General features: G+C 45.1%; 1 protein-coding gene across 2 annotated transcripts; it reads left to right on the forward strand.

The window, feature by feature from the left end:
- Positions 1–10,651: 10,651 nt before the first annotated feature.
- Positions 10,652–93,213, forward strand: SH2D4B (SH2 domain containing 4B). 2 transcript variants are annotated; one of them, XM_070364786.1, is made up of 8 exons: positions 10,652–10,849; positions 31,523–31,686; positions 33,256–33,403; positions 48,757–48,904; positions 65,697–65,913; positions 69,831–69,958; positions 89,638–89,858; positions 93,121–93,213. In XM_070364786.1, exons 1-8 carry the CDS (start codon positions 10,652–10,654, stop codon positions 93,211–93,213), a joined length of 1,317 nt encoding a protein of 438 aa, XP_070220887.1. The 2 variants fall into 2 exon arrangements, with proteins under 2 accessions (XP_070220887.1, XP_005902792.1); XM_005902730.2 differs by lacking the exon at positions 89,638–89,858 and having other exon boundaries at positions 69,834–69,958; positions 93,121–93,209.
- Positions 93,214–144,179: the final 50,966 nt, after the last annotated feature.

Raw genomic sequence — 144,179 nt, forward strand, 5'->3', positions numbered from 1 at the left:
GTAGGATTTGTCTTCGTTCCTCCAATTGTAAATCTCAATCATATCCCATTACCCTTCCAGTTTCGCCCATCTAAGCTGAGGGGACTATTGCCCGTTAGCTAAATCCAGGCCACAGCCTGGATTTGAGGGCTCCTGGAGGGATGATCCAGGAGTGTGGGATCACCAGGGCCCTGAGGATGAAATTGGCTCCTCCAGTCAACAGAACATCCGGTCACCTCTTCTAAAAGTTAGACATCTCACGTGTATCTGAATCTCTTTCCAAGCATAACTGCATTTTGAAGTGAGCTTTCCTCCCCTCTCTGCGGATCTTAAAACAATTCTTGGAAGCTGCAGGGGGTGGGGGGGTCTTTGCAGGATTCTCATATAAAAGAGAATCTGTAAGGATGTTCTAAGAAACTGGGGTGTGGGGGCCCAGTCCCTGGCTGGTGAACTCCCCTCCTTCCTCCGGGCAACACAATTCTTACGCCTGGCCAAGGTGTGCATTAAAAGTTTTCGACTGTGTTTTTGTTTTCTCTTTCTATATTCCACCCTGCACCTTCCTCGATCCCCAAACTGTACGGGGACAAGTGTCAGTCACTGGCCTTGGAGGCAGCAATACTGGTGAACGTCCACGTGGTTCTCAGGAGTGAGGCTGGAATGGGCTCATCTAGGACCAATATTCGTTCCTTCTGTTCCAAGTATCTGCTGCTCAAGGGCAACAGTCAGATAGCCTCATTAAAAAACCTACTTTGGGCAACACTGCTGGGCAGGTGAGGTATGTTTGACATTAGAGGAAGCTTAACACACGGGTGCCACGCATGTTGAGTAGCAGAACTGGGTTTATAGCCCAGGATGTCCACTACAAGGACTGTTCTCACCCTGTCTGAAGACACCAACTCACAGGACACAATCAGTGTACATAGAAGGGGCCGATGTGGGGGCCACACACTGATGTGGTCTAGTGTGGAGGCAGCACAGTGCCAGTGAAACAGACAGAACTGGGGACCATTTCCTCTGTAAAGTGGGGATACTGATTATAACACTGCAGCTTCAGCAACAGTGCGATGATTCTCTATGTGTGACCTCCTAGACCAGCAGCTGTGGTATCACTTGGGAACTCGTTAAACATGCAAATTCTGTGGTCCCACTCTGGGCCTGTGGTAACAGAAACTCAGGAATAGAGCTCAGCCGTCACTGTTGTAACCAGCCCTTTGGTGATTCTGGGGCTTCCCTGATGACTCAGACGGTAAAGAATCTGCCTGCAATGCAGGAGACCCAGGGTTGATCCCTGAGTCAGGAAGATCCCCTGGAAAAGGGAATGGCTACCCACTCCAGTATTTTTGCCTGGAGAAATCCATGGACGGGGGGTTGCAAAGAGTTGGACATGACTGAGCAACTAACACTTTCACTTTCACTTGGTGATTCTAACACAGGTTCAAGTTAGAAGACCACTGCATTAGAGTCAGCATTGGAGAAGGCAATGGCACCCCCTTCCAGTACTCCTGCCTGGAAAATTCCATGGACGGAGGAGCCTGGAAGGCTGCAGTCCATGGGGTCAGTCGCTGAGGGTCGGACACGACTGAGCGACTTCACTTTCAATTTTCACTTTCATGCATTGGAGAAGGAAATGGAAACCCACTGCAGTGTTCTAGCCTGGAGAATCCCAGGGACAGGGGGAGCCTGGTGGGCTGCTGTCTATGGGGTCACACAGAGTCAGACACGACTGAAGTGACTTAGCAGTAGCAGCAGCAGTCTAGTCAGCTGGTGGCTGGAGCAGGGAAGAGGGTGAGGACCCAGTGAGGGAGAATCTTAGGAAAGAGGCCTGGATGCTTGCACATCACTCGTGCCCATGTTCCATCATCTGAAGCCACGTCAGGCTGCCAGCTCAAGGTCTCTCTGTACGCCCAGGAAGAAGAGGCGAGGCTAGATATTGAAGGACACCAGCCGACTTTACCCTAAGTCCCACAGCTTGGGGAAGTGAGGATTGGGGCTGGAATCCCCCTTTGTAGGGAACTGAGAACCCAGCCTGTGGGGGGTTGTTTGCCTAGCTCACAGCCTCTGCTCAGCCTTCTCACTGCTCTGAAAAGCAGCCTGGAGGTAGCAGGCGCCTCTTCAAGCTGAATAGTATGTGGGATCCCACAGGGACAGATGTGGTTTGTGGGCAGATGGTGGCGGGGAGCAGGAGGCACACGTACTCTTGTCCATACCCACCAGGGGTGACCACTGGGGAGGTGAGACACCACTGCATGGCCCCAGAAGGACTGTTTGGCTCAGAACAAGACCCCAGAGGGTGGAGGTGGAGGATGGAAGGGCAGGAACCTGTTAGGGCTCACTAAGACTTAGGTTTAGGTCCTGGATCATTAGCAGCTGTCGACTTTGACAACAAAATTGGCCTTGGAATAATAAAACTGTCTGCCTCATAATCTTATTCTGAAAATTAAAGAAGTTAGGAGAAGAAAGGCCTTAGCACAGTGCCTGTGGCTTCATGGTGGGCATGCAGGAAGTATTGGCAGTGATCTCGGCTCACTCTTCCAGGCCCGGATGGGAGCCCAGGGCTCCCTGGAGTTCTCAGGTGCTTATAGGGTGAGGGCACTGCTGCTCCTCTCCACTGGGCGGGATGGCCTAGGGGCCTGGTGGGGCCAGGCCTGTGGTTTGGAGGTGACTCTGCAGCTGAGAGAGGCAGCAGGCAGGCCTGGCTGATGCATGGTCTTTAGTAGGTGCCAGGGGACCTGGGGAGGTCTGTGTGGGCGGCTGCCCATAGCACAAGCCTGTTTGCCATCTGCGGTCTCAGAGTCGCCTCCTGCCCTTTGAGTTAATAAGAATCAGTCCTGGGCTGACACAGTCAATCTGTTATACTTGTGCTGAGTGGCCTGGTTCCAGGGGGATTCGGATGGAGTCAAGCGTTTTCCAATTAGCAGGACCAGGGCTCCTGGAGAGGTTTAGGGAGGGGGAATGCAGATGAGCATAGGCTGTCTGTCTGTGATGGAGAGGGGGCAGCCCGCTCAATACTCCCTCCACCTGAGGACCCAGAGCTCCCTGCTGTACGAGCGGTGTGCAGCCCAAAGGACTCGGCATCCGGTGAGCCGAGGACCATCTCTGGAAACCACCTGTTTTTTTTGCTGTGTCACTGGTTTCCTGGGGGAGGTGATGAAAGGGGGGCTGGGCAGCAGGAAGGGGGGATGGCTGCCGTCAAAGAGAGAGCGGAGCCGAGGAGGGACCTCCAGTGGGAAATGGGCCATCAGAAACGGCCCTTAGAGAGGGTCTGGCCGAGGTCCTTAGTGTCATGTCCAGTTCACCCCTGCGGCATCCTTGGCAAGACAAATGCAGGACTAGCCAAGTAACACACGGGTCGTGATGACCTTAACGGAGAGGAGGTGAAGCAGAAGGGGACTGTGATAACAGGGAGGAGGGTGGGGTACTCTCAGAGAGGCATGGGGCATGGGGACAGGACCAGACTTCACACTGCCCCGTGTTTTCTCTCCATCAGTGTCTCCGCCTCTTGGAACGCTGGCCCGTTCCCAGACTCCCCAAGTGCTGCAGCCACAAGTTCAAACTGTAGTAGAAAATCAGCTGATTTCTCCTTGTTTTGCGTATCGGTCCCAGGTTCAGGAAACACACCTGTGGAGAACTCAGGACTTTTCCTGTAAACCAGAAGGAGTCTGGGGACATAGAATTAGCTCCCAACACCCACCAGCCCCACCTAGTATGTTGATTCACCAAGTTAGTGAGGAACTCAGTCCCATATTAAGGAGCAGGAAACAACTCCCACTGCCACCTACTGTGAGCCTGGCCATGTGGCTCTGACATAACTTACCGCACCCACTGAATGCTGATCAAAGCCTTGTGCAGAGACCTGATTACTTAAGCTCTGAGCCACTGGAAGGTCAGGTCTGGCTGGCTGCAACCCTGGGCTCTGAAGCTAGAATCACAAATGTGTGTGTCTGTGCTTTTTATTTAACATCAGCATTGGTGTCCTCAACCTGTACTCCACCCTGTACTCTGACCCCAGCAATTCCATGGTGGGGAAAGCCCCAAGCCCTCCTCATGAACTCTGCTAATACCTGGCACTCGGGCCCACAGGCCTCCCACTACTATGTCCCTTAATGGTTCCTTTTTGTCCCTCCTCTGTCCTGGCAGAATTAAAGTTCACTTTTTTTTCCTCTTTTAAATAAATCTCACAGCAAGCGTTTTGTGAGTTAAATCATTCTGATGAAGATCTGGGACAGAGTGGTCCACCTTCTCAGGTGTGCAGCCGTCCCTTTGCTTCTTCCCCTGCCTCCTCTGGGCTCAGAGATCCTGGTTTTCAGTCCTGGAGCAACTCAGCTCGCCACAGCTTGGCCTCCCAAATGTGCATATATAAACCTAGCATGGTTTCCAGAAGTTCATGGGTTGTTCCTTTTTTTTTTTTGGATTTACTTATTTATTTTTGTGCGTGCTGGATTTGAGTTGCGTGCAGGCGCTTCCTCTAGTTGTGGAGAGCAGAAGCTGCTCTCTAGCTGTGGTGCTCGGCTTTCTCACTGCGGTGCCTTCTCTTGTTGCAGAGCACAGGCTCTAGGCACGTCCGCTTCAGTAGTTATGGCTCACGTGCTTAGCTGCCCTGCGGCATGTGGGATCCTAGTTTCTGGACCAGGGATCAAACCTATGTCCCCTGCATGGGCAGATGAAGTTTTAACAGCTGGAGCACTAGGGAAGACCCTGGGCCTTTCCTTTTATTAGGACCTGTTTATTCTCTTTAGAAGGCACTAGGGTTTAAAATACTCTTTTTCCTGATACATTAGACTGGGAGCATCCTACACATGCTTTTCCCCACTAGTAATATATCACGATTACATTTATGCCAACAGATATGCTCAATGTCAGTTCTAATATCTGTATAGTATTTCATTCTATAGACTCACCATGATTTATTAATCTAAGCCCCTTTTATTGAATCCATCTGTTATTTTGAAATTTCCCACGATTATGACTAATGATGCAGTAGTTATTCTTTTGTATGTCACAGAACCCCTAAGGTCATGACCACTGAGGGCGATCCTGGTACAATCACAGGTAACAGGCAAGGATCTAGCTAATTATCCCAGCTCTGATTATTGAATAAATATCCATCCTCTCCCTCACCCCGTTATTAAGTGTCAATTGGATCACATTCTAAATAATTACATACGTATTTGGATCTGAGTATGGGCTTTCTCCGGTTTCCCTGGTGGCTCAGTGGTAAAGAATCCACCTGCAATGCAGGAGACAGTGGTTTGATCCCTGGGTTGGGAGGATCCCCTGGAGAAGGAAATGGCAACCCAGTCTGGTATTCCTGCCTGGAAAACCCCATGGACAGAAGAACCTGGCGGGCTGCAGTTCATGGGGTTGCAAAAGAGTCAGACACAGCTTAGTGATTAAACAACGGCAACTGGGCTTTCTTATTTCAATCTATCTGGTTTTTTGTGAGTGTGTCAGAACTGAAATGTTTGTTTTAGAAGTCTGAATACTGGCAGTATAGAGTTCAACATTCCACTGTATTTTCTAGACTGTTCTCATCTGTTCATTCATTTGGCTAACTTGGGAAACACTGTATCAAAGTGTCTTGCCCACATACCAGTTAAATTTCAGGTTTGGCTTGAAATTCTAGAAATGGATGAATTATTTGAGATTGTATTAGTTATGCTTCGCTGCATGACACATTACCCCAAAGTTCAGCAGCTTGAAATAGCACTTATACATCTTACATCCTGTCTGAGGGTCAGGAAACTAGGACCAGCTTGGCTGGAGGATGCTAGCTCAGGATCTCTCGTCAGGTGGCAGTGAAACTGTTGGCTGGGGCTGCAGTCTTATCTGACCAGATCCTCTGCCACTCACGTAACTGTTGGCAGGAGACTTCAGTTCCTTGACATGTAGGTTTTGTAACATGGTGTCCCCAGAGTGAATGCTGAGAGAGAGAGAAGAAAAGAGAGAGAGGAAGGGAGAGAACCCGAGGAGGAAGCAGAAAAATCTTTTATAACCTAATCTCAGAAGTGACAGATGATCACTTCTGGTGCATGCTATTATTGATCACACAGATGACCCTAGTATGTGTGAGAGAGACCACCCAAAGTCACAGATACCAGGTGTCCGGGATCATCGAGAACCATCTTGAAGGCTAATTAATACAGAGGTGGACTGAACATGTTACGGTACTGCAGCTTTTCAATTGTGAATGCAGTGTGTCCCTGCTGCTGCTGCTGCTGCTAAGTCACTTCAGTTGTGTCCGACTCTGTGCGACCCCATAGACAGCAGCTCACCAGGCTCCTCTGCCCATGGGATTTTCCAGGCAAGAGTACTGGAGTGGGGTGCCATTATACCAACTTAAATCCTCAGTGTGCTCTCAGCGAGGATATTCACTTTTTTTCACATAGGTCCACACAATGTTTGTTAAATTTATTCGCAGTGTTTCATATCTGGTTCCTATTGTGAACTGGATGTCTTTTAAGTGGCTGTTGCACTCATACAGGGACACTATTGATTTTTATGGCCATGATTTTTCAGGGGAGCTTAACAGGTAACAAAGCAGAAATTCCTCTAGACTGTCACTGAGCCTTTGGATCACAAAACAGAGACCAGATAAGATCCTAAATGTGCTCTTGGGACCAGTTTCCCCAAGTGACTGCGTGCCAGGGAGGTGGGAGGAGAATGTAAGGAAGGCCTTCCCGCAGTCCGTCTTTACGTGGGGCTCAGGGCAGCAGCAGCAGCAGGGCTGCCTGAAGTGAAGATGATGAGGTTCTCTGACCATGACTTGACCCTGCCTTTAAGGGAGCCCTGTGGTCAGGGCCTGGGGGGATAGCCAGGGCAAGTGGCCAGTCCACCTAATGCCCCAGAGACTTAGCCCATCTGCCCGCGACTTCCAGGTATGAATCTCCAATAGCATCTCCTCAGAGCCCTGTTCTGCAGCGTTTACACAGCCTCTGGTCGATTCCCACATGAATGTTCCATCATCCATTCTCATTTCTAGCAGCTACAGTGTTTATCCAGCACCTGCTGCACACCCAGCAGAGCTCTCAGCACCAGGGATCAGCAAAGCACCTGCCCTTGTGATGCTTGTTACAAGTAGGGAGAGAGAGACAACACCAAACCAACTGTAAAATAGTCTTTTACAGAGTAAGTGACACAGGAATAAATAGAGCAGAATAAGGGAGGCTTCCCCGGTGGCTGAGCAGTAAAGTTTCCATCTGCAATGCAGGAGATGCAGTAGACACTGGTTCAATCTCTGGGTTGGGAAGATCTCCTGGAGGAGGAAGTGGCAACCCACTCCAGTATTGTTAACTGGAAAATCTCATGGACAGAGGAGCCTGGTAGGCCACAGTCCATGGGGTCACAAAGAGTCGGACACGACTGAGCATACACGCAACCAAGGAAGGATCGGGAATATAGAGGGGCTAAAAATTTGAGCAAAGACTTGAAGGGGCTGAAGCAGCTAGCTGAGACCTGGGCAGAGGGAACAGCCAGTATAAGGGAGGGAGTGTGTATTTGTGGAAAGGTGAGAATGGGAGTGGTGGTTAACAGGGACTTTGCGGAGGTGGGAGGGGTGGCTGGGAGGAGGCAGATTCTGTAAGCCTTGGACTCTGAAACAGGAGCCACTGCAGGGTTTCAAGTAGAGGAATGACGTGATCTACACTTTAAAATGACTTTAGATGTAAGCAGATACCTGATAGGAAACTCTGGGATAAGGAAATGCCCTCTCTTGTGCCCTTGGTCCCCACGGGCCATGCTGCTACAGTCCTCATCACCTCCCCCAGAGACTTTGGCCAGAGTCCGCTGACTTCTCCCAACCTCCTGCTCTTCTGTCTCAGAGAAATGTCTCCAAGCCCTTATGCAGCTTAGGAACCTCTGGTGACAGGAAGGATTATCCCTGCCAAGGTTCTAGCCTTCCTGCTAGGAAGGTCTGGCTTTGTCTGCATGTCCCTCTTTGGGGGTGGGTGCCAGTGTGGGCAAGACTGTGCATGTCCTGTCCCGTGTCCAGAGGCCAGTTTTCTTGGGGGCACATTTCAGCACTTCTCAAATATATTTATTTCACTCATAGGAATTATATATCTTACTCACTATATAAAACAATACAGAACGGACTAAAGTGGGCTTCCTCCCCCTTCCAACAAGAAAGCAAGGAACCATGTGTGTCTTCTTTCATATTCTTCCTTCGTTTATACGAAAACAATCAAACATAGAATTTTACAAATGGATTGCACCATGCACAATACTCTGTCACCTTTCCATTTTTCTGCGCTGGACATTTTCCTCGGCCAAAGCAGACATATAGACTCCATTCTTTGTGACAAGTGTCAGTGTTCCTCATTAGGCCACTCCCCACCCCACTGAGGGACATTCGGGTGGTTTCCAGTTACTTTCGTAAGAACATTGCCTGCGTGCACCCTGCCCCCAGAGGGAACTGCGTTAGCATGCAAAGTTAAACACATCACATCAGCCGATGAAAAATGAAAACAAAATAAAACCAGTTGGAAGGCGGTAAAAGGCCATGTATAAATACCCCTGGGACTCCTCACCTGGTTCGTTTCCAGTCGCTGGGCGCTATCTCGGCAGGAACTGCCACGGGCTCCTTTGCTCTGCGCTGCCGCCGCCTTGGCGTCCGGGCTCTGGGCCGCCGTCGTGTACTGGCGCAGCGCGCCAGCGGCGGGAAGGGGTCCACCTGCGCGCAGATTCCGGGGCGTCCGGCGCGCTTGGCCGGTGCTAGCTGCTTGCTCTCCCTCTGGCTCTCCCACGGGCAGGCGCGCCCACTCCGATTAGCCGTCAGGGGGCGCTCCAGGCCGAGTCTAGCGGCCTCCCTCGCCCGGGGACCGCGACCGGCGGGCGGAAGCCAGGCCGGAGGTGGAGCGGGGAGCGGGGCCAGGCAACACCCACCCGCGCCGGCCCTAGCAAGTCCTTCCGGAAACCCGATCCAGCCCGCGCCCCGGCCGCGCTCCACGCTCGGCCTCCTGCCCCACTGACCTGGGATAGCCAGGGAGCTCTTTGCCCGCTGGAACACAAAACGGGGCGCTAGCGTCGTCCTTCCCATTTGGCTACCACCCACCCTCTCTCAAACATATCACTCCCACAAGGATGACACTATCACCGCCCTGGCCAGAGGACCAGACCTCTTGCCGATGGCAACCGGCCCGTCCCAGCAGCCCTGTATTGTGCACGCTCTCTGCCCTCCCTGAGTGGGGAGGAGAGAGAAGAGGGTGGCTGGCATCCAGAACTACAGCGCTGCATGGCAGGAGCCTCTGTGTGGGGCCTCCATAGTCTGGGTCCTACTGGGACAGGCCAGCCAGACCTGGGGGTGGGGCAGCCTGGCCCTCCATACTTCCTGTGACACCCTGGGCATAAAGAGCACCCACTCACACCTGGGTTCCATCACTCTGGGGTGCCTGATCCATCTTTAGTCCTCTTGGGGAGGGAAGAGGATGTGAAGGTTACCGTCCGTCCCAGGCCATAGTGCCAAACTCTGTTTTCTCCTGCTCAGGCTACAAACCATCAAAATATTCATAGTATCTAGTGGATGTCAAATTTGAAAATTAGATGAAGTCCCCAGGTGGCAGCCTATGGAGTGGGTAGCCAGAGACAAGTCTCTTACCTTCTCTGAACCTGTTTCCTTGTCTGAACACAGGAGCAGCTGGGAGTAGCTCTGAGTGCTTGTTAGGGTGAACTTCGGATCTGTTGCATGAGCAACACTATCCATCCTCATGGCCAAAGACAGATGAGCTCCCTCCAAGCAGAAAGCAACATCCCCCTCTGTCCAGGGCGCTTCACATTCAGGGCATGGAGAGCACAGAGAAAACACACTTGTATTGTTTGTGATCATGTCCAGATACTTGCAACAACAACAACAAAAGGACCAGCAGTGACCACAATTGACCCCAGACTGAGCCAGCCCATTCCAGGGGAAAGGGAGAGGATATCTGCCTCCTTCATGTCCTTGAATCCTGTGATCAAGCCCCTCAGGTGTCCCTACTGATTCCATTTGGCTTTCTTCCTTAACTGCAAGCCAGAAAGAAGGGCAGATCTCTTTTCCTCCAAGGCAGAGTGTTAGAAGCATTATCTTAGTAGGCCAACGTCCTGGAAAAGAGAAAGACTGGCAATGATGGAGCAACTAAAGCAAAGGACAGCAGCCGAGAAGCTCCTGGCTGGCTCCTCTGGCCTGTTTGATGTTGACTCAAAAGACATGGAATTCATTGGCAAACCTGCCTCCTCCTCCTCCTCTTACCTTTGGAGGAAAGATCGGTTCCTGGTTGGCTGGGGCAGTGTCATTGATACAGCTGCTGTCATCGTTACCTTCCACTAACAGATCACTCGACACCTGCTGGGCCAGGCAGGGCCAGGCCTGGGCATTGCCCGCAGAGCTGGAGGCTTTGACTCTTCCATCATCTGAGAGCCCAGGGGAGGCCACGACCCAGCCTCTTGGGGACCCAACAGAAGGACTAGACTGTTCCAGGCGCCGGATTGCCATTGCATGTCTTGGCTGCCTCTTTCCTTCCAGCTGCCTGATCCCTGTTGTTGTCCCTAGCAGAGGAGATGAGTTCGTCGTCGGCTGGGAGCTGTGGCAGAGTGACAATGCTGCACGGAGAAGGGGCTCTGGGAGTGGCTGTGGCGTGAGGAGCCCGGGGTGAGGAGTGGCCTGGGGTGTCCTGCTGGCGTGCGCATCCCAGGCGCCGCCATGCTTCAGCAGATCCTGCATGACATGTACATCGACCCCGAGCTCCTCGCTGAGCTCAGCGATGTGCAGAAGCACATCCTCTTCTACAAAATGCGCGAGGAGCAGCTGAGACGCTGGAGGGAGCGTGAGGCTTGGGAGGCCCTGGCCCAGGTCGAGGGCCTCAGGCCCCCCAAGGTCAAGCGAGGTAGGTGGCTGGGAGTAACCAAAGGCCTGAGCCCTGGCCTCCTGGGAGATGGAAAAGTTGATAATATCAGGCTGCATTCTTTAAAATGTGTACTGATGTGATGAGGGTCAGGGGCTTGAAACCCTTGTTCTGTGAGCATCCTATCCCATTAGCCTGGGCGTCTGTCTTTTATGCAGGGCTCCAAGGCTGCACAGAGGACTGCCTGGGGACCCTGATGGCACGGACAGAGGGCAGGGTGCAACGAACACACTCCGTTCCTCCCTCCCTCGCGAGTGCAGCTCAGTGGCTCCAGCACGGTGCCCCGTGCCCCTCCTCCCTGTCCTGTGAGAGGATGCTTTGGGTTGTGCTGGAGCCTCACTGGGCCTCTGGACCTGCATTAAGCGTGAGCAGCCCCAAAGGTGGTAGCAACTGCAGATGAGAAGCAAGGGTTCCACCCACATTTCAGGTAGTTACCATGCAGTGATGTGCCAGCCACGGCTATGGACTGGGGCGCCTGTGAGCGAGGGCACATCTGAAGCAGGCAGGCTGCTGAGTTGTGCGGTACTCGAGACCCTGCTGGGGAGGGCACTTTGGGTGCTGCACTTTACCATTCACAAAACCCGTTTGTCTTCTCTCTCATTGGCTGCCCACAACAGCCCTCCTCTTAGCCTCTATACTGTTGGCCAGAGTGAGGTGTAGACTTGATCAGTTTGCAAGTTTTCAGTCTAGGATAAGGTTCTGCCTCTCGATAGACATACAGGCCCCTGGGTGACCTGGCTCCCTCTCTTCACTCCAGGCTCACCATTAGCCCCTGCCATGTTCTGCAGGCCGCACCTGCACCCATCTGGCCATCTTGCTCTAGCCTCTCTCTTTACACACATGATTCTTCTCTTGAGGAATGTTCTCCTGCCTTTGTCCTCCTGACAGACTCCTGCCTCTTGCAGTCTCTTGGGGATGCTCTTGGCACAGGAAGTACTTGCTCCTTGGTGACTGCTTGGACCCATCCCTGCCCTAGCACTTGGCACACTGTCAGTGTCTTTGATCCTCTGCTTGCCTGGCTCTCCCAGGGGACTCAAAGCTCCGGGAGTGAGATCATTCTCCATCCTGTCTTCCACCCTTGGGTCTAACACAGAGTTGTCATAGAGTATGAAATCCCCATTTTGAGCAAGACGTGGTAGGACCCCAGGGAGGCAAAGCTGTGACTTGGCTGCCTGTGGCTCATGCCAAGGCTGGGACTGCACTGGCAGCTTCATCACTGCTGGTGAAAAAGACAGGCCACCTTCCTGCCCCACCCGCCCAGAGCCCTGGGGCCGCATGTCATCGATACCGTGACTCTTCTGGGAGGAAGACAGATGCCTAAAACTTTAACTACAAAAATATTTTTACTACGATTTGTCACACATTGACATCTACATTTTCATGCATAAATTATACATTAAGCTCATTTGGGTTTCTGGTGCAGAAGACTCTTTTCCAGATAGTTAATTTTCTGATTTATAAAGAATGGAGACGAGGAAGAGTGTGTGTATTCCAGGTCAGAATCCCGCTCAGATCTCAGCTCTTTTCTGCAGTCCCAGAGCTGTCTGGGAAGACCTTGGGGAAGCCCTGGGGGCAGGCTCAGCCCCAGAGGCTGAAGATCTTCTTAGTATGGGTCTGGGTGCACATTGTCTGCTTCTCATCCTGGAATCTTGATAAAGGGTTGCAACAAACACCCCACCTGTCTGAGACCTTTAATATTCACCATGTGCTTGCCCTCACTGACTGCCCCCATAGTCCTGTGACCCAGTCTCAGATGAGGAAGCCACAGCCCAATCCTCCAAAGTCACCTAGCTGCTAAGAATGGAGTTCTGTGACTTTGATCTTGGTCCAGTGACTGATGTTTTTCTATTCATTCACTTCTGAACTCAGTGCTTCTATTCAATGGATGATCTGTGCGTGTATTCATTTGTTCATTTATTCATACCTTTAGCCAGCATCACTAAGCTCTGATCTTGGTGAACTGGACAGAGCTTCAGCTCTTGAATCCATGGGTAAACAGATCAGATCCAAGAGAGCATGCCAACTGGAGTGTCAGGAGTGAGGCTTGGGAAAGAAGCAGCCATGGGGTGGCTCAGGGCAGGGTGTGTGGGCACAGGCTCTATCAGCTGGATCTTTTCCTTCCTTTCACAGACACTTCCTTCCCAGCTGGTGCCTCCCTCCCTCCAGTCTGTCCTGAAGGAAGTGCCTGCTGCGCCCTGTTGTACGTGCCAGACTCTTGGGATCCCTGAGCACAGCTTAGTTCCCGTCAGCCTGGAATGACCTCGAACCTCCTCCTGCCTATTGATCCCCCAATCCCATTGGTCCCTGGAGAACTCCATCCCACCCTCTCTCTTCTGAGGACACTTCTCAGCTCCTAGCAGGCCTGACCTTGCTGTCCCTAGGACTCAGGCAGGGCAAGGTGCATCCTGACCCCGAGAACGTCTCAGCTTTCCAGTTACACCTGCAGAGGGTAGGGATGAACACTGGTGATATGGATTATTCGGTTTACAGAAACTCGGTGGTTGTTCTGGTCCTGGGAGGGTCCCCAGAAGTGAGCTGGGCTGAAAGAGGATGGTCATGGCTGGGCGCATCTCACTCCCCTGATCATGCAGGTGTGTCTTTTTGGTTTAGCTTTGTGCTTTGCTGAGACGCTTCTGGTGTTCTGCCCTGTTGTAGAAGGTACAGACCCTTAGCCTATGTTGTTTTCCCATTTCCCATCATATTTGCTAGTTTTTCATGTTTCTGGCAAAATTGATGTCTGATGGAAAATTGTGTTGTTTGTTGAGACTCTGGGAAGGCGTGTTACATTACATTCTGCTAGATTTAAGCCACAGCCATCAAGCATGATGGTGACTGCAGCTCCTCACATGTGATGTGGGTTCTTGCAGCCTTCACAACCTCCTGGCCCTTTCTGGGTTTTCTTGGGGCTGGAGCTGTGTGTCACCTGGAACACTGGATTCAGGACACATGTGTTCCTACTGCTGCGGTGACCCAGGAAGCCTCTCCACCTGGTCTTGCTGGTTCTGGCCATGATTGGCAGTCCCTGTCAGTGTTAATTTGGTTTCTCCGTGACCATCTCCTTATCTGTCTGGACATCCTCTTCCTGGGGTCCAGACCTCTTCCCCCACTCTCCTTCCTGCTCTCTCCTTTCATGTGGCTGACATTGGCCACACTGCAAGCCAGACCTGCAGCCTCACGGAAGTGCCTTATTCTCACCCACCCAGCCAGCCTTGTGCCTGCCCCTCAGTCTGGCCTATGGGAGACTGTAGGTCTGGCTGTCCAGCCCCTACTGCTTCCGTTCCCCAAGGGTCAAGAGGCAGCTCCCACCTGTTAGGCCCACCTCTCTCTGTCCTCCCATCCTATGCCACTCCTACAAGCAGCCCTGACCTGGGGCTAGAGGGAGACACCCGATCCAGCATCCCGTCTGAGCTCTCAGCCATTCCCACTGCACATCTGCCCTGGACTTGGTGCCCAGGTGGGCCTGGTCCATGCTCTAATGAAACTTGTGGGACACAGTCTTTCTCCCTGGACATCCACCTTGTCTCTGTTTCCTGGGAACCTTCCAGTAACCATGGCAACCTCACCTGCTGGGCCTAGACCCTCCTAGCCTCAGTGTGTTCCCTTTCCGGGCGTGGGAACCTGTACTAGCCTGCAGACATTCCCAATGCATCCATCTTCTCAGTGGTCCCCCTGTCTCAGGCTCATGCCCTGTGACCTTTCTCTGCAGAGTAGCCAAAGTGCCCTTTCAACACACTAAGCTCAGGGACCTCCCTGCCCCAGTGGCTTCCATCCACTCAAAGGAACACAGATGCTTCTTGAGGGCCTCTACCCATTCTCCAACCCAGTTTCTCCCTCTTTGGAGTCCCTCTGCGTGGAATGCTCTTTTCCCAAATCCTCATGAGCCTGGGTTCTCCCCTCTGTTCATTTCTCAGTTAAATGTTGAGCTCTTCACTGACTCTTTGCCCTTAAGGAGCCCCACCCTTGTCTTTATTATAACATCCAGCCTGACTTCCCTCAAAGCACTTTACCTCATCTGAAAGTATCATTTTTCTTTTTTTGTGTGGTAAAATATACACAACATAACAGAGAAGGCAATGGCACCCCACTCCAGTACTCTTGCCTGGAAAATCCCATGGATAGAGGAGCCTGGTGGGCTGCAGTCCATGGGGTCGCTAAGAGTGGGACTCGACTGAGCGACTTTCCTTTCACTTTTCACTTTCATGCATTGGAGAAGGCAGTGGCAACCCACTCCAGTGTTCTTGCCTGGAGAATCCCAGGGATGGGGAAGCTTGGTGGGCTTCCGTCTATGGGGTCACACAGAGTTGGACACGACTGACGCAACTTACCAGCAGCAGCAGCATACACAACATAAAGGTTACTATTTTAACCATTTTAAAGTGTGCAGTTCAGTGACGTTTAGAATATTGTGCAACCACCACCCGCGTCATGTACATCACCCCAGAAGGAAAGCCCATATCCATTACTCGGTCATTCCCCATCCTTCCCTCCCACAGCCCCTGGCAAGCACTGATCTGCTTTCTGTCCCTGTGAATCTGCCTTGGAGGTTATCGTCTTCTTTTTCCCTCACGTCTGTTTGCTTGTGTACAGTCTGTCTCCTCCATTAGCCTGCATGTGCCGTGTCAGCATGGCTGGGGCTGCGCCGTGTCCATCCTAGCAAGTGAAGAAAACCTGAGGATTGTGGTTGGGGCCAGCTGTGGGCGGGGAGCAGCTGAGACCCTGGTGTGCTTGGTGTGTCAGAGGGGCTTGACTGAGGAGACAGGTATTAAAGGATTTCTCTTTTGAGTAGAAGGCTGTGAGTTGTGGGATTCCCAGGTGACTCAGTGATAAATCTGCCTGCCACGCAGGAGACATGGGCTTGATCCCTGGGTTGGGAAGATCCCCTGGAGAAGGAAATGGCAAACCATTCCAGGATTCTTGCCTAGGAAATCCCATGGACAGAGGAGCCTGGTGGGCTATAGTCTGTGGGGGTCACACACAGTAGGACATGACTGAGCGACGGAGCACGCATGCGCACATGACTGAGCGACTGAGCGACTGAGCACGCACGCGCACGGTGTGAGCTGTGCAGTGTGACCTCTCCCCTAGACGTTGAAAATCTTCAGTAGAAGTCTAACAGTCTCAGTATACTTGTGTTTCGTGATATATATTGTAGAAGCTGAACTATAGTCTGTAATATATGAAAAGTGTTAGTCACTCGGTCGTATCTGACTCTTTGTGACCCCGTGGACGGTAGCCCATCAGGCTCCTCTGTTCCTGTAATTCTCCAGGCAAGAATACTGGAGAGGGTAGCCATTCACTTCCCCAGGGACCTTCCCCACCGAGGGACTGAACCCCAGTCTCCTCCATTGCCCGTGGATCGTTTACCACCCGAGCCGCCAAGTGGTGGGAATTCTGTCACCTTTTCACTAGTACTTACAACTCATTTCCTTCTCATTTTTTTTTTTTTTTTTAACATACAATTCACCATTTTATTTTCAAAATTCCTTTTAGGCTTTACATTTTGGGTCTATGATCCATTTGAGTTAATCTTTGTATGTGGTGCAAGATGTGACCAGTTGTTGCTGTAATTTTGCATAGAGGTGTTCTTTTCTAGCCACGTTGGTTGCTCTGTACTGCATACCTTGTGGGACCTTAGCTCACCAGATCAGAGATCAGTCGCTCAGTCGTGTCCGACTCTTTGCGACCCCATGAATCGCAGCACGCCAGGCCTCCCTGTCTATCACCAACTCCCGGAGTTCACTGAGACTCACGTCCATCGAGTCAGTGATGCCATCCAGCCATCTCATCCTCTGTCGTCCCCTTCTCCTCCTGCCCCCAATCCCTCCCAGCATCAGAGTCTTTTCCAATGAGTCAACTGGTGGCCAAAGTACTGGAGTTTTAGCTTTAGTATCATTCCTTCCAAAGAAATCCCAGGGCTGATCTTCAGAATGGACTGGTTGGATCTCCTTGCAGTCCAAGGGACTCTCAAGAGTCTTCTCCAACACCACAGTTCAAAAGCATCAAATCTTCGGCGCTCAGCCTTCTTCACAGTCCAACTCTCACATTCATACATGACCACGTCAAACCCACACCCCTTGCATTGGAAGGCGGAGTCTTAACCACTGGACGCTGGGTAAGCCCTTCCTTCTCATTTCTTGTTTTAGGGTTTTGACTTCGATTTTTAGGTTGACTGACTCTGCTTTTTTCCTTCGCATCTGCCTAGTGTTCATTTCCTTGTATCTTTTCTTTCCCCCTCCTTTGATACTACCGTGTTTTTTTTTAAGGGAGTCGACTGAAAAGTGTATATTAAATAGCGTATATTCGTTTAAAGCTTTAAAAATATATACTTGAACCCATTTTATCTTTATCAGGAATGATAAAGATAAAATATCCTTGTTTTTTATTTTAATATCCCTCTCCATGGTTTTGTTGGTATAATCAAGAATTTTGGGTTGATTTTGTTTAGTTATCTCTCAAGACTTATTTTTTATGCCAATAGTGGTTCTATAATCAAGTCATAACAACAATAATTACTTGGACACTAACTCCACTTTGTACTGCTAGTTCTCCACATTTTTTCCTCTGAGGGGAAAGTGATAAATATTTTATCCCCTCTCTGTGCCCCCTTGTACAAATGATTTGGCCAACCCAGCAGCATACCATTCATTGTTTGGATTCTCAGCACATCACGCAGAAGTTATTAAACATCAAGGCAAATCCGTGTTTGAAGCTGTCTCCTGTCCCATCCCTGTTCTTGCTGTCATATGCAGTTGGCATGCTGATTTTCTTCAACTCCCTTTTTAAATTTCTCTCTTAGTTCCAACAGTTTACCAGTAGCTCCACTTAGAGGACAGTGAGTATGTAGGAACGCTGGGAAATCAAGGGCATGGAAGCCCTGGATTTGGGGACTGTAACTCTTTGGGGTGTCACTCTGCTTCCCCTCATCTGGGATGAGGCAGGGGCTTTCTGGGTGGCAGTGAGGCTGAAGTGCACAAAGTTCTCACGCTGGCTCTGGCCGGGGGCCTCTGCAGCCCCCTGGCTCTCTCCCTGTCCTCCTGGCCTTCCCTGAGCCCAGTGCCAGGGTTCTGACAGAGGCAGCTCTGTCAGAGCCCTCGGCTCCCTGTCTCCAGCATTTGCAGAAGCTGCAAAACTACAGACTCACCAGGTAGGCAGTGGGAGGAGCCAGGCAGAAGCTGCTGTGAGAGGATGTGGGGGCATGGCCTTAATCGCTTCTGGTGCCCAGCAGGTGTGGGTGTCCCCAGGGGTGAGGGTGCAGTCTTGTTGAATGCAGACAGAGGTCAGCCTTAAACAGAGCCCTTAACTGTCAGCTCTGAGCATCCTGGATATGGCAGACAACTGAAGGTATGGCCTTGTCCCACTGAAGGTTTTAGGGAAGGGGGCCTGAAGGAGCCCTCCATTCCTCCTGGAATGGAGGCTCAGGTTCTGGAGGCTAAGGAGGAAGGCCCAGGATTGCAGGAAGAATGAGGCCTCAGAGTAGCTGCTTTCTCTGGAATGAAGGTGAACTCACCTAGATGGAATGTCTCACCCATCCTGGGCCCATGAAGTGCCTGTTTATCTCACCCCCTTAGGGACCTGAGGTTGGATCCTTTGTGTTTCAAGAAATCTAAGATGGGCAATTGAAGAGTTACAGTCCCCCAATCCAGGGCTTCCAAACCCCTGATTCCCCAATGTTCCTACAAACTCATTACCCTTTAAGTGGATCTACTGAAAAACTGTTGAACCTAACAGAGAAATCTAAAAAGGGAGTTGAAGAAAATCAGCATGCCCACCTTAGATTCATGAAATCTAAGATGCCGGAGCTTGAAAGACACACTATTTTTATATACTGCTAAGAAAGCTGTAAGTGAAACCATGATACACCATTGTTTATAAGACACATCCTGATTTCAGAAATTTTTAAGATGTGTGTCGTCAAATTAACAAAATAGGTTATTATCTCTGTTTGAATTGAGGTAGAGTTAGAATCCGGGTCCAGGTTTGTTGGGGCTCCAGGTCCCCACACTTGAGTGCACAGCATCTTCCTCCTTCTCACAGCTACTCTTATGGTGAAACAACATATACCAGATGACTAAAGACCAATGCAGAAAAAACAAAAACAAAATTCTAGAAGTAATCGAGGAAAAAATGAGAGCATATTGGGGAGAGTGAAGGCTTTCTTAAAATAAGACACAACAAGAAAAATAAGGAAAATAAAGATAAATATGACTAAATTTTTAAAATCTTTATAAAAGGTACCAAACTGAGTTTAAAAAGAAAAACAGGAGAGATAAATGAGAGGAAAATATTTGCAACATTTGTAACAGGCAAAGGACTTGTATCCAGAGATGAAAGAAACTTCCCCAGTCAGCAAAAGAAAAATAGTAGAAAAATGGAGGAAAGATATGAACAAGCCATTCACAAGAGTGAAATTTCAAATCCACAATGACCATGAGGAAAGGTCTTCAGCATCACTAGTAAAGTATGTCATTGCCAATTAAAACAATAATACTGGCAAAAGTTAAAGAAGTTTGATAGTAGTAATGTTGACGGGGATCCTTCTACAAGGCTGCTGCTGCTGCTGCTAAGTCGCTTTAGTAGTGTCTGACTCTGTGCAACCGCATGCACGGCTGCCCACCAGGCTTCCTCGCCCCTGGGATTCTCCAGGCAAGAATACTGGAGTGGGTTGCCATTTCCTTCTCCAATGCATGAAAGTGAAAAGGGAAAGTGAAGTTACTCAGTCGTGTCCGACTCTTAGCGACCCCATGGACTGCAGCCTACCAGGCTCCTCTGCCGTGGAATTTTCCAGGCAGGAGTCCTGGAGTGGGGTGCCATTGCCTTCTCCGCCTACAAGGCTAAGGAGGGACATATAAAGAGGGAGAGAGTTTCTGCAAGTACCCGAAGAGCTTGGCCCACAAGGATGGGATTCTCCTGCCCGCCTACCCCTCACCATTTTCCTGGATGCTGCCAAAAGCCCATGGGCTGTATATTTTTCTCTAGTTAAAAAAAAAGTTTTTTGGAGTGTAGATGATTTACAGTGCTGTGTTAATTTCAGGTGTACAGCAAAGTGAATCAGTTATGCACACACATATATCCACTTTTTTTTAAAGGTTCTTCTCCCACACAGGGCATTACAGAGTGTTGAGCAGAGTTCCCTGTGCTCTACAATAGACCCTTATTAGTTATCCATTTTATATATAGGAATGTGTATGTCAGTTCCAGTCTCCCAGTTTACCCCACCCCCTCTTTCTTCCCTGGTAACTGTAAGTTTATTTCCTGCAGCCCAGGGACTGATTAAACAGATGGAGTTTTGCTCAACTCTGGCTTCTCCTGCCTGCTGCAGGACCCCAGCTGGGCATGCCAGGCTGAGCTGCTCGGGTTGTATTTTCTCCTCTTGCTTGAGAGGTGTTCATGCCTGCCACCTCCCTTCTTCCCTGTCCACCTCACTGCCTCCTCTTCCACCCGGAGGTCAGCAGGGGCAGTTTCTGAGAAAGGCCACCACCTGGTTATCGCGTGACTCCCTGTAACCTGACGCCAGGTCTCAACTCTCCTTAGTGGAGTCATGCTGAAGTAGCAGGTTGCAGGCAGCTGCCGGCCCCTCTGTTATCTCTCGGAGTGGCTAGTAGCATCACTGCTTTCCAGGTTTTCTCACATTAAAAACTAGCAAAGCTTCCTAGGATTCTCTCATTTGAAACCAGATTCTGCATTTAGCTTTGGGGTTTAAATTCTTCAGGTGCATTTCCACACCTGTTTCCCGCCTGTCCTTTCAAAATGACATGATTCGGGGCCTCAGGGAGCATTTATTTTCATCTTACTATCGCATGGATATGCTTATTATCTGGCCACCATGGTTGGGTTCCCTATACATTCCATAAATGATTTCAAACGTTTAAAACTTGTTGTTTCTTTTATAATGGCTGAGAATGTAGTCTATCCAGGTGAGTGCTCTGTGTGCACTCGAAAGAAAGTGTTCCATTATAGTGTGGACTGTTCTATAGTTGTCGGTTAGGTTAAGTTTGTCCATTTCTTGTTTAGACTTCTGTACCTTAACTAATTTTTAAAATTACCTTGTCAAATAATTACCAGGAGAGTTTTTCTTGTTGTTGTTGTCCAGAACAACTTTATTGAGACATAATTCGTAAACCATACAAGTCACTAGTACCCTCCAGGCCCCTTTATCCCTGCTCCAGCCTTTAGTAACCACTAATCTTCTTTAGGGGCTTCCCAGGTGGTGCTAGTGGTAAAGAACTTGGCTGCCAATGCAGGAGACATAAGAGACACAGGTCCGATCCCTGGGTTGGGAAGATCCCCTGGAGGAGGGCATGGCAACCCACTCCAATATTCTTGCCTGGAGAATCCCATGGATAGAGGAGCCTTGCGGGCTACAGTCTATAGGGCTGCAAAGAGTCAGACATGACTGAAGTGACTTAGCATGCAGTCTTCTTTAGGTCTCTGGATTTCCCTATTCTGGACTTTCATATGGATGGAATAATATAATATGTGGACTTTCGTGACTGGCTTCCTGCACTTAGCGTAATGTTTTCAAGGTCCATCCACAATGTAGCATATATGCGTATGTCATTCTTTTTATGGCTGAATAAGGTTCCATTATATGAATGTATCACATTTTGTTTATCCATTCATCTCTTAAAGGATATTTGGGTTTTCACTTTTGACTATTGTGAATAATGCTTCTGTAAACACTCATGTGCAAGTTTCTGAGTGGATGTATGTTTTCATTTCTCTTGGGTGTGTAGCTATGAGTGGGATTGCCAGATCTTCTGATAACTTTATGTTTAATAACTTGGGGAATTGTAGATTGTTTTCCAAAACAGTTGCACCATTTTAATGTTCCACAAGCAGTGGCTAAGAGCTCCAATTTCTCCACACCCTCACCAATACTCGTTATTATTTATCTTTTTGGTTAAATCCATCCTGGGAGGTGTGAAGTGTTATGTCATTGTGGTTTTGGTTTGTGTTTTCCTGATGAGTAAAGATGTTGAGCATCTTTTCTTGTGCCTATTGGACATCTGTATATCTTCTTTAGAGAAATGTCTAGATCCTTTGCCCATTTTTTGACTGAATTGTCCTTTTATTATTGAGTTGTAAGAATTTTTATGTACTCCAGACACAAGTTCTTTATCAGATATATGATCTGCAAATATTTACTCCCACTCCTTGAGCTGCCCTTTTACTGTCTTGATGGTGTCCTTTGAAAAACAAAAGTTTTTGTTTTTGATGACATCCAAAATTTTGATGACATCCAAATCGTATATATGTTTTTTGCTGTTTATGCGTTTGGTGTCATATCTAAGAAACCACTGTCTAATTTAAGATTATGAAGATTTATGCCTATATCTATATTTTCAAATTTGTTAATACAGAATAGTATATGATATTCTCTTTTATTTATTTATTTGGTTTTGTCTGTGCTGGGTCTTTGTTCCTGCTGCCAGCTTTCTCTAGTTGCAGAGAGTGAGGGCTCCTCTTTGTTGTGGTTGGCAGGCTCTCGATGTGGTGGTTTCTTTTTTTGCAGAGCACAGGCTCCAGGGTGTGCAGGTTTCAGTCACTGTGGTACAGGGGCTTAATTGCTCCATGGCATGCAGAATCTTCTGGGTCAGGGATCAAACCCATGTCCCCCACGTTGGCAGGCGAATTCTCGTTTACTGTACCACGAGGGAAGTCCCTGATACTCTCTTTTAATCAGTTCATGTTTTACACTCTCTTTTTTATTCCTAATTCTATATATATATTATATATATACACATAATATATATATATAAACATGTATATGTTTATATATATGTTTTAACTTAATTTAAGCATGCTGGGTGATTTCCTATCATATTAAATTTTTTCAAAGAACAAATGTTTGGTGGTATTTATAATATATATGTCATATATTCACTAATATTAGTTTTTTTCTTTGGTAATTATTTTTCTTTTTATTTTCTTTTATTAATGTCTTAGATTGAGAACTTGGTTTATTCATGTCTCATCTTTTTTTTTTTTTTAAAAAGAAAGCCTTAAAAATTTCTCACTGTAAAATATTTAAACATATAGACAAAAATAATAAGTAGTGTAATATGTACTTACGGACCCATATTACTAACGGTTAACATGGTGCCTTCTTTGTTTAAAAACAAATTCTTTATTTGGCTGTGCCGGGTCTTAGTTGCAGCCTGTGACATAAATTTAGTTCCCTGAACAGGAGTCAGACCCGACCTTCTACCCTGGGAGTGCAGAGTCTTAGCTACAGGACCACCAGGGAAGTCCTCCCTTCTGCGTTTTTATCACAGTGTGAAGTGCACTTTAATATCTTTCTAAAATTTCACTCCTCATCACTCTCCCGATATGCAAGCCTATTATAAATACAAAATGTACCATCCTTATATCTTTTCTGTACTTTAATATATATTTTGTAAGCAGTATGTTGCTTAATCATTATATGAATGACATTATACTATATGCAGTCTGAATTTAATTTATTGGTTCTGCATTTTTTAAAGAGATATGTCTGTGTTGTTCAAACCTATTTATTTTTCTTGCTATGGAGTACTGCATTATAAAAACATACCAAAATGTATTTATCTGTTTCCCTTTACTGGTCATTTATGTTGTTTCTGATTTTTAATATTTTGGACAGTGTTTCCATGAACCTTCTATTTCAGGTTTTTCTGGGCGCATGTGTACTTGGAAGTGCTTTGTAATAATGTGTAGCATTTTTAACGTTACTAAATATTTGCCGAATATCATCAAAATGATTGTATCAGTACCTTCTACCATCAGCAATTTATAAGAATTATTGTTGTTCCATATCCTTTCCAACAAGCAGACTTTTCCATCAGACATTTTTATTCTTTCCAGTCTTGTAGGAGTGAAATGGTTGTATTTTTTCATCATCATACACTCACAGTAAAATTGATGGTGGTTTCACTCCTTGGTGAAACAGTAAACCTTATTGTTTTATTGTGTGACAAACTGGAAGGCTACATAAACCATTTCTGCTGCATACTGAAGTATGATGGCTGTCCTGAGGAAAAGCAGGATGTGATTTTTTGAGTTATATGCTGAACTAGCCTCCTTTGTCATGGAATGCCATTTTTATTTGAAAGAAGACTGACAAACGATGTCTTTTTTCAAACTTGGATATTTGAAAATTAATAAGATGACTCTGTCACGTCAAAGAAAACAACTGATAAAATTTAAGGCAGTGATAAAATTCCAGCTTTCAAGCAAAAATTAGAATTTTTGGAAAACTTATATCAGCCACAATGAGCTTATTGGATTTCCAATACGTAGAGGCTTTTCTTTGAGGTTTGAAGTGATGTTAACAGACATGATTTTATGATATTGTAAAATAAAATGGGTCCACATTTGGAAGATCTGCTCGACTCCATGGACCAGTATTTTCCAAAGGAACATTGAGAAAAGTTGCTAAATCACGCATGAGTGAAAGATCCTTTCAAAGTTCAACATAAACCAATGGATTTTAATTTTATTTTACTTAGAAATTTTAATTTTTAATTTTGAGGTAACCTTAGACTTACAGAAGAGTTGCAAAGTTGTTCAGAGAATTTCCCTTATACGCTGCATCTAGCTTCCACTAATGTTTACATCTTATGTCACCGTGATACATTGACCAAAACTAGGAGATTAACATGACCTATGAATTTTAATAGGACAAAGTACAATAAATTCACTGATATTGTTTCAGGTTTCACATCACAACAAACATTTAAGAAACTACCACTTTAGTTTTGGTGTGGTATAATAAAAGATTATCTATAATATCTGAAAAGGCATGGATTTTTCTCTTTTCTTCTCTTTCCTATTATGTATCTGTGTGAAGTCAATTTTTTTTCATATGCTTCAACTAAAATTATGTATTACAGCAGAGTCCAGCTGCTTTCTATTAAGCTGGACATTCAAAGGATTTGCAAAAATGGAAAATGAAGCCACTCTCCCAATTAAATATTTGTTATTTTAGAATATATAGCTATTTTTTATAAAAGTGCTGTATATGTTATTATGTAATGGATTTGCTATTATTTTATCTTTTTTTGATCATGCCCTGCAGCATGTGGGATCTTAGTTCCTGACCAGGGATTGAATCCCTGCTCCCGGCAGTGGAAGCACAGAGTTTTAACCACTGGACACTAAGGGAGTCCTGATATGTTATTATTTTCAATAAATATATATTACAATTTTCTGTTTTAATTTTGAATATGGTAAATATTGATAGGTATAATCCACATAAACAAAAATTCTTTGAGATGCTCAATATTTTTAAAGAATATAAAGGGGTCTTGAGAGCAAGTTATTTGACAATAGTTGCTTGAAATGATACATAGTATGTAATGAGTTGACTTTTCTACAATGCATCTAGACTAGTTCTATCTATACACCATTCTTAGAGAACTGAGAAAAAAGTCACCATTCAAATTATGTTTTCTAGGGCTTATTTCTCACAGGACTCTAGTAAAGAAAGATTGTTCTAGACATTAATAAGTCAATACATGTAAAATATGTTGAACCATGAATAGCAGATAAGCCTTCAGTATATGTTAACTGTTACTATTGCTTTTATTAATTGGTGCAGTTATTTGACAGTTGTGCATACTCAAGTATCTTCTCTCAGTTGGTTGCTGATTTTTAATTGTCTTTGTGGTATTTTTTTGTGTGAGAAAATTTTTAAGCTTTAATCTGTATTCAAATACATCAACGTTGTCTCTTATATTCTTTTTATGTCTCATAGAAGAAATTCTTTCCTTCCCCAAAGTAATAATGATATGCTTTTATATTTTCCTCTAAAGGTTTCTAAGTGTTCCCTTTCACAGACTCATGAAATCACCTTTGTCAAGGTCGTTGGTGACCTCCATGTTGTTGAATCCAGCGGTCAATTCGGCCTTCATCCTGTTGACCCATCAGTAGCCTTTGACACAGTTGACCTGTCTTTAATCCCCGAAATGCTTTCTCCCCTTGGTTTCTGTGATACTGGGCTCTTTTTGTTGTCCTCCTGCCTCACAGGCTTTTTTGTCCTCATCTCCTTGGGGGTCCTTCTCCTGTCTATATGTTGGAATGTGCTGGACTTCTGTCCTTCCACCTCTTCTAGTTCCTTCCTATACCCACCCTTTATCTGCTCTCATCCAGTCTTACGGCTTTAAATATCTATCCAGTGATGCCTATAAAAAAATATATTTTAGTTCTAGTCTCTCCTCTGAACTCTTTTATTCAATTGCCTGTAGGATGTCTAACAGACATCTCAAACCAAGCTATTTCTTTCATGTTATTCCTTTCAGTAACACCACCTTTCATTCCGTTACTTAAGTGGAAACATTGGAGGTTTCTCGTTCTCTCTCTTTCACAACTCATATCCCAAATTTAAGCAAATATTGCTCTTTCCTCCAGAATATATCTTAAATCTTAACCACTTTATACTGCTTCCACCAGGATCATCTTAGTCCAAGAAACGATTATCTAGCCCCTGGACTGTTTCAGACGCTCACTGTCCTACCGGGTGTGCTTGTTCCCTGCTTCCCACATAACGGGGAGAGCGAGCATTTTGAACTATCCATGAGATTATGTCGCCTTCCCCACTTTCCACTTGTCATGACTTCCCATCCCACTTAGAACAAAATCCACAGTCCTTACCCGCGAGGGTCGCTGAATGAACTGAAGCTGATGCTTCTCCAACTGCATTTGCGATTTCCCTTCTTGCTCCCTCTGCTTGCAGCCATTGTAACCTCCTCGCTGCCCCTTGAGCTTGCCGAGCGCATCACCAGCACGTGACTTGAATCCTCCTCTGGCCCCTGTCTCACCTGGAGAACTTTGACTCCCCTCTACCTTGTAGGAGTCACAGTCCTGGTGACCACCATTTCCTTCAGGACCCACGTGGGAGCTGAGGCTTCCACCCTGCAGACTGCTTCACATCTGTTTAGTATTGAGTCCATGGAGGTATCTCTTGTATTCCTATACATTTGTTCTTGTTATTTTGGTTCTATATTGTTATGTGTTTGGACAAGAGAGATGTTTTCTTAAACTTTTTTTTTTTAATTTTAACTTTTATTATTTTGGCTGCACCACGTGGTTTGAAGGATCTGAGTTCCCAGACCAGGGATTAAATCTGGGCCCTCGGCAGTGAAAGGGCAGAGTCCTCACTATTGGACAGTGAGGGAATGTGTGGAGAAGGAAGTTTTATCTTCACTGGGACAGCAAAAAGAAAAGGCTTTAAACCTATAATTTTTCTTTCGAGCTTACTGTTACTTGTACTCATATATATATTTTTTTGCTACAACTTTTCCCCTTGATAATGTATAATTTCAGTTTTAATTTGCCCTAAGATCCATGAATTCTCTAGGAGTATTTTCTTGATGCCTATTTCCCCTCATTGATTTCTAAATTTTGTGTCATTATTAGAGAATATGGCCTATAACATTTTTCTCACAAATTGCAAGATCAGAAGAATAAAAGTATATTCTTAAACTTTAAGGGGTAAAGTTCTATAGTTGTTAAGTAAAATTTATTGACTATATTATTCAAAAACTTTATATTATCAATTTTTAAAATCTATTTGGCTTGCCAGCTTCTGAAATAAATATTGTAGAACTCTCCACTATGGATATATATACATTTTCAAATTCTCTTTGAGTTGTTAGGAGTTTTTGTTTTATGTAGTTGTCTGCTATGTTGTCTGTTGTATAAAGTTTTATGACTGTTACAGCTTCTTTGTGGGTTGCATCTTTTATTATCACATAATATTCTTTGCCTTGTCTGACATGTTTGTCCTTGAATTTGCTTTGTCTGACATTGGTACTTCTGCTTTCTTTTTGCTTGCCTTTGCACGGCCTATTGCTGACTATTTTTAACCTTTTTCTTTTTTACGTGTGTGTTATATTTAAACAGTACAGAATTGGATTTTTTTTTTTTTTTTTTGCTTCAGAGAAGCACGGATTCATTATTACTTGCAGCCAGTAAGGAGAATACTTGGCCTTTCCGAAAGCAGTGTCTGGATTTTACTTTTTATTTACATCTGACAGTCTCAGATTTTTAATGGAGAAATTAATTCTGTTCCCCTTTTTGTGTTAAAGAGTATACTTAGGGTTTAGGGCTTCTGTGTTATTTTTCATTGTTCTCTGTATCAGTTAGGAATGTGCTCGGCTGTAAGTGACAGAATGCACCATTAATAGTTGTCTGATTAAAGAAATCTTTCATATTTGTATTGCCACATTTCATTTAATAATTAAAGAACTTTATTTCTTGGAGTTCCTCATTTTCCCTAAATGATAAGAAGTCTGGAGGTGTACTGCAGTGGCTCGATTAGTTTAGCTTCTCAGTCAGATCGGCAAGGCCTCATCTCCTCTCACATTTCTGCTTACTCATCTCTGGCATGTGGCTTTCTTCCTCATGGCTGAAAAAGTCCTCCAGCAGCTCCTGACATCACTTCTTCATTCCAGACAGGAAGAAGGAGGGGAGGTAAATGAGCAAAGAGTGAACACATTTCTCCTAAGAAGTCTTCACCTTTTGTTTAGAACAAGAAAGCCTTTCGCTGGGACATCTGCCCACATCTTCTTGGTCAAAAGTGGGGATGACTGGTCACTTCTAGGTCGACTACTTGCCAATGAGAACAATATTACATGATGGGTTTAGACCAGTTTCATTTGTCCTTTGAGACTGGAGTAGAAACTTGCCTTTCCTGAAATGCAGGGATCTCTGTTACTTCCCAAATTGGGGTTTTTAGCAAGGGAGGAAGGTGGCTGGGATGGATGGTGAGGAGGTAACTGATAGCATTTGCTATGATAGCTACTCATTTTCTGTTGTTTTGTCTTTTCCTTTTAAGTATTTTTCCAGGATTGACAAACCTGTTATCATGCACCTTTGCCCACAGCTAATTTGGAAGGTCTGCAATTCTGTAGTAGTTGCTTCCTTGCTTCTATCAGTCATAATTAAACTTACATTCCTCTAGTACTGCATTGCTTTTAACATAGTAAAAAGATAGCGATGCCTTTATATATCAGCCAGGGGAGTTAATGCTGCCGTCTGCAATAGATACATGCTGAAATTTCAGTAAGTTATAATGGAGGTCTAGTTCTGATTACGTCACAGCTTGACGTGGATTGGGTAGCTGTGGCATGGCTCGCCTTCGAACACTGACTCATGGATCAGGCCTGTTTTCTCTCCACCATCTTGGAGTCGTCAATTTCCTGCTGGGTGGGTGGGAAAGAGAATGTGGAAAAAGGCACGCTGACTGCAAACAGCCTTAGCCCGAAAGTGGCACAGGTTACTTCCCCTGATGTTTCATAGACTAGAATTCAGTCACGTGGCCCCACGGAATTGAAGGGGACCTGAGAAAAGTCACCTGCTGGGCTCAGGGAGAGGAGGTGGCGTGCTGGGCATAGTGCAGTCACTGTCACAAACTGTCATTCCAGTCATCCATGCATTTGTTTTTCTCTGCATAGATACACTCACTGCCTCCTTAACGGGGGTGCCTGCAAGTCTCACCTGGTCACTGCATCAGCCCAAAGTCCACAGTCTACATGTGTACGGCATTAGGCCCTCTAAGGTCCTGATGTGGCTCAAAAGACATGTCATCCTCACACCCTTGAGACATGATACACAGTGGGGGGAGCAGGGTCAGAATGTCCACTGTGGAAAAGGCGGGAGTATTAGCCCTACTTAGTCACTAGTCTATAGCATCATGAGGTCCTCCAGGTCAGACTCTGTGAGGACCCCCTGCGCTGGCAGTGAAGGGATGACCTTGAATGGACACTGACTGTACTCTGGAGGCTCCTCCTTGTTCATTATTCCCCTAGGCTGCATCCGAAGTGAATACAGAGGATCTCATCCTCCTTGGACCATATAGATATAGACTTTGAAACCTGCCTCCTGGTCATCGAGGTTGGGTGCCCAAGGGTTGTTTAAGTCATTAAGTCCAGACTCAGAGACTTAGTAGGCTTCTTATCTCTTTGCTTCCATGTGCCAGGAGCAACAGCTAAGATTCTTCTCTGGACGTATTTCAAAAATTGCGTTTTCCTTTGCGTCTTTATCCCACACCTCTACTTTTCAACTGAAGGTCATCTGCATTTAGGCTCTTTGAAAAATAAGTGTGAAAGACTGCACCCTTCGTGTCTTGTTTTAGCCTGGTTCCTCTCAGGAGCACAGACAAGGTTGGGAGACAATCACACAAGAGTTTATTCAGGAAACACCTGTGAGAGAAAAAGGGCCGGGAGCTGGAGGAGGCTGGGAGAGCCATCGCGCTGTAGTCAGTGCAGGCATGACCTTGAGTGAAAGAGAGGGGAGGGAAGGTTGGGTGGAGGCGTTCCAGGCTGTCCAGGGAAGGTTTGTTACAGCCTCTGAGGAGTTGCCCTTCACAGGAGTCTCATGTCTCCCAGGAACCAGCCTGCCATGCTCAGCTGAAGGCTGGGAGCATGACCTTGGGCTCAATTCTTTCTGTTTCTTAAACACTTAAAAAAAAATTAAAAAAAATTTTGGCTGCACCACCCAGCATGTGGGATCTTAGTTCCCTGACCAGGGACTGAACCCGTACTCCCTGCAGTGGAGTCCCAACCACTGGATTGCCAGGGACGTCTCCTCAATTCTTTCTTGAACTCATTTCTTTCCCCTAACATCTTGCCAAACACAGCACCTAGAAACTAATGCATACTCCTAGTGCTGTGTTTTCCAACCTCCTTTCTTAAGAGAGACAAGTTCAGAAGGCATGAGGGTCTTTGTTTTAAGTTACAGTGTCTGACAGCTTTACCAGATGCTTCGTTCCTGCATCACATGAATCTTCAGCCAACCAGCCTGCTAAACACCACTACTAAAGCACTGACAGTCAGTTGATATTCTTGTTGCAGCCTGTACCCCACTTTGGGGTCAGATCTCCATTTTAGTCATGGTTATCAGTGGAATCTATTAGAACAGGCAGACTGAAAAATCTCAGTGACTTAATCCAACACAAATTTATTTCTTGCTCAGGTTATGGGCTGATGTGGGTCAGGGAGATACAGGGGCCGGCTGCTTCCTCTTGCAACACCACCATCTCCAATTCTTTGCTTCCAGTCAACAGACAGGGGACATGATAGACAGAGATGAGAAATGAGAGAGAGAGAAGACTCAGAAGATGCTTGACTCCAAAGTGCCTTGGCTTGTATGAAAGTGTTAGTTGCTCAGTATTGTCCAACTCTTTGCAACTCCATGAACTGTAGCCTACCAGGCTCCTTTGTCCATGGAATTCTCCAGGTAAGAATACTGGAGTGGGTAGCCATTCCCTTCTCCAGGGGATCTTTCCCATCCAGGGATCAAAGTCAGGTCTCCTGCATTGCAAGCAGCTTCCTTACCGTCTGAGCCACCAGGGAAGCTTTGGCTTGGAAGTGACACAAGTCTTCCTTCAGTGAGTCACCTGATGTCCGCTCTGCTGAAGATCTCAGGTCTCTGGGCTTGGACACCAGTTCCAGCCCTGAACACCTGCTCCAGCAGGCTGACGTGGCTGCCATATTGCTCCCTAGAGGGAATGGGAGGGGGAGATGGCTGTGGAACAGGTCAATCTCTGTCTGGCATCCTCTTTGCAGATGACAAGGTTTTGTATGGTGATGTGATGGTTGTGCACCCCTGGTCAACCCAGGTCATTCCTCACTCATTACAACTCTGACCTTTTTTTTTCCCTTCCTTCTCCTTCTTCCTCCTGTTGTGAGGCAGCGAGTGACAAGCACATCCAGTGGCTGCTGGGGGCAGATGGCGAGGTCTGGGTCTGGATCATGGGAGAAGGTCCTGGTGACAAGCCCTATGAAGAGATCTCTGAGGAGCTGATTGCAGAGAGAGCGAGGCTGCAGGCGCAGCGGGAAGCCGAGGAACTCTGGTGAGAGGTGCCAGCGGGTGTTGTGGTGGGGAGAGGGTGCTGGTGCCTGAACACGGAGGCTTGGGGTGGGCTCAAATTAAGGATAATAGATTATGGGTGGGAAGGAGAAGCCAGTGCCAGGCAGCTGGCAGGCTGTTTGGAGCTGTGCTAAGATTAGGTGGCCGAAGAACTAGTCTTACATCAGGTAGAGCTTGTGGTCCAAGTCCCAGTTCCACTCATTAGTGGGGAGGTGATTCGAGGCCTCAGTTTTCTACACCTATGGTTTGGGGACCACAACACCTTTTTAATATAGTTGGATTTATTGAGATAATACATTTGATATTCTTTCGCCTCTTCCCTCACTGAGTTGTCCCTAGGACAGCAGGGCAATTTGAATATCACTCTTAAAGTCTGCTTGTTCCTCTTTGTGTTACCTCTGTTTTTCACACAAGATGGACACTGAAGCCTCTGCTGATACTGGGAGGGTCAGACTTCTTTCATAAACAACTTACAACGTATTTGTTGCTAAACTTGGAAGTTTGTATGAGGTCGGTGCCAACACTTTTCCCACAAGTTTTAATCACGGTGTTTTTGTTGTTGCTGTTTTTGACTACACTGGGTCTTCCGTCCTGTATGCAAGCTTTCTCTACTTGCAGCGAGAGGACTTCTCATTGTGGTGGCTTCTTTTGTTGCAGAATGCAGGCTCTAGAGCCCAGGCTCCAGAGAAGGCAAGGGTCTTTGGGGTCGCACAGAGTTGGACACGACTGAAGTGACTTAGCAGCAGCAGCAGCAGAGCCCAGGCTCAGTAGTTGTGGCGCACGGGCTTAGCTGCCCCTCGCATGTGGGATCTGTCTGGACCAGGGATTGAACCCCGGTACCCTGCATTGACAGGCAGATTCCCAACCACTGGACCACCAGGGAAGTCCAATGACAATGTTCTAAATAATAAAATTGTGACATAGATTCATGTTGAGATTTGACAGAAAACAGCAAAATTCTGTAAAGCAATTATCCTTCAATAAAAAATTAATTAATTAAAAAAATTGTGACATATGACCAATATTGAAAACTATAAAGAATTAATTAAAGAACAACTCAATACCCATCACCTAGGATAAGCATGATGAGGATTAGGGCAATACCTGCTCTGTAAAGTGCTGTATTCACACCTTGATAAATTGATTACTGTAGATCCACAGCATTATTCAAGGTACCTGTATAGTATCCCATTACATGAGGAACTCAACTTATTGATCCTGTTGAGGGACATTTGTGCTGTTTGCCCTTTTTTTTAATGTTATAAAAATCCTCTGATGTGCATCTCCCTACACCTTTGTAAACTCAAGCAAGAAATGGGATTCCTGAGTTTTGTTTTTTTTTTTTTCCTGGCTTCCAAAGCAGTTCTGCTGATTTACATTCCTGTACAGGAGAGGAACGGTTTTTTCCCCACCTTTGCCAACATTTGTGAACCTCAGACACTTGCCATTCTGATAGACCAAGAATGACTGGGCATGGCTTTTATTTGAAATTCTGTCGGCATGTGGTCCCTTCTTTTCCCATGCCTCCTGATATCTGCTGTTCTCTTGAAAGGAAACAGAAGGAGGCAGAGATCACCAAAAAGTTCCGGGATGCTCTGGCCAATGAGAAAGCCCGGATCCTGGCAGAGAAGTGGAAGGTGGAGATGGAGGACCGAAAGGCTGCCAAAGTCCTGGAGGAGCGCATCCATGAGGAATTCAAGGTGGGCCAGTGCCTGGGTGTCGGTGTGAGGCCACCTGTTGCAACCCCCAGGCTGATCTCTGGTTGGACCAGTCCTTGGCCAACCACTCTATGCTTTAGAGCACTCTCATAGTGCTTTATGAGAATAGAAATCAGACGTGTCTGAGTAGGAAGGAACTTGATATACCATCTTGGCTAATTCACTTCTCCTTGTACAGATGAGGAAATTGAGGGCCAGATAGGGAAGAGACTGTGTGTAGTGGTGATTGGTTTGGGGACAGAGCCAGGATCAGAACTCAGCCCTCTGCATCCCAAACCAAGGGTCCTGAAGTGGGGCCTGAAAAGAGCTGAGTCTGTGGTCAGACCAGCCTGGGATCCAGTTCCAACTCTATTGCTCACTGTTGTGTGACCTTGGGAAGCTTGCTGAACTTCTCTGAGCTTCTTGTTTGTAATATTCGTAATAACAACAATCTCCTTGAGATTTTTGGAGGATTCAAGGAGATGAAAAATGTAAATTTTTCTGCCCAGCACAGGACATTGTTTGTAAGTTTGCATATCTGTTCATTCTGAGACTCAGAGTTTGGAGCTGGTAAAGGAGCTTTACAGTCCTGTAGCAAGAAGCTTAAGTTTCCTGAAAAAAAGCTTAGGTTAATATTTTTTCTTCTGGTTCCTATTTTGAGATTTTTTTTTTTTTGGCTATGTAGGAATAATATATTTCTCAGGGGGTAGAAAACTCAGAAAATACTCTAAATAAAAAGGGAAAAAAAAAACAAGAATCATGCTGAATCTCAGCAGTTGTATATTTTTGTGAATTGTATATTAATGGCATTTGCCCATTTTTGAATTTTTAAAAACGTTCCCCCTATAATGATTAGCTAAAGGGGACATTGGCCATTTAATATCATTTCTGTTGTAGATATTTTTTTCTCAGTGTTGTTGTTGCGGTTTTCTTAATTTTGGTTATAGTGGTTCATGATGTACAGAAGGTTAAAATTTTTATTAGCCAATTATATGAATCTTGTTCTCTATTAGTTGTTTTATGCGTAGAAAGACCATCATCACAAGCTTATAAAAATACTAATCTACATTGCTTTGTATGTCTTTCCAGATCTCATTTCTTTGTACTCAATTTTCCTTCACTTTGCTGTGTGGTATGATATATGGCTCTCACTTTATTTTATTCCAAATGGCTAGCCCATTATGCTAACATCATTCACTATGTAAATCATCCTCTCTCCTCTCATTGGATTTCCTGCCTTGATTCTTACTTCTTACTTACTTTTGGATCCTTTTGTGGATTTTTCTTCTTTGACTGATTATTCCTGAGCCAGATGTAATTGTTTAATTGTATGTAACCTTAACATAAATTTTACCATCTATTAAAGTTAGAGTGTATCATTATTCTTCATTTCTAAAATGTCCTTGGCTAATCTCATCCATTTTTTCCCCATTAGAGCTACTTTTGAATTATATTCTCAGTATCCTCTTCTCCCCTAATATCCAAAAAAATCTGTGTGGTGGTTTTCATTGAATTGCATCAATACCATTGCTGTATTTGTGGAAGATGAACATTTTTTATAATATTAAATCATTAAATCTTACTCAGGAATGTGATAAGTTCTTCCTTTTATCCAAAGTTTCTTTTTTTATCTTTGATATAGTTTTTTTTTTTCCTAAATACCTATAAATGCACTGGCCACCCAATCCCAAACATTCTCAGTGACATATGTTCTTGTGGGCTTCTTTTTTTTTGGGACTTGGGTAAAATTTATTGTTTTCTTTAAGTGCTCTATGTTTCTTCTCTTTTAAATTTTATGTTTAATATTTTTATTGTTATTGTGATTGTGCTCATTACTTTTAAACCTACTGCAACTTCTATATATTTGCATTGTTATTGGTCTCCTTATTTAACTTTCCCATGAGTTGCCCTTTTTCTCTAGGAGATTCTTTTGCATTTTTAAGTGAAGGAATATGTACTCTCAAGACACTTCGTTAAAAAAAAATTCAAACTTGGAGAAAAGTGGAAAGAAAAACGACATGAGTACTCAGATATTAATATTATCCACCTACATTTACCGATTATTAATATTTTGCCTCGATTTCATGCTCTTTGCTCTTCTCTTTCTCCGTCCACACATGCATACCCACAGGCGCACACACGGTCACATAGACATACTTGTACTTTTTTGTCGCTGTCAAACACTTTGAGAGAAAACTGCAGACATAGTGCTTTCTAACCCAGGAGTTGGCAAACTATTTTCTGTACAGGAGCAGATAGTCAGTATTTTAGACTCTGTGGGTCATGCTGTCTCTGACACAACTGCTCACTAGGACATCATGGCACAAAAGCAGCCACAGACAACATGTAGACAAAAGAGTGAGACTGTGGTCCAACAAGATTTTCAAATAATGCCTGTCATTGGCCTGGGAGCTTCCCGATCAAACCTAATCCTTCAGTGTGCGTCTCCCACAAAGAAGGACATTTCCTGTCATAGCCACAAGAATCATTGTCACACTGATTGAAATTAACCATGTAATTCCATAGTAGTGACTCAAATCCCATCCACACTGGAGAGATGCTTAGTTTGTATTGCTGGATTTTGCATAGGAGCCTGGTGGGCCACCGTCCATAGGGTCGCAAAAGAGTCCAACGTGACTTTGCAACTAAACAATAACAATTTAAGTCTGCTGGGGAAGAAAACCAGTACTTTTCACATGTCTCCAGCAGTGAGCATCGCCTGTTCCAATCCCTAGCCTCCCTCCTCCCCAGAGGTGGGCTGAGTCCCAGATGCCGGGAGGGTAGCTTGGCGGACCTGGAGTCTTGGGGCTCGGTTCCCAGCAGAGATTCTCTGATGTCTCCTTGAGGACCTCAGTGATTGAGGGGTAGAAATTGTATGCTGGCTCTGTGTTGGGGTTTATGGAGGAATCAGTAAAGCCATATGTTCACTGAGGAACCCAAATGCAGGCTTTTGTGTTATTTCCAAAGGTTATCGTTATTGTGTGGTTTTTTTTTGTATGTGTTTTTTCTGTGTGAACACATATAAATGTGTTATATGTGTTTAATATACATAGTAAGTATGTCTGCTCTGAGGAGCCTCAGAAGTGCAAGTAGCATCTTTGAGGCCTTGGAAGGCTCATTAAGGAACATCAGATCAGACGTTGGGGCTGGATGGTCCTTGTTAATGAGCTGAGATATTTTCTGTCAGTGCGTCCGTACTTAGTTGCTAAATCATATCCGACTCTGCTACACGCCTGTAGCCCGCCAGGCTCCTCTGTCCGTGGAATTCTCCAGGCAAGAATACTGGAGTGGGTTGCCATTTCCTTCTCCAGGGAATCTTCCCCACCCAGGGATAGAACCCGTGTCGCCAGCATCTCCTGCCTTGGCAGGCAGATTTGTTACCACTGAGCCACCTGGGAGCCCCATTTTCTGGCAGAGCTGTCTGTAAATGAACTACCCTTTTATTGTGACAGGCTCTCCATCACAGGAAGTGGTTATGTGTAGGCTGAAACAGTATCTGAGAAGGTTTCAGTGGTGGATTAAATATGCCTGGCAGCAAATACTTGGCCTCTCCTTCCTTTGAGAGGAGGAGTCTGGTTCCCCACCACTGAGCCTCTGTGACCTTGTGGCTAGCCTTGGTCTGTAGGGTGCAGTAGAAATGACTGTGTGTAAATTCCGAGGATGGACAAGAGCAGATTGCACCCTCTGGCAAGGCTCACTTTTGGAAGCTGCCTCACAAGAAGCCTTCCTGCCCTAGGTTCCCAGGCTATCTGCAAGGACACCCAGGCTAGCTAAAGAGAGGCTGTGTGAAGGAGCACCTAGGCACCACACACGCGAGTGAAGCCTTTGTGGTTCTTCCAGTCAGTGACCTCAGCCAAGTACTCGACCATGACTGACATAATGTGCAGCCGAAAGGCCACCCAGCCAAGCCTGGCCCGAACTAGTATCTTCAGAATCTCAAGCACATAAAACGTTTGTGTTTTAAGCCACTAGATTTTGCTGATAGCTTGTTGTTATAATACTTAGCAATAGATAACTGCAACAGCTTTGCCAAAGGGATTTACGCAACGGGTTAGAGATTGGTTAGATAATTTTTATTGTGTCTTCCTACATCAAGATGCTAACATAATACGAATCTTGCATGCAGCAATGCACCGATAACATTCATCTAATTTAATACTTTTTCCCCTGAGACCAGAAGTGGAGGTTGTTTGGAGGAGGGTGGTGGTGGTAGTAATAAACTCCCTGTTCTCAAAGAGCTTACCAGGTGCCAGGGAAGAGAGAATTCTGAGCAGCCACTCAGCCCCAACCACGACCGGAGGCACCTTAGAGGGCAGAGGTCCTTCCAGAAACCCTGCACAAAGACAGAAAATGGAAAGGAGATAAATGGGGTGAGAAATGATCTGCTGGGGGAGAGAAAAAAGCACATGATGGGTGGAGGCAGACAAAAATCTGGAAAGACTGGCTGTGAGGCCCTTGAATGCTATGCCAAGGAGGTGGACTATTTTCTGTGGGCAAAGCAGACCTGCGTGTATTCAGAGGGCCATGTTTGATCACGTCTTACGAGGAAAACTGGTGATGTGATTCAAGTGATGAGCATTTAGGGTGCTGCTGCTGCTGCTGCTAAGTCGCTTCAGTCGTGTCCGACTCTGTGTGACCCCAGAGACGGCAGCCCACCAGGCTCCCCCGTCCCTGGGATTCTCCAGGCAAGAACACTGGAGTGGCTTGCCATTTCCTCCTCCAATGCATGAAAGTGAAAAGTGAAAGTGACGTCGCTCAGTCGTGTCTGACTCTTCGAGACCCCATGGACTGCAGCCTACAAGGCTCCTCCATCCATGGGATTTTCCAGGCAAGAGTACTGGAGTGGGGTGCCATTGCCTTCTGAGGGGGAGCCAATTAGGAGATCTTTGCAATGGTCAAAGTGGGAAATGATGAGGGTCTGGACAGAGTCTGGGACTATGAAGAGATAAAGGGGATGGACAAAGAAACGCTGGTGGTGAAATCAACAATCAGTTAGATGTTGGTATGTGGCGCTAGTGGTAAAGAACCCATCTGCCAATGCAGGAGGCCTAAGAGGCATTACTGACTCAATGGACGTGTGTTTGAGTTGACTCCCAGAGTAGGTGATGGACAGGGAGGCCTGACGTGCTGCAGTCCATGGGGTTGCAGAGTCAGACATGACTGAGAGACTGAACTGAAGAGACTTAGGTTTGATCCCAGGGTCAGGAAGATCCTCTGGAGGAGGGCATGGCAACTCACTCCAGTTTTCTTGCCTGGGAAGTCCCATGGACAGAGGAGCCTGGAGGGAGGGCAGAGGAGCCTACACTCTGTGGAATCGCTAAGAGTTGGACATGACTGAAGCGACTTAGCACATGAAGGAAAGCAGAGAGCAAGGCGTCTGAGCCCCAGTTGGAGGGATGGCTAGATGGCACCAGCCTTTTGCATGGGGATCTGGGAAGGAGGTTCAGGCTTGGAGGAGAGAGAATGTGCTTGGAATGGTCATGCTGAGGTTGGTGTTTGTTGCTTTTGTTTTTCCACCCAGGACAGAGAAGAGTGGGGAATGGAGGAGAGGAGAGAACCTGTATGAGAAACCTGGTGGTTGAGGGAGTTTGCCTGGGGAGCCTGGTCATAGGAAATTCATAAAATAGGAGGCATACTCCCAGAACCTTCTGTAGGGTTAAAGACAGAATTTAAAAATAAGAGCTACAGATAGCTAGAAAACTGTTTTTGTTTTTGTTTTTTTTTTTAAAAAAAAACAACATTCTGTTGTGGCTGACACTGTGCTTTGTCACTCAGTCATGTCTGACTCTTTGCGACCCCATGGACTGTAGCCCACCGGGCTCCTCTATCCATGGAGATTCTCCAGGCAAGAACACTGGAGTGGGTAGCCTATCCCTTCTCCAGGGGAACTTCCTGACCCAGGAATCAAACCGGGGTCTCCTGCATTGCAGGCAGATTCTTTACCAGCTGAGTTGCTGGCACTATTTGAATGCAGTTTACGTGCATACAGAAGTTTTTTTTTTTTTTTTTTTAGTAAAAAGGTCGTGGAGCCAGATAAAATTTGCATTTTCCCCCGTTTTTTTTTTTTTAAACTCCTCAGACTGCTTTTGGGTGCTTCTCTCTCTGCTTCCACCCCCAGCACATGGGCAGCAGAGCTCCTGCTCTGCCCCTCACCCTCGAGGCCTGTGCCCTCCCTTCCCAGCCTGTAAGCCTCCTGCCCCATCCTGCCTCCTCCGGGTTTCCGTGATGGGGAACAGACTCGGCGCAGCCAAGTTCTCCTTTCATTTCCCTCTGTTTTCTACTCCAAGCCATTCTCTTTCTGTTCTTTTTCCTTTAAGGCTGGAGTTCATTTTGGCCACCTCACGACACGCTCTGCAACCATGCTATCGCTGCTTTAATTTCTCTCGAACATTTGTAGACTTTCTCTGAATTTCTCTTGGACAAGGCTGGCATCAGCGAGACACAGCATGGGGCGGTTTACCCTTTCCTCATCACAGATCATCACAAACGCTCTCTTCATCAATTCATTAAGTCACCCGCTCTTCTGGTCAATGTTTATGGAACAGCTACTATCTGCCTGGCCCTGTGCGGGGTACTGGTGATAGAAAAATGAACGACACGGGCCTGGCCCTGTCCTTTGGGAGCATGTTGTCCTACAAGACACGATGGTATCACTGGGCCAGGCCAAAACCAAAAAGGACTGTGCCTTCCAGAAAAAGCATATGTCTTCGTGACATTTTCCACTGGGGTGAGATGGACTGCGCGTCTGTGGGCTCCTGTGGTGTGCTGTTACTCATGTGTTATCAGGAGAAGGGGGACTGGATCAGCTGGACAGCTCAGAGGGCTTTGGGCTTGCCAGAAAAAGGCAATCGACTCCTAAGGTGGAAGGCAAGTGTTTGCCTACCTGCCTTTTGGCTGTATTGGCCTTTCGCTGCGAACCCAAAGAAAGATGGCCTTCAGTGATCACAGATGGGCCAAAGGATTCTGAAAGTAGCAACAGTGAGAGTTTCCAGGCAATTTCAGCTGTAAAGGTTGAGCATTTTTGCAAAACCAGGGTGAGGATGATGCCATACTCTTTATTTGTGGTGGAAAATGTCTTCTTTTATCAATTCATTTCTGTGAAGAGCTTACCTTTGCCACAGTAAGTGACCGGTCATGTTCCTTTGAGGTGGAGCTTGATGCAGGTTTCTGGCTCTCTTTTAAAAGTATTTCTTTGTTTCTTTCTTTACTTATTTGATCTTTAGTTATGGCATGGGGACTGTTAGTTGTGGCACGTGAAATCTAATTCTGTGACCAAGGACGGAACCCAGTCCCCCTGCTTGGGAGCACAGAGTCCCAGCCACTGGACCGCCAGGGAAGTCCTTGGTTTCTGGTGGTGTCCCATTCTCAGGAGAAAAGAACTGAGTGCACTGTGGAACTGCCATCCATCCATCTATCTGTCTATTTATTGGTAGTAAATTTTCCTCCATCTTTATTGAGGTGTGATTGACAAATCAAAATTGTATGAGAGGAGAAGGCAATGACACCCCACTCCAGTACTCTTGCCTGGAAAATCCCATGGACGGAGGGGCCTGGTGGGCTGCAGTCCATGGGGTCGCTAGGAGTCAGACACGACTGAGCGACTTCACTTTATTTTTTCACTTTCATGCATTGGAGAAGGAAATGGCAACCCACTCCAGTGTTCTTGCCTGGAGAATCCCAGGGACGGGGGAGCCTGGTTCGCTGCTGTCTATGGGGTCGCACAGAGTCGGACACGACTGAAGCGACTTAACAGCAGCAGCAGCAGTAAGGTGTACAACGTGACATTATGATATACATGTACATTATGAAATGGTGACACAATCAAGCTGACTAACATATCCATTACCTCACCTACTCTTTTTGTGTGATGAGAGCACTAGTTTGATGAAACCCATGTCCATTAAATACAGTGTTCATTTATAGTCCTCTTGCTGTATGATAGATCTCCAGAATTTTTGCTTTCTATATAACTGAAGCTTTGTGCCTTTTCGCCACACAGCTAAAGTATCTATAGATAGATTTTTAAAAGTAGTATATGTGTATATACAGCGAAATATTATTCAGTCTTAGAAGGAAGTCCTGACATTTGTGACAACGCAGATGAACTTGGAGAACATTATGCTAAGTGAAATAAGCTTGACACAGAAGGCCAAATGCTGCATGATCTTACTTAAATGTGGAGTCTAACAAAGTTGAACTTGTAGAAGCAGGGAGTAGAATGGAAGTCGTGGAGTTGGGATAGGAGTGGGTGGGGAGGGAAGTGGGCACTGCCATTTACCATGCTGCTTCCTGTTGCCACAGCTGGTTGGAGTCGGAACACTGTATTTAATTTGAGGTGGTTGGTCAAATGCCATTTATCTATGGTACACCAGTCATAACCCTTTTCTGGGGGTACTAAGTCTCCTTGTTATGGTAAATTGTGTCCAGTTAAAATACATATGTTGAACTCCCAACCCTAGGGTCTCAGGATGTAACTGTATTTGGACCTAAAGGTCTTTATAGAGGAAATTAAGTTCAAATGAGGTTTTTAGGGCAGGCCCTAAATCAATGGCTTCCCAGGTGGCTCAGATGGTAAAGAATCTACCTGCAGTGCAGGAGATCTGGGTTCGATCCCTAGGTTGGGAAGATCTGGAGAAGGGAATGGCAACCCTCTCTAATATTCTTGCTTTGAGAATTCCATGGACCGAGGAGCCTGGCAGGCTACAGTCCAAGCTAAATCAATATGTTTGTTACCCTTAAAAGAAGAGGAAATTTGGACAGAGACATGGGTGAACACAGAGGAAAGACCATGTGCTGCTTATAAGCCAAGAAGAGAGGGCTCAGAAAGAAATCAACCCTGCTGACACTTTGGTCTTGAACTTCTGGCCTCCAGAACTGTGAGACAATAAATATCTGTTGTTTAAGCCTACCTTCCCCAGTCTATGGTGCTTTGTTATGGCAGCCGGGAAAACTAGTATCCTCACAAGGAAGTAAGACTGGGGGGTTGAAAGCCCTCTGGCTCTGACATGCCTCAACTGTCTGTAATTTCCCTGCGATCACTCCTGTTTGGAAGACTTCTGTGAGTGGACGATAGATCTATAGTCCCTGGTGGAAGCTCTCTTGGTTAGTGCGCAGTGTATTGAGCAATGTGGTGACCACAATCCGATTAAGGATTCCTGGGAGAAGAATGGGAAACCCACTTTGTAAACTGTGATGTGCCATGCCAGTGTGACGCTTCGTTTTTATGCTGCTGAGATGCTAGTGACTGATGAAAGTGAAATACAACTTTGGGGTAAAATTCGATTTTTTCTGTTTTGGAGGCAGACAGACTTTGGTTCCAGTTTTGCATCCGTCATTAACTCTCTGCTCTAGTATTTTGCATCTTAAAGAACAACCAACTCACCCTCCCTTTTCTAGCTTAACCCCACAGCCCCCTCTGGCTGCTGCTTCCTGTCTCTGCTCATTTTTAGAAGGAAATGTCTTGAAAGGAGTTGTTTGTGATCACTTCCTCTCTCTCCCCCATGCTGCCTGGATGGCTGCCCATTCGCTCCACCAGGGCTGCTGTTGACAAGATCTCACATCTCGTGGTCCTGAGACCACGTTCTGCGGTCCCTTGGTGCTTCTCTGTCATCTCTTGTGGTGTCTCAGTAGCCTGCAGCTCGGCTCACCACCCCCCTTTTCTTCTCAGCTTCTCCTGCAGACGTAGCCCCTTCTGGGTTTTTATCTTACCCCTTGGTCTGCCTTCTCAGTCTCACTTTCTGGCTCCAACTCTTTCTCTCAACTTATAAATGGCTCAGTGCCCCCAAGGCATTCTGGGTGTTTTCTCTGATCTACGTTCTTTCTCTAATTGACAACATCAAGTCCGTGGCTGAGAAACATCACCCCCGTGCAGAAGGCCTCTCACTCAGCCTCTGCAGCCTGAGCTTAAGTCCCTGGGCCCCTTAAGCCCCAGGTTTGTGCATCCCCCTACCCACAGCGGGTCTCTTGGATGTCAGATGGCATCTCAGACTCATTAAAGATAGAATTTTGACTTGTTTTCCTTCCAGCTGTAGTGGATAATTCCCTACTCAGACATGCCAAACCCATTTCCAATGCTGGGGCCATTGAGCCTGTGGTTCCCTCTCTCTAGAAGTTTCTTCTCCCTGAGATTCACTCATCAGCCTTCGTATTATTTAGGTCTCAGAGCAGCCCCTTCTCAGAGGATTTCTGGTCACACTGTCTAAAGTAGCTGTCTAGACTCTATCACTTACCCTGTTTTAATTCTCTGTATACTTTATTATATAATATGATATATTGTATAGTGTATTATATAAATATTATATGTAATATGATATATTACATAGTATGATATATAGTACTTCTGATATTCTGATATATTTTTTATTTTACCAGATGAGTGTTTTTCTGTCATTGGAAGGCAAGCTCTGAGAGAGTGAGGCTAAGTGCCTTTTTCACAGCTATGTCCCCAGTGCCTGGAGCAGGCAGAGTCTCGTAGGTGCTCAGTAAGGATTTGGTGAATGACTGGAGAAGCCCCTTAACATCTTTATCCCTTAATTACTAACTCCTAGAGAGTGGGTCATTAGGAATTTGTCTTTTTTTAGAATTTAAAAACATGATTGTTGAATTGGAGAAAAATTCTCAATCTGTGTCATTTCAGAAGCGACAAAATCCTTGTTTGTTTGTTTGTTTGTTTTTTAAACGAGGGGCTCAAAACTCAGTTCCCATCTTCTTTGTTTTTTCTTCTTGATCCATTAAACTATCAGCGGACTGAAAAAATTATAAGCCACAGAAACAGAAAATGAGAGGAGGGGAAGAACAGATGAAAATAATGCCCAAAGAAATTTGGTTTCTGGAAGACAGAGGGAGAGTGATGGGAGGTTAGCGGGCACCTGCAGGAAGGGGCTGGTGGTCCTGAATGAGTTCAGCCCAGAGGCCCCACAGGCTCGAGACTTGGGGACAGCGGGTTCAGTGAAGGATGGCGCTGCGAATGAGGGACTGGGGGCACGTTTCTGCACGGAGCGGCTGGACCCTCAGTTCCCTGCACGCACCTGTCTCTTTAGGCTGCTTCATCCCTCCCTCTGACCGGGAGTGGAAGGGACAACACTGGGGCTCAGTGTATCAGGACAAGTGGGGAGAACAGATGGGGGCGGGTAGGAATCCGGGGGAACAAGCACAGGTTTGAACTCTGAACCGTGGGACCTACAGTCAGGGTTGCCTGTAGGGTATCCAGAACTGGTCACATTGTTTTTTTGGTGGTGTTTTTGTCTATAGCAAGTTAATAATTTGAGCTACATAAACTCAGCCTATTAACTCTATTCTGGTGGCCCAATCTCAGGTGATCCTATTATAAAAATATTCTGTTGGCCAGGAACATTCATCTGCTCACTGGGCTACCCTTCTGGAACCAGGGCTTGGCCACTGGACCTGGGAGTGACTCCATAGTTATGAATCCTGGAGCTCCGTAGAGCACTTGGTTAACCCTTTGCATGGAGGAGAGGGTCAGAGAGTACCCTGAAGGGCTGAATGGGACCTGGTCTGGGTTTGGGGCATCTTACCTGAACCTACATCTGCCCCTGCCTGTCCTGGGGTACCATTTCTGGGAAACTTGCAGGGACAATTTGCAAAAAGGTACCTCAAAGCTTTGGTTTCTCATGAATCATGGGGCTCAGGCTAGGGGTCCTGCTTGCTTGAGTCTAAAGGCTGTCCTACCTGTAGCGTGCCTCCTGTGCAGATTCCTGGGATGTTGGTGGTCAGGCACCACCCAGGTGGACACAGAAGATGTCAAATAATTGCAGAGAAAGAACCTCCAGGTGTTTCCACCTGAGGGTTCTCAGTGGAGTGGCTGATCCCTCATCCAGTCTTCTTAGAGTGAAACCCAAGGAAACCCCGAATACACACTCCGAGTCTCTGTTTCAGATATACTTTTTTTTTTTTTTTTTTTAAGTTTGGCTGCCTTGGGTCTTTAGTTACGACACGTGGTGCTGTGTGGGCTCAGTAGCTGTGGTGTGTGGGCTTAGTTGCTGCAAGGCAAGTGGGATCTTAGTTCCCCAACCAGGAATCAAACATGTGTCCCCTGGATTGCAAGGAGGATTCTTAACCGCTGGACCACCAGGGAAGTCCCTCAGAAACACACCTGCTTTCCTCTTTGAATTGTGAGCAGTCAGGGAACATCAGACATCAGAAGAAAACCTCTGACACAAATGATAGGTACCAAATAAAACAAACTTTAAAGAAAAGAACAAAACAAAACAAAAAAACCCAGAAGAAATAGACCTACATCAGAATATGAGGGAGAAAAATCTCTAAAATCCTCAGAGATGAGTTCTGGCGTTTATGAAACAAGTACAGAATGCCACAAAGCAAAAAGGAACAAGCAAAGAATAAAAGAGGGCTTGGGAATTATAAATGTGCTAGCTGAAATAAAAAATTCAGTGGAAGGTTTGGGGGATAAAGTCAGTGAAATCAACCAGGAAGTAGAACAAAAAGGCAAGAGGCAGGAAGTAGGAGAGAAAGGATAAGGCACTTAGAGGGTCAAATCAAGAAGTCCAGCAGTTGACACATAGGAATTCTAGGAAGGAAAAAGCAAAATGAGAGGAGAGAAATTATCAGAAAAATCCGAAGCAGAGATGTAGTAGACTAGGACCTGAAACTCCAATCAAAAGCACCCTGAGTGCCTAGTAATCAATGAAAGAAACTCCACACCAAGACACATCTATTAAAAAGCTTCAGAATTCAGAGATAAAGAGGAAAATAGTGCCTTATGCAGAAGAATGAGAATCCGAGTGGCAGTACTGGATGCTAGAAGATAAGGAAGTGAAGTCCTCTAAGTTCTGCAGGAAAATGATTTTAATCAAATTCTATGCTTAGCTAGCCTAGCAGTTATATGCAAAGGTAACATAGATATTTTGACATGACTCTATATGGATATATAAATAATATACATATGATACAAAATATGTATATAGATCTAGCTATACATATGTTGCTGTTGTTTAGTTGCTAAATTGTGTCTAACTCTTTGTGACCCTCTGGACTGTAGCCCACCAGGCTGCTCTCATCCATAGAATTTTCCCAAGCAAGAATACCGGAGGGGGTTGCCATTTCCTCCTCCAGGGGATCTTCCCAACTCAGGGATCCAATGTGCATCTCCTGCATTGGCAGGCAGATTCTTTACCACTGAGCCACCAGGGGAGCCCCTGATGGCTTTACAGTGAACTACATTTATTTAAAAAAATTTTATTTATTTATGGTTGCACTGGGCCTTCATAACTGTGCATGGGTTTTCTCTAGTTGCAGTGAGTAGGGGCTACTTTTTGTCCTGGTGTGCAGGCTTCTCATTGCGGTGGCTTCTCTTGTTGCAGAGCCCAGGCTTTAAAGCGTGGGCTCAGTAGTTGTGGCATGTGAGCACAGTCATTATGGGTCATGTGGGATCCTCCTGGACCAGAGATCAAACCTGTGTCCCCGGTATTGGCAGGCAGATTCTTCACCACTGGACCACCAGGGAAGTCCTGTGAACTATATTTAATTATGTACCAATCTTTGATATAATTATGAATTGTGATGTAAATCTATTGTGAGGGTGATGAGAAGAAAAATATGGGTTTACACCAGTGTGGGAAATATAAGTGCTAAATATTCATGTACCAAAAAAAAGGTAGTAATGTCTAGAATCAATAAATCAATAATGGCATTGAAACATGTATAATATCATATATGAAACGAATCGCCAGTCCAGGTTCAATGCATGATACGGGATGCTTGGGGCTGGTGCACTGGGATGACCCAGAGGGATGGTACAGGGAGGGAGGTGGGAGGGGGGTTCAGGATGGGGATCATGTGTATACCCGTGGCTGATTCATGTTGATGTATGGCAAAACCAATACAATATTGTAAAGTAATTAACCTCTAATTAAAATAAATAAATTTATATTAAAAATAAATCAATAATTAGCAGCATTATTCAGACATGGATATAACCACATAAAAGAAAGCTAAAATAATTGAGAATGGTGACCTCTAGGCACTAGATAAGAGTGGGGTAGGTTGGGTAACGGAGAAGGCAATGGCATCCCACTCCAGTACTCTTGCCTGGAAAATCCCATGGACAGAGGAGCCTGGTAGACTGCAGTCCATGGGGTCACTAGGAGTCGGACACGACTGTATAACTTTCAAGTAGACAACCTGATCGACTTCACTTTCACTTTTCACTTTCATGCTTTGGAGAAGGAAATGGCAACCCACTCCAGTGTTCTTGCCTGGAGAATCCTAGGGACGGGGGAGCCTGGTGGGCTGCCGTCTCTGGAGTCGCACAGAGTCGGACACGACTGAAGCGACTTAGCAGCAGCAGCAGCAGCAGGTTGGGTAAAGTGGTTTAGAGAATTAATTTTTTTTTGTAACAAGCCTTCTGGCATGACTGACATGTGCGTTCATGTTGCTTTGATTAAACAAAAGTAAAGGAAAATACACACAGCCTTTTTGGAGCTTGAAAGCAGGACAAAATTTGGAGATTTGGGGCCCCTGAAACTGTTTTCTCTTTGAAATATCTTCTTTGGAAATGAGGTTAAGATATAATCATATCCTCCACTCTTCCCCAGTAGCATAGTGGACACCTTCAGACCTGAAGGACTCATCTATTGGTGTCATATCTTTTTGGCCTTTTATACAATTCATGAGGTTCTCACAGCAAGTATACTGGGCTGGTTTGCCATTCCCTCTTCTAGTGGGTTAAGTTTTGTCAGAACTCTCTGCTATGACCTGTCCATCTTAGGTGGCCCTGCATGGCATGACTTCACTGAGTTATGCAAGCCCCTTTGCCATGACCAGGTGGTTGATGCAAACAGACGACTCATTGGAAAAGTCCCTGATGCTGGGAAAGATTGAGGGCAGAAGGAGAGGAGGGTGTCAGAGGATGAGATGGCTGGCTGGCATGACTGATGCAAAGAACATGGACTTAGGCAAACTCTGGGAGACGTGAGGGACAGGGAGGCAGGTGTGCTGCAGTCCACGGGTTTGCAAAGGATTAGACATGACTGGGTGACTGAATAGCAACAACAATAATCATATCCTGCTTGACTTGCCTCCAAGAAAACCAGGCTCCCCTCCTCATGCCCACTTCCCTCTTCCCCAGAATGGAAGTGTGACCAGGCGTGGCCCAGAGTTCTCTTATTATTGCAGAAAGCTTCACATATTTTGTTCACATATTTCAAGTCATTTGATCTTTACCATGGCCTGATCAGATGTAACTGTTACCACTTCATGTGTGTAGAGACAGAGTCTGGAGTGGCCTCCTCTGGCCACCTTTCCATGTGACATCTCAGCCCTGACTGCCTGTGACCTGTTACTATCACCTAATGTCATTCTGTCTCCATGTTTTTTAGAGGAAAGAGGAAGAGGAGAGGAAGCGAGGAGAAGAGCAGATTCGCCTCCAGGAAGAGCAGAGGGCGAAGGAACTCTACTGGACCCTGAAGCAGGCCCAGCTGCAAAGCCACCCCAGCGAGAAGGAGGAACGTGAGTGGGAAGAACAGTGTGAGTAGCACTTGCTTTTTTAAAAAAAATTAGTTCAGTTCAGGTCAGTTCAGTCACTCAGTCAGGTCCAACTCTGCGACTCATGGATTGCAGCATGCCTGGCCTCCCTTGTCCATCACCAACTCCCGGAGTTTACCCAAACTCATGTTCATTGAGTCAGTGATGCCATCCAACCATCTCATCCTCTGTCGTCCCCTTCTCCTCCTGCCCTCAATCTTGCCCAGCATCAGGGTCTTTTCAAATGAGTCAGCTCTTCACATCAGGTGGCCAAAGTATTGGAGTTTCAGCTTCAGCATCAGTCCTTCCAATGAACACTCAGGCCTGATCTCCTTTAGGATGGACTGGTTGGATCTCCTTGCAGTCCAAGGGACTCTCAAGAGTCTTCTCCAACACCACAGTTCAAAAGCATCAATTCTTCGGCACTCAGCTTTCTTTATAGTCCAACTCTCACATCCATACATGACCACAGGAAAAACCATAGCCTTGACTAGGTGGACCTTTGTTGGCAAAGTCATGTCTCTGCTTTTTAATATGCTTTCTAGGTTGGTTATAACTTTTCTTCCAAGGAGTAAGCGTCTTTTAATTTCATGGCTGCAGTCACCATCTGCAGTGATTAGTTAGGTCTGCTGGATCTTCCTTTCCGTCTGCAGTGATTAATTAGGTCACTAGATCTTCCTTTCAGCATGCAGACTCTTAGTTGCGGCATATGGGATCTAGTTCCCTGACTCAGGCCTCCTGCATTGGGAGCTCAAAGTCTTAGCCCCTGGAACACCACGAAGGTCCTAAGCTTTCTTAATGAGGACTGGGAAACTGGCCTGTTTTCTCAGCCACTTTCCTCCCACATGTCTATTTGCTCAGTCATCATTCCAGTTCATCTGCTTAGCCCAGATGCCTTTAACCTGTGTCAACCATGTATATGGTTCTGCTAAGGATCCAGAGGGTAAGAGCTCCATCCTCAAGGAACTTACTTGCCTGTTGGGGAGATTTCTTATACTAAAGAGTAAAACTCTACATTTACTGAGTTACCAATAATTTTCTGGCTGTGTGCTAAGCCCTGGAGATCCAGAGATGAGGGATCATGGTCTGTATCTTGGGGGAACTCGCTGCCCAGGCAGGAGCTAGACACACAGGCTAAGGGCTTTGAGGGAAAAGGTACACGTTCTGTTGGAGCACATGGTGGCTATTCTGGTGGCATTCCAGATGAGAAGGTATAAAGTGAGGCTGCTGGGAGCATGGGGATATCAGACAAAGAGGCTGGAGAAGGTAGTCAGGATGGAGGACCCAGAATATGATGAAGGGATGTGGTCTGCTTAGGAAGTTAGAGATGTATGTGAAAAAGTGAAAATCACTTGGTCATATCTGACTCTTTGCGATGCTATAGACTGTAGCCTGCCAGGCTCTTCTGTCCATGGAATTCTCCAGGCAAGAATACTGGAGTGGGTTGCCATTCCCTTCTCCAGGGGATCTTCCTGACCCAGGGATCAAGCCAAGGTCTCCTGCACTGCAAGCAGATTCTTTACCGTCTGAGCCATTAGAGATGTATAGGTGGCTCTTAATCTTGGAGAGTGTCGGGGGTGGCAAGAAGTTAGGTGGGAAAGAGGAAGTGGAACTAAGCTTGAAGGTGGTGTTTTAATATGTACGCGAGACTTGCTTTAACCAGGTATGGATAGGCATGCAGATGTGGAAACGACTGTTGCAAGAAGTTTTTGCCCACAGATTCCTAGAAATGGAGAGCATGGCATGCCATGCAGGGCCACACAAGAAGCACCAGGGTGAGTCAAAAGGCAGAGGAAACAAGTAGAAAAAGTGGGCAAGAGCCTTTACTATGGAGTCATTGGGAAAGGTAAGGCATGCGTGTGTGCGAGCTCAGTTGCTTCAGTCGTGTTCGACTCTGTGACCCTATGGACTATAGCCTACCGGGCTCCTCTGTCCATGGGATTCTCCAGGCAAGAATACTTGAATGGTTGCTGTGCCCTCCTCCAGGGGATCTTCCTGACCCAGGGATTGAACCGGTGTCTCTTAAGTCTCCTGTATTGGCAGGCGGCTTCTTTACCACTAGCGCCACCTGGGAAGCCCCAGAGGTAAGGCAGGACAGGGTGAACAGACAGGACTGGCTGAAGTGAAGTGGCGTCGTTTAGTGTGTCCGACACTTTGCGACCCTGTGGGCTGTAGCCGACCAGCCTTCTCTGTCTATGGGATTTTCCAGGCAAGAATACTGGAGTGGGTTTTTGAATAATTTCAGCAGGCTCTGGGGTATAGGAGCTGTCTCTAGTTCTCTATACCCGGCACTGGGGTGATGAGGGCAGATGGACAGACTGAGGAGTACAAAAACCAGATAAACGAGGTGGTTGGGGTATGGGCTTTGCATTGGTTGGTTTGCATTTGAAAGGTGCACTTGCAGCTGGGTCCTTTGCTAGCTCTAGGAAATGGCTAGATCTTGGAGGGGCAGTATTTGAAGGACCAGCAAGATCCCAGATGTCAAAACTTCAAAACATACAGGAAATAAAAAGACACGACTTGTATGCGTGGACAGAGGAAACTTGTAAAGTCGAGTGACATAGTTCAGGCTGGTTTGGGGAGTGAGAGAGAGGAGGAGACTGTGGCATGATTGACTTTGGAGATGACTAGGGCCACAGCAGGGAGAACAGAGATATGAGGTGCCTTCCGCTGGCTAGCATTCTGATCTTCAGCATTTCACAACCATCTGCCCCATTCATTAGACAGACTTTAAAAAAATTGAGATAAAATTCACACACCATAAAATTCATCCTTTCAAAGTATGCAGTTCAGTGGTTTCTAGTATACTCACAAAGTCGCCCCACCATTACCACTCTCCAATCCTAGAACATTTTCATCCCCAGAGAAGGAAACTCTGTGCCCACTGGCAGTTACTCACCCCCTCCCACTATATCCCTGGAAATAATCTAATTTCTAATCTAATTTCTGTCTCTATGGATTTGCCTGTTACAGGCAATTCATATAAATAGAATCATGTATTATGTGGTCTTTTGTGTCTGACTTCTTTCATTTAGTGTATCTTCATGTTGTAGCATGGATCAGTCATTCATTCTTTTTTATGACAATAAAATTCTAATGTGTTCTATACCACACATTTGTTTTTCTGTTTATCAGATGATGGCCATTTGGGTTGTTTCTATTTTTTGGCTGTTACAGATAATGTTGCTCTGAGCATTTGTGTATGTTTTTGTGAATATGGATTTTCAATTCTCTTGGATATGTATCCAGGAGTGGAATTTCTGAGTCTTATGATAACTCTATGTTTAACACTTTGAGAAACTGCCATTCTGTTTTCCAAAGTGACCATACCATTTACATTTCTACAAGCAATGTGTAAGTGTGCCAATGTCTTCACATCCTTGTTAGCACTCGTTTTTGGTGTTTTGTTTAATATCCATCCTAATGAAATGCTATCTTATTGTGATTTTGATTTGCATCTACCTAACACTTGCCACGAAAATACTGAGGATTGTAAGAAGCTACTATGAACGATTATAGTCCAACAAATGAGATAACCTAGAAGAAATGAATCACTTTCAAAAACGTACAACTGAACAGACCAATTACTAATAAGAATGTTGAATCAGTAATAAAAAAATCTGCCAACATAGAAGAGTCCAGGACCAGATGGCTTCACTGATGGATTCTACTGAACATCTAAAAAAGAATGAACACAAATCCTTCTCAAAATATTCCAAAACATTGAAGAGGAGGGGAGGCCAGCATCATCCTCATACCAAAGCCAGACAGAGACAGTATAAGCAAAGAGAGTTACAAGCCACTATCCTTGATACACATAAATGCACAAGAATCCTGTAATATTTTGCTACAAAATATTTGAACATTTGGAAAGGCCCTGTGGAAGAAACGGCAAGTGGTTTGGGAAAGCTGAGTAGGAAAGGGGAAGGTGGAGAAGGGCGTCCCAGCAGAGGGAACAGCACTGAGCAAAAGTGGGGTCCTTGTGTTCTTGGAACACGGTACATGGTTTTAAAAAAACTTATTTATTGCTGCGCTGGGCCTCGTGGCTGTGCGTGGGCTTCCTCTAGTTGTGGCGAGAGGGGGCTGCGCTTTAGCTGAGGTGCTCAGGCTTCCTGCGGTGGCTTTTCTTGTGGAGCACGGACTCTAGACACACAGGCTTCAGTAGTTGCAGCACACGGGCTCAGTGGTTGTGGCTTGTGGGATCTAGAGTGAAGGCTGTGTAACTGTGGCACCTGGGCTTGGTTGCTCTGTGGTATGTGCAGTCTTCCCAGACCAGAGATCAAACCTGTGTCCCCTGCATTGACAGATGGACTCTTAACCACTGGACCACCAGGGAAGCCAGCACATGTTTTGATGTGCCTGCAGCCTGGGCTTCATGTTGGGTAATGATGGAAATAAGGCTAAAAAGGTAAAACCTTAGGCAAGACCTAAGAAAAATTTGTTCATATAAATTTGGAATGGATGGAGAGATAGGTGGAAAAAGAAGGCAGGACAAAAGTTTATAGTGAAAAAAAAAGTGAACAATCACAGAGTAAAGTCACATGAGCTACAGTGTTCTGGGGAAGGAGCCCTGGGCTGGGAGCCCTGTTCCAGAGTGAAGTCACACGAGCCACAGTGTTCTGGGGAAGGAGCACTGGGCTGGGAGCCCTGTCCTAGCTCTGCTTCCTAGTGTATGACCTCGAGCAAGTTCTCATTCTGCTCTGTTGCTCAGTCTCTTCATTTGTAAAATGAGGGTGAGCATGGAGAGTTGAGGCTTGTTGGGAGGGTGAAATGAGAGAGAGGAACCCAGGTGCTCTCTAAGCTGTGAAGGGCTGTCACTCATGGAGCGTTCCTTTTTTTGTACCTACACCCTGAGATGGAAAGTTACGGGCTGGGCTGGTGTTTAGCTGGGGATGGAGGGTGGAAATCATTTGGTGCAAGTGCTGCCTGTTTGCTAATTAATGGGCTGTGTGGCACCTGAAAATGGGAAAACCGACCCTAAACAGAGAAAAGATGTGATAATTCAGGCCCATGATTCCAGTTCCCTCATTTTATGCTTTCTTAAAGAATGATGAGCTTAACTCTGAAGCTGTCATTCAAATCCAGCAAAGCCATTCTGCACTCAATTAACTTAATATGAACGCTATAGTGGGCCATTAATCTACTGGGAGCAGCAGTTTTTGATAAAACACCTAAATTAAATTCTCCAAGTTAGGAAAAAAAGAGGGAATTGTTCCCTTTAGTATCACTTGAATACAGAGTTAGTTATTCAGTTCAAATAGCAGAGCAGGCTCTGACTTCTAAGAAGCTCTGAATATATCAGGCAGAAATTCGCTCAATAGTTTCTCAGCAGGAATTTGTAGGACTGTGAGTTAGGTAACATCTAGTTGCCCAGAGATTTTTAGATGAGCCAGTCTGACTTGGCTAATGGTATCGCTTATAAAAATTGGGACAGTGTTACAGTTAACCCCTCCCCTTCCTCTTTGAGCTTTATGATCCCAGTTGTGGCCCCTAACCCACAATCTACATCCTCGTGTCAACACTTTGTGGGATTGTGGTCAGAGCTGAGTGAGAAAACGTGTGCTCAAGTCTACTAGGGAATCCAGTTGTCTGGGTTCTGTTCTCTTCCCTCATAGAAGGGCATGTGCTCTGGAGTCTGGGTTTAAACACAGGGATTCTAGGAGACTCCCCAGGGATTCAATGGCTAAGACTTTAAGCTTCCAGTGCAGGGGGCCTGGGTTTGATCAGGGAACTCAATCCCACAGGCTGCAACTTAGAATTTGCATTGCCACAACTAAAGATCCTGCGTATTGCAACGAAGATCAATAACCCCATGTGCCGCAACTAAGCTCCGGTGCAGCCAGAGAAAGAAAGTCAGTGATTCTAAACTGCTGTGCACTTGACCCAGGTAGAACCCGGGGGCTTGTGGAAAGGGGATATGGTCTGGAGATGGGATGGGGCAGAGAATTTGGGGTTTGAAGGACAGCTGAAGAATAGCAAGAAAAATTTTTTTCTCTCCACTGATGGGATGGAAAACTGTGGAGTTGCTCCTTGGGCAACTGCTCCTCAAACTCCAGGTGCCATATATTTTTGGTTTTACAGCTCAGAATAATGCCAGCCCGAGCCCCCCACATGCCCGATTCACGTCCTGCCTAGGGTTCTCTCTCCTCCTGATTGCTCAAGAATCCCTGGGGAGCACTCTGGTCTTAAGGAACCCCTGATGTTGCCCCTGGTGGCCAGACGGGGTCACTGTTGGCAGCCATCAGGATTGTAAGCCAAGCAAGGATGATTGACAGCTGACCTCAGAAGCCTCTGAGTCCAGGTAGAGAGAGCCCTAGACAGAGATTTCTTGTTTAGCTGTGGGTGAACCTCACTGGATTTCTCTGAGGCTCATCAGGGTTCATTGCCTCGGTGACAAACCCATTCTTCCCCAGGTTATGGCTGTTCCCCAGGCTACCAGAGGCCTGAATGTATATCCTCCAACATCTGGACCACATGTTTCTCTTTCTTAGGGGTCAGGAAACATTCCCCATTTCCCTGACAAGGGCTTCTGACTCTATGCAGCCCCCCATCTTACACCACTTCCCCACCTCCACCCCACTGTGCCTTAATGAGACTGGACCCTTTCTAAAGGTTGTATTCCAGTCCCCCTATCTCACAGCAAAGACAATAATATTTAATGAACTCTTGCCACGTGCCAGGAATTGTCCAAGCCCCGTCTATATACACTCTCATCGATGCCTCAAAGCAACCCTGTGAGGCCCTCATTTTACAGATGAGGAAATAAAGTAGAGCCAAGGTAATTCAAGTTGCCTAAGGTTCCCATGAAGCATAAGATGGAGCCGAATTTAAACACATCTACACACATACACAACTTGAATATTTATTGGTGCCTTTTCATGTATATAGGATTATTCACTAATTTTCAGAGACATTATGCTATTCACCCAAGGGCTTACTACAAATTGATAATGCTTTGAAGCATTTGGTTTCTCTGCAGGCTCTAACTGGCTCATCTGAATTCTATTCAGCACTGAGTCTTTTCTGTCTGGGCAGAAGTAGGGAGAATGGTAGTTAAGTGCTCTAGAAATAGGTTTCATAATGAGTGGCAACTGGTGATCTTCTAAGACCTCATGCTCCCTGGACCTTCCCCCGTGAATCCCATAGGCACCTCTACCTCCACTCGTTCAAAACCCAATGCTCCTCTTCCCCCACCTGCTTCATCACCTGGCTGTCAAAGGCGGAAACTTGGCTGTCATTCTGGTCTCTTTTCTGCTCACTACTAATCCCCAAACCTACCAAGTTATAAAGATTCAACCTCCTCAATATTCTTGGAATCTACACCCCTTCTCCTCATCATCCTGACCATGTCTTAACTTTGACCCCATTTCTCTTTGTCTAGCTTTCTGTTTTGCAAACATTCATGCTTGTTCCTGTCAAGTTCATTCCCAGCAATGTAGCTAAGTCAGTCTTTGAAAAGTTCCAACAGCATCCTGCTTTCCTGCTTAAAGCCTTTCAGTGGCTTTCATCACTCTTTGGTAAAGTACTGAAATTGATTAGTCAGTGTTTTTGGGTTTCCTAAATGGCCTTATCTCTTTCTGCATCTTTACCTCTTGCTCCCTCCCCACAAGAGCTTCCTTCCAGCCATTCTGTAAGAAATGTTCCAACTCCCTTTTGCCTCTGGGCCTCTGCTCCTGAGCTTCCTCTGCTAGAACAGCCCCTCCTTGGCCTCTCTTGTTTGAATCCCTTGAGTCCACCAGGCATTAACTTAGATGCCCTCCAGAGAATTTCTCTGCTCTCTCTGGCTCCCCAGCACCCTGTCCATACCGCACAGCTCCATGCACCATTAGCTGTTGTGTTCCCCCTTCAAGGCAGTGAACTCTCCGAGGATGGGGACTGTGTCTTGCTCGTTGCTGTTTTTACATCCCCTAGCAGCAGCCAGGCTGCCAGCCGACAGGGTGACCTCGTGAAAAATTAGGAAAAAGTGCCCGCTTTTCAAGTTGCTGCACTGGCATCTACCAGGAAGCTGTCACAACATCTGTACATACTGATGGTGATCATGGGTGACTGTGCCCCCTGGAGTTGTGCAATGCACAGCTCCTGCTTGTGCAACGTGGAGCTGGCACAAGGGAGGCACTGTACACGTGTGCTAAATAAATGTGTTTTTTGTGCCCAAATGTGTTACTTAAAGTGTTAAAAATCCTGCCGCTTGCACTGACTAGCCTGGCCACGTTTCTGGAGCTGTGTAACTGCTCACAGATATGCTTCCAAGAGGAAACCCAGCTCCTGCCATTTCTCTTCAGCGTGGGAGAACTGAGCAGGAGTCTTGAGCAGAGGCTTGGACGTGATTCCAGAGCAGCCCGGAAGTTCGATCCCTGGGTTGGGAAGATCCCCTGGAGAAGGTCACGGCAACCCACTCCAGTATTCCTGTCTGGAGAAGCCCACGGACAGAGGAGCCTGGCGGGCTACAGTCCATGGGGTTGCAAAGAGTCGGACACGACTAAATGATTTAGTAAACACACACATGGGATGAAAGAGGGGGTGGTCTCCATTTTCCACGGAGGGAAAACTAAGACCTAGGGAGGTGAAAACGTGTCATGGGCTAGACAGAGAGTCAGGAGCAAAGCCAGGCAGAACGCTCAGCTCCCCTCCCGGCCTGGGGCAGCTGAAACTCCCAGATCCAACAAGAGTGGGGCTGGACTCCTAGGACTGGGGGTCTCGGTGTCTTTTAAGCATGAGGGCTGCAGGCCGGCAGTCCTGGAAGGTGGTGTCTCAGTTCTGAGTGGTGGCCCCAGGCCGGGCAGGTGTGGGTACATCCTTGTGATAGGAGGGCAAAGCTGGAAGGGGCCTTTCCCCCTGATCTGCAGGTAAGAGAACTGAGGGGTGGCTGGGGGCACACACAGCTGGGTACATTTCTAGCTAATGGCAGCACCTGCTGTGCTCTGGCCTCTTCATTCTAAGCCCAGTGCTCCCCAAGCCAGAATGTTACAGAATGGTTTATTATTTTTTTTTTAATTTTAAATTGTGGTAGGGGCCTTCCCTGGTGGTTCAGTGGGTAAGACTCTGAGCTCCCAATGGAGGGGGCACAGGTTTGACCCCTGCTGGGGAACTAAGATCCTGCATCCTACAGGCCACATGGCAAGGCCAAAAAGAAGGTAAAAAAACCCCAGCAAATGCATGGTGGTTTTGAACTGTGGTGTTGGAAAAGAATCTTGAGAGTCCCTTGGACTGCAAGGAGATCCAATCTGTCCATCCTAAAGGAGATCAGTCCTGATTATTCATTGGAAGGACTGCTGCTGAAGCTGAAATTCCGATACTTTGGCCACCTGATGCGAAGAACCGATTCATTGGAAAAGACTCTGATGCTGGGAAAAATTGAAGGTGGGAGAAGAAGGGGACGGCAGAGGATGAAATGGTTGGATGGCATCACCCACGCAATGGACATGAGTTTGACAAAAGGCTCTGGGAGTTGGTGAAGGACAGGGAGGCCTGGCGTGCTGAAGTCCATGGGGTTGCAAAGAGTCAGACACAACTGAGCAACTGAACTGAACTGATACAGCTTCAGACTGACCATTTTAACTACTTGTAAGGGTATAGTTCAGTGACACTGAGCACATTCATGGTGCTTTGCTACCGTCACTGCTGCCCACCTCCAGAGATTTGCTTTCTTCCCACATTGAAACTCTGGCCCATGAAACAATAACCTCTCATTTCACCCCGCCGCTAGCCCCTGGCGGCCACCACTTTCTACTCTGTGAATGTAGCTACTCTAAGTGCAATCCGTGGAGTATAAATGAAATCATACAACGCTTTTCCTTTTGTGTCTGCTTATTCGCTTAGCATTAACATCTTTAAGTTTCAACCACGTTGTCGTTTATGTCAGAATTTCCTCCCTTTTTAAGACTCAACAATATTCCTTTTATGTATATACTGTGTTTTGTTTATCTGTGTATCCATTGATGGACATTTGTGTTATTTCCATGTCTTGGCTATTGTGAACCATGCTGTTATGAACATGGGTGTGCAAATATTTGTTTGAATTCATGCTTTCAACTCTTTTGGGTATACATCTAGCATTGGCCTTGCTGGACCATATGTAATTGTGCATTTAATTTTTTTAATGTAATTGCTGTACTATTTTCCACAGAAGCTACACCATTTCACAGTCCCACCAACATTGCATAAGGGTTTCAATTTCCCCATATTCTTGCCAGCACTTGTTATTATCATATTTCTTTTAATTTAAAAACAATAGCTATCCAGATAGGTGTGAAGAGGTATCTCTTTGTGGCTGGTCCATTTTTCAGACTATAAATTCAGCTTTTCTTCTGGTCTTCAGTGTTTTCCTGTTGTTCAGCTGTATTTACATTATTTCTGAGAGACGAGGTTCACTCTCCCCTTTAACAGATGGAGAAAGGAGACCTTGGAACCCACCTGAGAAGTGGGAATGGCTATGATCCCCCTTTGTTCTGCGTGCAGTGCAGGCCCTTGCTGTGCCTGCTGAACAGGCCCGTGCGAGGTCATCCTGGACTGGAACTCGGGCCGTAGGAGAAAGCGAAGCTGACTTGGTTGGGGCCCCACCTCTGCAGTGGGGTCCTCTGGAGTATGAGACCGTCTGATACTTGCTGCCTCAGGGCCAAAGGTGCTTGTGGTTGTTTTTACTGGGATAGAAGAAAAAAGATTTGAGTTCTGGCTGAGGGTTTCCATGGCAGATTCACATGATTACAGTTTGAATCTATCCCAGATTCAGAGAAGGAACAGAAGCAACCTTTGAAGATTTCAGAGCTTCCTTTAGGGTAAGATGGGAGTTCCCTGAGGTCCAGTGGTTAGGACTCGGCGCTTTCACTGCCCTGGCTGGAGAACTAAGGTCCCACAAGCTGCTTGTAAACAGACCCAGAATCCGTGCCACTGAGCATCAAGGGTGCCCCCTCCTGGACTGACTGAGAACTGCTTATGTCTGCATTTTGACGGTGCTAATGCCCCCGGCAAGAATACACAGAAGAACTGTACAAAAAAAGATCTTCACGACCCAGATAATCACGATGGTGTGATCACTGACCTAGAGCCAGACATCCTGGAATGTGAAGTCAAGTGGACCTTAGAAAGCATCACTATGAACAAAGCTAGTGGAGGTGATGGAATTCCAGTTGAGCTATTTCAAATCCTGAAAGATGATGCTGTGAAAGTTCTGCACTCAATATGCCAGCAAATTTGGAAAACTCAGCAGTGGCCACAGGACTGGAAAAGGTCAGTTTTCATTCCAATCCCAAAGAAAGGCAATGCCAAAGAATGCTTAAACTACCTCACAATTGCACTCATCTCACATGCTAGTAAAGTAATGCTCAAAATTTTCCAAGCCAGGCTTCAGCAGTATGTGAACCGTGAACTTCCAGTTGTTCAAGCTGGTTTTAGAAAAGGCAGAGGACCCAGAGATCAAATTGCCAACATCCGCCGGATCATGGAAAAAGCAAGAGAGTTCCAGAAAAACATCTATTTCTGTTTTATTGAGTATGCCAAAGCCTTTGACTGTGTGGATCACAATAAACTGTGGAAAATTCTGAAGGCGATGGGAATACCAGATCACCTGACCTGCCTCTTCAGAAATCTATATGCAGGTCAGGAAGCAGCAGTTAGAACTGGACATGGAACAACAGACTGGTTCCAAATAGGAAAAGGAGTACATCAAGGCTGACAAGTACATCAAGGTGACAAGTATATTGTCACCCTGCTTATTTAACTTATATGCAGAGTACATCACAAGCACAAGCTGGAATCATATGCAGATGACACCACCCTTATGGCAGAAAGTGAAGTGGAACTAAAAAGCCTCTTGATGAAGGTGAAAGAGGAGAGTGAAAAAGTTGGCTTTAAACTCAACATTCAGAAAACGAAGATCATGGCATCTGGTCCCATCACTTCATGGGAAATAGATGGGGAAACAGTGGAAACAGGGTCAGACTTTGTTTTTGGGGCTCCAAAATCACTGCAGATGGTGACTGCAGCCATGAAATTAAAAGACACTTACTCTTGGAAGGAAAGTTATGACCAACCTAGATAGCATATTCAAAAGCAGAGACATTACTTTGCCAACAAAGGTCCGTTTAGTCAAGGCTATGGTTTTTCCAGTGGTCATGTATGGATGTGAGAATTGGACTGTGAAGAAAGCTGAGTGCCGAAGAATTGATGCTTTTGAACTGTAGTGTTGGAGAAGACTCTTGAGAGTCCCTTGGACTGCAAGGAGATCCAACCAGTCCATTCTGAAGGAGATCAGCCCTGGGATTTCTTTGGAGGGAATGATGCTGAAGCTGAAACTCCAGTACTTTGGCCTCCTCATGCGAAGAGTTGACTCATTGGAAAAGACTCTGATGCTGGGAGGGATTGGGGGCAGGAGGAGAAGGGGACGACAGAGGATGAGATGGCTGGATGGCATCACTGACTCGATGGATGTGAGTCTGAGTGAACTCCGGGAGTTGGTGATGGACAGGGAGGCCTGGCGTGCTGCGATTCATGGGGTCACAAAGAGTCGGACATGACTAAGCGACTGAACTGAACTGAGCTGAATGCCACCCACTCCAGTATTCTTGGAGAATTTCATGGACCGAGGAGACTGACAGGCTACAGTCCATGGGATGGCAAAAGTCGCAAAGACATGACTGAGCGCCGAAAACTTTCACCTTTTTCACTTCCGATGAAAATAAAATCTTTAGCTAACACCATGGTGCTCAAAATGTACCTGGTACAGTTATAAGTGATATATATTAGTTTCATAGTAACTTCATAACAACTTTATGAGGTAGGGACCGTTATTATGTCCATTTTACTTTTGACAAAATGGAGGCCCAGGTTGATTAACTAACTTGTCCGCTGTTACACAGCTGGTAGATGAAGTTGAGATCTGAACCCAGGCAGCGTGGCTCCAGAATCAGGCTTTGAGAAATTTGAAGAAAAGATCAAGGTCAGAGGCCTGATTTAGTATAAGACATTGCTTTTCCAAAGCACTTCATCGTTTAGAGTGTTTTATATGTTTCATTTAATCTTTATAATAACTCAGTGAGGCAGACACTCACATCATTCTTATTTTGACGGAGGTAAACACTGAGGCCTGGAGGCATTCAGGGACTTTCAGAAGAAAGCTGGCATAGAGTGTTGATGAAGGTTGGAGAAAAGGGATCCTAGGCACTGTTGGCGAGGTATAAATTGATGCAGCCACTATGGCAAACATTATGGAGATTCCTCAAAAAAATTAAAAATAAAGCTAACGTATGACCCAGCAATCTTCCTTCTCAGTATATATTGAAAGGAAATAAAATCAGGCTATTAAAGCGATATCTGTACTCTCATGTTTACTGCAACATTATTCACAGTAGTAGCCAAGCTACAGAGACAACATAAGCATATGTCAACGGATGAATAAAGACCACACACACACACACATATGTATATATACACACATATACATACATGGACCTGTAGAGGTTATGCTAAGTGAAAAAAAAGACAAAGGAAAATACTACACAATTTCACTTATATGTGAAATCTAAAAATGTCAAACCCATAGAAACAAAGAGTAAAATGGTGGTTTCCAGGGCTTGGTGGCAGGAGTGGCGGGGTGAGGAGGAGTTAGAAGTTGATCAGAAGGTACAAAGTTAGAAGGTGAATAAATTCTGGGGATGCTTCCCTGGTGGCTCAGAGGTTAAAGCGTCTGCTTGCAATGCAGGAGACCTGGGTTCGATCCCTGGGTTGGGAAGATCCCCTGGAGAAGGAATTGGCAACCTACTCCAGTATTCTTGCCTGGAGAAGAATCCCATAGACGGAGGAGCCTGGTGGGCTACAGTCCATGGGGTCACAAAGAGTCGGACACGACTGAGTGACTTAACTTTCGATTCACAGCTTAGTGACTGTAGTCAACAATAATGTGTTATATCCTTCTAAGTTGCCTAGAATGAAAGTGAAAAAGTGAGTCACTCAGTGGTGTCTGACTCTTTGGGACCCCATGGACTGTAGCTCACCAGGCTCTTCTGTCCATGGAATTCTCCAGGCAAGAATACTGGAATGGGTAGCCATTCCCTTCTCCAGGGGTCTTCCCAACCCAGGGATCCAACCCAGGTCTCCCACATTGCAGGCAGGTTCCTTACCATCTGAGCCACCAGGGATCTCAAATGTTCTTGCCACAAAAAAGAAATGGTAACTATGTGACTGATGAATGAGTTAGCCAATGCTATGGTGATCATCATTTTGCAATATATTAAGTATCTCAACATCAGCACATAGAACACTTTAAGCTTATTTGTGTACATCAATTATATGTCAAAAAAAAAGAAAGAAACACAAGAAGAGAAAAAGACCCCAGAAGCCCTCCTGGAGCTGCTGCTGACCCTGATCCCACATCAGTCTCTCTCCATAATCGAGGCTGGGCGGCAGGGCTGGCTTCCTGCTTGCAGCCTCGGCCGTGTCGTCACCTCTGAGTACCCTCTGTCCTGCTGCCTGGCATTTCTGAGCTGATCTGGCTGCATGTCCATCACAGCTGGTTTGAGTTGGTGGACACCTCTGCACAGAGGGGAGTTTGCAGAATGGTGGGGAGCTTGGTGGCCCTTGAACAAAGGGCAGGGAGAAGCTCAGAGGCCCATTGGGCTGGGAAAGAAAGTGGGTGGAAGGGGTGCTCCTTAAGGGCCAAGGGATTTGCCTTTTGTCCTGCAGGTACTGGGAGCCACTGAAGGCTTCTGAGGAAGACAATGGCAAAACCAGGGCTGGACTTCGGGAGGCTGCATTTAGTCCCTGTGTGACCCACGGCCTGTGTCCTCCCCTAGCTGAGTTCCCAAAGCCTGTCTTCCTACTTTGCATGTGACATCCTTCTATCACTGACTGTGGCTATCTCTCAAGGGCTGTCAACTCTCAAAGATCACTGGCCCCTGAAGAGATTTTGTTGTTTAATCTCCAAGTCATGTCTGACTCTTTTGCGACCTATGGACTGTAGCCCACCAGGCTCCTCTGTCCATTGTATTTCCCAGTCAAGAATACTGGAGTGCGTTGCCATTTCCTTCTCCAGGGGATCTTCCCAACCCAGGGATCAAACCTGTGTTAGCAGGTGGATTCTTTACTACTGAGCCACCAGGGAAGCCCTCCTTGTGGGGCAGAAGTATCTGTGTTCTGTCTGTAGTCTAGTGACTGAAAAGCCCATGCTGGGAAACTGTGGTGGCAGGTATTGTGGTGTTCTTAGTACCAGGAACTGAAATTAGGTTTTTTCTCCACCCCCCGCCCCCACCCTGCCCCCTGCCTCTTCTGGATTCCTCCCTCTTCTTTCCCTGGAAAAACTCCTGTTGATCTTTCCAGACCCAGTGGGGTGCTCGGTCTCCTGTGGTGGCTCCTGACTCCCTCACAGAATGTGAGTGCTGCAGCCCCTAAACTCCAAGACTTGTTGAGTCTCTGTTCTCCTTATGTTACAGATATTTATTTGTCTTATTCTCCCAGCTACGCTCTGACTGTCATGAGGGACTGGTCTTGTCTTTGCTCTCTCTATATTCAGCCCAGAGCCTGGCAGGGTTAAATACTTAATGGGGTGCAGTCGTTCAAGCATATGTATCACCTGCTGACTGACGCATATGTATGCTAGGCACTGGAATGCAGAAATGAATAGACCAAAGAAAATTCCCCTCCCGCCACCCTGGCACTCTCAGTCTATGTGACCTCCACTTCTATAAATACTTTCTGAGGGACAGACTTCCCGCAGCCTTCCTCAGATCTGGGAGATGTTGTGTTTCGAGAATGGACTTTGACCACTTGAAGAGGAGAAGCTCTTTCTTTAAGGATGAGGACCATTTGCCTTGTATCCTGCAAATGCCAAAAGAACACAGGTCTCTGGCATTGGTAGGTTGTAGTTGCGTGCTATGCAGGTATTGGATGGACTTTGGAGTAGATTTGGACTTTGGGTAAGATTTTTCTTAAGGCTTGGGCCAAGGCAATCGCTGGACCTGTGCAATGAGAACACTGCCAGTTCCAAGACTTCTCTACAAAAGGACTGGATGGGGCCTGACTTGATGCAGTCAGACTACAAAATAATCAGTTTTAATTCTAGACCGTGCTTCAGAGGTCTTACTCGCTCTGTGCACTTTCCCAGCTCCAGGACTTCCTTTTGAGTTTTAGAAGCAGCAACTTGCAGATGTCCAACCTGCCTAGAGAAATACGAAAAGACATGCTGGTGAAAGGGGCGTCGTGGCAGACGTGGTGGCTCTGCGGGGACAGTTACTGAAGCGCCTTCTTCCCGCCCTCCAACACACTCACCCACCAGCTGTCAAGGCCTCAGGAAACGGAAGAGAAAGGGAACGGGAACCGGGACTCCAGAGTTTCCCATAACTCATCCTCTGGTAGCAGGGAGTATAGGTCCCTGCCAGGCTTGCCCACTGACCCATCCAGGCAAAGCAATGTCCTTCTTGGGAACTCAGTTTCCACATGAGTAACATGAGGAGGGATGAGTAACGGGATGGCCTTAAGGGCTCTTGTGGCTTTTTGTAGGAAATAGCAGGGGCTCTGGTACCGGATACACCTGATTTTATTTATATTTTTATTGATTTATTTTTTAAAATTTTGGCTCCACTGAGTCTTCATTGTGGCATGCAGTCCTTTTCTGTAGTTGGGGTGTGGGCTTAGTGGCTCCATGGCAGGTGGGATCTTAGTTCCCTGACCGGGGATCGGACTCCCATCCCCTGCACTGGAAGGCAGATTCTTAACCACTGGACCACCAGGGAAGTCCCTGAAAATACCCGATTTTAAAGCTTGGGAAGTGGGCACAGTGGTGAACACGCTCTCTCTTCCTTTCCAGTACGTCGATCCAAGGCGGCTGACGAGGAGAGGAGCCGCCGAGCCCAGCGCGCCCGGGACGAGTACCAGCGTCACTCGCTCCGCGCCATCCAGAAGGGCACCGTTGCCGGACTCAGCTCCAGGTTCCGAGAGCTCGGCCAGAGCCACGAGCAGGAGGCGAGACTCCACCACCACCTCCCAGGCCCGGGGCCGCTTTCACCCCTGGCCGTGCCTGGCAGGTGGGTCGTGGTGTTGTTTGAGACCTTTGATTATGGCCAACATGCCCTTAATAAGAAATCTTGAAGACATTAATTTTATACTCGGGCAACTATTATCTACAACAGAGATTCCCCAAAGTGGGACCACTGGATTAAGGGCTACATGTATTTATAGTATTGATAGTTAAGGTCAATTTATCCTCCACAGAGATGGTACCAGTGAACACTCTTATTCTTTAGCCTTGCCAGCAGTATGTTGTCAGATTTTTGTTTTTTGTGAGAAATAACATCTCAGTGAAAGTTTAAACCTGCATTTCTTCTTCTTCTTTTTTTTTTTAAAAACCTGCATTTCTATTTATGCGTGAGGTGAAGTATTTTGTATATGTTTAAGGATTTTTGATATTTCCGTACCTGTCTCTTTCCTGCCTCTTCTTTGTGTTATTGGTCTTTTTGTCATCTATTTTTTTGTTTATTGCTATTCAGTCACTAAGTCGTGTCCAACTCTTTGCAACTCCATGGACTATGGCACACCAGGCTCCTCTGTCTTCCACTATGTCCCAGAGTTTGTTTAAATTCACGTCCACTGAGTCAGTGATGCTGTCTAACCATCTCATCCTCTGCCATTGCCTTCTTTTGCCTTCAATCTTTCCCAGCATTAGGATCATTTCCAATGAATCAGCTCTTCACATCAGGTGGCCAAAATATTGGAGCTTCAGCTTCAGCAACAGCCCTTCCAATGAATATTCAAGGCTGATCTATTTTTAGGAACTCCTAAAATATAGGAGAAAAGATTCTCTTCTTTGTGATAAAACATTTTCCCCCCTGAATCTGTCGTTGGTCTTTTGACTTTTACGATAACGTTTTCTGTCGTGCAGGAATTTTTGATTTTTATGAGATCAGAGTTTCTTTTATGTTTACTGGATTTAGAGACATAGTTAGAAGTCTTCTTCCTCTTGTTCTTTTTTTTTTTTTTAAGGAGACAAATAATTTGTCCTTCAGGCCCAGAAGACAGAGCTGCATGGCCTGCTGCAGTCTGGCTCCAGGCTCTCTGGGTGTAGCTGTCAGCAGGGGAGACATGACGGCCACAGCGAGCCACCTTGGGTGGGGTGGGGGGACCAGGGACCAGGCAGACGGAATGGCAGACCCAGGCACCAGAAGCCGCGCATCAGCCTCTTTCCTGTGGCTGCCCTGTGGCACAGGTCCCTGTGGCCTCACTGCCCTCAGCACTGTGGTGCCAGCACATGCTTGCCTGGCTGTACTGCGGGCAGGCACATGGCTGATGGGAGAGAGCTGCAGGGGCAGGAGCAAGGCCTCTGGCCAGGTGGCCTCTTGGAGCGTCTCCCCGGAGCATTTACATTCTGGGGGATCAGATTCTCTACTTGGAAACGAGGGACAAGAGTGAATGAATTTTCCTTGCTGTCATTTATAACCTCCTCTTGCCTTCTAAGGAGAATGAGTCTCAGAAACCAGAAGATTTTTTTCTCCCCAAGCATAGTTATTTACTGGGGAATGCAAGTGTGAAGGAAGAGGCTGGGGGCAGGACTGTTGTTTCATAAAGAAAAAGGGACTCTGAGGTTCCTGAGAAGGGGGAAATCCTGAAGGGTGGATACAGGGCAGCAAAGCTGGTTAGAGGGGCTCTGCCTGTGGAGGTGGCTGTGGGGAGGAAGGGATTTGGAGAACAGACCCCACTGATCATTGGAGAAGGCGATGGCACCCCACTCCAGTACTCTTGCCTGGAAAATCCCATGGACGGAGGAGCCTGGTGGACTGCAGTCCATGGGGTCACTAAGAGTCGGACACGACTGAGCGACTTCACTTTCACTTTTCACTTTCCTGCACTGGAGAAGGAAATGGCAACCCACTCCAGTGTTTTTGCCTGGAGAATCCCAGGGACGGGGGAGCCTGGTGGGCTACTGTCTCTGGGGTCGCACAGAGTTGGACACGACTGAAGCGACTTAGCAGCAGCAGCAGCAGCAGCCCCACTGATCGTGCCTCTGAGCCGTTCAATGGAACCTCACCCTCTGTCTTTCTTGTGTGTTAGTCACTCAGTCGTGTCTGACTCTTTGCGACCCCATGGACACTGTAGCCCACAGGCTCCTCTGTCCATGGGGATTCTCTAGGCAAGAATACTGGAGTGGGTTGCCATGCCCTCCTCGAAGGGATCTTCTCAACCCAGGGATCGAACCCAGGTCTCCTGCATTACAGGAGGATTCTTTACTGTCTGAGCCACCAGGGAAGCCCTGTCTTTCTTATGGAGTCATTTTTAAAATCTGCAGTGTTCAGTATTGCATGTGAGTACATGGATTCATTTTAGGGCAAGAAAAATAGGAGCTCATTCTGGGGTTTGCCAGGAAGCCCTGGGCTCATCATCCATTTTTGCTGGTGCAGAGCAAATGCAATGACTGCATAAGGGGACAGCTGATGTTTATTGTATAAGAGATAATGACAGTGGTGGTGAATTCTAAATGCCAGTGCTATTAGGTGGACCAGACAGCAATGACAGTGAGAATTTACCAGTTTTCTGTCACTCAGGTGGAAAGGCTCTAAGTTGCAGTTGTTTAAGGTGGGCCCAAAGTCTGCTCTGCTTTCAGACCATAAATTAATACAATGGAATTTTTAAGCTTCCCTGGTGGTTCAGTGGTAAAGAATCTCCCTGCCATTGCAGGAGACGTGAGTTTGATCCTTGGGTCGGGAAGATCCCCTGAAGAAGGAAATGGCAACCCACTCCAATATTCTTGTCTGGGAAGTCCCATAGACAGAGGAGCCTGGCAGGCTGCAGTTCATGGGGTCACAAAACAGTTGGGCATGACTTAGCGACTAAACAACAACCACAAATCTTGCTGCATATCCACAAACAGCCGTGCATGCTGTTATGGGGCATATGTTGTCAGACCCTTACTGGGCTTCATGTTAGAATGGCTCCAATAAAACAGAATTTCTGTATACATCCAGGAGCCACAGTACAGACACAAAGACAAGTAGAATCTGGGCTTTTGTGGGAAAATATCAGAAAGCATGGAAGTAGTGCCCGTTCATCTCACTCTAGGGATCTTCAGACCCTCACCAGATCGCCGGTCAAAAGTCAGCCAGTGTAGCGCCTTGTTCCTGCCCCTGTCTCTTTCCTCTGTCCTTTTCCTTTTTATTTTTTGGCGGTGAAGCTCAGCCATTTTCAGAGTAGATTGAGGCTGTTCCCTGTCCTGATACTGCGTCATAAATCATGAAAGCTAGTTGGCCAAGACAGGTGTCCCCTTAGATGGCGGGGGCAGGGGCAGTGGGCGGGGAGATGGGCGGGGAGATGGGGAGAGGCAAAACCAGCATCCTCTTTGGTGGGGGTTTGGGGACGGTGGAGGACACGCACATATAATGATTTTGCTGGTATTACATTAGGATCCTTCTTCATAGATTCTGCTGTTTATGCCCTGGCCTTTTCTCTCCCTCAGACATCCCTTCCTGTCCTATTTCCCACTTGCACTTGTGTGACTTTTTCTTTTTTATTTACATTAAAAGAAGTGTTGACCTTACCAGGCAACAGGCGGGATCCCAGTTCCCATACAAGGGATGAACCTGAGGGACCCCGCCCCACTCCTGGATTGGAAGCATGGAGTCTTAACCACTGGACCACTGGGCTGCCAGGAAAGTCCCCCTCCTTTAAAAAAATTTCTTTATTGGAGTATAGTAGCTTTACGAGTTATGCTAGTAGGCTTCTTTTCCCCAAAGCAAGTGATAACAGTTTTCTTTGGGGGAAAAATACGAACAGCTGGTACATTAGAATCTGCAGAGAGCCCTCAAGTACTTGGATTTATTTAATCCTTTCCACAAGCTTGCGTGTGGGCACCAGGCTTGTTCACAGTGGTCTTCCCAGCTCCCTCCCCCTCCTTCCTGCCCCGCCCCTGCCCCCTCCCTCGTGACTCTCCCACGCTCTGTGGTCTCTGTCTCAGCAGGACCTGGGAGCGGCCCCTGCGCCCCGTCTCCAGAGAAGTCATAGTCCGCTGGTTTAAGGAGGAGCAGCTGCCTCGCCGAGCGGGCTTTGAGAGGAACACCAAAGCCATCGCCCCCTGGTTCCACGGTAGGCTGACTTTCCAGATCCCTGGGGCAGGTTTCCATATCTCAGCCTCTCTCTGGGGTTGGGGCAGAGTCTGAAGGACTGCTACAATCAGGGGAGTGAGGACATTAGACTCTGCTAATTCTGCTCTGGCCCCACAAAGACTGGCGGTCTCCCAGGGCTGAGGCTCAGTGTTCCTGGGCGCCTGCGGAGAGGGCAGTGGAGAGAGGTCTGGTGTCTGCCCTTTCTGTGCTCACTGAATGTGCTGAGCTCGAGGCACGGCTTTGATTTCCCCATGGCATGTGCTGGAACACTAAGTGACCTTCACAGAGATCGTTAGAGACCACGGCTTAACATCTCTGTGAGGGCGTCCTGGGGCCCGCAGGCCCCAGGGCTCTGGATGTGCACTGCCCTCTCTGCTGGGAAGGGATGAATAGGACTCTTGCGCACTGCCCTCACTTCACAACCTGCTTGGCCATCAAGGGCCCCACAGAGGCATTTTTCTCTGGGAATTGTGACCCCCTTCCTTCTCCTGGGCCTCCTTATACCCAACAGGATGGAGGGGGTCCTTATGGCTCAGAAACAAGACAGTCAACGTTTATCTGTGACCTCACTGTGTGTCCCTGCAGATTCCCTGTCTGTAACCTCTGTCTCAATTATGTGTCCCTGTAGCCCCTGCAGAGCTTCCATTGGGACCACTGCTTGCCTTTTTATTCATACATTATTGTAATCATGGAAGCACAAAACTAGCATCTTAGGCGCCTGCATAGTGTGTGACTCATAGTGTTGAGGTGGGGGTTTGTCAGGGCCATTGGCTGCTCTGCCAATGGAGAAGGCATGGCAGAGGTCCTCAAATTTATCTTTAGCTCTATTTTTTATCCCAGTTTTAAAAATGTAATTTTTATATTGTCACAGAGCAAACAGAAACGTGATTTAAGTCTTGCAATTCACACAACTGACTCTGTGTTCTTCTGACAGGTCTACCATAAAGCACGCAGAAAGGTTGCTAATACATGGACCAGAGCTATTTAGTGACAAAGTTTTCATTGATCTGTGACAAGAGGAAAGAAAAAGGCTCATATATGGAGGGTGGCCAGCTATCTTTGCTTGGAAAGGACTGTGTCATATTCAAAGATAATACCCTGTCCTCAGTTTTAGTGTTAACACGTCCTGTCTCTTAGGAACTGATGGTGACAGTAAACAATGGTTATTTTTTTATATATTGCCTTTGCTTAGCAAAAGGGAGGTGTTGGTTTCCACACTTTTGGTTTGATTTGTTGTTGTTTTTTAGTAGCTAAGTTGTGTCCTACTATTTGCGATGCTACGGACTGTAGCCTGCCACCTTCCTCTGTCCATGGGATTCTCCAGGCAAGAATACTGGAGTGGGTTGCCTTTTCCTTCTCCAGAGGCTTTTTATTGATGCTTACACCTAAAATCCCAAAGTCTGGAAGTCCTGGTATGGTCCAACTTCTTTCCCATTGTAGCAATTCTCTATAGCATCTTTAGAAATAGATTTAAGGGACTAGATCTGATAGATAGAGTGCCTGATGAACTATGGACTGAGGTTCATGACATTGTACGGGAGACAGAGATCAAGACCATCCCCATGGAAAAGAAATGCAAAAAAGCAAAATGGCTGTCTGGGGAGGCCTTACAAATAGGTGTGAAAAGAAGAGAAGCGAAAAGCAAAGGAGAAAAGGAAAGACATAAGCATCTGAATGCAGAGTTCCAAAGAATAGCAAGAAGAGATAAGAAAGCTTTCCTCAGCGATCAGTGCAAAGAAATAGAGGAAAAACAACAGAATGGGAAAGACTAGAGATCTCTTCAAGAAAATTAGAGATACCAAGGGAATATTTCATGCAAAGATGGGCTCGATAAAGGACAAAAATGGTATGGACCTAACAGAAGCAGAAGATATTAAGAAGAGGTGGCAAGAATACACAAAAGAACTATACAAAAAAGATCTTCATGTCCCAGATAATCACGATGGTGTGATCACTGACCTAGAGCCAGACATCCTGGAATGTGAAGTCAAGTGGGCCTTAGAAAGCATCACTATGAACAAAGCTTGTGGAGGTGATGGAATTCCAGTTGAACTATTTCAAATCCTGAAAGATGATGCTGTGAAAGTGCTGCACTCAATATGCCAGCAAATTTGGAAAACTCAGCAGTGGCCACAGGACTGGAAAAGGTCAGTTTTTATTCCAATCTCAAAGAAAGGCAATGCCAAAGAATGCTCAAACTACCACACAATTGCACTCATCTCACACGCTAGTAAAGTAATGCTCAAAATTCTCCAAGCCAGGCTTCAGCAATATGTGAACCGTGAACTTCCAGTTGTTCAAGCTGGTTTTAGAAAAGGCAGAGGACCCAGAGATCAAATTGCCAACATCCACTGGATCATCGAAAAAGCAAGAGAGTTCCAGAAAAACATCTATTTCTTCTTTATTGACTATGCCAAAGCCTTTGACTGTGTGGATCACAATAAACTGTGGAAAATTCTGAAAGAGATGGGAATACCAGACCACCTGACTGGCCTCCTGAGAAATCTGTATGCAGGTCAAGAAGCAACAGTTAGAACTGGACGTGGAACAACAGACTGGTTCCAAATAAGAAAAGGAGTATGTCAAGGCTGTATATTGTCACCCTGCTTATTTAACTTATATGCAGAGTACGTCATGAGAAACACTGGGCTGGAAGAAGCACAAGCTGGAATCCAGATTGCTGGGAGAAATATCAATAACCTCAGATATGCAGATGACACCACCCTTATGGCAGAAAGTGAAGAGGAACTAAAAAGCCTCTTGATGAAGGTGAAAGAGGAGAGTGAAAAAGTTGGCTTAAAACTCAACATTCAGAAAACGAAGATCATGGCATCTGGTCCCATCACTTCATGGGAAATAGATGGGGAAACAGTGGAAACAGTGTCAGACTTTATTTTGGGGGGCTCCAAAATCAATGCAGATGGTGACTGCAGCCATGAAATTAAAAGACGCTTACTCCTTGGAAGGACAGTTATGACCAACCTAGATAGCATATTGAAAAGCAGAGACATTACTTTGCCAACAAAGGTCCATCTAGTCAAGGCTATGGTGTTTCCAGTGGTCATATATGGATGTGAGAGTTGGACTGTGAAAAAAGCTGAGTGCCGAAGAATTGATACGTTTGAACTGTGGTGTTGGAGAAGACTCCTGAGAGTCCCTTGGACTGCAAGGAGATCCAACCAGTGCATTCTGAAGGAGATCAGCCCTGGATTTTCTTTGGAAGGAATGATGCTAAAGCTGAAACTCCAGTACTTTGGCCACCTCATGCGAAGAATTGACTCATTGGAAAAGAGTCTGATGCTGGGAGGGATTGGGGGCAGGAGGAGAAGGGGACAACAGAGGATGAGATGGCTGGATGGCATCACTGACTCAATGGACGTTAGTCTGAGTGAACTCCGGGAGTTGGTGATGGACAGGGAGGCCTGGTGTGCTGTGATTCATGGGGTTGCAAAGAGTCGGACACGACTGAGCGACTGAACTGAACTGATAGCATCTTTAGTGGGACTCCCCCTTGCTAATCTGTACTAGAGAAGAAGCCTCCTGCTGCACAGTCAGTGTTAGGGAGTCACTGCTGCAGGTTGGCTGAGGCTCTCCTCTTGGCTGATCTTGGCCAAGCATCATCACTGGGGTGGGGGGGACTCTGCTCCGTGTAGCTCTCATGCTGCTCTTGGGACCGGCAGGCCAGCCTGGGCACGCCCTTCTCAGGAGCCAGAAAGCAAGTGGCAGCCTGCCAGGCTCTTGAAGTCTAGCCTCCACACCAGCATCCATCACTTCCACCTCGTGCCATTGGCCACAGTGTGTCACAGGGTTGAGAAGGTGGGAAAAATACTCTGCTCCTTTCGTGTGAGGAACTGCAAAGCCATGTGTCAAAGAGTGTGAAGGCAGGGAGGGGAGGAGAATTTGGGCCAATAATGCAATCGACCACAATCCTAATGTAAATCTTTTCTTTCCGTGGGGTAAGCATTCATCATTAATTTAGTTGAATTTTAGGTGCAAACTTCAGGTGTAAGAAGGACTCTTGTGACTTTGTATTTTCTTCCCTTCTGTCAAACACATATGGATGTGTTGTTGAACCGTAATCCAAACAGCAATGTGGACCGGGAGTCTGGAGATCTGGGGCCCTCTCTAGAACCTAGCAGCTCTGTGAGCTTGGGTGTGTCCTTTCAATTCCTCATCCGTGACCATAACATTGACTCCATGGGATATGTATGAAGATCAAGCCAACAAATGTGCTCTGTCCATGAGCACATAAACATGGGTGCTGATGCCTCCCGGAGTCTGAGACTCATTCTCTGCAGAGAAAGTCTGGGAAAGTGGACTCGGAGCACAGAGCAGGAGGGGAGGAGGAGGTGACTTCCCACTGGGACCACAGGGTTCTTGATAAAAGTCTCCTCTGTTAAAAAGAGAAAAAATGTTAAGTCATTTCTCCTTTCTCCTGTGTTCATTGTTATGTTCCTGGGTTTCTAAGAGATATTTCTGGTTATATAAAAATACTTATGAGAAAAGCTATTGCATGTAAGCTTGGCTTTGGGGGAAAAAATATCTATTTTTGGACTTCAACATGTATCTGAAACTATTAAGAATATCCTCTGTCTAAATACTGCCTCAGTCAGAACCCATTTCTCCTCCTGAGCTTTACTTCTAAAAATCAGTCGCACCTGGTTCATGGCTTATTGTCTTGGCAGCAACCCACTGGCTGTCGCCAGAGGACTTGCCCTGAGGGCTTGGCAGGGACTGCGGGTGTGTGGTGAATAGTGGAGTTGGGGCTTGGGTGCTGGAGTGGGCCTCCTGATGGCCTGTCCTGCACTCAGGTGGGGTGTTCACCTCTTAACTTTTTCTGACAACCACCAGGGCAGGGCACTCCCCATCCATGTAGTCGGTGCAGCTTGTAGGGACCCAGCAGTTGAGGCTGGCTTTCTGTGCAAAGCAGAGCTCCCAAGTAGAATGGGCACTGCTTCCTACCTCCCCATGCTATGTCTTCAGGAGACACATGGAGGAGAGGATTGTTGAAGGTCCCAGAGCTGCAGGGTTCTAGGGTGGGTCCATCCCTTCAGGCCCTTTGTCCACCTTGTTCTTAACAACAGCACATCTGATTGTGTTTGAAGCATGTCCGGGGAAGGACATGGAAGTTATAGCAATAATTTTTAGTAATTATTTTGGTGGGGGGGAATGTTTGTCTTGCAAATGTGTGTGTGGTGGGGGAACAAAGCCACCAGTCCTCAATCTCCGGAGTCCCATCTGGAAAAAGGGAGATCGTTAAGCGGATTCGGGGCTGGGAGTTCTAAAGAGACACATTTCACTTCAATAGAAGAAAGATGGTTGCAGCTACTGTTGGGCAGAGGGACGGCTAGTGGACTCTTGAGATGGGTGACCAGAGGGCCTTTAAGAATGTCCGTTCTCAGCGTCTGGTATGCAGTTTGATTCTGCTGGCACTGCCCCGGGACCACCAGTCTTATTCGCCGCTCAAGCTTCCAAAGTTTTCTCAGATTGTTGGGAGCATGGGAAAGGTTGGCCAGGGCGTGGGGTTAGGCACAAAGCGGGCACCTGGGTGGGAGTCTGTGGGCTAAGGAGTGAGGGTGTTTTCTTCCTAAACATGACTGTTGAGCTCCTTTGTTCTTATTTGTGTCTCTATTCCTGGTACTGTCTTCCGTCCAGGAACTGAGGCTCAGGCAGTGGACACCCCCTCCTGGATGGCCCTTCCAGGAGTCCTGTGGGAGATGGGGGAGCAGACACACCAGGCTGTCCTGCAGCCCCCCAAGGAGGTGGGAAGGATTGTGCCTGTGGAGGCAGAGGGTGAGAGGCAATGTGGACTCCCCCAACTGCATGCTCTGGGAGGTCACATCCTCTCCGAGCTGCACGGAACAGAAAGAGCTTGGCTGGCTGATCAGTACTGCCCGTTGGTGATCCTCCTGGCAGGCTGCTGCCATGAGGTCTTGTGTGTTTGCCTGGCTGTGTAGCTGTGCAGAGTGGTTGGATGTGCACTGTCTCAGAGGGACTCTCAACTTTTTGAGTTAGTCGTGGTTGGCCTTCTACAGATAGCATCACTGATGGCCAGAAAAGCTTGAGAACTCACCCTTCTTTACCCAGTAGTAAATGTGGGAGCTGGGATTGGCTCTGGCTCCGTTTTTGTTCCTCCATTCTGGTGGCTCCTTGAATATACAGCTGGCCAGGGAGGGAGACAGGGGCAAAAAAGTGCTCCTCTGGATTCACAGTCGCTTTACTGTATATTCACTTGAAGTTCTTTCATGCATGGCTCGAGTCCTTTTATTTTATTTAGCTTTGGCTGCACTGGGTCTTTGTTGAGGCACTTGGGGTTATTTGCTCTGAGGCAGGTGGCATCTTATTAGTAGTTCCCCGACCAGGGATTGAACCTGCATCCTCTGCATTAGAAGGCAGATTCTTAACCACTGAACCACCAGGGAAATCCCCTTGAGTTCTTTATTTTAAATCTCACCCCTTCTCATTCCTTGGACTTTCCAGAGCAGAGCTGCCTCTAGTTCCTAACCTAGCTTGATGGGAAATCAGGGAATGCCTTGTACAGTCTTTGGGATCAATCTTGGAAGCTAGAGTGTCTGGAGCTGAGAAGGAGAGAATGAGCCAGCTGAGGCTTTTGTCCTCAGCCCCCAAGAACAATAGAAAGATAGGAAGCTATGGTGAGACTTTGGAAGCTGTTGAGAGGTGGCAGCCAGAATCGGGGCGGGGGGTGGGGCGGGTAGTGAGACCTGAGCACCAAATCCATGTGAAGCAAGAACTAGCTGCAGAAACCAGCGGTCATGAAAGTAATGGTGGTGTTATGGAGATTAAGTGTATAATATTTATAAAGTGTTTAGAACTTGCAATAAATGCTTCTACTTGTTATATGGAATAAATAAACACGGTAGCCTTTGGAGATGCATATCAGGATTTGAAGCATGTGAATGGTGGCTTCATACCCTTAGGGTACACCACTCCTGTCACTTGGAAGTAAAGAAAAAGATAACATCAAACAAACTCTTCACAAAAGGAAGATGGGATGTATTTAGCCTTCCCCACAAAAAAGTAAAAGTCTGAATTTTCTTTCATTATGAATATGATACCCATCTTGAAAATTTTTAAAGAAACTGTGAGGGATAACACATGGGTCATTTGGAAGGGATGGTTAGCATGTTACCATCCATCATGTCAAGTCAGATGACTGATTTTCCTCTCCGGAGCAGAATTTGGAATGGAAAATTTCCACCAACTCTTATCCTAAATGCAAACATTTCTAAAGAAGAAAAAAAGTAGGTCGGTTGACCTACTTTCTTCGTAAGTTCTTGCTTAAGCTGTTCCAACTAAGAAATAAAGGAACCTTTTTCCTTCTTTTTTTTTTTTTTAAATTGTGTACTGGCTATAGGGTCTTAAAAAAAGATGACAAAGAAGAGTGGAATTATTTTTTGCTTTAGGAAAGCCTCGATTGTAATGGTGTTCTCAAGATTTTAACTCTTTCCTTTCCCCTAGTTCCATGTTTCTGATTTCAGGCCCTTTGTGTCTTGTCTACCTAACACTTTTTCATTTTTGATGCTTTGCTGAGATTGTTTTGTGATGCGCAGGTGTGGGTAACTAAAGTGTGTGGAAAGGGACAGACGTCGGAGGATCTAGATGGCTTGGATTTGATAGAACTGATTTTTTATTCTCTATTGGGATTAAATAAAAGCACAGAGTAACAATATACTGTGATTTCTGTTGTTATTGATTTAATATATTTCTGATGGTCTCATCATATTTCTGGTGGTTGCAGGAGATTCTTCCTAATTTGCTGACACTGGGAAGTTTCTATCATCGGTTAGACGCAGGAAACTGCCTTTAGGTTTCCCATGCCCCAGGACCTGTAGTCTAGTTTCCCACGGATGCCCAGCCTCAAGCTTGTCCCAGCCCTGGGACGAAGGTCTCCAGCTCAAGCCAGAACCTTTTCATGGCTTCACATTTTTATGATGACAGGCATGAGACGGAAGCCTTTGGGGTGGGAGGCATAGCTGCTGTCTTCCAATCACTAATGTCTTCTAGGTCAGAGGCCTCAAGAAGTGGAACACTTCTGAAAATCACAGGGTGCTAACTTTGATTCAGTCTGACCATCTTTTTTAGCAGTTAGTTGTCCTGAGGTGGAATAAACTACGTCCAGGAGCCCTGAGCACACCTACTGCTGAGATGTGTAAACAGAGGCCAGACGGCCCTTCAGTCAAGACAGTGAAGGCCTGGCTTGTCCAGTCTGATGGGGATTAGGTCAGATCACATGACTTTTCTCCCCTACCTTCCCACCATGAGCTCTTCTTTCTCTGCTTATCTAGAAACAAATATGGTGGCTTTGACATTTGCTAGAGAATGAAGTCTGGTTGCTACAGTAGTTGAGAAGCTTTCTGGAAATGACTTTTATAACACTTATGCTTAAGTATTAAAAGTCTGTCATACTCAAATTACTTTGTTTAGTAATTAAGTTCTTTATTTTTTTTAAATCATAATTTTATTTTTCTTCACATAAATTTAAAATTATATTTGTGTTGCATTAAGCTAATATCTTCATTCATTTACTTATTTTTTAAAATTTATTTATTTTAATTGGAGGCTAATTACTTTACAATATTGTATTGGTTTTGTCATACGTCGACATGAATCCGCCACGGGTGTAAACGTGCTCCCCATCCTGAACCCCCCTCCCACCTCCCTCCCTGTACCATCCCTCTGGGTCGTCCCAGTGCACCAGCCCCAAGCATCCTGAATCCTGCATCGAACCTGGACTGGTGATTCGTTTCTTATATGATATTATACATGTTTCAATGCCATTCTCCCAAATCATCCCACCCTCTTCCTCTCCCACAGAGTCCAAAAGACTGTTCTATACATCTGTGTCTTTTTTGCTGTCTCGCATATAGGGTTATCGTTACCATCTTTCTAAATTCCATATATATGCGTTAGTATACTGTATTGGTGTTTTTCTTTCTGGCTTACTTCACTCTGTATAATCGGCTCCAGTTTCATCCACCATAAGTTCATTATAGATTCACATGTCAGAGCCATTTGCCTGTGTGAGTGCACGCTCAGCTGCTCTGAAGCTTTGCGGCCCTATGGACCATAGCCTGCCAGGCTCCTCTGTCCATGGATTCTCCAGGCAGGAATACTGGAATGGGTTGCCATTACCTTCTCCAGGGGAGAAGGTTTGATCCCAACTCAGGGATCAAACCCAAGTCTCCTGCGTCTCCTGCATTGGCAGACAAATTCTTTACTGCTGAGCCATCAGGGAAGCCCCATTTGCCTCCAGCTTTCATTTAAAATAGAGAGGATGCTTTGACGTGTTTAGGTCACATTCCTCCTCATCAGCCCCCAGGAGTGCACAGGGCAGGAGGGCATTGCCTGCTCTAGGTTGCAGCCTCCTAGAATTTCCTGCAGGCGATCGATGTGGCTAGCGTGGCTTGCGATTAACACGTGTTTCCTCCTATAATCATCACGAATAGACTGTCTGCCCCCCATGCAGAGCTCACAGTGCTACCAACATTTGTACAGCCACATTTCAAGCTAATTTAAATGTACAATGAAAATGCAGTGTACTTTTCTATAATTTCTCTGATCTCATGAAGTTATCACCAACCCCTTTTACCCCTCTAGGTGGTAGGGAAAAAATGAACTCTCATCCATTCCGTTTAGTGTCATTCTTTTCAATGTGGTCATCTTTAGTTAACTTGGTCATTTTGGGGAGAATAGGCTTTGGGATTGCGGTTGTCTCACTCCACTCCCTGCTTCTCTCCAAAAGGACATCTGAGTGTCAGAGTCTTCTCTGCACTTGTGAGGAGATGGTCAGGGGCAGGACTGCCATGCGTGTTGTCTAGACTTTGCAAGAGGATGTGCAACTGAGGGTATGAGAGAGGCCAAGATCTGGGTCCCTGATCTGCTTCCAGGTCCTGTCCCCTGCTTGGGGCCATGTCTGTCTGGAGGTGCTCAGAGGTACCACTTGGATTGGTGGCATCCCTGGGCAGATGTTGCCTGATCTGGTACCATTCCTCAGGTGTACACTGGTCTGTATTCATGGGGTTTGGTTGGTTTGCTTCATGTGTGGGATCACACCAGCTTTTATGTTTTAACTGGTAATTTAGTGAAAGTTTCTTTTGTGCTTTGTGTCTGGTAAACATCAAACATCCAGTATTTCATTTATCCCTTGCACAATTCTCTGTGCTGTGCTGTGCTTAGTCACTCAGTCATGTCTGACTGTGACCCCATGGACTGTAGCCTGCCAGGCTCCTCTGTCCATGGGGATTCTCCAGGCAAGAACACTGGAGTGGGTTGCCATGCACTCCTCCAGGAGATCTTCCCAACCCAGGGATTGAACCCAGGTTTCCTGCATTACAGAAGGATTCTTTACCAGCTGAGCTACCAGAGAAGCCTGCACAATTCTCCGGAAAAGGTAATAATAGTACTTGTTAGAGTTTGAGGTTGTTGAATTGTCTGGGCAGGGGCACTAGGGAGCAGGCTCCTGTGTAAGGTATTTAAATCATTTGTTGATTATTAACATTAAGCTTCAGTTTTATGTGAGACACTGTGCTAAGCACAGGGCGTATGGTGGTGAGCAAAACTGACAATTTCCTTCCCCTTGTGGCACTTACATTCACTTGCAATTGACAGAAAGCAGTCAAACCGATACACTCAAAAGAGATTAGTCCAGTTTCAGGCTTTGCTTGATTCAGGGAGCTTGTTTTCAGCAACTGGCCTCTCTCCATCTCTCAGCTCTGTTGCTCTCCGTGTTGTTTTTATTCTCAAACAATACATCAGCCTGAGGTAGCATGCCTGCACTTGTTCTCCTAGTTTCAAATCTAGCTGAAGAGGGGACATACTTTTCTCTCAAATAATTTGTATTATTAGTCCCAATATTCTGCCTTGTTGACCCTGGTGTGGTCACATGCCCACTCCTGAGCCAGTCATCATGGCCAAATGGTTGAGCCCTCTGATTGGCTAGGCTTGAGTCACATGACCACTCCTGGAGTAGGGACGAGTCCATCCCATTGCAACTGGATAGACTGAGTGGGAAGGTGTGACTCCCCAAAAGAAGCTCACCATTCCCTTGCCAGAAGAAGCACAGATGGTCCTGAGTGGGCAAGACCAATGGAGGGCCACCATATTGAGGAAAATAACTGTCCTAGTGAAACTCACAGTCCAGTCAATGAGACTGGCGTGAATCAAATAATGAATTTTTACTTCCAGTTGAGGTTAGTGCTACGCAAGATCCTTGTGTAGCCAGTTTCAGAAGTCATTTTGCTGGGTGGTTGCAACCCTGTCGTGAATAGTGGCATCCATAATTTGAACCTGGCATGTCAGCTTGGAACAGGCAGGCAGTCATGGCAGGGAATGGTGCCTCTTGTGCATAATACATCTGAAACCAAGAAGCTTGTCCAGTGAAGCCCTTGTCTCAGCACTTAGCTGTGGCTAAATTTCATTTGGAGTTAAAAAAAATGAAGGCATTGGAACTCATTCATCACAATCTCTGTGGCTTCAGGATGCTCTGAGAAACTGTTGAGAAGGAAGAGCTTAATAATTCCAATCCCCTTAATGTTATCGTCTGGAAAGTGTGGCAATAAGAAAGGAAAGTCACAGAAATGAATGAGAAATAGCTGAGCGGTAATGGAGGTGTTGTTGGCTGGCCGGTGAGGCGTAGCTTTGGTGAAAGCTTTAAGAAATATGCATGTCAGATAAATTGAGACCCATAAAAAGTAAAATGTCATGTCTGGCCTGCCTGCCTTTCTTCCTTTTTGGGGAGAAGCCCTAACAGAGAAATAAAAGGAGCTCGTTTGGTTACTCAGGTTCGATTTGAGCTAATGATTTCAGGGACCAGTGTGGAAGTGGTGGAGGGGATGGGAACTGAATCCTGGGTCTGCTTTAGGATTTGCTAACGTGTGGATTTATGGGTCCGTGAGAGCAAAGTGTCTTCTGCAAGTGTGCTTAAAGTGCCTCTCTTTCCCTGGGGCTGCTGTCGATTAGTACAGATGGAGCAACTATTTTGATAGTGAACACTGAGTTTTGGTGGTGTTTGAGAGGAATCCAGGGAGATGATTAGGGGAGGCGTCAGGAAGAATGCTTGGGGATTTGTGCCTGAGGTGCAATAATAGACCTGAGCGGGGAGCAGCAGCTGCCCCACCTCACGGGAGTATTGGCTGCAAACTCCCACCCGTGCTATTGATGTGCAGGTGCCAGGAGCCTGAAGTCATCCTGGACTCCTTTGCTGTGCTGGTGTACATGTTCCCTGCTGCCTCCCCACCTTCTCACCCTCACCTGATGAAACCACGGGAAGCGGGCTGCTGCCCTGAAGGGCCCCTGACCCTGACCTCGGCCCTGTCTTTTCTGCCCAGAGGCCCCACAGGGGGCGTTGCAGTGAGTCAGATTACCTCCGACCCCCAGAGAAGCCTTGGGCACCTGTGGGACCTGTGGGTCAGGTCAGGTCGGACACCCTGTTCCCCTTAGTCCCCATCAAGGGCCTCCCTCTGTACGCTGGGCTTCTGCCAGATTACAGCTCTTTTTCCTTGTGCCACTGACCCTGGTGAAAAGCAAGGCATAAAGTCACTGGAGGCCCCTGCACAGCCTTCTGCTCACCTATTATCCCTCTTCCTTTCATCAGATATGATCTCTATTCTGAGTATTTTGTCCATCATTTTTTTGCTTCATATATTGTTTATATCTTGATCTCCAAACACAAGTGTTTAGCTTTGTGAGTTTTTCAGTTTAATATAAATGGAACTATACTGTATTTGTTTTTCAGTTATTAGCTTGTTTTATACTTCATTGAAAAATAATTTTTTTTTCTCATTGCGTCTTCCCACTTCTGCTGTTTGGAGGTTATACCACTCTCAATGTCTGTCTTTCAGTGGTTAATTCAGATGATTTCACATGCATGCTTTGTTAATATATATCTTTAACCTCTTGCTAAACAAATTCTAATCATCCTACTCTCAAATGATAAGATATTATCCAGTAATTTAGTTCTATCTTTTTTAAACCCTCAAATTACCCATGATTATTGTTACTTTGTAAGTCAATATATTTTAAAAATTGACTTAAAGTAGCCATACTCATCATTTCTTCTAGCATCTCAGATTCTCTGTCTAGGATTATATTTCTTCTAAATGATATATATTCTTTAAAATTTTCTTAGTAGTCAAACTCTCAAATTTTTTCTGAATATATCTTTACGTTTCCTTTCACCTTGAGAGAGTTTCATTAAACACCACTATTTTTTTTCTCAGCATCCTGAAAATATTACCAACCCGTTGTCCTCTGGCTTCTGTTACTGCAACTGAAAAGTCAGCCACCAATTTGTTTATTCTTTGTAGGGAATCTGCCTTTTCTCTCTGGTTGACAAACTCGGACACTGAGTAGCTTTGTGCCATTTCACGATTATGTGCTGACTAATTCTCAGCCTTCATTCTTTTTTATAATTTTGACTTCTTTTAAAAAAATTTATTTATTTATTTCTGGCTGTGCTGGGGCTTCGTTTCTTCCCGTGGCTCTCTCTAGTGGGGGCTGTTTTCCAGTGTGGTGCACGGGCTTCTCTAGGGCTCTTGGCTTCAGTAGTCATGTTGCGGGCTTTAGAGCAATCAGCATTCGCTCTTGAGATATTCCCACCTCTTCAGTCTCCTCTCTGTTTAGGGGTGTTCAGATTATTCATGTATTAGGCCTTTCATTCCATTCTCCATGTCTCTCAACCTCCTGAGAGGTAGATTAAATTTATGTCACGTCATATAGGTGTCCCATGGATGTGCCATTCTTGGTCTTCACTGGGACGTTTCACTCACTCACCTCTTCTGCCCCTCTTTCACCTCATCATCACTCCTTTCTGCTCACATAGCATCTACCCAGGCTTCAAGGCGCACTTCCCATCCCTCTTCATTGCCTCTATGAATCTCGCCCTGACTTCCAGAGGTCTCATTAACCTCCTCCTTCTTGGTCTTTCACAGTGCTTACTGTCTCTGCATGAGAGAACACGGTGTAGAGCAAAGAGCGCTGGACTTGGAGTCCGAGGCCCTAAGTTCAAATTCTGACTCTACCACTTAATAGCTCTGTGACCTTGGGTGAGTCACTTGTCTTGCTGAACTTCAGTGTCCTCAGCTATGAACTGACGATGGTAGGGTTGTTAGGAGACTAAATGCGATGGGGGCCACCGAGTCCCCAAGGTACTGCCTAGTGCTGGCTTCAATATCAGGCTTCTCATGTGACCCTTGGCCCTCTGCCTCACAATGGAAACTGTTCCTGGCTGACTAGTGGCTTGGGAGCTGGATACCAAGGTTGCAACTATGGAAATGTAGCTGTGAAGCAACCCTTACGTGAGAAAGCCATCACGGAGTTGAAATCCCTGGCTTGTATGTCTCTAATCCGTACCCTTCAATCGATTTTCCACTCTTGAAGATTCTCGTGTCCTTCCTCTGTTTGGGGAAGATCAGTACTCTCCACTGCTCTCAGAATGAAGTCCATAATCCTTCTAATGGTGTCGAGAGTGCTTTGGGGCCTGACTCCTTCCATCCTCTACACGTCTTTCCACTGCCCAGCTCCTCCTCAGCTCTCCCTCCAGCCACAAAGAATCATTTGCTCTTTCCTTTTGCAAACTGCCCCCTTTTCCGTGCCCCTCTGTCTTAACCTTTCTGTTCTCAGTCTAACTGGCACTTCCATCCCTGGGCTCCAGAGCTGGGTGGGTTACCTCTCTGAGCCCATATTCTGTGGTCTTTATCACTACCAGTTACAGTGAGCTCCTCTCACACCACATCCCCCCCACCCCCCATAAAAAATTCTGCTAATCTTGATTTCAGTCCAGAATCAAAGATTCTGGAAGGCAGGAATTGTTTCTCATTCAATGCTGACTCTCAGATGCCCAGCATGGGGCCTGGCTCCTAGAGAGTGGTTGATAAATGTTTATTGGAGGAAAGAAAAGGGAAGAAAGGAAAAGGAGGTGTTTTTGGAAATTACAGGAAAAACTACATTTCCTGTTGTCTGAGGGTGAAAACTGGCTCAGATAGAATCGGTAGCTGTATTCTCCAACAATTGTCAACAACCCTGGAGCATTATCTGGAAAGGCTGTATCCCTCAGCAGAAGATCTTGATTATTAGCAGAGTTAGAAAGTTTCTGTGGTCCTGATGGTGAGCTCACTCCCTAGCCAGAAGCGGGGAGGTATGCCCCGCCATTTAGTCAGCCAGGAGGTTATAAAGTGTATCAAAGGAGATGGGATGGGATGGGATACAATTAATGCTGATTCCCAGTACACTTAGCTTAAGGGTGATCTGGGGAGAGAGAGATGGAGAGCAGAGTAATGGAGCAGGAAAGCAACTGCTTCTTCCCCCAAGCAACCTTCACATCCCCCAGCCACCAACTAATTCTCCTGAGGGTTGGTTTTCTGTAAAATTGTCTTTGCCATCCTGAGCTATGAGGCCGTATTACCTTTGGTCTTGGGACAGATTACTATTTTGAGTCCTAGGAAGGCATCAAAGAGGTATCAGAGTTCACTGATGCTTATTATTTGAGCTGCCTGCTGAATCCCCCATATGGAATAGCCCAGGCTGGGGCCCAGGGACCCAAGTGGTCCCCTTCAGAGAAGGTCACCCTCAGCAGCCTCTGTGAGAGGACTGGGTGTGTGGCGTGTGCGTAGCACGCCCAGCAGTACTATGATCGTCGCTGCTATCAGCATGAGGTAACAGCCAACAGTAGCACATATGTTGTGTACTCTGGTACTCTTGCCTGGAAAATCCCATGGACGGAGGAGCCTGGTGGGCTGCAGTCCATGGGGTTGTGAAGAGTCGGACACGACTGAGCGCCTTCACTTTCACTTTTCATTTTCATGCTTTGGAGAAGAAAATGGCAACCCATTCCAGTGTTCTTGCCTGGAGAATCCCAGGGACGGGGGAGCCTGGTGGGCTGCCGTCTATGGGGTCGCACAGAGTTGGACACGACTGAAGCGACTTAGTGGCAGCAGCAGCAGCAGTGTATCCAGTACAGATTAGTTACGTGGTATTGGGTAGTCATTACTTCTCAGGCACATTCACACGTGTGATAAGCACATTCATGCGTGTGATAAGCACATTAATACATTACTGTAATGGAGTCTCAAACAATCTAAGACATAGGTGCTATAATCAGTACCATTTAATAGACGAGGACACTGACCTGGGTTTCAGAGGGGCTTAAGTGCCCTGCCCAAGGCCACCTGTTGATCAAATCCCTGAGCTGTGATTTTAGTTCATATGCATATTCACTGCTCTAAAGTAAACAAGCTCCCTCCCCCCAACATCTCTGGCACTCGGAATATAAAGATAAGGTTGCTTTGTCTGTTCAGGTCATCCAAAAGCAGAAGTCCAAGAACTTTATTGGAGAAAATGCCTTTGAAGGATGAAGGAAGAGGGAATGGGACAGGTGGGGAGAGTCTTAAGAACATGGTGCAGGTCTGATACCTATAAACGGGCAGAGGGAAGGAAGGACGGATGATTGAGAGGAAGAGCCTGACATGGGAGTGCAGCTCAGAGGAACACCTTGGTCAGGCTGAGGGGAAGCCACTGAGAAAAGACTGCTCGGTAGAGGAGTCCCACATAAGAGAGTGTCATGTAGGGTCATCAGGAGGAGAAGGGGATGACAGAGGATGAGATGGTTGGATGGCATCACTGACTCAATGGACATGAGTTTGAGCAAACTCTGGGAGATGGTGAAGGACAGGGAAGCCTGGCGTGCTGCAATCCATGGAGTTGCAAAAGTCGGACAGGACTTACCGACTGAACAGCATCAACATAGGATAGGCATGGTGGCTCTGCTACCCCTGGACTCAGTTATAATACCCTTTGCCCTGAATCAGGCATGTGGTACCTCCTGGGCATGGTGGATCCTGCAGGGACAACAGCTGCAGATGCTGCTCCTTGAAGCAGGGTCTCTCTGGAAGGGAGGCTGAGCAGAACTCATGGCTGCCAGTCTCTATCCTTGAGCTGGTTTCCAGCTGGTTTACTAATATACTGTAGAGTCTGGGCAGAAGGTCATGAAAGCCCAACGGTGAGCTGTCCCAACACCTCCTGGGATAAAACAATTCCTGACGGGTCAGGCAGAATGTGCAATGAATAAAGAGAAGCCAATGGGGCTAGCTTGGGCTTCCCTTGTGGCTCAGCTGGTAAAGAATCTGCCTGCAATGCAGGAGACCTGGGTTCAATCCCTGGATTGGGAGGATCTCCTGGAGAAGGGAAAGGCTACCCACTCCAGTATTCTGGCCTGGAGAATTCCATGGACTGTATTGTCCATGGGGTCACAAAGAGTCAGACATGACTGAGCAACTTTCACTTTCAATGGGGGCTGGTTTAGGGGAGAATGAATTGAAGGGCAGAAATGTAAGCTTAGTCCTTCTGGCTCAGAGAGGCACCTTTTTCCAGTTCAACCACCTTGAAGGATGTTTTCTAACCCACACAAAGGTAGAGTATAGGCAGCCAGCAGCCTGTGATTCCTGGGAGAGAAGAGAAATCCTTCAGTGAGGGTTCCAGGTCAGCCAGGAGAAAGCCGGCATTCGGAGCCTGCTGTCCACTGTTCTTGAGCCAGGCTTTGCCAGATGGAGGTCAGTGGAAAGATCTTCCAGGGTTTTAGATGGCGGAGAGGAGAAGAAGGGGACAACAGAAGATGAGATGGTTGGATGGCATCACCGACACAATGGACATGGGTTTGGGTGGACTCTGGGAGTTGGTGATGGACAGGGAGACCTGGCGTACTGTGGTTCACGGGGTCGCAAAGAGTCGGACACGACTGAGCGACTGAACTGAACTGAACTGAGACGTGGCATTGTCATTTTGGTGTTACTGGTCACTTTTGCTTATTAAAAAATCAAGTCACATCAAGTGTATCCACCCATTTTAACTCTCCTCTCCACCGCCAGTTGACCTTGGGCTTCAGCTTGAGGTACTTTGAGTTGGGACAGAGGTGGTATCTTCTGGTCCTCCTCCTTCATAGGCCTTGGCTTCGTCTCTATCTCCCTTTACTGACCCCTCCACCCCAGCCACCTTTGGGATCTAAGTCCTCTGGTACTGGGGCAGGGAGGTGGCTGAGGGACACTGCTGAGTCTTTTGACAAATCCTTGGGACGCCCTTTTGGTTGGTCTTCTTTTGGCTGCCACTGCCTCTCCAGCTGAACCCACCAAGGCCATCGGGGACATCTACCCTCCTGCGTGGATGTGTGTGCCATCCTCCGAGTGCCCTGTGGTGGGGGTGCTTCCCACCCGCTTCTCTCCCCCTCTCTTCCTGGTTTCTGCTTATCCTGCTTGGTTGGGGTGGGGGTTGTTGGCTCGATTGCCTCCTGGTAAGTCCTCGGCCCCAGGAGGAAAGAGGTGGCCCCCATTTGTGCTGTTGGCTATCTTAACAGGGGACCTGTGACTGTGTGGTGGCTTCTGTGTCCTCTGCTTTGGGCACAAGGGGGTCCTGCCACACCTCCTGTGAAGCAGGAAAGATCAGAGAAGGGAGTGTCCCTGCACTGAATCATGGCAGAGGCACTGGGGGTGCCCTGATGGGGGGTGGGGGTGCTGAGTGTGCCTTCAGGGTCAGCGTGACGAGCAGCCCAGCCACCTTCTGTCCTCTGCTGTGTGACTGGCAGAACCCTGCTGAATGTATGTAGACGGTAAATACGTGGGTGTGTAAGAGGACATTGTGTTGCAAATTTACCTTTCCCCCAAATAACAGATGAGAGCAGGAGCCCACATTCCCACAGCTCTTCTGTTTATGAAATGATTTTTCAGTTCTAGGTCTCACTTGAAAATCATAACATGCCCTTGAAATAGATAGGTTAAGACGGTCATTTAAGTGTTAAAAGGCCTTGGAGAAGTTGAGGGCTTGGCTGAAGGTCCCGTAGGCAGGTGCCAGCAGGGATGGACAAGTAGACTAAGTCTCCCTCTCCTTTTCCCACCACCCTGCCCTCCAAAGCCTGACCCACCAGACATATGGCCCCTCCGATAGTCCCCAGAAGAGAGCAGCTCCTGAAAAGTCTTTCAGGGGATTGACACTGATGCACAAACACCTCTAAGGCCAGACCTGACTGTCGTACTCTGGTGAAGCCACATTGTGTAGAACTGCAGAACATGAGAATGTTTTGTTCTTTGAGCTGAAGTGGTGCTTAATTCTGTGCCCCTATTGAGAAACTGTTTGCCTTGTGTCCATAGATAGACAGAGGAAATCTTTTTACTTCCTAAGAGGAACTGTTGTCTCCAGGTGCTTACTCACAGGTACCAGAGAGATAACCAAGGCAGTAACCGTAAGTCATTCTCATCTGTTCATTAAAGCGGGACTCTCAAGGATCTCCACAGCGCAATGTCTGTTGACTTGTGTTTGTAATCGATAGACGCTAAAATTCCAGCTCATTACTAGTTCTTTGCTTGCCCGATTTTACCCAATTAATCCAAATTAGTGTGGCTTAATTTGGAGGAAAGCATGCTAACCTGGGGTCTTAGTAGAAACTCTGCCCCCAAGCTCACCACCGCTAGTTGCTCCGGGCCAAGAGGTCCCCTCAACTGGAATAAGGGAAGTGCTGGACAGCTCCTGAGGCTCCCCTTTTCTCTAGACCTTTCACAGAGGCTGAGGGGCAGGGATGAGCTGGGAAGCGTGGCTGGATGAGAAAGGGGTTGCAGAATCTGCTGACATTTTTTTCTTTTCTTTTCTTTTTTAAACCAGGAATTATCAGCCGAGAAGATGCCGAAGATCTCCTGGAGAATATGACCGAGGGTGCATTTCTGGTCCGGGTCAGTGAGAAAATCTGGGGTTATACCCTCTCCTACCGCCTGCAGAAGGGGTTCAAGCATTTTCTTGTGGATGCCTCTGGGGATTTTTACAGCTTCCTGGGAGTGGACCCCAATCGCCATGCGACACTCACAGATCTTATTGATTTCCACAAGGTATTCCTCTTAGGGTTGCTGATGTGGGGGAGGGCAGGAAATGCCAGGCTGTGGGCATTCTAAGAGATGAGGATGGAGAGTGAGCAGGTAGCCCCAGAAATTCTTTAGGATCACAGGGATCTAGATCATCCTGATCGAAGAGGCCAGAGATTGTCTAGACCAGGCTCTGGAATTGCTGTTTTTCTCTGGGCAACCCTTTACTCATGCGGGCATCTCCAGCCCTGGTCCGCAGGCGTGTTCTCACCTTGAGTACCTGAATGAGAAGGGGGCTGGCTGGTTGACTTGCCTTCTGTCCAAGCCCATGTCTCACCCCAGCTTGTTCCAGGATGTCCCTCTTGAGCATGTTCTAGACAAGCCTCTGGCAGCTTCGTAGGGTTGGCTGAAGAGCAGGCAACCCTGCAGTTAGAGAAGCTTTTCTGGTGCCTCTTGTTCCAAATACAGCCTTACCACTTTTGTGTGTGACCTCCAGCAGTTTCCTTATTCATGCCAAGCTGAAGTCCCCTAACTAGGCAAACAAATGTCTTATAAATAATACTTAGCTTGGCTCCTGTGAGTCTTACATGGGGACTGTGTATAACAGCGCCCTATAACTGTGAAGCGGTATGCGCATTCTTGTTTCCCACAACTCTATTTGTTATTTGTTCCCCTGCCGGGGACCTCACATTAGAAGAGATGTTGCCTTCCAAACAGTGTGTATAAAAAGAAACAACTTTTGTGTTAATGTGGCTTCAGTACTACCTGTGAGAAAGCCAGCTGTGGAGCTCAGTGACCCAGAAAGGTGGGGCCCAGGATTCTAGGACGGAGAGCTGTGACAACACAGGGGTCCCCATCTCCCTGAGCTTCGCAGGTGTAGAAATGTTCACAGAATTCCGTAGCCATCTCACTGGGTTTTTGCTATAAAAAGGACTCTGGGATTCGTATTACTTTTTCTTTACGGATGTCCCCAGGTCTCTAGGGCAGCTCTTAACTTCAAGTAAAGCGCATAGAAAACTATCCAATTACAAATAGCTAGATGCTGGGAGGCGAGAACTGCCTGGAAAACTCGGTTAACCAGACTTTCTCCTTACATTTCAGCCATAGGACAGAGAAAGGAGGGGTGTGTGGACATTGGCACCTGCTCTGTTTTGAGCGCTGTGCCGGTTGCGCTCATCCATGATTCGTGTTGTATTTAACTTTCACCATGACTCTGGGTCCCCAGGTAGTGCACTTGTAAAGAATCTGCCTGCCAAGGCAGGAGATGCAAGAGACGTGAGTTCAGTCTCTGGGTCAGGAAGATCCCCTGGAGAAGGGAATGGCAGCCCACTTCAGTATTCTTGCCTGCAGAATTGCATGGACCGAGGAGCCTGGCGGGTTATAGTCCGTGAGGTCACAAAGAGTTGGACATGACTGAGCGACTAACACTTTCACACCATATCCTTGAATGCATGTTTTGAAAGCAGAGTCCCTGAAATCAAGCTCCAAGTTTTAAGCCCCTGCTTCATTATTGTGTGTCATTTTGGGCAACTATTCAAATTCAGGACTTTAGTGTCTTCCTCAGTGTTGTTGTCACTAAGTCGTATCTGACTCTTAGCGACCCCATGGACTGTAGCCCGCCAGGCTTCTCTGTCCACGGGGATTCTCCAGGCAAGAATACTGGAGTGGGTTGCCATGCTCTCCTCCAGGGGATCTTCCTGACCCAGGAATTGAACTCGAATCTCCTTCATTGGCAGGTGGATTCTTTACCACTGAACCACCACGGAAGCCCTTCCTCCTCAGTAAGATAGGGTTAATAATAGTAGTCACCTCTTCAGGGTCAGGAAGGTTTCAATGAGATATCACTGTGTAAAGCACGAAAACACTATACCTTACATTTGTGTATTATCAGGACAAGCTGGTTGTTGCTGACATGTGTCTGTGGGATCTTTTGATGTCCAGGCATGCACCACATCCTTGGTGTGGATGTATCTTACAGTTTCGTTCTCCATCCTCCTTTTGCTGGTCACTTTCGTAGCTTCCAGGTTTTCATGATCACAAACAGTGCTGTATGTGTCACTTTGGGCACACATGCAAACGTTTTTCTGGGATGGATCCCTCACACTGGAATTGCTGGCTACAAGACTATGCACATTTTACTCTGTAAAGATCTGCCAGACTGCCCTCCTAAAATGTAGCGCCAATTCATGCTTCTTCCAAAACTATATGAGGCTGTTCCCCGACACTGCTGCCAATACTGGGAATTATCAGTCATTTTAATTTTTTCCCACCAGATGGGCAGACAATGTATCTCACTGTTGTTGAGCTTGCATTTCTCTCATTACCACTGATGCTGAGGATTTTTTCACATGTTTAATGGCCACTAGGATTTCTTCTGTGAATTATCTGTTTATATCCTTTGTCCATTTTTCTACTCAGGTGTCTTTTTCTTACTGATGTGTTGATGTGTCAGTTCTCCTGGCGACTAAATTGCTCTTTAGTTCTGTCCATTCCGCTCTCCAGGTCTTCTATTGAAAAAAAGTGTTGAACTTAAATGGGCGTCCCTTTCATTTCCAGGTTCTTTAATGGGTTCTTTTATTTTATAATAGTCCATTCTTGTTTCATGGGTGATTTATCTTCTTATTTCACTGAGGAATTTAATACATATCTCTGAAAGACTCTTTGTTTTATAAACCTGATATTTTCTTGGGAGTCATTTCAATTGTTTGAGTTTGGCATCTTTCTTTTATGGTTATGATTTTCCTTAAATGTTTATAAGTTTTGGGCTTTGGGAGGAATCTTTGAACTTTGAAATTCCTATTTGTTCATCTGTGGATACAGTTGCTGTTTCTCAAATCCAGGCTCTTAATGTGGCGAAGGTTGGAGTTGACAGTCAGCAGCTCATCTTTGGGAGTGGAATTGTCTGAACCGTTTGGATTGCTTTGGCTTCTGCTCCTCACGTCCTCACCTGCCCGAGGCACAGACCTCTGCTGTCTGGGGCTCCCCCAACCTGCCCACTGACAACTTGTTCTCCCCCCTGCCCTACATTTACTCCTCTGACAATCTCATCACATATTGATTTTGGTCTTGCTTTGTTGGTGGCCTTCCTTCTTATTTTCCATGCTTTTATAGATTTATTTCTTTTTAAGAACACTTTTTCTGTCATTTCTATAAATTTGAATGAGGAGGAGGGAGATACATATTCTTAGTCTTTCTATCTTGAACCAGTCTCTCTCTGGTGGACATTTATTTCCTTTTTCTGATTAAAAGTGAATTTTCCTTTTTTTTTTTTTTTTTTTTTCCTTTTTAGGAGGAAATTATCACTGTTTCAGGGGGAGAGTTGCTGCAGGAACCCTGTGGACAGAGGGACAGCCCACCAGACTACCATCTGTTGTTTGACTGATTTTTTTTCCCCCTTCTCAATTGGACTTCATTGGGCATCCTGTTTTTGAACTCAAGAACTTCCCAGCTCAAATTCTTATGGCCTTCTGGAAGATCCACTAACATCCAGAGGAACAAGTGGATTGGTATATTTCAACAAATATGAAATATATGGTGTATGTGTTGGTGGTTCCTGACCCAGTGCCCAGGACAGAAATTGCTAATAGCTGATGCAGCTCTTTCCTGAAAAATTTAGATACGACCTCAGAAAATAAAGCCGTTTTGTCAGGGCTGACCTAAACTGAACTCCTAGAGTACACGGTCATGTTGTAATTAACCAAATAATTCCAGTGCCGAACTCTGAATTTAACCTATGGTAGACATTCAATAAATGTTTGTTGAATGAATGTACTTCTTTTGAAAGTTTTCCAACACTTGTCAGCAATGATTTCTAGTAAGTTCTATTTGTCGCTGTTTATAAAGTCATGGAGATTAGGGAAGAAATATTGTAAAGAATTTATATGGAAGGCATAGGTACTGTATTTTAAATGATATTCGTTCTCACTGACATTATCATTGGAATTACCTAAGGCCTCTGAGTCCCAGCTTCCAGAACAGATGACTTCGCCCTGCCTTTGTATTTTCCTCTTCTTCTGCCACCTCTCCTTTTTCTTGGAATCATATGTTGGCCTCAGTTTTGCAATATTGAGGCAGTGGTTTCTTGTATTTCTACAGATGTGCCTAAGCCCCAGGGAGAATTAAAAATCCAAGGATGGTTTGTAGACCTCTGATATGGCCTTTGCTTTCTAGGATGTGGTCCTGTTTATGCAGGTTACTCAAATAATTAGCTCTATCCTCACAGTCCTTTTGATTTTGATTCTACTGTCCATTTATACTGGGCTTCCCAGGTGGCATTAGTGGTAAAGAACCTGCCTGCCAATGCAGGAGACATAAGAGACTCGGGTTCTCTCCCTGGGTCAGGAAGATCCCCTGGAGAAGGAAATGGCAACCACTCTAGTATTCTTGCTTGGAGAATCCCATGACAAAGGAGCCTTGTGGGCTATAGTCCATAGGGTTGCAAAGAGTCAGACTCAACTGAAGCGACTGAGCATGCATGCTCGCATGCCTATTTGTACTGAGTATGTGCTATTTATACTGTGTTTATACTGAGTACATTCTTCTTATTAACAAGAAGACTCTCCCAGTAACTCCTCAATAACTTTCAGCATCGGTGTCTTTGCATGCTCATGTTTTACATTTATGGATTATATGTATTTGTATATGACATGTTATCATGGGAATTTTATAGGCTGCAGAATCAAGCAGACTTGGGTTCAAATCACACCCTGAAACTGACTAGTATTATAATGCTGGCAGTATTGTATTTTGTGGGAGTAAAAGGATGAATGGACTCTGGCCATCAGTGGACTGGTTACCTTACTTGATAGTTGTATCAAATATCTCTCATGCTCTATTCCACCACTGACCTCACCCATTCCTCAGATCACCTTGGCTACTTGCTACTTGTTTTACTCCAGTCTCCACCACTAAAACCAGTTCTGAATGGGCTCTACTCTTCCCTACCATGTTGATCAGCTTCACATAAGCATTGGCCAGTGGTGCCTTGCCACGTGTGGTGCTATGGACTATTCTTCTGTTACTGCAGAGGCATTGAGACACCATGCAACCAAGGAGAGCTGGGAAGTTAATTCCCCATGCAGGGAATTTTGGATCAATGGGAGACAGAGGCTGCTGATCAGTTCTTCTCCCTTCCTCCTCTCTTCTGGATGGACTATACCACAAGGCAGTTCTTCTTATGCAAGACATATTAAGACAGTCCGATAAAACCAAGCAACTGGTCATGATGAAACAAGCAGTAGCTGGATCAGTTCCATCCCCTCCATCTCTGCGTCACTTCTGCTTTTTTTTTTTTCCTTTCTCTCCTGGTCCCTTGGGACTTTGTTCCCATGTGAAACAGCAGCACATAAGCATGTGCCACAGGCTTAGCATTTTGGGGAAGCCAGGGTAAGAATCCATCATACAAATGTGTTTTATATAAAATCTGCATCCTGACTCCCTGGCCTCCCTCCTATATCACTGCATTGCAGGGGCCCTGAATGGATGCAAGAAAGTGACTGAGGGAATCGGCTTTCTGAACTGCAAAGTGCTTTAAAACCTGATTATTATTATTATTATAATTACCTTCTTTCTAATAGACTCTGAGGAATCGAATTAGAGTTTTGGCTGCTACTTAACTAGCCATATGACGCTGTTCATGTCATTTAACCTCACTAAAGTTCAGTGTAACTGAGAAGAGAATTTCCTATATGGCCATCACTAGGCCTCTTGGCAGGTCAGTCAAATGATAAACATGAGAGTCCTGTGAAATGGAAGGTATTGCTGGTGACAACTGCTTTAACAGTGACGATGGTTTCAAGTGTCAAGGGGATAGGATGTGATGATTTGCTAGGTGTTAGGAGGAACTAACAAGAAGAAACTTCTCTTCAGCAGCAGCTTTGAAAGCAGACCAGGATGGGTTGAGAACTCGATTCCCTGAGCTGTTGTTCCTGTCACCCCTAATTAACTGGTGAGAGACAACAGCTGAGTTTCCCATGCCCAGCTCATTTATTTCCTTTTATTTTGGGCCCGCATTTTCTGCATGTCTCATAGATTTTAGGTTTTACCTGGCCTTAAAATAAATTCCTTGTAAGTTGTCCTGCAAATGAAATTACTGTCTGGAAAACTGCAATCTCATCTTGAGAGTTTTATTATGCTAATAAATGTCAGGATTCTCAAATAAAGGAATTGCCTATTTTTTTTCCCTGAGGCCTACAAATATAATGAGAAACAGTCAGCCAGCTACAGGACTCAGCAGAGGGAAAATTTACAACCCACAACTAGAAAGAGAAGTTGTAAAAAAACACTGTGCAACTTAATGGAGGATAAATTTCAAGGAGTGAAAGGGGAACTTGGGGAAAGATTTGGGGGAAGGTCCCTGTGTGTGGAGTTGGAGCTGCACACTGTGGCTGGAGGGAATATGTGAGGAACAAGGGCTGCGAAGGGCTACTGAGAGGGAACCCTTAGATGGGACATGTGTTGGGACTTCCCTGGTGGTCCAGTGGTTAGGACTTCATCTTCCAATGCAGGAGCTGTGGGTTCGATCCTTGGCGGGAGATTATAAATGCCTTACAGCCGAAACGCTAAAACATAAAACAGAAACAATATTGTAACAAATTCAATAAGGTTTTAAAACAGAAACAATATTGTAACAAATTCAATAAGGTTTTAAAAATGGTCTACATGTAAAAAAAAAAATCTTAAAAAAATAAAAAACAAGAAAGGACATGTTGAATAGGAAGATCTGAGTCTCTGGGGCACATGCCCCCTTCTGTACCCTTAAATTCTTCATTATCCTCAGGATAAATTTGGAGGCAGAAAGACCTTTGTTTTGTGACTCTAAACAAGTGTCTCCAACTCTCGGGGCCACAGTTTCTCCGCAATGCCTGTCTCAGAGCAGTCGCTGGGAAAATAGCACACGATTTTGTAACAGTAACGACAAACGCTGAGTTCTGTGTGTGAGTGTAATTCTCACAGCCGTGCTGAGGGAGACAGTGCCATCATCCTCATCTTGCATGTGGGGAAACTGAGGCACAGAGAAGCTCAGAACTTTCCCAGGGGCACTTGTCAGAGAAGTTGTCTTGCAGCACTGGGGTTCACCAATCTGGCTTTGGAGCCTGTGTAGACCTCACACCAGTGCTTTTCAATCTCGGATGTGTAAATGAACACAGGTGACGTTCTTAAAGTGTCCTCCGGTGGCTGCGGGGTGGGGCCTGAAGGTGTGCATTTCTAACAAGTTTTCAGGTGCTGTCAATGCTGCTGGACCTTCGGCCACAATTGGAGCAGCAAGCCTTGCAAATTAAAGCTGCAGGCCAAACTCGGCCTCTCTGCTGTGTTTCTACAGCCTGAGCCAAGAGTGGTTTTTATATTTTCAGTTGGCTGGAAAAAATTAAAAAGAAGAATAATATTTTATGACCTGTGAAAATTACATCGAATCCAAATTTCAGTGTCCATCAATAAAGTTTTACTGGACTACAGCTTTGCTAGTTTGTTTACCTAGTCTTTGGCTGCCTATGGTCTGCAAAGCCTAAAATATTTTCTGTCTAGCCCTTTATGGAAAAATTTGCTGACCCCGGCATTAAGTTATGGTATGTATGTGAGAAATAACTTTTGCTTTCTTTTGCTGCTTTATCTAAATTCTACTCCTTAGGAAAGATGCTAACACCATTGTTTATATGTCTGAGAAACCTAAGTAAATGTGTTACATGTTTCCATTTTAAATTTGAAACTCATCTCTAGTAATCAAAGAAAAGGCCTGTTTCTTTGTCAAAGGATTTTAACCAAATATAAGCAAGCACTATCACAGTTATATAGATACTTTACAAGGGCACAGGGTCATTTGCTTTCTCGAATGAATCATACTTCCCTACAGTTCTTTTTGTTTTGTCCTTCAGTCTGTGAGGTCCTGGAGGCCAAGTGATGCCATATACCTGTATGTTTTATGGTGCCTGGAATAGTCGCTGTTGTCAAATTGCATTTGTTATGGATGGGGGACAAATGGGCTGTGTGGATTTCAAAAGGCTGGTTTCACCTTTACGGGAGTCCTGGGGTAGAAAAGCCCAAGCTGAGCATCATAGCTGCCTTGGGTTGGAATCCTGAATCTACTGCTTTCATCTGTTAAGAGGAATAAACAAGCAAGACCAATAAGCTCAAAAACAGCTCTGCTAACAGCTAGTCTCAACTGGGGGAACTGAGAATTCAAACAAAAATCACATTTTGGCAAAACTGTTCTGTGACTTGCAAAACAGATAAACAGAACCAATTAAACAGTAACTCCCCGTTCTCCCCTCCTTCCAGCCCCTGGAAACCACCTTTCTACTTTCTGTCTGAATTAATGTGATGACTCTAGGTACCTCATGTAGGTGGAATCACTATATTGGCCTTTTTGCCATTGGCTTGTTTCACTTGGCATAATTTCTTCAAGGTTCATCCATATTGTGGCATGTATCAGATTTTTTTTCCTGTTTAAGGCTGAGTAATATCCCATTATATGTGTATACATTTTGCTTATCCATTTTTCTGTTGATAGACATCTGTGTTGCTTCAACCTTTTGGCTGTTGTGAGTAATGCTGCTATGAACTTGTGTGTGTATTTACATGACTCGTGTGTTCTAAAGATCTCTTGGGTGTTTCAGCAACTCCCTAGTTTATAGATTCTGACCAGTCCCTGCCAAGGTTATGCTGTGATCAACTTCAGCTCCAACAAGTTATCTTATCTAACTCCCACAATTCTTCTGGTATGTGCTCCCCCTTGCTGCGACCAGCTGATCAATATAACATTGGTTACACATGTATTCCAGGAGGGCTTTCGCTGGTGGGCTTTATAAAGATAATGTCTGTAAAGTATGGGATCCATGATAAACAGTTAATAACAGCTGAATGTCCCGTCTCCATTGACCATGCTAAGATCAGCTGTGAGAGTCGCCATTGTGGGCAATAGTCCATGTCCATTTCTAACATCATCTTACAGGATGAGCTCATGGACTTGCTGGGCTATGAGCTTATACTCTAGGAAAGTGTATAATGTGGACAATGGTGAGGTTTCAGAGCCAGAGACAGACTCAAAAATGGTTATGCCAGGGACTTCCCTGATGGTCCAGTGGCTAAGACTCTGTGTTCCCAATGTGGGGAGCCTGGGCACGATCCCTGGTCAGGAAATTGGATCCCATATGCAGCAATGAGGATCAAAGATCCCACGAGCTGCAGCTAAGACCTGGCACAGCCAAACTGACATATATACACTACCATGTGTGAAATAGATAGCTGGTCAGAAGTTGCTATATAACACAGGGAGCCCAGCCTGGCACTCTGTGATGACTTAGAAGGGTGGGGTGGGAGGAGGGGACAGAGGCTTAAGAGGGAGGTGATATATGACTGATTTGCATTGTTGTATGGCAGAAATCAGAGAAGGCAATGGCACCCCACTCCAGTACTCTTGCCTGGAGAATCCCATGGACAGAGGAGCCTGGTAGGCTGCAGTCCATGGGGTCACGAAGAGTTGGACACGACTGAGCGACTTCACTTTCACTTTTCACTTTCATGCATTGGAGAAGGAAATGGCAACCCACTCCAGTGTTCTTGCCTGGAGAATCCCGGGGACGGGGGAGCCTGGTGGGCTGCCGTCTATGGGGTCGCACAGAGTCAGGCATGACTGAAGTAACTTAGCGGTAGCAGCATGGCAGAAACCAGTATGACATTGTAAAGCAATTTTCCTTCAATTAAAAAATAAATTAAAAAGATAAAAAATATCTTAAAAAACAACCCCCCTTCAAAAAATGGTTATTCCAGATACTCTTCTGAAGGAAAATTTGTTACCCTAGAGGCATCACATGTTAGAGGCCCAGCAATCAAAGTGACCCCACTCTGGGGGAGCTGAAGGAGAGAAGGCCTCAGGAGCATCCGTGTTCTGTAGAAGGGGGAGGTAGCAAGCTTATCTATGGTGGACCCTTAACGTATTCACCACAGGGCTTCTCCCCTCCATGGACACCTCATCTTGCATCCCCCACCTAGGCAGGAGGAGGAAGCAGAGTAGAGGGAAGAGTAATTCATTGAGGGTCATCAACATGCATCCAAATCTAAGTGGCTGAAGAATAAAAGAGGCTTCTAGAAACAGGAAAAAACTGGCATAAGTAATGGTATGGCAGTATAAAAGTGCATGAGTGTATGTATGCATATATTCCAGGAAAAAGGCTTTAAAGGCCCCTGTGATCAACAAGGTCCTTCAGAACCAAACTTGGGGTGCATATATGTGTGTGTGTGGGGGGCGATGCTCTTTAGCATCTCTAATCTACTCCTCCCTTATCACACAAACTGAATATCTGTACAACTAAACTCATCATAAGGGACTCATTCTGCTTAGATTCTCACTCATCAGCCAAGTGTCTTGGACACTTCTGCAAGCAATTTGTACCCCTAACTTGGGTGTTGGCCAAAACTTCAGCCTAGCCCTTCCATAACTTGGTTTCTTCCTCATCTATCTTTCCTTGACTCTAATTGATGTTTCATATTGCTATTTATGCCGGTATGACTCTGGTTAATTTCTTTTTTATTCTCACATCTTCATGGGGTTTTGGTGGGGTTTTCCCATTTGGCTTGCTCTGATTGGCTGTAATTATTGTTTGTCATTTCGCCTTTCTTTAGTGATTCTTTCCCCTGCACAGCTGCTGGGCAATTTAATAAGCTGGGGGCCCACCCCCTTCCATGTTGCATGTGTGTGGTTTTCAGCCTTCTATTTCTACTCATGGTTGTTGAACAGAACTACGGAAAGTTCTCTGAGCTAATGAGGCCTCTCTCCTCATTTCCAGTTTCTAAGGCTTCTTGAAAAGTAAAGAACACTTGTGGCTTACAAGCAACTAAAAACACACAGAGCAACCAAAATAGTATGCTGAAATACAAAAATTAGTATTTAAACAAATAACTAAATCCATACGAACATCCGTGATCTAGCAACCCAGGGCCCTACTCTAAAACGTTGTTTTAGGAATAAATCAGACACTTTCCCCAGTCTGCCTAACAAAATATCGTTTTCCATTAACCGCTTAGCAATTTGTTCAGGAGGCATGGAATCCCTGAACACAAGGGCCATGGGAAAACTAATTAATGACACTCTGCATTAGAAACATTCTTAACCTTAAAAAACAGAGGCTAACTCACAGCTGAAACAGAAACACAAAAATCATTTTAGGAACAACTTAACTTTTATTACTTAGTACACACCAAGGGAGGGATACTTTGTGTTAAAAGCACTTACCTGACACTTCTATAAAACAGTGGAGCCCAGGCTGGTAGATGTAGCATACAGAGCCCTCAAAGAGAAACCATCAATATTCACAACAGAGATTTATGTTCTCAATTAAGCAGTTCAATTATGGGTTTAAGGGAGGAACCATTTCTCCCAACAATTTACAAAGCCTCTGAACACTAATTTTTAACCAATTGTACTCAAAAGTACAATGGTGACTCAAAAAGGAGAAAAAGTTAGGAGAGACATTTCATAGGCTTTTATAAGCTTTTTGTCTTGTCTCAGTTTTTTCTTCAAATGGAATAATTTTCTCCCCCATTGCATATGTGATTTTTTTTTTTTCCTCCAGTGACACTGAGGACAGCCAGGAAAAGATCGAGGGGCTGTTGGTGTCTATGTCAGTTGGGGCCCCAGTAGGAAGGATGAGGGGGCCTCAACAAGGGTCACCGGATGAGGTTTTATTCACGAAGGTGGGGTGTAGGGGACCCCTGGTGGAAAGGGCAGTGGCTTAGTGGCATCCCACACAGCACCCCCAGGCCCTCATGCTGTGAGGAGGGGAGAGCAGTTCCAGCATGTGGAGGGAGGGACAGGTACAGCCGGCCATTCTGAGCAGGTCAGGACTGTGTCTGGGGACAGAGCCAGCTGACATGACCTTGCAGGGAGGCAGCCTGGCCGAGAAATAAATAGCCTGCAATCACCCTGCTCCCTGTTTCTAACGTCTGCTGGGTGCCCCAGTGGCTGAACCTGCCTGTGGCCAGAGGGTCTGAAACTCTCGGTGAACTCTGCACAGGACAGCCACCAAAGGTGGAGGAGTCGAGTGTATCTGGGTAGGGGGGCAAAGTTAGTCTGAAGGTGTCCCAGCTTTTCCTGCCAACCTTGAGTCCTTGTACGTATTCAGAGATAGTGTCTCTGCCTGGTGTCCTGTTCCATCCACTTCAGTCACCTTTCTAGGTCCACTTGTGAAATCCATTAACAGATCTTTTTATTTTGCTTTTGAAGGCGGAGGCCATATCTTATCACTCAGCCTCTGGCTTTGAAACTTGGCTGTAGTGTTTCAGCATCTCCACCACAAGGACCCTCACCTTTCTCCCCGTACCTGAGGAGACAGACTGCCTGGCGGTGGTCACCGGACCCCAGGATGGCAGACCACCATATCCTCCGCACTCCAACATTCTCTAGTTCACGCTGCTTTTCATGGATTTTCCAGTATCATCGTTTTTAGCACTGAGCCCATTCTTCATACATTTCTGGCAGTGATCATTTGAACAATCTCTAGTTAAAGGTTTATTTCACTTCTAACTTTCTCCACTTTCCCCATGGTATAGATTTTCTCCTTTTTTGAATCTCCAAAGACAAAGCAATAATAGGAGACAAGGGAAATTCATCAGAGAAGCACACACTTGGAGTCAGTATAGTCTGAGCATCACGAGGGTTTTTTCCCCTGAACCTGGGGCTCAGTGTCCCAGCCCAGGAAGCCAGGGCTCTGCTGCTGGGACGCTGTGGAGACTTTGGGTCCCCCCTACCAGGTGACTCAGTCCATTTTCTTTGTGTAGTTGTTTTATGGTTTTGGCAGAACAAGAGGATGGCCATTTAAAGTGGTTGTCATTTCCTTACTGGTTAATCTGAGCATGGAATGAAATTTCTAGTGTAAATTCTGCAGATTAGAAGGAAGAAGTGCAGCTCAACTACAGTTTGGACTGGAGGCAGAGTCTAATTGGACTATATTTGAAACTTTGCACAATAAAAGGGAAACAAACCAGCAAAGAGGGGAAGGGACCTCAGTTCTGTTTGTGTCTGCCCAGACAGGAAATTATCCATTCACAGGGCTACATAATGGGCATGAACAGGATGATCTAAAGCAGTTTCCAGGGATCCTGAAAACAAAACAAAAAAACCAAATAGACAGTAATGTTCCTACTCTAGAGATGCTAACCCCTTGGTCTGGGCTGGACCTCAGCATCAGTCTATTTTAAGTAAGTGGAGACTCTGTTTCTGAGGTTAAGTGTCCCCTCTGTGGGGCACAGGACAGTGTGGACATGCTGTCTTTGTGACCATGACGACATGTACTATCTTCATGATTTAGGTAACTGTGTGAGAAATGCCACTTTAATTTTCTGCAATTAAACCTAATTTATATCAAGTCCCCATTTTCTGAATAAAATTTGGTTATTTCAGGTTAAAGTAAGTGAATTCTCAGTCTCTCTTCTTCCCAGGATGGATTTACCAATATCATGGAGAGCAAGCAGCTTTATCCAAAGTCCACCAACTTAAATGTTTATCACATCCAAAAACAGCCTTGCAAAAATCCTTGGCCACATTATCTGGGCGCTGTGGCACAGCCAAGTTGGCTCATAAAATTAACCATCACAGCAGCCCTTAACTCGAGAGGCTAATGATGGGGTTCCGCACTGGCCTGCTGATGACATGACCTGGGCCACGGTGACCCTTAATCAGTGGTCCCTTCTCTTGGGGGTCTGCCGCATTCACACGGCTGCCATTGGTGCCTCAGACTGGAAGAACACAGATCTCCTTGGCATCCCAAATCAAGCCTGTGCTAAAACCCTCTGCCTTCTTCTTTGTCCTAAAGTGGAAGGGGGAGATTGCCCCCTTCCCTCTGGCCGCACCACACCAGCTCTGTTCTTTCTCTAAGGTTGGCCAATCCAAAGGCACAGGATTAAAAATAACTCTGTCTGCAGAGTCAGCCGGGGTGAATTCTTCTGGGAGCTCTACTGTGAAAGCACGTTCGTCAGGGGCTTACAAGCCTGTCCAGTCCTGCCTTCCTTCTGCTAGTAGGCGACAAGAAGTGAGCTGCTGTAGCGAATCGCCTGTGTCCTCTGGGTATTGTATGTGACTTCAGAAGCATCTGCATTAGCTCCAGCTTCTAGGCTCTTCCTGAGGGGATGGGGAGCTGTGGGCCAGCTGTGCCTGAGAACTCCAAATGCTCTTTCACCTTCCAGAGACAGGGGTTCATGTCACACTAGACCCTTTCTAAAGACAAGTCCCCTCTGACCTTGGGAACTCCATGCATTCTTTCCTTTGTCAGAGACAGTGTGGCTAGGACTTGCAAGATAATGAAGAAAATATAAATCCAGGTTGGAATTCCCTGACCCTTGCCTGCTTGCCTCCCGTCAAGGTCTGCATTCAGCTTTTTACTTTGTTTGGCACCCTGGAAGCAATAAGCCCCTTACAGCCAGCATTTATTCACTTTTTCAACATGTCCTCAATGCCTTCTAAGCACCTGCCCTGCATTGGGTGTTGGGAACATAAGGCTAAATCAGCACCAGGCAGTGATCCTGAGGGGGCTCCAGTGTAATGAGGCCACTGGAGCAGACAGAGGCAGAGCTCCGTCCGTCCCCGTGGACCCCATTTTATCTTTGCCACAGTCAACACTCTGCTTTCAGGAGCACAGTGGCAGCTGCCAGTCTTCCCTGGAGCGTGGTGGTAGGGCGACTGGAGCCACTTGCAGGGATGTGCCTTGGACTTATACCTTCCTTCTCCAACCCTGGCTGCCATTAACCAGTGCCCATTGGGCACTGAGTGTGGGAACCCCGCCCCTCACCTTGAGTTGAGTCAATTCTGAGGCACAGTTTACCCTCCTGAGGTCCCCTTGGAGGTCAGCTTGAAGCCACCCTGTTTTACTTTGGCCCAAGATCACCTCCTTGTTGGCTTTCTCTTCTTCCTGTCCTGTTTTCCCACTCCCTCGTGTATCTTTCCTGGAGACGTTCCTTCATAAATCATTTGTATGAGATTTCTCCTCCCAAGGTCTGTTTTTGGGGGAGTCTGTCTTAAGGCAGTCAGAGAAACCTAGTTAGAAAAATATAAAACCACATGATCAGATTTAAGGGGTGCTGGGAACATAGCTATAGGACACAGAGAAAAGTATAGCAGGGAAGTTCTGGCACATCATGATGCTAGGCTTGTGGACATGCATCTGTTATCTATCTGGCTGCCTGGTTTCAGAGCCCTTTATCTGAAGGGGTCTGGCTGGAAGCCAGGATTCTACCACAGAAGTTGAGAAGCCCAATTTCCCTGTTTTCTGCCTTCCTGGTTAGAAGGGCGAAGTCCCCCAGACTTGCCCAACTGCACAGTCCGCCCAGTCTCTGCAGCTGCCCAGCCTCATTTCCTGGATCGGTGATGGGGGTGGGGGCGTGGGGGTAGGGCCAGCCTTTGGGGGGCGTTGGTGGACACACACTTATGGCTTCCTGTGCTTGGTAGTGGCAGCAGAAGGGTGGTCCCTGGGCTGTTTTGCACTGAAGTCTTGGTTGTGGTTCTGTCTGTGATTTCCTACATTGCCCTCCACCTGCCCAGCCACTCTCCCCAGCCTTCTAGGTGATTCTCTCAGCTCCCTGATATCCTCTGATATGCTATTCTACTGCTTATGTCACCGAGGGACAGACTCTGTTGAAACCAAAAGCTCTGGCTCATCCTTGAGTCAGAAGTTTGGGGAGGATTGAGGGAGAGGACAGGTAGGGGTGTGTGGAAAGGCGCAGAGGTGTGTAAAAGGGCACCGGGACTTGGCAGTCTGTAGTTACGGGAGATGCAGTCAGCGATGGGCTCGAGAGGGTCATGGCGGAAGGCTCTTACAGGCTCTGCTATGGAGATGGGGTTACACTGTTTCAATCACTCCCTGCTTCAAAATGTAACCCCAAATTGGGGGTGGGGTGGACTTAACCTAAACTCTGATGTAAAATAAACTGCAGTATATTTCATTCACAAACAAATATGTCTGCAATATCTGCTGCCTCTAAACTCCCGGGTTCTTGGGTTCAGAACTATTATGGAGAAAGGATCCCTCCCCATTTATCTTAAATTCTAACCCTTCTCCCACAAGGGGAGCCAAGGTGATGGGGATGATGCTTTTAAAAGCAGTTCACATTCTGTGTCTAATTTGGCTGCATTATTTTCATCATCTCATTTTACAGATGAGGAAATTGAGGCTCAGATAAGTTAGAGGGTTCTTTGAGGTGGCTCCGTGACAGAGCACTGATGTTAGTATGTGAACACAGGCCTTCCAGCTCACAGAACTGAGTCTCTTTCTACATGCTCCTCTGAAGATTTTCTGTGCAGGTCACGTTCCAGTGTCTGCCTGGAGCACGTGTGAAATACGGCTCACCTCCAGCGTGGCGATGAGGCATCAATCTTACTTCTTCTGTGTCTTTCCAGTTTGGGTGTGAGAGAAGATGCACATTCATCAGGGCCACCTGAGGCCGCTGTTAAGGACCCAACTCTAACTGATCCACAGCCTCGGGGTTTACAATTATAGGTGGATCTAACCTTGGCCGTGAGGGGCTAATAAAATGAAACTGTGATGTCCATAAGTTTGAGATGCTATGATTTACATGTTTGTGTAAATCACAGCACTTTACCAGTATCTATGAGCAGTAAGCTGCTGAGGACACAGAACCTATGGGGAGAAAATTCATGTAACAGTAATAGACACTATGGACTAAATGTCTATTACACACTGGATACCATCCTAGGTAGATGTATATGGCATCTACATCACCCATGAAAAATGCGGTCAGGTGAAAAAGCCCTACCCTCTGCTTGCTTAGCTTGGGGAACTTAGACTTGTGGCCCAGACATGTAGGGGTTTTTGTTAATGTGTGTGTTTCAGGGTAAATGATGGCTTTAAGTTAAGTGTGAGTTGTTCAGTCATATCTGACTCTTTGTGACCCCATAGACTGTAGCCCGCCAGACTCCTCTGTTTAAGGAATTCTCCAGGCAAGAATACTGGAATGGGTTGTTATTCCCTTCTCTAGGGGATCTTCCTGACCCAAGGAACAAACCCAGGTCTCCTGCATTGCAGGCAGATTCTTTACTGTTTGAGCCACCCAGAAAGGCCCATGTACCTCTCCACAGCCTGTAAACCTGTGGATGCAGGAGCATGTGGACAGGGGACGGGGGTCCTGGGTTCTAATTCTACCTTTGCAGACTCCCAATGTCATTCTAATTCTGCCTTTGCAGACTCCCAGTGTCATTCTGGAGAAGGCAATGGCAACCCACTCCAGTACTCTTGCCTGGAGAATCCCATGGATGGGGGAGCATGGTAGGCTGCAGTCCATGGGGTCGCTAAGAGTCGGACATGACTGAACGACTTCACTTTCATTTTTCACTTTCATGCACTGGAGAAGGAAATGGCAACTCACTCTAGTATTCTTGCCTGGAGAATCCCAGGGACAGAGGAGCCTGTTGGGTACCGTCTATGGGGTCACACAGAGTCAGACATGACTGATGTGACTTAGCAGCAGCGGCAGTGTCATTCTGGACTTGGAGTCCTTTTCTCGGCTATCTGAGGAATAAGCTGCATAAAATCAGCTCAGGTCTATTCATCTCTATAATATTTTATGAAGTCATAATTAAAGTGCCCCAAGAGAACATTGTCTATTTAAAAGAATTATTTTGTTAAATCAAACTGTGTAAAGCTAATTATCACTCCTTAATTCATCTATTTTATAACTTTCACTTTTTTTCTGCCTAAGTCTTTTTTTGTTTTTTGGTACAAAAATGAATATGTAAAATATGAAAAGAAAAAACAACAAAACACAATTTAAACAAAATTTAAATAAGTTGCCAAATACCACAAACACCCTCAAGTTCAAAAAGATGGTATAATGTTTTCACTAACTAGCTCTTTTTAACACACCTCTATGGTACTTTCAACTTCCTACATATCTTGGCTTCGTACTCTTTGATTATATCTCTGTAAAATTATCATTTCATAATATTTTGCAAATGAATTAAAAAGATAAGCTATTGCTTCCTCCAACAGAGTTGATCAAAATTTATGTTTTAATCTTGATATTTGGGTTGTATAAACATCAGATGGGCTTCCCTGGTGGCAGGGGGGTAAAGAACCCACCAGCCAATGCAGGAGACACAGATTTGATTCATGGGTTGGGAAGATCCCCTGGAGTAGAAAATGGCAACTCGCTCCAGTATTCTTGCCTATAAAAACATCCTGTGGACAAAGGAGTCTGGCAGGGTACAGTCCATGGGGTCACAAAAAAGTTGGACACAGCTTAGCAACCAAACAACAGCAAGCGTCAGACACAGACACACGGTAGTATCGCTACAGAATTGTGTTGTACAGACAGAAAAACGGAAGCAATTGTATTTTAGCCAATTCCCATTACCCCAAAGAAAATATGCAGTGCATTTATAACTTTATACACAGTCTTCTTAAGTGTCTTCTTGAGAGGAGAGAACTTCCATTTGAACTAATGTCAATGAGAATACTGGCCTCCACCATCAATTGTATATATCTGATCATTTGAAGACTTTTTCACTGATTAACTTCTGGCTCAGGACATTTTAAACCTTGTTTCTCCTCTAAGCAGTCAGCATACACAGTGTGGAAGCTGTTCCTACACTCCTGCTTTCTCCAAAGCTCTGAAGGAAATCCCAGCTGAGATTTCATCGCTGGTGTGGGTCCCTGTCTACGGCTGAACAAGACTTTGATCTCTTCTGCCCCTAAAAGGTGTCCGCAGAGGATGGGACCACTTGAAATACTTCTTTTACAGCTATGATTCTTCTTCACCTCTTCTGAGCTGGCTCAAACCTCAGTGCCATTTCCCTCCTAGCTCATGTGTCCTTTCTTTCCATTAACTGTTTTTCTCAACAAGTTTCCAAAGTTTGGAACTATGAGTAGGCTTGGGAAGGAAAGAGCTTCTTTCTCCTTTTCCCTCTCAGGAACGAACACAAATGGGAGCTAATGGTTTGGTTATTCTTTTTTTTTCTAGAGAATATTTCTTAGGCAGATGTCCCTGCCTCTTCCCTGTCCTGATGATTCTCTGCCTGTTTTTGTTTGTTTATGCTTTTAAATTACACCTCAAATGAGGATGTAGAGAGTTAACTTCAGAATGAGGGAAATGCTATGGGACAAATGACCTGACTTCTTTGATAAAGAAATGACATAAGAAAAATATTGGAGGTGGGGTGAAAAAGTGTCTTTTCTGGATGAAAAGAAACTTAAGAGACACATCCACTGAACGCGATGTATGGACACTGTTTGGATCTCCATTTGAACCAGTAGCCTGTAAAAAGGACATTTGTGAAATACGGTGGTCTGGAAATCAGCTGATACTAAGGAATTTTTGTTAACTGGCTGGGTGTGAGCGATAGTTTGGATTATGGTTCAGCAAATGATGGACACTCATTCTCCTACTACTACCTGTATCCCTCCCAGCGGCAGGGCCTCTACAGATAAGGACGAGGCAGGCCCAAAGTTCTATAGAGGCAATGGTAGTGGCCTCAGTTCACGGGGTTGTGATAGGTTAGTGGGGTTAGACCCAGCTTCCTCTGCCTGATTTCTCCCATCATCTCCTCCCATTGTTACCCCTTTTCCTGCCCTTGGGCTGTCCTTTCTCTTTCGCCTTTCCTGAGGAAGCTCTCCTTTTGGCCTTGCTGTTCTCTATTCTCCACCCTACTTTTGACCTGCCTCCTCCAGGCAGCTGTCTCTACCTCAGCACCTGTTGTTGCCCCGTCCCTGGAAGTCCACTGTACACCCTGAGTTTATATGCATTAGCATACAGGTCAGCCTTTGATCACCTGCTCGTCTCCCCAGTTGGACATGGGGCTCTTTGAGGAAGGGCAGGAGCTGGCTATTATGTATGCTGCACCCGTCTTATTCTATGTGCTCAGAGAGGGTTTGCTGATCGAAAAGTATATCAAGTAAAGATATTTTACCCTGGAACATATATTTGCATAAAGATGGGGTGGCCGCAGCAGTGCCTATACCAACTGGAGGTGAGTTTGGAGGCAGTGAGAGCACCAGATGGGAACCTGCAGACCCCCTGGAGAATGAGTGATGTAGCTTTATTTCATCAAGTTGCATCCCTGATCATGGCACTTCAGAGATGCTCCCTGGGCAGACAAGAAATTTGTCAGCTCCACTGCAGGGGTTCTCCACCTGGGGCACCCTGTAGAATCACATGGAGTGCTGAGAAGTCAGTTCTCTTGTACAGCCCTCCCTGCCCCTCGCAGACTCATTAAAACAAAATCTATGGAGGTAAGCTGTGGACCTAGGCATCTTATTTTTAAAAATTCATCTAGATGATTCCAACTGCAGCCGAGGTTGAGAAGCACTGGGCTGTGGAAATCTTTGCCCCACTACAAAGATGGGATTTAATGGAGTCATTTACAAAGCTGCCAGCTGTTCCTTGTAGGCTGTGCCAACAGAGAGAACAAGCTTATAGTTTTTCATTTTTATGCAATATGGTGAATAATCCTAACAGTAAGCAAGGGAAGGTTCTTAAAGCCACATGCTGCAGGAGAAATTCAGAGGGGTGGGAAAATTCCCTTTTTGTAGAGGAAAGGGGCTGGTCAAACATTTCAGACACTTTTACCTTCTTTGTTTGGGAAGGAAGCTGGAGTGTGCAGTGGGGAGAGGGTACAGCGGGCAACAGGGTAGGAGGAAGGGGACCTAAGGAAGAGCATCACCCTTGAAATTTGTAGTTAAAGGATGAATTAAGCCTTAGGTGGACTTGGCTACTTGGAGCCCAGTGTTCCCAACCTACCATCACTCTCTGCTTTGGAGCTAAAGTGCTCAGAGGATGTGACCCAGTGGGGTGTGGCTGGGAGCTGAGGCAGGTGTGGTTGGCTGATGGGTGCTGGTAAAAAGAGACAGTACCAGCCAGCTTGTGACCCTCTTTTACCACAACTAAGGGTCTGTCTCCTTCTTAGCACTTGCTACCCTAGCTGACCCAATGAGTGGGTAAAAGGGATGAATTACTTACACGATACTTGAGGTTCAAAAAGGGACACATGTCCTAAACTTCCTAAATAATATAAACTCCAGCCCTGAAGTTCTGCCCACGAGGTCTTGCCATTCCTGGGTTCTCCTTGGACAAGTGCCCTGGGATTTCCATGAACCACGGTGGCTGCCTGTGCCTCTTGCTCTGCTCCTTCTGCTAATGACATCATTGCTTCCCTGGGAAGGACCCTGTGATGATAATCTGGCTCCCATTAGGGACAGAAACCCAAACCCTCCCTTTCTGCAGCCCATCTTAAAGGGCTGGAATAATTCTTCTTTCAACCCTCAGTGTTTAAAGCTGCCAGCTCTTCTGCTAAGACTAGCTGTTCTCATTGGATGCCTCTGGGGAACTTTAAAAACTGATGCTTGGCTCTCACCTCCAGCTTCTCTGATTTAATTGGTCTGGATGCAGTCTGGGCATAGTGATTTTTAAAAGTTCCAGGTGACTAACTTGCAGCCAAGGTTGAGAACTTCTGCCAGCCCAATTTTTCTTCACTGTGTATATAGAGAACATCCACAAACTCAACTGCCTGCAGAGGGTGAGTGGTTAACATCAGGATTATTTGGGGTCTCTCACCTGCCCACATCCAGTGTCTTTAAAAGCCTTGTGTAGGCTGAAAACAGTGGCTGCAGGGTGACCATCAGTGGGCAGTGAGAGACCATTCACTCAAACATTTTAAAACAAAAACTTATTCATGCACGTATCCACTAGGTGAAAGAAATCCAAGACTGCAGGAAAAATATTCCTTTCGGGGAATAAGACACTGTTATAGTATATTTAAGCTAAAAAAGTCATAGTATATTTCTAGCAAATATGTAGTGTATTTCTAAATGGGGGCTTCCCAGGAGGCTCAGTGGTAAAGAATGCACCTGCAAAGCAGGAGATGTGAGTTCAGGCCCTGGGTCAAGACGATCCTCTGGAGAAGGAAATGGCTACCCACTCCAGTACTGTTGTCGGGAAACATCATGGACAGAGGAGCCTGGTAGATTATATAGTCCATGGGGTGGCAGAGTCGAACACGACTTAGTAACTGAACAACAACAACAGCATTTCTAAATGAGGTTATAGTGCGTTTATAACAAATCATCCGGCTACACGGGTTTCCTAGTTCACCCACCTTCAATACCAGTTCCACAAGACCAGGGACCACCGCTGTGGATTTCTTGTTATACTGATACTGTAGAGGCCAGAGGCTGGCACTCAGCCAATGGTTGTTGCAAGAACAGATGACTGCCTGGATGGGTGGATGGATGGGTGGATACACGATGAGTATATGGATGGCTGAACCAGAATTGCTGCCTCCTGAGAGGCTCTGGAAAACCAGCCTCTCACTTGGGGTTTATGGTTCTTTGCACAAGCCAGAATTGGCAAGGGACATCTGAAAGCAGAGTAACCTATAAATTCAATTTTTTAAAAGGCCAGAACTTCAGAGCCCCAGAAAGCTTTATTTTAGCTGTTCACATAGTTGCAATTTAAGATTTTAGAAGAGTAGCCATCTCGTCAGCTTCTCTGTCTTGTGATGTGCAGGCCCCACGACTGAAGAGTGGAAAGCAAATGTATTCCAATGAAAGCCATCGGCCTCAAAGAGTGACCTTTCCGATACAATGATTCATAAGAAAAAAAATGCCACAATGAAAAGAATAAGATTCCTTTCATTTTTTTACCAGCTACTTTTATTCCTAGAGGAAATACCTTTCAGCTGCCCTCTCTCCCACTATTGTGCTGGTCTTTTCTCTGCAACCAGTACAGAAGGGGATCTCCCAGGACAAAGACACCTCGAGCTGGTGGGGCGGAGATGGGAGGATGTGAGGTGGCTATTGTCGACTCCCGTCCTGACCTGGTTTCGCCCTGGCTACACCTGATCTGTCGGCAGAACTGCAGGCTTCTCACCTCTCTTCCTAGTCAGTGAGAAGAAAGTGGCCCATGTCCAGCATCACAGTCCCCCTCCAGCCAGGGATGGTGCATCCCAGGATGGGCTGTTGGTAGAACTGTGTCTCAGATGACGGATGGGTTCTTCTGTTTGCTCTGTGAGAGGTTTCAGAACTTGATATTGGTCAAGGCTTTAAGACAGGGGGGTGAAGAGGTCATAGGAACTCCTGGGTCAACAGTCTATTGACCCTTGATCCTTTCCCAGGAAAGGGACTGAGGCCCCCTGAACCCTGTTTGTAGACTTCATCATGAGTGGTAAAGCCCATGCCTGGTGGGCATCAGTGCTCTGCCCCTGTCTGCAGGAGTGAGTGCGCCAGATGATGGCTGAGGTATGCCCCACGTGGAAACATTCCCAAGGAAAGGGCATCAACTCTCCTTCATCAACATGTGCAGGGCTGGATGTGAGGATCTAATGGACCTGGTGAACCCACAAGGCGTATCCTATTTTGAGGATGTGAGCTTTCTGTTAGAGTCCTTCTCTGTGCTGGGCTCTGTGCTTTACACATTTTATTTTCTTTAATCCTCACAACAGCCCCTCAAATGAGCATGGTCACCTCTTCTTAGAGAAGAGGACACAGAGGCCCAGAATCATACAGCTAGTAAGTGAATGAACCATGCTTAAAATCATGGCATGTTTAATGAAAAGCCTAGTGACTGACACCCAAGGGCCCTGTAGAAATTCCAGAGGCTCCACAGGGCATGAGTAGGAGAGGTGGGAGGAGGAACACATGGGCAGGACAGTGACCTTGTCAGGCTGTGTCAGGAAGAACAAAGCTCCTAAGAGTCTGAGACTCAAGATTAATAAGGACAGGTTGGGCTCAAGGGCCTATTAATTTTGTCTGGAGTTAGTTGAACAAGGACAGTATCTGAAATGTTAAGTTTGGGGCAAGGGTAACAGCCAGAGCCAAAAGAACACTGTTTTGCTTCCCATTCCCTGTGGGGTGCACCCAGTTATGTACTGACTCAATTTGGATGGAAGAACCAATACAATGGGATCATTAAAGACTCCCAGAGACAAACTGTATCATTTATATAAAATGAAGAGTTTTAACAGGAATAAATTCTGAGATTACCCCTAGGACAGTAACAGCAGATAGAAAGGTACAAGTCAGAAGGATCAGAGCTTTAGGACCTACATCAAAAGGCTCGAGGGTTTTGGTCTCAGTGCTCCTGACAGTATGGGGCCTAGCGGAAGAAGCAGTGGAACCACAAAATGATGTGTGTTTTTGTGCTATGGAAATCTCATTTGGGGGTTGCATGGTTCAGATGCTGCTGCTGCTGCTGCTAAGTTGCTTCAGTCGTGTCCGACTCCGTGCGACCCCATAGACAGCAGCCCACCAGGCTCCCCTGTCCCTGGGATTCTCCAGGCAAGAATACTGGAGTGGGTTGCCATTTCCTTCTTCAATGCATGGATGCATGCTAAGTCGCTGCAGTCGTCTCTGACTCTGGGCAACCCTATGGACAGCCGCCCTCCAGGCTCCTCTGTCCACAGGATTCTCCAGACAAGAATACTGGAGTGGGTTGCCATTTCCTTCTCCAATGCATGGATGCATGCTAAGTCGCTGCAGTCATCTCTGACTCTGGGCAACCCTATGGACAGCAGCCCTCCAGGCTCCTCTGTCCACAGGATTCTCCAGACGAGAATACTGGAGTGGGTTGCCATTTCCTTCTCCATGGTTCAGATGATGTTTGGTGAATTGGCAAATGCATAGGGAAGGATTCATTCATTCTTTCTTTCAAAAATACTAGTGTGTCAGTGCCAGGCTCAGGCACTCATAGATTCCCTAATGAAAAGTGAAAGTATTAGTTGCTCAGTCATGTCTAACTCTTTGTGACCCCATGGGCTATAGCCCACGAGGCTCCTCTGTTCATGGAATTCTCCAGGCAAGAATACTGGAGTGGGTTGCCATTCCCTTCTCTCCAGGGCATCTTCCCAACCCAGGGATTGAACCCAGGTATCCCATGTTGCAGGCAGATTCTTTACCACCCAAGCCAACAAGAAAGCCCTTTCTTAATGTACAGACTGATAAACAAGTTCAGAAATAACATGACTGATTCAGATCCTAACCTAAGTGCATGACAAAATTCCAACACTGGTAATGTCAGAAAGTAACTGGTGAGTGGAGGTTACTTTTGATTGGGTGCCCAGGAAAGCCCTGTTTGAGGAGGTGACATTTGAGCTGATGTATGATTGACAAGAAGGAGCCAGTCATGCAGAGGTCCAGGCAAATGTAACAGCAGCAGTGGACGGCCTGATGCAGGAATCAACCTAGTGAAGAGCAGAAATGAAGGAGTGAGCTTCAGTCCTCTATTGATGGGAAGTATGGCAGCGATGGCTAACTACTCAGCAGGCTTTTTTCTTCTGCTGAGCACCCAAGTCTTGTATATTTTCTAGCCACCCTTAATATTAGGTGTGTGACTGTCCGGTTATGTTTCAGCCAATGGAATGCAAATACAAGAGATAGATGCCCCTCTAGTCCTGGCTTCTGAAACCCCCCCATGCCTACTCCGTGTATGTTTTCCTTCTGCTGGTCTGATGGTGATGAGCAAAATGTTATTAAGAGCCTTGTTTTGAAGGTTTTAAAATTTTTATTGTTAGTTTACTTTTTGGAAGATCAGATCAAGGTTTCTGTTTGGGATACACTAGGTTTGAGAGGCCATTAGACATCCACAAGAATTTGCCTACCAAGAGGTTAGGAGGCACAGTCTATAAGATCATTTTCACTCCAACACCAATTGCAAGTTTGGGGACTTTAAAAACTGCCTTGATATTTAATAATTCACTAGAAAGATTCACAGAATTCACTGAAAGCCATTCTATCCATATTTATGGTTTGCTACAAGGAAAGAATACTGATTGAAATCAGCCAACAGAAGAAGCTCGTAGCAGAGTCCAGAAATACCAGACATGGAACTTACATTGTCCTCTCCCCAGCATTGTTCTACTGGTGTTAATGTGAACAATATGCATGGAATACTAACGACTGGGGAAGCTCATCTGAGCCTCAGTATTTGGAGTTTTTATTGGCATCAATTGTGTAGGCATGATCGATTGCTCACGTGACTGATACTAACTTCCAATACCACATAAGTCAAGTTCCCTACCCTAAATCGCATTGTTAAGACTATTTTGCACAATCCAAGGCTCTTAGGCAAATAAAGATGCTCCTTTCAGGCATGACATTTTCAAAGGCTTAAAGATAACCTCTTAGAAGCAAAGGGCAGAGGCTAGACTTCTTCTGGGGCAAGGTTAAATTCTTTACTGCACAACATTCAAAAGGAAGTGTGAGGTAAACAGTTGGTATATGAATCTGGAGCTCAGTAGAAATATCTGAGCTAGAGCTAGAATGGTTGGGGTGGTCTTAGACATAGGGATGTTATTAACAGCCAGGGCTAGATAGAGGGAATTTGAGGGCCTTGAATAAATCCTGAGCACCCAGCATTTGGAGGTATCCAAAGAGCCTGAATTCGGAGAAGGCAATGGCACCCCACTCCAGTACTCTTGCCTGGAAAATCCATGGACGGAGGAGCCTGGTAGGCTGCAGTCCATGAGGTCGCTAGGAGTTGGACATGACTGAGCGACTTCACTTTCACTTTTCACTTTCATGCATTGGAGAAGGAAATGGCAACCCACTCCAGTGTTCTTGCCTGGAGAATCCCAGAGACGGGGAAGCCTGGTGGGCTGGAGCCTGAATTAACAGAGGACACCAGTTAGTATCAGCCAGTGAGGTAGGAGAACACTAGACACTTTCAGAGAGCTTCTGGTATAGCTATCTATCTATCTATCTATTTACCTATCTATCTACTTACTTATTTACCTATGAAAATGATTAAAGGTGTCAGAAAACTCGCATATAACAGAGTTTAAAGGAAAAATAATTTATTAGTATTTAATGGAATGCTTAATATGCATTAAAACTTATGCTTGTATTGTGCACAAACTCTTTGAGCTATCTTCTCCTGTAAACCCCCCATTTTATGAAAATTACTAACATTTAGTAAGTGCTTAATATGAGTTAAGGCTGGTGTTCAATTATGCACAAGACTCTGTGAGGTATTTTCTCTATTAAATCTTCCACATTACAGAAGAGGCATTATGGCTTAAGAGAGTAAAATAACTGGACCAGGGCCAAACTAGATTCTCTCCACACCTGCCTGACTTCAGAGGTCTTGTGATTAAGCACAAGGCAACACAGCTTCAGTCTGGGCACTGGGGACTGAGGACGGAATGAGGGGCCCTTAGTGAGGACAAAAGTGCTCCTGCAGGGCCACCATTCAGAAGCAGATGGATGGCTCAGCAGGTGAAGAATCGCCTGCAGTGCAGGAGACTTGGGGGACAAGGGTTCAATCCCTAGGTGGGGAAGATACCCTGGAGGAAGAAAATGGCAACCCACTCCAGTATTCTTGCCTGAAGAATCCCATGGGCAGAGGAGCCTGGTGGGCTACAGCCCAAAGGGTGGCAAAGAGTCGAGCATGAAAGAGTGATTAAGAACTATAGAACTGTTTTATGTAGCAGCAGAGGGCAGAGCCAGGGCCTACCCTGGTCTGCTGAGAAGATTTCATTTCACACAGAGAAGACTTCCTGGGGTCTAGGGCTCTCTGAGTCAGGCTCAGGTGGTGTGGGAGGTGTGCAGGCTCGGTGAGCCATGGTCACAGAGGGTAGCCACGTGTCCTCTCTCCAGCTGACCTGCTGTTCCTTTTATGTGGACCCCATGCTTTCTGAATCATTAAGTGTAACCCAAATACCACAATCTCCACTCCTCTAAAGTTTTTCTTCTGAAGCCTTCACTGCCGTTGGGGACATACCTGTGTTGTTGCCATATAAAGCTATACTGAGCACTAATTATGTGCCAGATGCTATGTTAGAAGTGTCTCAACAACCCCGTGAGGTTGATAGTATTCCCATTTAAAGGTGGGAGGAGAAAAAATGAAGCCTGAAGCTACTGTGTTTCTCTATGAGAAGCATTCTACAAAATGTGATTATCCCCAGCTCCAAACCAAGCATGGCATCTAGGCTAGTACCTAATTCTCAGGCTTGCCCATGCATGGAGAAAAATGGGATATTGAATACTTAAAAGATGTTATTGTCACATTAATGCAGAAGCTTGGAGTGATCACAATGTGAAATTTACCTGGTAGCTCAGCAGTGAAATTGCAGCTAATTAATTTTGCCTGATTCGATAGAATCCTCCTCAGTCTTTAATCTTCTGTCTGCATTTTGCCAAAAGATGAGTGGGGGGATATGGATGGAAATGTAGTCTGTAACCTGCAAAGTAGCTTCTGTGTGTGGCCACTTGGCATTTCCTCTGTAGGCCACACGGGGTATTCAAGCACAGACATTCTCTTCTCGTGGGGGTCTGGGTGGAAAGAAAGCTGGAGACTCTTAGGACTGTAGAGTAATTGAAAATAAGGAATCTGGAGAAGGAAAGACAAGGGGATTTAAGAGTCTAGGTGTACAGATTTGGTGGAGAAATTCAGAGAATATTTTTCAAGCTGGAAAGGTTCTTAGAAATCATCAGTTCTATTCCAAACCTCCCTTATAATATTGCAATTGTCTTTAAGTTAATTTGGACTGACCCTGGGAACTTGACCTGGGAGGATCAAGTTTGGACAAGGACCCTTGAGCCTACCATCCTGGGCTTGGTAAAGCTCAAGGGTTGAGGGTGACATCTGAAAATAATCTGTGGCTGTAACCATGAGGAACAGCATCCGATCCATTTAGATCTGACTGAACTGTGCCTGACCTCATCTAGATGCATTGGCTGGTGGAGGGACCCCTGTTAAGCCAAGGTTGGGGTTCCAGCCTGGGCTGCTGAACCAACTTAGGTCTCAAGCCAAGGGAGCACAGCAGCAGGGGTCCCTCAAGCCATGACTACAAGTCCCCAAAGCATGCCAAAGCTCCTTTTGGGGAAACTTGTAGAATGTTTGCTATTTTGCTGGTCAAAATCAGGACCCTTCCCAAACTCAAGCCATTTCTCAGCATTCTCTCTCTCTCTCTCTCTTTTTTTTTCGCTCTGGATGATTTTAAAGTCTTTGTTGAATTTGTTACACCATTGCTTCTGTTTTTTATGTTTTAAGTTTTTTTTGGCTGTGAGGCACGTGGGACTTTTAGCTCCCTGACCAGGGATTGAACCCACATCCCCTGCATTGGAAGGTGAAGTCTTAATCACTGAACCACCAGGGATATCCCTCAGAATTCTCTTCTTTTCCTTTGCTTGACCCTGTCTTTTTTAATGTTCCCATTAGCCATCCTGTTCTATAGCCTGATAAGAAGCAGTCTTCCCATCTTTCTCCATTCTTGCTGGTTCTACCAGTTGGTCTCTAGCCCCCTGGGAATACCAGTTCATGAAGGACTGAGCTTCCCAAGAAAAGGAATTTGGTTTAGAAGTGTTGGAGAACCCCTGAAGGTTTCTTCTCCTTTGTTAGATTCTTTGTAATTCAATAACATTTATTTTTATAATGGTGGTTATATTTACAGAAAAAATTGCCAAGACAGAACAGAGAATTCCTGTGTACATCTCACCCAATTCCCCCTATTGTTAACATCGAATATCAGTGCAGTAATTTTGTCACAGTGCATGCGTGCTCAGTTGCTCAGTCATGTTTGACTCTTTGAGACCCCATGGACTACAGCCTGCCAAGCTCCTGTGTCCATGGAATTTTTCCAGGCAAGAATACTGGGGTGGGTTGCTATTTGCCTTCTCCAGGGGATCTTCCTCACCCAGGGATCAAAGCTGTGGCTTCTGTGTCTCCCATATTAGCAATGGGATTCTTTACCACTGAGCCACCTGAGAAGCCCTGTCACAGTGAATGAATCAATATTGATATATCATTATTAACTACAGTTTGTACCTCATTCAGTCTTCCTGAATTTTTATCTAATGTCCCTGGTCTGCTTCAGGATCCCATCAGGGATATCAGATTTTATTTCATTGCCATGTCTCCTTTGGCTGCCCTTGGCTGTGACAGTTTCTCAGACCCACCAAAGTCTTTCAAATAGGGGTGATATCTGGTCAGACTTGTGCTTTGGAAAACTCTGGCTCTAGAGTGATGGAAGGTAGGTATGCTCTTAGAGATGGATCTCAGGGTGTCTGCTGGCATCTAGGCTCAGACCACCAGTCTTCGGGGCAGGGGTCTGGAGCGGGGGCTATGCTGCTCACTGGGTCAGGGTCATGCTCTGTTCCTGCCAGAAGCATTGTCAAGAAACCTACTCTTTTTATCTAGGTTTTTAGATTTTTAGTGTATAATTGTTCAATTTATTATTGTTTCATTTATATTGTTTTTGTTGCTAGTTCCTATTTCATTCTGTTGTTTGTTTATTTTAATATTTCCCCATTTTATTTAGACAGGTTTTGTCAAATTTCTATGCTGTTAATTTATCAAAGAACTAGCTTTTGGCTTTGTTAAATATCTATTTTTTGATTATTAATTTCATTTATTTTTGCCTTTACCTGTATTATTTTCTGCTTTTTCTTTTATTTTCTGCAACTTCTTGAATTGACTATTTGCTTTCAATTTTTGCTTTAATTTTCCTTGATGAACTTATAAATATCTGAAAAGTTCAGCTTCTGCTATTCCTACAGATTTTGAAATGAGGTGTCTTAATTGTTACTGAGTTTTTAAGTATTTATTAACTTTACTTATGATTTTTTAGCCACCAACTTATTAGTAATATGTAATCCTATTTCCTGATACAGAAGGTTTTGAACTTAAATTTTTGTTGATAATTTCTAATGTTATTATTTTCTGAGTAGAGAACATTCCTCTGTGATACTGAGTCCTTAGAATTTTCTGACACTCCCATGACTTAACACATGCTCATTTCTTGGTGCATATTAAGTGTTCAATTAAAAAATTTCATTTTATATTTATTGAAAGTCCTCTATATTCAATACCTGCGTTATTCAGATACTCTATATTTTTGCTCAATTTTATTGCTTTATTTATCAGTTTCTGGGAGTGAATATTCATTTCGCAGCTGTAACTGTAAATTTATACATTTATTCCCACAGTTCTGTCAGTTATTTCTTTATATATTTTGAAATTATATTGTAAAGTGCATGAATATTCCTAATTATTAATATATTTTCTTACTCTGCTATTCTCTTTGATCAATACGTAATGTTGTTACTCTTCTTGTTTTGAATTCCATCCTGTCAAGTGTTAAGATTGCTCTCCCAGCTTTCTTTGGCTTCACATTGCCCGGTTTATCTTTCCCCCATTAAAAACTTTTTAAGGTTTTCTCTATTTTTTTTGTTTGAAAGGTGTCTAAGACAAGATATTATTGGATACTTTTAGTGAATCCATTGTGGAGGGGTGTCTCATTTTAAACTGTTGTTTGATCCATTTGAATTTTTTATTATTAGATTATGTTCTTTATTTTGATTTAGCATTTGGTCTGGGAAGGTGGTCTTTAGTGAGATTTGAATTTGTATTTTAGTTTTGTCATTTATTAGCACGAAACTAGGCATATTTTCTATTTTAACCTAATTTCTTTCATTTCTTTTGCAAATGGCTAATAACATGCATCTTGCATAACCGTTGTGAGATTAAATGTTTACAAAGCACTTAACAAAATAGTTACCATATAATAACCATTTGACTCATCTCTCTACTCACTTTCCTCTTTATTGAGGAAGCATATCCTACTCTTCAGAATAATATTCAAAGATATTTCCCATAAAATTTGCCATATTTTGGCACTGAGTGACCCATGATTTCTGCCCCACTCAATAGCTTTTCTTAATCTTTTCTTTTTTCAGTTAGTCTCTGGATACTTTGTGCCATTTGCCAATACCCAGAATGGGAGTGAATTATTTTGACTTAACTTAAAATATGTCATGATTTATTACCTTTAATATCATTTTTCAGGGAAGATAGAAAAATACATACTCAAACTCTTTAAACCAAGGGATGAACTTCAATCTTTGCAGTGAATTAGTTTGGTGGAATTTAGTTCTGTTCATTCAGGGGGCCAGCCCTCAAGAATTTTTACTTTTACTTGAGGATGAATTTGGGAACATTCTCTGTTTGAAAAAAGAGGCTTGCTGTACTGTCACAGGAAACCTTTTTTTTTGGAAATTAATTTATTTAATTGGAGGCTAATTGCTTTACAATATTGTAGTGATTTTTGCCATACATTGACATGAATCAGCCATGGGTGTACAAGTGTCCTGCATCCTGAACCCCCGTCCCACTTCCCTCCCCATCCCATCCTTCAGGGTCGTCCCAACACACTGGCCCTGAGTGCCCTGTCATGCATTGAACCTGGACTGGCGATCTATTTCACATATGGTAATATACATGTTTCAGTGCTATTCTCTCAAATCATCCCACCCTCGCCTTCTCCCACAGAGTACAAATGTCTGTTGTTTACATCTGTGTCTCTTTTGCTGTCTCACATATAAGGTCATTGTTACCATCTTTCTAAATTCCATATGTATGTGGTGATATACTGCATTGGTGTTTTTCTTTCTGACTTACTTCACTCTGTATAAGAGGCTCCAGTTTCATCCACCTCATTAGAACTGATTCAAATGCATTCTTTTTAATAGATGAGTAATATTCCATTGTTTATACGTACCACAGCTCTCTTATCCATTCATCTGCTGATGGACATCTAGGTGGCTTCCATGTCCTAGCTATTGTAAACAGTGCTACAGTGAACATTGGATTACACGTATCTCTTTCAATTCAGGTTTCCTCAGTGTGTATGCCCAGCAGTGGGGTTGCTGGGTCGTATGGCAGTTCTATTTCCAGTTTTTTAAGGAATCTCCACGCTATTCTCCATAGTGGCTGTACTAATTTGCATTCCTACCAACAGTGTAAGAGGGTTCCCTTTTCTCTGCACCCTCTCCAGCATTTATTGTTTGTAGACTTTTTGATAGCAGTCATTCTGACCGGCAAGAGATAGTACCTCATTGTGGTTTTGATTTGCATTTCTCTGATAATGAGTGATGTTGAGCATCTTTTCATGTATTTGTCAGCCATCTGTATGTCTTCTTTGGAGAAATGTCTGTTTAGTTCTTTGGCCCATTTTTTGATTGGGTCATTTATTTTTCTGGAATTGAATTGTGGGAGCTGCTTGTATATTTTTGAGATTAATTCTTTGTCAGTTGCTTCATTTGCTATTATTTTCTCCCATTCTGAAGGCTGTCTTTTCACCTTGCTTATAGTTTCCTTCATGTGCAAAAGCTTTTAAGTTTAATTAAGTCCCATTTGTTTATTTTTGCTTTTATTTCCATTACTCTGGGAGGTGGGTCATAGAGGATCCTGCTGTGATTTATGTCAGAGAGTGTTTTGCCTATGTTTTCCTCTAGGAGTTTTATAGTTTCTGGTCTTACATTAAGATCTTTAATCTATTGTGAGTTTATTTTTGTGTATGGTGTTAGAAAGTGTTCTAGTTTCATTCTTTTACAAGCAGTTGACCAGTTTTCTCAGCACCACTTGTTAAAGAGATTGTCTTTTCTCCCTTGTATATTCTTGCCTCCTTTGTCAAAGATAAGGTGTCCATAGGTGTGTGGATTTACCTCTGGGCTTTCTATTTTGTTCCATTGATCTATATTTCTGTTTTTGTGCCAGTACCATACTGTCTTGATGACTATAGCTTTGTAGTAGAGCCTGAAGTCAGGCAGGTTGATTCTTCCAGTTCCATTCTTCTTTCTTAAGATTGCTTTGGCTATCTGAGGTTTTTTGTATTTCCATACAAATTATGAAATTATTTGTTCTAGTTCTCTGAAAAATACCATCGGTAGCTTGATAGGGATTGCATTCAATCTATAGATTGCTTTGGGTATTATACTCCTATTCATTATATTGATTCTTCTGATTCATGAACATGGTATATTTCTCCATCTATTTGTGTCATCTTTGATTTCTCTCATCAGTGTTTTATAGTTTTCTACATATAGGTCTTTTGTTTCTTTAGGTAGATTTATTCCTAAGTATCTAACAAACAAAAGCCCAGGATGAGATGGCTTCACAGGTGAATTCTACCAAAAATTTAGAGAAAAGCTAACACCTATCCTACTCAAACTCTTCCAGGAAGATGAACTGCCAAACTTGTTCTATGAGGCCACCATCACCCTAATACCAAAATCAGACAAAGATGACACAAAAAAAGAAAACTACAGGCCAATATCACTGATGAACATAGATGCTAAAGTCTTCAACAAAATACTACCAAACAGAATCCAATAACATATTAAAAAGATCATACGTCATGATCAAGTGGACTTTATCCCAGGGATGCAAGGATTCTTCAATATTTGCAAATCAATCAATGTGATACACCATATTAACAAATTGAAAGATAAAAACCATATGATTATCTCGACAGATGCAAAGAAAGCCTCTGACAAAATTCAACATCCATTTATGATAAAAACCCTCCAGAAAGCAGGAATAAAAGGACCATACCTCAACATAATAAAAGTCATACATGATAAACCCACAGCAAGCATTATCCTCAATGGTGAAAAATTGAAAGCATTTCCCCTAAAGTCAGGAACAAGACAAAGATGCCGACTCTCACCACTACTATTCAACATAGTTTTGGAAGTTTTAGCCACAGCAATCAGAGAAGAAAAGGCAATAAAAGGAATCCAGATTGGAAAAGAAGAAGTAAAACTCTCACTGTTTGCAGATGACATGATCCTCTACATAGAAAACCCTAAAGACACCACCAGAAAATTACTAGAGCTAATCAATGAATATAGTAAAGTTGCAGGGTATAAAACTAACACACAGAAATCCCTTGCATTCCTATACACTAATGATGAGAAAACATAAATAGAAATAAAGGAAACAATTCCATTCACAGGCATTGAAACATGTAAAATATCATGTATGAAACGAGATGCCAGTCCAGGTTTGATGCACGATACTGGATGCTTGGGGCTAGTGCACTGGGACGACCCAGAGGGATGATATGGGGAGGGAGGAGGGAGGAGGGTTCAGGATGGGGAACACATGTATACCTGTGGCGGATTTATTTTGGTATTTGGCAAAACTAATACAATTATGTAAAGTTTAAAAATAAAATAAAATTTAAAAAAAAGTGAATCTGTAATAGAAAACTGGAGATGGACTTTGCAGCAGCTAGAAAGTGTTTTGACTTGATTGAAGTAAAACTAATGCATTGTCAGAAAATTAAGTAAACAAGTTTGCCAAAGTGTACAGAACAGACACAGGCAAAACTAATGAGTGCTAAGGGGAGACTGGAAGTATTAGGTAATTGTTGGTACAACAGACAGTACCTGAGAAAGAATGTGAGGAGGGGTAGAAGGTTGGAGATGTTCTAGGTAGCCTGGGGAAGGGGCATTTAGATGGAGAGGACAGTATACACTGAGGAATTCAGGTGTGGAACAGCACAGCTGTCTGTGCACCGACAAGTGGCTCTACATTGGTCCTGGAGGGGCAGGAAAATGGTTATTGCTTGTGCATTTCTGGCCGCACTCAGATGGACTGGAAGCAGCAGGCGGGTGCTAGCAAGCACAGTGTTTTCTGAGGTTAGTCTGCATTTCCTAAAGACCTCCGAGGCATCAAGTTAAGGGAGGATTGGTTGTTCGGGGGAAGGCCACAGACAGGCAGACAAGTTGGGAAGTTATGGCAATCATCCACATGACAGACAGCCAAGACTGGAATCTGGTCATGTCATCTGAGAATGGAGAGAAGGGGATATGTTTGCATCAGATCAAGGAGACAAATTGACAACACTTGGCTATTGATTGGATATAGGACTTCAGGACTGACTCCCACTTTCTGGAGTGACTGAACAGATGAGAAAGCCAGTCATCAGGACAGAACCTCTACAAAGAGGAGACAGTGGGGAAGACAAGGAGCTCAATTCGGGACCTGTTGAGGTGAGGCTGCCTTTTCAGAAACCTTCCCTTTACCACTCAAATCTTGTCCTCATTTTTATAGGGTGCTTGTTGAAACCAACTGTCACTTACCTGCCTCTGTTGTTGGCACATCATAGCAGCTCAGTTTCAAACACGTGGCGATTTAGGGAAAGTATTTTATACATTAGAAGAGAGCCTGGAGCTAGAGCAGTCTTGGAGAAACAGCCCAGGAGTTGAAGACAGACTCAGTGTACCATGAGTTTTGGCTACTCAGATCCTCAGGAAACTCCTTACAGTGGACAAAACCTGCTGAATCTCTGAAGTATGGTAATCCGGTGGGGCCAGGTGGATGGAAGAAACTAAGGCCAAAACTCATGCAGGAGATGGCTGTGAAATGGTGGGAGTTCTCTGGCCAGTATTCAACCCCGGAGGAGGCTGATGCTGGGAGCAGGAAGAGAGTGATTTCTCCCTTAAGGGCAGGCAAGTGGGCTGGTGTCCTCAATGCCTTCTCACTGCCTTACTTGGCCCACAGGACAATGACGGGGGGATTTGCCCCAGGGTGGGAAGAATGAGAGGTGGAAACGTGAGGAAGAGGGCAAGCCAGGCTTGTTAGGAACCACCCAAGAGTTCTGTGGTCCCCAAGTGAGGTGGTGCCTTCTCCTGCCCTGCAGCCCAGCCACTCTGCGCCTCACACTGATCTCCAGTCAGGCTCTCCTGACACCTTCCCTGGCCCCGATCCTCTTTCCATGGGAAAGTCACTACATTGGTGGGGAAAGGAGCACTGCAGAAGGAAGATCCAGGGAAGTCTGTATCACTGCCTACCTGAAAAATGAGCTAAAGTCCTAATTTGTAGTGGATATCATTTACGTTTTAATAGAGGTTCTATAGATACTATCTCATACTCCAGCCAAATTCCTAGAATTTTGGTGATTTTAGGTCTTCTTATGGAAGGGCATTCAGTCCTGCAACAAGATGTCCTTGTTTGGGCTAATGCACGTGCTGACTTTTTCAGTTTTGTGGTTGTTCAGCTGGGGATTTGTGTGAAATGACACAGGCAGCACAAACCAGTGACACATAGTGCTCTACTCAGCTGGTTGGAAGTCTGGGAATTAAAACACCGTTTGCTGCTCATTATTTGATTGATTGGGGAGGTAATTTATTTATGAAGGTTGCTTTCACTGCAGTAGCATGGGGACTGATTTACTAATGAGACAGTCACAGGACATGGAGTTCTCTACATGAGGGGGGCAAAGTCGTGAGGGCCAAAAGCATGGGTTTTAGATCCAAGTGATGTGAGGTGGAATCCTGCCCCCATTATTTATTTGCTGGGTGACCTTGACTTCCCTGTATCTCAGTTACCACACTTATAAAATTGGGGCAATGATATGTGCCTCAAGGGGCCATTGCAAAGATTGGATGAGATAAACAAAAGAAGGTACCTGCAACTCAGTAGGTACTTCATTAGGGTGACTTTTCCTCCCCTCTAGAGAAGCTGGATTGGAAGAAAGATAGCAACTAGAAGCGGCTAACCTGGAACCAAGTGCCATGGCCAATCCTTCCAGCTCTGAGAAGCTCTTATTCTCTGAGACACTTGCCTCATCTGTATGAGAGGATTAATATCATTGTTCTCTCTGATGATTTCTGACAGACGCTATGAGGTCCTCAACTTATAGTGTTGAAAATCCTTTAAGAGCCATGAAGCCTTCCTAGTTACTGTGATGTAGGAAGATGTGTGTGAAGGGTCAGGATGGAGAGCGGAGGGTGTGAGTCTGTCTAGATAGGATTTGTAGGTGGAGAATATTCACTCAGTATCCGACAGATATTTGTTAGTATGGGTTTGCTGCCGCTGTCGCTGCTAAGTCGCTTCAGTCGTGTCCGACTCTGTGTGACCCCATAAACAGCAGCCCACCAGGCTCCCCCATCCCTGGGCTTAAGCTACGTCAATTCTAGGAGTTAACATGGTCTGTAGGAGTGTATGGAGGTGAGATTGATCCTGATGTTAAATCAGAGGAAGGCAGTGGGATCCCTCTTGACATGAAGTACCCCTGAGAGGAAGACAGCATCATGGTGCAAATGCCTGGCTGCTGGTCAAGAGGCCACTATAGGATGGGTGAGGTGAGATCACCAGGAAGCCTGTCCTTCACTCCAGACCCTTGGGACAGATGTCTGATCCTTAAAATAAGTGAATCTGAAGGGGCTATATCCTACTGATCTTCTACAACCCAGCAGTGATCCCGGTATTAACCAGACCTACGGTAATATACTTTAAATGAACAAATGTGTTGAGTGTCTCTGTGGGACACAGAAAAGATGAGGCACTGATAGATTTGGAATTGAGGGTGGCAGTGGCATTGACTTTAGTGCTCTTGGCATTGAGCTTTGGCATCTAATGAGCATCTGAGCCTGGTTGGGCACTGGGTCATGGGCCTCACTTTTTGAGTGGGTGAAGGAAGGAGAAATTCCCATAAAAGGTGCTGGAGGACAAGAGGCAAATTGCAGATACCTAGTGGTAGCTCTGAGGTCTCATTCTCAACAGTCATGTGTGAAACTTCTTGGCCACTTTGAGAACTGGAAGGAACTTGAGAGGGATCAATGTTTCCATGGAACACATTGTAGTTGTAGTTAGAGAAGCATTTTTGATAACCAAGCTATTGTATATGTGTAGGGAATGTTGGATAGAAACAAGGATGCATGAAGTAGAGTCCTCATTCCTAATAGAATTTATAGTCTAGTGCTGAAGTGGACATGTACATCCCTGATGTAGGAAGGAGGGAAGAAATTAGGGTCAGAAGAGAGGTCAAGGACAGGTGGCATGAGACTCAATGGAGGGTGAAGTGTCATCTGGCCAGAAAATCAGTGTAGGGGTGGGCTTTGATCTAGGCGGTTGCCTCTACCAACGTCACGTGTGTACCATGTTCCTCTCAACTGTGGCCAGGGAAGTAGGCTCATGAGAGGAAGACATGGCTGTGGGATCTTTGCTTCTTATCCCTCTAGTCAGATCTTAGAGATACCAAGTTTCCCTCATCAGAACTCTCTGCAGCTTGACACTGATAGTCTGGCTTCCATGTGTGTGCTCAGTCACCTCAGTTGTGTCCGACTCTCTGTGACCCCATGGACCATGGCCCCCCGCCAGGCTTCTCTGTCTATGGGATCCTCCAGACAAGAACACTGGAGTGGGTTGCCATTTCCCTCTCCAGTGATAAAGTATGAAGTGAGTGAAGTGAGCAAAATGAAGTTGCTCAGTCGTGTCTGACTCTTTGTGACCCCATGGACTGTAGCCTACCAGGCTCCTCCATCCAGGGAATTCTCCAGGCAAGAGTACTGGAGTAGGTTGCCATTTCCTTCTCCACTGGCTTCCACAGAGCCACCTAATGAATCTCCCCGAAGCATGACCATTTATGTCACGACTCTGCTCTCAAACCTTCAATGCCTCCCAATTGCCTCTGCAAAGATTTTTCAAACTTCCCTGGTGATAAGAATCTCTCACTGGAACATCAGGACTTTCCCCTGGGAATTCTAAATCAGGATGTTTAGGTTGTTCCCCAGCAATCCATTTCCAAAATAAGCACTTCAGATGATTCTTAACCTCAAGTAAACTTGAGAAACCTGCAGAATAAATTCTAAACTCATAAGCCTAAGACTCTGGAGAATGCAATAAAGTAGTCTGCAGAAAGAGAGAACGGACGATATTCTGGGAGAGGCAAGGATGAAAGAGACAGAGCTTTCCACTTTTTATAAGACACCCTGTGTTCTGACAATGAAGACCTTTGTTTTGCCTAAAAATGCATGAGCAACCAAGGGATCTTGCTAATACATGAAAGATATTAAGAGGTACACAGATTGGTGAAAACACTTTCACTTCCTCTGACTCCACCTGAAGAAGGTACCTCAGCTCTGTTACCCTCTCTTACTTTTTCTTTCCTTTTTTCCCCTCTGAATCTCAGGGAAAGGAATGTAGAGTTTATCAGATGCCAGAATATCCTTGATCTACTTCAAACTTCTCTTTGTTACCCAAATTCATTCTAGAGCACACTCAGTAAGTCCTCTGGCGTCTCTCTGAGGAGATATCTCTGCTTGAATACCTGGAATGATGGGGAGCTCACTATCTTACATAATAATATTCATATTTTAAGAATTTCAGTGGTTAAAATTCATTTTTATCTTTCAGCATTGAATCAAGCTTGACTCTCTAAAGTGAACCAGAACAATTCTGTTCTCTTTTTCACATTATTTTTCAGCTATTTGAGATTTGATACATGTTTAATCTTCTCTTCTGTGACTAAACTTCTCCTTGGCTTTTACACATAATTCTTCACATTATTATTATTATTTTGAGTTAGCCTGGCTTCCTGGTAGCTTTTCTTTGGGAATCTGGGGTTTGGTTAGGAAAGATGATCATGTCCCTTACTCTGGCAGTGAAAGTTTGTTAAACTAAATGTAGTGTGTGTGTGTGTGTGTGTGTGTAGTATATATGTAACATATGTGTAACATATATGTCATATTAGCTAGGGTATAAATATTTTGGTAATACATTTGTTGGTTACTTTATAGTTAATTTATCACAGCACTGACTCAGAGACCCTTCCAGGCAATCAAAACCCCTGACCCTTTTCACAAATACTGTTAAGCCAGGTCTCTCAGCTAACATTCTCCATTTTTCCAGGCATTCCCAGGTCTTTAGAGGAACGTCAGGATACTGAGTTTTCTTTTGCAAGAGTAAAGTCTAGAATTAGCATAGCACTGGGTTTGAAGTTTGACTCCTGGATCTGGTTCCAGCTCTACCATTGACTCACACTGTGAAAACTCCACTTTCTTCTCACTGGGTCTCAGTTTTTCTCTTCTATAATCCAGGAGGCCAGGATCATAATATGGGTTTCCAGCCAACCTCTGGTTTTGGCAAGGTTCTAAAGGGCAGAGGTGAGCTCATAAAAATGTATCCATACCTCCAAATCCCATTCCTGTTGGAGAGATGGAGGCTCAGGGAGAGGTTGGAAAAGTAGGATGCTGGGAAAGGTCCATGTGCTGAGCATCAGGTGGGACCCATACTTGCCCTGGGTGTCAGTGGAGAACAGTTCTGTGGCATGGGTGAGGCTGGTTGGTTTAAGGCTGTAGTTTCTGGATGGATAAATAAGGCTACACTTGGAATCTCTATAGCCAAAGGCAGGGGCTTCCACCAGCTTCGTGGCATTAGCAATTCAGGGTATAGGCAACTAAGATCTGCTGAGGATGTCAGTGGATCCCTTAGATAACGTCAGGCATGGGTGCTGGGGAAGGAGCTTCAGGAATGTGGCGAGGAGGCAGGCCACTGTGCTCCCCGACCCCATCCTTCCCAGTGCCTGCTCCCCACTCCCTGCCCAGGACCAGAGATCCTTAGAATTTGAGGTGTATGCTGTCATCCTGGTGCAGGCACAGATGGAGGGGTGGTGAAGCAGCACCGTTTGTTTTTGGGAAGCAACAAAACAGAAAACCTTGTGTCATTTTAACAAAGAAAAAATGAAACGGCAGGCAATTAGGCAGGAGTGTATCAATTAGTGAGCCAGAAAAATGTTTTACAGTATTTTGATGATTCAACACTGTCAAATAAAAATGACATAATAAAACAACCCCCGAAACAAATACCAGAAAACCCACAGAAATCATTAAATAATCAACTTCATTTAAATGCACTTAAAATACATGGAAACAGAAAAAAAATCGAGAGATCCGTTTGGTAGGGAACAGAGTTATTATGATGTGATTGAGCCCCCCCATTTGTTAAAGGAATACACTTGCACCAATTCTATTCTCCTGTGCTCCTTTCAACACGATCTCCTTTTGGCCAACAAACTACTGTGAGCTTCCATCCACACCCAGCCTGGAAAATGTAGCTTAGTCTCTGCACACGGCAGCCAGGGACAGAGAAAGCACCTCCCTTATGGGTCTGATGCCACAGGCTCCTCCTCAGCCAGATCAAGGATCATATGGAATAAGTCATGCAAGTTGGAAGCTATAAGGCAGAAGAGTGTATTTTGTCATAACCTGGTCTTTGGATTGAGTTGGACTGCAGTGACTTAGCACGCACACACCAGCTTTGATACTCACTAGCTATGTGACCTCAAGGAAGATATACCTTAGCTCTGGTATGTCCAGTTTCTTCATTTGTAAATCAGGGTAATGATTCCTGCTTCAGAAGTTTATTGTTGGGATTATCTGAGAAAATACATAAAAGCAGGTGACCTATTGTAGATCCTAAATACATGCTATTTCTCTCCTTCCTCAGAGCTTCAGTCTCAAGGATAATCAGCATTTTCCATCCTGACTTGCCTTAGGAGTAAAAGGAAGGGCCATTTGGCTTGTGGTGGCCACAAGTAGACTTGCTGGGTACTGGGCTCTGGAAGATTTTCTGGAAGATTTGTAGAAAGTTACTTTCTATCTATAGGGACTGGTTCCCTCATTTTCAAAATAGTTTTACCTCTAGAGGAAGCCTGTACAAGGAATTGAATGTCTTTTTCACCATCATCTCCCTCTTCTCTCTAAGTGGAGAGTGCAGGTCAGTTTCCATTTGCTTTTTATCTTCTCATTGAAGTAAGTCCTTCAGTTTTGGGATACTTTTGTTGTTGTTCAGTCACTAAATTGTGTCTGACTCTTTGTGACCCCATGGACTGCAACATGCCAGGCTCCTCTGTCCTCCACTATCTCCCAGAGTTTGCTTAGATTCATGTCCATTGAGTCAGTGATGCTATCTAATCATCTCATTCTCTGTTGCCCCCTTCTCCTTTTGCCTTCAATCTTTCCCAGCATCAGGGTCTTTTTCAATGAGTTGGCTTTTCACATCAGGTGGCCAAAGGTCTTGGAGCTTCAGCTTCAGCATCAGCATCAGCCCTTCCAATGAATATTTAGGATTGATTTCCTTTAGGATTGACTGGTCTGATCACCTTGCAGTCTGGAGTATACAAAAGTCTGTCTGTGGGGGTGGAATATGGCATATGGGGTAGAGGAGGTCAAAGGGAGTGCTGGGTGAGGTGGAGAGGAGGTTGCAGAGATAAGATGGATCCTGCTGGGATGATTGTCAGTATGTGCAACAGAGTTGTGGTTCAGTGACTCCAGAGGAGCCTTCCTGTGGCTGGCCCCTCAGCCTGGGAGCAGGTGGGCAGAGTTTCCTTTGGCTGAATTGGGGAAGGGCTGAGGCTGTCCTGGGTAGACTGTACACCTGTGAGAGTTTGAGCGCCAGTCTGAGATGCACCCTGAGCTAGTCTGGCCCAGAAATGTGCAACACTCAGGTTATTATGATCATAAAAATGCATTTATTCTCACATCCAGTACCCACAGTGCATCCATTCACATAAAGCTATGTGCTTTGAAACCCACACTTCTAGAACCCCATACCTCAGAGTGGGGCAGCTAATAGAGATCACTTACACAGCTCCATCATGATTCAAACAGGGAAACTGAGTACCAGAGTTCACAGGTCCAAGATGGCCCACAGACCTGGAGGCAGGACCCAGCATGCCCCGGTCCCCCTTCTCCTGTTTCACTCACTGCTACTCCCTAGACACAACATTCGTCAATTCTTCAGCTATTTTTTCCAGTATTTATCTTTATTTTTCTGAATTATGAAATTGGACTGCTGTTTTCGACCTTTCAGTTTTAGGCAATTATGCATTGACTTCTCATCAGTAGATGTAGAGTTGGCTCTCCTGTCTTTTGCACCCCCCCACCCCTTTTTAGTCTCCTCATCCACCCAAGTCCTCTCAGTTTAATGAAAAACACTGTTCACTAAAGGTCAAGTTGGTCCTATGATTACATTTTCTGTCTTGTACAACTTTTCATTTTCCTGGAATTAAAAACCGTACATCAGTTTTCTATTTGCATAATTTGTGGTGTACCTGTCATCATGTTTCCTCCATCAGATATGCCATAAACTTGACAAACAGGTTTTGCCAGATGGAAGCTGCATTTTCAGCCATGTCTTGGATCAGCCCAGTTCCTTACTAGTCTGGCTGGAAGAACAAATGGGGTTATGCTAACAGGAGGCATCTGATTTCAGGGGACCTGCTCCATCTGCTCACCCAGGGCCTGGGCTCTCCCTCTGTTACTGAGTCCAAGCATGCTCTGCTCGCTGCATAATAAGCTGATGAATCCAGTGAATCCTAGGTGAGGTGTCAAGGTAAGGAATATGACTTTATTCGGAGAGCCAGTCGACAGAGAAGATGGCAGACTAGCATCTCAAAATAACCATCTTACGGTGGGTCTAGATGCCAGGTTCTTTTTATGGATCAGAGATGGGGGAGTTGGGGAATGGTGAGGAAACAAAGTAAAAAGGCCATTAATCTTGCAAATATCTCCTAGAAATGGCAAGCCTCAGGCAGGGGGATGTGTTAGTTTCTTTCTTCCTTCCTGCCATCTACAGGTGGACAGTGTTCTGAATAAAGGCACTTTAGTTTAACAGTCAGGCAGGATTCTCTGAGGCGGACCATTATGTATGATTATTATAACAAAAGCAACAGAAAGCAAGTCAAAGAAACTGTTTGAATATGGAGTCAGAATTGACTTCTCCCTGCAATACTTCCTTGATCTAAGGGCTCTTGGAGTTCTGGGTACTCACGAACGGCTCTGACTCTGGTCATTTTCTGTGAGACCTTTCTGCTTCTCTGCTCCCTCCAGCTCTCATCACAGCATCTCCCACTGGGGGCTGTTGACTTCTGCTAGATGCCAAACTTAGTACTCTGAAGTTCCCGTGATGCCAGCCAGTGCTGCAGTACCTGTGACAAAATGGGACTGGTGCTTCTCTGTCCTCTAGGTTACCAGGCGTTAGACGATATTGTCATGGCATTATCAGACCAGGGCTGAGCCAATCAAACATTCCCTGATGGTTGTGTGAAGGTTTTATCTTTGTGCTCTGCTCTAACGTTGCCCAAGGCCCACAGTACCTGTTCACAGGAGTCCAGGCTCTCGTCCACAGGCTGGTTCAATAAGGGACTGCCAGGACCCTTTCAGTTGGCTCCCCGATCTTTTGCTTGTTGGTATTTCTTTTCCTTCCGACGGATGCTCCCTCCCCACATCTCTCTACTATCCTTGTCACCATCAGTCACTCCCTTCCTTCTCTCCAGCCTTAAATAAATTCAGGGAGCAAAATCCAAGCTCTTGCTTTGGGAAAAACATGTTGGAGCTGGAGTGTTGTTTTGTTTTTTAATGTTTTTAATTGAAGGATAATTGATTTACAGAATTTTGTGGTTTTCTGTCATACATTAATAAGAATCAGCCATAGGTATACCCATGTCCCCTCCCTTCCAGACCTCCCTCCCATCTCCCTCCCCATTCCACCCTTCAGTCTGTCACAGAGCCCCTGTTCCAGTTCCCTGAGTCACACGGCAAATTCCCATTGGCTATATTCACCAAGATCAGGGTCTGTGTCTTGGAGACTTTGTTTCAGCTTGGAGTGCCCCTGGGGGAACTAGGGGAGGGGAGGGAAGTACACAGAAAATAAATCCATTAAAGCTTTGAATCTAATCTACCTGGGGAGCAATGTAGATGCTGCCCACGCCTGGATCTTCCGCATTTTTAAGGGAAAAGCTGCTTTTTGATTTGACTTTTGTTCCCTTTAAGAGCCAGCAAGTTCCTGGGACTGGCCTGTGAGCTGATTCTGCAACATATGTACGTCATTCCTTCTGTGTCCCTGGGCCACTCTGTTTCTGGGTCAAACCTGTCCTGGCCCATTTCACCTTTGCTGAGCAGGAGGCCCCCAGTCCTCTTCACCAGCCTCTTTTGAACGGATCCAGATCCAGCTTGGGGTTTCCCTGGTGGCTCAGAGGTAAAGAATCTGCCTGCAGTACAGGAGACGTGGAAGACACAGATTCAATCTCTAGGTCTGGAAGATCCCCTGGAGGAGGTAATGGCAACCCACTCTAGTATTTTTGCCGGGAACTCCCCTGGACAGAGGAATCCGGCACACTACAGTCCAAAGTGTCGCAAAGAGTTGAACGTGACTGAGCGCTTGAACACACACATAGATCCAGCTTAGGCTCAAGCTGAGACCTGACATTCTTGATTTAAATGATATGAACTTTTGAATTATACTATTTTCAATATGAATTTTTTAAATTTATTTTTTATTGAAGGATAATTGCTTTACAGAATTTTGTTGTTTTCTGTCAAACCTCAACATGAATCAGTCATAGGTATACATATATCCCTTCCTTTTTGAAACTTCCTCCTATCTCCCTTCCCATCCCACCCCTTTAGGTTGATATGGAGCCCCTGTTTGCGTTTCCTGAGCCATACAGCAAATTCCCATTGGCTATCTATTTTACATATAGTAATGTAAGTTTTCGCGTTACTCTTTCCATACATCCCACCCTCTCCTCCCCTCTCCCCATGGCCATAAGTCTGTTCTCTATATCTGTTTCTCCAATGTTGCCCTGTGAATAAATTCTTCAGTACCATTTTTCTAGATTCCGTATATATGCATTAGAATACGATGCATTAGAATACGATATTTATCTTTCTCTTTATGACTTACTTCACTCTGTATAATAGGCTCTAGGTTCATCCACTTCATTAGAACTGACTCAAATGCATTCCTTTTTATGGCTGAGTAATATTCCATTGTGTATATGTACCACATCTTCTTTATCCATTTATCTGTCGATGGACATCTAGGTTGCTTCCATGTTCTAGCTATTGTAAATAGTGCTGCAGTGAACAATGGGATACGTGTGTATTTTTCAATTTTCGTTTCCTCAGGGTATATACCTAGGAGTGGGATTGCTGGGTCATATAGTGGTTTTATTCCTAGTTTTTTAAGGAATCTCCATACCGTCCTCCATAGTGACTGTATCAATTTACATTCCCACCAACAGTGCAAAAGCGTTCCCTTTTCTCCACACCCTCTCTAGCATTTATTCCTTGTAGCCTTTTGATGATGGTCATTCTGACTGTTGTGAGGTGATATCTCATTGTAGTTTTGATTTGCATTTCTCTAATAATGAGAAATGTTGAGCATCTTTTCATGTGTTTGTTAGCCATCTGCATGTCTTTTTTTGGAGAAATGTCTGTTTAGGTCTTTTCCCCACTTTTTGATTGGGTTGTTTGTTTTTCAGGCATTGAATTGTATGAGCTGCTTGTATATTTTGGAAATTAATCCTTTGTCAGTTGTTTCATTTGCTGTTATTTTCTCCCATTCTGAGGGTTGTCTTTTCACCTTGCTTACAGTTTCCTTTGCTGTGCAAAAGTTTTTAAGTTTAATCAGGTCCCACTTGTTTACTTTTGTTTTTATTTCCATTGCTCTGGGAGGTGGGTCATAGAGGATCTTGCTTTGATTTATATCATCGAGTGTTCTGCCTATGTTTTCCTCTAAGAGGTTTTATAGTTTCTGGTCTATATTTCTTACATTTAGGTCTTTAATCTATTTTGAGTTTATTTTCTGTATTGTGTATGGTGTTAGGAAGTGTTCTAATTTCATTCTTTTACATGTAGCTGTCCTGTTTTCCCAGCACTATTTATTGAAGAGACTGTCTTTGCCCCATTGTATATTCTTGCCTCCTTTGTCAAAAATAAGGTACCCATAGGTATATGTGTTTATTTCTGGGCTTTCTATCTTGTTCCATTGGTCTACATTTCGTTTTTGTGTCAATACCAGACTGTCTTGACGACTTCAGATTTGTAGTATAATCTGAAGTTAGGAAGGTGATTCCTCCAGAAAGAAAAATGGAGTTCTTTCTCAAGACTGCTTTGGCTATTCGAGGTCTTTTGTGTTTCCATGTGAATTGTGAAATTTTTTTGTTCTAGTTCTATGAAAAATGCCACTGGTAATTTGATAGGGATCACATTGAATCTGTAGATTGCATTTGGTAGTATAGTCATTTTCACAATATTGATTCTTCGTACCCAGGAACATGTTATATCTCTCCATCTGTTTATGCCATCTTTAATTTCTTTCACTGCTGCTGCTAAGTTGCTTCAGTTGTGTCCGACTCTGTGTGATCCCATAGATGGCAGCCCACCAGGCCCCACTGTCCCTGGGATTCTCCAGGCAAGAACACTGGAGTGGGTTGCCATTTCCTCCTCCAATGCATGAAAGTGAAAATTAGTGAAGTTGCCCAGTCGTGTCCCACTCTTAGCGACCCCATGGACTGCAGCCTACCAGGCTCCTCTATCCATGGGATTTTCCAGGCAAGAGTACTGGAGTGGGTTGCCATTGCCTTCTCTGAATTTCTTTCACTAGTGTCTTATAATTGTCTGTGTACAGTTCTTTTGTCTCCTTAGGTAAGTTTATTCCTAGATATTAAATTCTTTTTGTTGCAGTGGTGAATGGGATTGATTCCTTAATTTCTCTTTCTGATTTTTCATTGTTAATATATAGAAATGCAAGTGATTTCTGTGTATTGATTTTGTATCCTGCAACTTTGCTAAATTCACTGATTAACTCTAGTAGTTTTCTGATACTATCTTTAGGGTTTTCTATGTACAGTATCATGGCATCTGCAAACAGTGAGAGCTTTATTTCTTCTTTTCTGATCTGGATTCCTTTTATTTCTTTTTCTTCTCTGATTGCTGTAGTTAGGACTTCCAGAACTATGTTGAATAATAGTCGTGAAAGTGGACACCCTTGTCTTGTTCCTGATCTTAGGAGGAATGCTTTCAGTTTTTCACCACTGAGAATAATGTTTGCTGTAGGCTTATCATATATGGCCTTTACTATGTTGAGGTAGGTTCCTTCTATGCCTATTTTTTGAAGAGTTTTAATCATAAATGAGTGCTGAATTTTGTCAAAGGCTTTTTCTGCATCTATTGAGATTATCATGTGGTTTTGTATCTTTCAATTTATTAATATGGTGTATTGCATTGATTGATTTGTGTATATTGAAGAATACTTGCATCCCTAGAATAAACCCAACTTGATCATGGTGTATGAGCTTTTTGATGTGTTGCTGAATTCTGTCTGCTAAAATTTTGTTGAGGATTTTTGCATCTGTGTCCATCAGTGATATTGGCCTGTAAGTGTTCTTTTTTTTATGTTGTCTTTGTCTGGTTTTGGTATTCGGGTGATGGTGGCCTCATAGAATGAGTTTGGAAGTGTTCCTTCCTCTGCAATTTTTTTGAGAGTTTTAGGATAAACATTAGCTCTTCTCTAAATGTTTGATAGAATTCTCCTGTGAAGCCATCTGGTCCTGGGCTTTTGTTTTTGGGGAGATTTTTGATCACAACGTCAATTCCAGTGCTTGTAATTGGGTTGTTCATAATTTCTGTTTCTTCCTGGTTCAGTCTTAGAAGATTGAACTTCTCTAAGAATCTGTCCATTTCTTCCAGGTTATCCATTTTATTGCTATATAATTGTTCATAAGAGTCTCTTATAATCCTTTGTATTTCTGCATTGTCTGTTGTAACCTCTGCTTTTTCATTTTGAATTTTGTTGATTTGATTTTTCTCGCATTTTTTCTTGATGAGTATGACTAAGGACTTGTCAATTTTGTTTATCTTCTCAAAAAACTAGCTTTTAGTTTTATTAATCTTTACTATTGTCTCTTTCTTTTTCATTTATTTCTGCTTGGATCTTTATGATTTCTTTCCTTTTGCTAATTTTTTTTTTTATTTTTTTTCCAGTTGTTTTAGGTGTAAAATTAGGTTGTCTGTTCAATGTTTTTCTTGTTTCTTGAGGTATGATTGTATTGCCATAAACTTCCCTCTTAGAACTGCTTTTGCTGCATCCCATAGGTTTTGAGTTGTTGTATCTGTATTGTCATTTGTTTCTAGAAATTTTTTGATTTCCCTTTTGATTTCTTCAGTAACATGTTGGTCATTTAAAAACGCGTTGTTTAATCTCTGATGTGTTTGTGTTTCTTATAGTTTTTTTTTTTTTCTTGTAATTGATATTTAGTCTCATAGTGTTTTGGTAGGAGAAGATGCTTGATACAATTTCAGTTTCCTTAAATTTACTGAGGTTTGACTTGTGACCCAAGATGTATCTCTCCTGGAGAATGTTCCATGTCCACTTGAGAAGAAGGTGTATTCTTCTGCATTTGGATGGAATGTCCTGAAGATATTAATGAGATCCATCTCATCTAATGTATCATTTAAGACTTGTGTTGCCTTATTAATTTTCTGTTTTGATGATCTGTCCACTGGTGTGAGTGGGGTGTTAAAATCTCTTGCTATTATTGTGTTACTGTCAACTTCTCCTTTTATGTCTGTTAGTATTTGTCTTGGAGAAGGCAATGGCACCCCACTCCAGTACTCTTCCCTGGAAAATCCCATGGATGGAGGAGCCTGGCGGGCTGCAGTCCATGGGGTCGCTAAGAGTCAGACAAGACTCAACACCTTCACTTTCACTTTTCACTTTCATGCATTAGAGAAGGAAATGGCAACCCACTCCAGTGTTCTTGCCTGGAGAATCCCAGGGACGGGGGAGCCTCGTGGGCTGCCATCTATGTGGTTGCACAGAGTTGGACACAACTGAAGTGACTTAGCAGCAGCAGTATTTGTCTTATGTGTTGAGGCGGTGCTTTGTTGGGTGCATAGATATTTACAATTGTTATGTCTTCCTCTTGGATCGATCCCTTGATCATTATGTAGTGTCCTTCCTTATCTCTTGTAATCTTCTTTATTTTAAGGTCTATTTTGTCTGATATGAGGATTGCTACTCCAGCTTTCTTTTGCTTCCCATTTGCATGGAATATATTTTTTCATCCTCTCACTTTCAATCTATATGTGTCTTTAGGTCTGACTGAAGTGGGTTTCTTATAGACACCATATATATGGGTCTTGTTTTTGTATCCATTCAGCCAGTCTGTGTCTTTTGGTTGGAGCATCTAATCAGTTTACATTTAAAGTAATTATTGATATGAATGTTCCTATTGCCTTTTTCTTAATTATTTGGGGTTGATTTTGTAGATCTTTTTTCTTCTCTTGTATTTCTTGACTATATATGTCCCTTTAACATTTGTTGTAAAGCTGGTTTGGTGGTACTGAATTCTCTTAACTTTTGCTTGTCTGAAAAGCTTTTATTTCTCCAATTTTGAGTGAGATCCTTGCTGGGGACAGTTGTAGATTTTTCCCTTTCAGGACTTTAAATATATCCTGCCATTCCATTCTGGCCTGCAGAGTTTCTGCTGAAAGATCAGCTGTTAAGCCTATGGACGCTTGTATGTTACTTGTTGCTTCTCCCTTGCTGCTTTTGATATTCTTTGTTTGTGTTTAGTCTTTGTTAGTTTGATTAGTATGTGTTTTGGCAAGTTTTTCCTTGGGTTTATCCTGTATGGGACTCTGTGCCTCTTGGATTGGATAATTTCCTTTTCCATGTTGGGGAAATTTTCAACTACAATCACTTCAAAAATTTTCTCATACCCTTTCTTTTTCTCTTAGTCTTCTGGGACCCCTATAATTCGAATGTTGGTGCGTTTGATATTGTCCCAGAGGTCTCTGAGACTATCTTCAGTTCTTTTCGTTTTTTTACTTTATTTTGGTCTTCAGAAGTTATTTCCACCATTTTATCTTCCAGGTCACTGATTCATTCTTCTGCTTCAGATATTCTGCTATTGAGTCCTTCTGGAGTATTTTTAATTTCAGTAATTGTGTTGTTTGTCTCTATATGTTTATTTTTTAATTCTTCTAGGTCTTTGTTAATTGATTCTTGCATTTTATCCATTTTATTTTCAAGGTTTCTGATCATCTTTACTATCATTATTCTGAATTCTTTTTCAGGTAGTTTGCCTATTTCCCCTTCATTTAGTTGGACTTCTGTGTTTCTAGTTTGTTCCTCCATTTTTGTAGTATTTCTCTGACTTTTCATTATTTTTTTTTTTAACTTATTGTGTTTGAGGTCTCCTTTTCCCAGGCTTCAAGCATAGTTGAATTCTTTCCTGGAAGAAGGTTGAATTCTTTCTTCCTTTTGGTTTCTACCCTGCTAAAGTCTGTCCAGTGGTTAGTGTAAGCTTTGTATAGGGTGAGATTTGTGCTGAGTGTTTTTTGTTGTTTGTTTGTTTGTTTGTTTTTTCTCTGATGGGCAAGGCTGATTGAGGTGGTAATCCTGTCTGCTGATGACTGGGTTTGCATTTTTGTTTTGTTTGTGGTTTAGATGAGGCGTCCTGCACAGGGTGCTATTGGTGGTTGGGTGATGCCAGGTCTTGTATTCAAGTGGTTTCCTTTGTGTGAGTTCTCACTATTGATACTCCCTAGGGTTAGTTCTCTGGTAGTCTAGGGTCTTGGAGTCAGTGCTCCCACTCCAAAGGCTCAGGGCTTGATCTCTGGTCAGGAACAAAGATTCCACAAGTGGTTTGTTATGATATTAAGTGAGATTAAAACAAATATTCCAAAATGAGACCAAAGATGAACCCCAGACAGATGGTGGTTACAAAATCAAACAAATAATAATTAAAATAATGGAATATATACGCCCACGAGCAAAGTCAAAACAGTCCAACAAAAATAAAGTAGAGCAGATTGACCCAGCAAACAAAGGAAATAAGAAAATTATATTAACCAGTTAAGAATAAAACTAACTAAAGCACAAACTGGAAAACAAAACTGAAACAAGATGCCAATTGGGAATAAAGCAATGAAAACAAAACTAACAAATATGTTGAAAGGAAAGGAAAGAGATGAAAGAAAGAATATATGCAAAATTAAATAGAGGTAGATGAAGATTTATATACATTAAAGATTAACTGCAAGGGGAAAAGAACAGTAGGAATGGCATACAAAGAATAAATGTATAAAAATATAATAGGTTTAAAAATTAAAAATAAAAATTATAAAAAAGAGAAAAGAAAAAAAATGGAAGAAGAAAGAAAAAAGGAAAAAAAGAAAAAAGGAAAAAAAGAAAAAAGGAAAACTCCATAGAGCTGCAAAAACCCAACGCAGAGGCAGGTGTTGATAACAACAATAAAAAGTGTGACTGGGTATACACATGTACATGTACATATATATGCATATACACATATACATATACACCCATAAGCAAAATCAAAACAGTCCAGCAAAAATAAAGTACAATAGATTGATCTAGCAAACAAAAGAAACAAAAATTGTATCTACCAGAGCAAAACTAACTAAAGCACAAACTGCAAAACAAAACTAAAGCAAGGTGCCAGTTGGAGAATAAAGCAATGAAAATAAAACTAAGAAGTATATTGAGAGGAAAGGAGAGAAAGAAAAGAAATAAAGAATAGGTATACAAAGTTGAATAGAGGTAGATAAAGAAGATTTATATGCATTAAAGATTAACTGCAATGGGGAAATAACAGTAGGAAAAGCAAACAAAGGAATAAATGTAGAAAAAATAATAATAAGTTAAAAAAATTTAAATTAAAATTTAAAAAAGAGAAAAGAAAAAAAATAAGGAAAACTCAATAGAACTGCAAAGCCCAGCATAGAGGCAGAGGTTTATAACAATAAAAATGTGACTGAGAAAAAAAAAGTTCAAAAGCTTAATTGGATTTCATAGTGCCAATAAAGTCGACAACTACAACAGAGAGGGGGAAAAAAGAAGAAAAATCCAAACGAATCTATAGAACAAGTTAAAACATAAGAATAACAAATGTTTTTCTTGAGTCACTGCTGTCAGAGTCCTTTCCCTCGCTGGGAGTCACAGTCCACCTCACCTCCCTAGGATGCCCTCCAACACTGTGCTGATCTCTGGACCTGCTGTGCGGGCAGCTCAGATTCTAATCTGGTCCTGCTCTGGTGTGTTCTTGCCTCCAATGTCCACAGCTATCAGAACTAGTGTGTTTTCTTTTGTGGGAGCTCTCAGTCTTCTTTTATATTTTCCATAGACACAGAGTGTGCCTAGTTGATCATGTGGATTTCATCTGCAGCTTGTACAGCTGGTGGGAATGTTTTGGATCTTCTTCCTTAGCCACACTGCCCCTGGGTTTCAACTGTGGTTTTATTTCCACTTTGACATGTGGGTCGTCCACTGGGGTTTGCTCCTGAGGCTGCCCTGGAGGACTTGGGTTTGCCCCTGTGAGGGCCAAGTGTGGAGGTGGTCCAGCTGCTTGGGTGGCAGAGGTTCTGGCAGCACCAGGTACTCAGGGGAGTTGGCGGCCAGGGCAGCAGGAAATATAGTGCTCTAGAAGGGTATGGCAACCAGCTTTGGCCAATACGCTCCAGTATTCTTGCTTGGACAACCCCACTCCCTGGCAGAGAATCCTGGCAGGCCATAGTCTATAGGGTTGCAAAGAGTTGGACACGACCAAGCATCCCCTTCGTGCATAGATGCAAGATTTTTTTGCCTGTGGCAGCTCTGCCCCGGTGAGAGTTGAGCATGAAGGTGGCGCAGCTGCTTAGCTTATGGGGACTCTGGCAGCGCCAAGTGTGCAGGGACATGAACTGCCTCCTCCGCAGGAGTTATGTTCTTATCAGAGTCTTTATTCGAGCCTCTTGTGGCTGGCAATCAGAAGGCCTCTTTGGCCAGTCTTTCTCTGTAGCTCCGCCTGTTCTGGCACTTAGAGGGTTCCCTTGCCTGGGGTCCTTCTCTGTTGTTTGGTGTGTCAGGCACATAGAGGGGCCCCCCGGCTGGGGTCCTACTCTGTACTTTGGCATATCAGCTGCATAAAGGAGCACCCTGGGGGTCCTACTCTGTTGTTCAGTGCATCAGGCATTTGATGGGCCAGCCTTTCTATTGTTCAGC

Source organism: Bos mutus, chromosome 28 (genome assembly GCF_027580195.1).
Source record: "Bos mutus isolate GX-2022 chromosome 28, NWIPB_WYAK_1.1, whole genome shotgun sequence".
Lineage (NCBI taxonomy): Eukaryota > Metazoa > Chordata > Mammalia > Artiodactyla > Bovidae > Bos > Bos mutus.

Bases quoted from the DNA above. Each gene is read 5' to 3' on its own strand.
- SH2D4B (XM_070364786.1), top strand. From the start codon at position 10,652: ATGCTTCAGCAGATCCTGCATGACATGTACATCGACCCCGAGCTCCTC. The intron at 69,959-89,637 runs GTAGGCTGACTT...TTTTTAAACCAG, and splicing joins CATCGCCCCCTGGTTCCACG to GAATTATCAGCCGAGAAGAT. The intron at 89,859-93,120 runs GTATTCCTCTTA...TTTCCTTTTTAG, and splicing joins ATCTTATTGATTTCCACAAG to GAGGAAATTATCACTGTTTC.